The sequence below is a fragment of the Leiobunum rupestre genome, chromosome 3, assembly GCF_980474605.1.
Source record: "Leiobunum rupestre chromosome 3, qqLeiRupe1.1.hap1, whole genome shotgun sequence".
NCBI classification, from domain to species: domain Eukaryota; kingdom Metazoa; phylum Arthropoda; class Arachnida; order Opiliones; family Sclerosomatidae; genus Leiobunum; species Leiobunum rupestre.
This window is the reverse complement of record NC_143386.1, coordinates 43587223-43692936: the sequence shown is the minus strand read 5'-3', so window position 1 is coordinate 43692936 and position 105714 is coordinate 43587223. Positions and strand designations below refer to the sequence as shown.

The 105714-nt window shown below is 37.2% G+C and overlaps 1 protein-coding gene across 5 annotated transcripts; it reads right to left on the bottom strand.

The window, feature by feature from the left end:
- Positions 1–9281: 9281 nt before the first annotated feature.
- LOC149951850 (uncharacterized) lies at positions 9282–92949 on the bottom strand. 5 transcript variants are annotated; one of them, XM_090168299.1, is made up of 19 exons: positions 92649–92949; positions 23761–23918; positions 19385–19715; positions 18563–18841; positions 18007–18255; positions 17759–17935; positions 17410–17688; positions 17232–17351; positions 16895–17166; positions 16747–16825; positions 16329–16682; positions 16072–16251; positions 15746–16005; positions 15399–15674; positions 15201–15338; positions 14933–15132; positions 14630–14870; positions 14182–14566; positions 9282–14113 (listed from the first exon to the last, which is right to left on the bottom strand). In XM_090168299.1, the coding sequence occupies exons 2-19, from the start codon at positions 23904–23906 to the stop codon at positions 13529–13531; spliced, it is 4551 nt and encodes a 1516-aa protein (XP_090024425.1). In that variant the 5' UTR covers positions 23907–23918; positions 92649–92949; the 3' UTR covers positions 9282–13528. The 5 variants fall into 5 exon arrangements, with proteins under 5 accessions (XP_090024425.1, XP_090024424.1, XP_090024421.1 ...); XM_090168298.1 differs by lacking the exon at positions 92649–92949 and adding an exon at positions 23989–24357 and having other exon boundaries at positions 14182–14554; XM_090168295.1 differs by lacking the exon at positions 92649–92949 and adding an exon at positions 23989–24356.
- Between the last annotated feature and the right edge of the window lie 12765 nt (positions 92950–105714).

Here is a 105714-nt window from a genome sequence, read left to right as displayed (position 1 = left end):
TAAAATGACCATGTACCATAAAGAAGGTATTAAAATGTTTACAAAGTATTTAGAAAGTGATTAAAGGGATTATTTATTGTTATGAAAACGGTAAATTTATAACATGGACATGCTAATGTTTTTACGGGGGGGAGTAGTTTAATTTAGTCTCAAAATAAGAGGGGCGCCAAAAATCTCCTTTGCCCGGGTGAAAATATTTTCTTGAGCCGGCCCTGAATATGCTTTGTAGATCTTTGGAAGAATTTGCTAAGAGGATAATGTCATCTGCGTACAGCAGACTTGAGAGATTTAGGTTAGACATTGGTGGTTGGGTTCCTGGTAAACTGGCACCTAGGTGAAGCTTTTCAATATTACGTGGTAGGTCATCAATAAATATCACAAAAAGTATAGGGGACAGAGGGCAGCCTTGGCGAAGGCCAATTCTACTGGGAACGGAGTCAGAATAAAAATCTCTTAAACTATATACATAATTACCAGAAGAGTATAGATTTGAGATCAGAAGAATAAATTCTTTTGGAAGGCCCTTATTTAATAGCGATTGCCACAATAGTTCTCGGTTAACGCTATTGTATGCCTTTTTCAAATCTAGAAACGCTAGGAATAGTGGTTTGTTATAATTTCGTGATTGTTCAATCCAACTAGTTAAAATAAACAAATTGTCCGCGATACGCCGATCATTCCTAAAACCCGCTTGTGCTTCACTTAATGCGCCATTAGTTTCAAGATAGCTTGTCATACGATTCTTCAATAGAATTGCATAAACCTTATAAAGAACTGATGTTATAGCGATTGGCCTATAGGCACTTAGGTCAGTTTCATCTTTACCCTTGCCCTTGAAAATTAAGGTAACTCGGGTTTCATACCAGTCGTTCGGAATACATTTACCCCTACGGATATCGTTGAATAGTGAACACAGGTTTGCCCTTCCAAGAGGGCCTAGAGTTAGTAGACACTCGCCATATGCACCATCCAGGCCCGCAGCTTTTCCATTATGTATTCTCTTAAGTGCAATCTCCAGCTCTATAACAGTAAAGTCTGCTAAGAGCGAATCCTTGTCAACTAAATTTTGGTATTCAGCAGTCGTATTGCCGGGGGTCGGAACTTCTTTGGGAGGCACCGATGTGACGGATGTGAGAAGATCCTCTTCCAAGTCTTCTATAAATTCTCCAATCCGTTGAGCTATCTGCTTTTGCGTGCACAGAAGAGATCCATCCCTAGCTTTAACGCCTTTGAATTTGGTGGTATAATAGCTTTCCCTTCTTGTCGTAACCTTTTGACATATCTCCAGAACTTTTTCCCTTTTTCTTTACTAGCTGATTGTATGTCTAGTTCTATTTTTTTATTTACAACTTTTATCTTTTTATCTACAATGGCCTTAACTGTCATCTTAGTTTTTTGGTAGGTAATCCATTTTTCTTTTAATACTTCAGGTTTTTGTTTAGAGCGCAACGCCTCTCGGTGTGCTTTGTTTGCTATCTTACGTTGGGTTACAGCGTGGGAGACCTCTTTGGGCTATAACCATTTATTTTGCTTTTGGACGCTTTCTTTTTGGTTAGTGTTTTGGTCATTGTCTCTCGCGAGGCATTGGTAAAATCCTCGTAGGAACTTAGACCAGAGCTAGCCTTGTTTTCCATAATATCCCTCAATAATTTTAATCCATCAGGATCGTCAAAATTCCAGAAAACCTTAGGCTGTGTCGTTGAGTCAGATGTTGATTGTACCGCATTTAGTGGCTGTTGGGCCGTAGTTGAAGGTGAGAGCTCAAGAAATATAGCATTGTGGTCACTATCTACACTGGAAGTACCTTGCTCATCAATACCAGTAACACATCGAAAGGCTCCCTCACTAAATAGTGCATAGTCGATTGTTATCCGCGACTGATGATCCCGCCGTGTGTGAACGCCTTGGCAGACTGGTGATAGGTTTCCAATAACCAGGGAGTTCTCATCCACGAAGTTCTTTAGCAATGTTCCGTTTTTATTTTCTAAACCGAGTTCCGCAATGTGACCATTGAAATCTCCCAGTATACATGTCTCATTCCCTTTAGCCAGTTCGATTATGAGATCAGTCTGGAGACAGTCATATATAGCTTCATTCTGTTCAATAGAGGACGGTTTGCACCCAGTAGCGCAATAGACAATAACGAAGCTCATATTAGGTATACTTTCAAGTTCGAACCATAAATGCTCTTTACATTTCCTAACTCTAGAGACTATTTAATTTCCAGGTAACAGAACGGTGATTCCACCTAGTTTTTTCTCGCCCTTCACCCGATTCAGTCCAACCCATTGAGTGCCGCTTGGGACCATGGGTTCAGCGCCATCACGTAGGTGTGTTTCTGCTAATCCAAAGAAAGTTAAATGTTTTGAAGCCATAACTGCACCAAGCTCTTGCCACTTCTGGGGCCTCGTACCTCCTTGGATATTTAGAAAACCGACACGAAGGACTGGCAGTGTTTTACTTTTCATGCTATTACGTTTTCCTCTTTTTGTCTTCTTACGTTTGACTACATTCCGTTGAAATCTGTCATCCAACTTAATATTATCGCAGTCCATTGTACCACTGTCGGTTAACGTGAGGGGGGAAGGTTGGGAAGTGACCACATTAACTCCAGAGTTATTACACGGGAAATCCCCTTTCTTTTTCCCAATATCTCGATTTAGTCTAGATCCTTGGGCATTGCATGCTGTACCTGGTTTCGCTCCACCACGGAGTTGAGTTTCGGTGATGTCCCCAAAGGTTAAGTGTTTTCCGTCCTCCGTTTGCCAAATCTCCTGCAATTTCTGTTCCTGAGGACCACCGTGCATGTTTCCAGTTCCGAATTGAGACGACTGTTCAGTTTCCTTACTCTTACACCATTTTGCCTTTTCTCTAATACCGCGCGGGACGGCTCTAAACGTCTGTTCTGCCATTACTATAAAATCTTCATTAGGGTACTCTTTTGTATCATGAGCAGAACAGACTCCATTAGAGAGAGGAATTATGCGGATGGGTGGGTCATGTTGCCACGACCCATTGGTTGGTTTTTTGACTTAACACCATGGGAAGGTCGTGCTTTGTTGTCCGCTGTGCGATCTTGCTGACCAAGCTGATGTTTCGGCTCAATTAATTGGTTATCTGACTTTGCATTACAATCTTGGTATCCATGTTGTTGTCTCGGTCCAAATCGTCTTAACTTGTACCGGACTCTTTGGACGAGAGGGCGATCTGGCGCGAAAGTCATTTCCGAAATTTCTGAGATGTGACTGGTTTTCAGCTTACGGACTTCCTCTAAAATTCTTGATCGACTCTCAATCGTACTGAAAGTCAGTTTTACTGGCCTTTCCCTCAGAGTGGTCCTGTTCCCGAACCTTTCTACTTTGGTAATCGAAACATCAGCTTTTGGCCCCAGTATTTGTTGGAACCACTTTTCCGCTGAGTCAGTTGTGTCAAATATGTCTGAGGCCACACCAAAGGCAATAATATTCAACTGCGAGTCGCCGTCATCGATATCATTTCGACTGGGGGCCTCATTTATATTGTCCAACTTCATGGCCTGGGTTGTAATTTTGTCATTCAGTCGTTGAACCTCCGCCCTCAACTCTAATAAGGCTGCCTTATCCGGTGCAGTGAGTCTGTTTTCTAAATCAACAATCTCATCTTTATACGTCTGAACATGCGTCTGTAGACTGGTCACAGCTTTATCAATATTTGACAAACGGGACGACATGGCCAAGTTTTCTGATCGAATTTGGTCTTGTTCTGTCTTAACATCCTGGATCTTACTGGCAGTGGTTATTTCCCTTAGATCAATCTCTCGGAGTAAATCGGTGCTGATAGTATCAAATTTCTTATCCATTTGAGTTGACATAGAGTTGAAAAATATTGCAATTTGGGTTTGCATAACTGAGCCGAATTTTTCCATTATCCCATCTACCTCTACTACTTGAATTTCGTGTTTGGCGATAATATCCAGACCCGTGCCTCCTGACACCGGCACAGATGGTGATGGGACGACAACTGCGAACTTCAATCACTACTACTAATGCATCTTTAATTCTAGAATACTCAGTAAAAGAGTCCTTGAAGGATATCCAAGAGTCCTTGAAGGAACGTCAACTAAAGATGTCAATGAACCAAGTTACAGTAACTCGTCACCCATTACCAAAATTGTTTTTCCCGGAGATAGAATTTACTATCAGCACGGGCATAGAGCATGGTTACCAGCAACTATCATGTATCCTGCACCAGAAGCGCATTCATACCTAATCAAAACTCCGTGTGGAAATTGTTTTCGTCGAGCACGGGCTCACTTGCGAACAAGAAACGAACATCATCACAGCCCAGACTACCAGGTCACTTACAGTGGTTCTCAGACTAATGACAATGAACGAAAAGCTCGATAAGTATATCAAGATGGACCAGGAGCGGTGCATAACCTAAAAAATCAACGTAGTCAGACATCAATACCTTTAGCACCGGCGTCTCCAATACCTTCCGCACCGGCGTCTCCCATACCTTCCGCACCGGCGTCTCCAATACCTTCCGCACCGGCGTCTCCCATACCTTCCACAACGGCGTTTCAGGAGCAGACTACCCACGTCAATTGGTTAAGTACGCTCCTAGTTTCTGACGAAGCTAATTTTCCCCGTTACCAAATCTTCAATTTACATAATCGTCATGAATGGCACCAAGAAAATCCTCACGCGTCTACAGTTAGGTCACATCAAGTGTAGTTTAGTCTCAACGTCTGGTGCGGAATTATAGGTGATCATTTAATTGTACCTTATTTTCTACTTAAGCTTTCTACAAAACACATAACCGGAGCTACTTGAAGACGTACCGCTAGCTGTAAGACAACGAATGTGGCTTAAGCATGACGGAGACCACCTCATTTTAGCCTTCGGGTTAGAGCTCATCTTGATGCTGAGTTTTTTCAGAGGTGGAAAGGTCGAGGCAGAACTGTTGCATGGCCAGCCAGATCTCCTGATTTGAACCCAAGTAATTTCTATCTTTGGGGCAATATCAAGTACACGAAGAATTACGTCAACGCATAATTGACACCGGCGACACAATTCGAAACACGCCAGATCTTTCGTCGTATTTGAGAATTTTTCCGAAGGCACGTCCAAGCTTGCTTACACGCCAATAGGGGCCATTCCAAACAACTTTTGTAAATACAACGATCAAAGTAATGTTGTACACTCTTAGAAAAAAGGGTGTTTTGAGGGTTTGTCCTAGATCTCCCGGGTTCTTTGTAGAACTTTAAAGAGTTTTTAGTCATCGAAGAGGTTGTTTATACAACCTTAGGGTTTTATTTTTATCCTTTGGGTTTAGCATTTAACCTTCGGGTTTTATTTTGGCTACAAAGGGTTTTATTTGGACCAGGTAGGGTTTTTTAATAACACGTAGGGTTTTCATTTGATCACGTACGGTGTTTGTTGACCGCAGAATGGGGTGTTTGTTGACCAATTATGGGTTTATTCTAGATCTTCAAATATTTAATATTTGAACCTTTTGGTATCACAACAACTTAATGCTTTTTATTGTTTGAAGTTTAAAATAGATCTTAATCAAGTTTCCATTTGACCCTTAAAGGGGAATTGTCACAACCCTAAAATTGGTTAAAAACCATTTAAATGGATAGAGGACTTCCGAAAATGGTTATACAAAAATTTCATGTTAATATTTCCAGTATTTGATTTATTATTAACAAGCAAATTTCGAGTTTTATCCCCCCGACTCGAGAATCTCAGAACCGCTTGGTTGAACCTACCCGCAGCGCCATCTCATGAACGAAATATTATTTTCCCCGGTTTTGTCGTTTTTCGGTCGGAACTGTCGTCTGCTACGACATTCTCCTTGGCAATTTAACCGAGTTATATTCGTAGATTGTAGTTTATCGTGTTTTTAAAATGCCTTACACGCCGCACTTTCTCAAATTTTTTGCCGCTTCATTGGGTGGTAGATAAAACCTAGGAAAGATATGAGACCAGCCTTTGAGGCTACTAGATGGAACCTTGAAGGGTTTTAACGAAAGCCCCACGCGGAGGTAGTTAAATTTGTGGATGGATTGAAATAGAACCCATGACGGGGCTAGGTAAAACCTTAAAGGTGCTACGGTGGATTAACTAAGCACCTAGGTTGGAGTTACATAGAACTTTCTATAGTTCCAATATAACCTAAAAGGGTTGTTGATAAAACCTAAAGAAGATGTATGAAAAACTCCTGACGGTACAAGATAAAAACCTTAAATGGCCGTGCCAAATGAAACCTCAAAACAAGGGCTATACATAACACCTTTACGGGTTGAAAATAAGGGACATCGGTAAAAAACCCTTTTTCCGGTTACATGACACCAATTTTTCTAAGAGTGTACATGTAAGCTCTGGGAAACCATAAAACAAAGAAATAAATTTTTTACTGTGTCTCTTAGTAATTTAAATCACCTTGTCATTATTTTAAATCGTAACGATAGCATACTTTTAGATGCGAACGCTTAATAAGCTTTTGCAAGTAGAAATTTTAATTCACTTATCTCTTAAGACGTTTTTACTCCTTGTTACTCAAAGAACACAAATTTCTACCCATACCCAACTCTTAGTTCTGGGGACAACTTGAAAAATTGGTAAGCAAAACTGAAGTTCGCAAAATTGACGTTCTACGACAACGCATTATTGATCACTTTGAAACTATTCGCAACCGAAACGGGTCTGCTTAAGTTTCGAACTTGCTAGCTTCCACAGTGCATTAAATTTGACCTCCAACGAGTAGTTCCGCCCACCGCCACTAGGGAGCGCAACCATTGTTTACGGTCGCGAATTCGTAACACGCCTCGAATCTTCGACCGGGTTCAAGAATGATTTGTGTGGGCCCGTACCCCAGGTAATCATTTTGTACATTTTTTTGTAATTCAGTTAAATTTGTACTTAAGGCATTTGAAGAAAAAAAATTCAATAAGTAACTTCTTTCAATTGACGTTGTCACTATGAAACACCTTGTTATTGTTAATTTCTACACGTAGAATACTTCTTTCATTTAATAACGCACTTTTGATACTAGTAATCGTTTTCTTACCTTTTTTGATAAAAAAACTAAATGCTTAGTAAAAGGAAACAATTGGGTCTAAAGAATAATAGAAAGTTAGAAACTGCACATTTGCGCGTTTTTCGACTTTTTGGAGGCCGATTTTTGACGGTCAATTACTCGGATACGGCTCAATTTAGGAAAACGTTTCTTAGGAAGTTAGGACCTTTTTCACTTCTTGTTACCCAAAGAACACGCCTGTAAATTTGTGCCAGACTTCCCATAAACCCCCTGTATACAGCGGACAAAATTGTTTCGCCATCGTTGTAAATATACTTTGTACCAATGAATAAAACTTAATCTCTCTAGTCTCTTAATTAATTCGTATATTTTATTCTGGACCTTATGTATAAATTCAAGGAGCTTCTTTGATAACAGAAAGGCCCTATGTTATCACGGGTGACTTCAACGCTCACCACATGATGTAGGGATGCGAGACGGCTAAAGCACACCGCACCCTAATTGTGGAGTGGATAATATGAAAATACTGAACACTGGCGAGATTACCCGCCATTCTCGAAACACGACCGACAGCGCCTTAGGTCTCACATTCATCAGCTCGGACCTTGCTCCCAAGTTAACGTGGAGGCCGTTGGAGATAGGGCCAAGTGATCACCTCCCTATATTTATAGAGTCAAACAAAGTAACTAACCCTGCGCCAAATGCAGTCGCCAGGTGGCACTATCCCCAGGCCGATGGGTTCGGTTTCAGACAAAGGGTCGAGGAAGGCGTAACTGTCACCCCGATAACTACCTTTTTACGCAAAGCAGCGATAGATAACATTCTGAGAAAAGAGACGGGGGGTGCCACCCATCCACGAACTCCGCAAGGGTGGAATACCTCCCTGAACGTCAAAAGTATATAAAACTCGCACGTGACCTCAGAAAAATCGGGCTCCATCGGTTGCGGTAAGGCGCAAGCCATGGAGCGCATTTTTTTCTGAGTTCCAGCGGGAAGTGGGTAAACACTATCGGCAACGCGCGAGAGAGTGATTTCGAATCTAGGGTACGAGTTTAAATTATCTTTGGTTATATGTATGGAAAAATGGCTACAAGACAAGGTAAAGTTGTAACTAAAACTATCTAGGGTTAACTTTTTTGCTAAACAATTTGAAAAAAACTGAACTGAAACTCAATTTTTTAGGTTATAAATGGAAATGTAACTTTCAATTACAATTTAAAAATGAAAAAAATTCGCTTTGAGAATTTTTAGGTACTTTTTAGCATCACGTACTCATCAGTTGTTGAGTTTCCCACCATAGAGTATGATGTTAAATCGGTTGTAAAAACACGCGTTTTTAGAGTTGGGACGAAGCGCTCTCAGCGGACGACGATGACACTAATCGCTAAACTTTAGTTTCGCGCCAATGCATTGATTTGAAATTCTTTGAGCGGGCCGCGAGCGCATGCGCAGTGGGCCGTGGACAGGTTAATCCATTTTCCGAAAACGTGTAGGATTGTAAACGTACATTTGTCTGTACAGCTTGCACTTTCTACAGGTTTACTATACACGTTTTCTGGATATTTTATGGTGGTGGCTTAACCTCTATATAAGCGGATAGGCTATGCAAAGAATATAAAGCTTGTTTTCCACTGGCGCGCGCAACGACGCGTTTCTCAGCTTTGAAACGTTCAAACGTTTTTACGCGCGTAAATAATGGCGTTTTCCATTGGGACTGCTCCGAGCGTGATCCGGATTTGCCTTCTATGTCATCGCTCTACCACGGAGAACTCCGCTAGGTGCTCGGAGGACTAGACTTCCAGCCCTCCCAATGGAATACGAATTTTTCTCGGAGTCACTTTGCTTAAAAATTGCTCTTTTTTGGTTGCCCCGTCCCTCGAGTTTGGGCAGCTCGGATCAATCCGCGAGGGAGCAACAATGCCAATGGAAGACGTGCCTCCTTTTTGGAGTTGCCCTTTTTCTCCCAATGGAACACGTTTTATATTTAGGAGCGCTCAGAGGACTCCAATGGAAAACGCCATAAAATAACATTATGACGCTCGCTAGTGGAAAACAGGCTTAAAGGGTCTTGTTATTTAGCTCCAAAACGTTATAGCGGTGGAAATAAAAATTTGGCGGAATTTTTAAATCTTGATTTTAACGTGTTTTCTTCGAATCACCATATTCTACAAAAATTTCTTTCAAAACTTTACTTTAGCTAGTAATTACCACTTAAAAAAAAAGAATGTAAATCGAAATAAATTTCAAACAGGAAATAAACATTGGAAAAGTCTTTATTAGAGCGTACAACGAGTGATTTTACAGACCTATAGTAATTCTAAATGTTATACTCAAATTCCAAGCCATTTTTTTGGTCTGTTTCCTCTCATTTTTCTTAGGATGATGCACATATTAATAAACGTCTAAATTTTCACCTTTGGTGGTAGTGGTACAAACATCCACGCTACAGATAATACAAAATATGCATACCAAGCTATATATTTATTTTTTTTATATATATATATAGTCCATTTTTTTAAATTTGTGTAAGTTAGCCCCAAAAATTGAACAAGCCCAGAGGCACCCTTACTAGCTATACACGATTTTGGAAGTGCGGAGGTTATTTTTTTAGAATTCTTACAATAATATACCTCCGATTAAATTTCTTTATCATATCTACACAAAAATTGGTTATATATCTACACAATTGTACAATGTTTTATCTACACAGAAAGGTGGTTTTGTATAAATTTTTTTTACTTTACCCCCTTTGAATTTTTCTTTAAATATATAAAAGGTCTAATTGTAGCAGGCACACGACATCACTAGCACGACAATCGGAAGGGTAGATCAAGTGAAATCACCTAAAATCCCCACAAACTGTTTCGTAATAATGAGTTTTGCCATTGCAGTGATTAAAAAAAGTTTAAACCTATTCCTTAAAATTTTTAAATGCAATTTTAATCACTACACAGGTACTGTAAATTGCAAATACTAGGCACCATGAAAAATTCTTCGTTCTTATGTTTAGAAATAAAGCCAACCCTTTTAAACAACCCACAAAATAATATTCAGACCAAAAAAATCATAATATTCACCGCAATGTAAACTCCAATGAAGAAAAATAAAGTATATAGAAATTAAAAACACTCACACATCACTATATTGTACAATTAAGTTAGATGTGACCGTAACCATTATGAGATAGTTTTGAAAATATTTTTATACCATAACAGATACACCTTTGCTATGGCACAGTTACACAATATTAAATTTTATTCAAGGTATCATACCAATACGTAAAAAGTGCCATAAGGGAAATGCAAGTGATTTCAAAAGACCGATAAAAGTACCAAATAATATTCTTATACACCTGTATTAATAATCAGCCCAATCAAAAACTAGATGTTGGTTAATAAAGGATTTGAAATCAATTTTACAATTGTAAATGAAATCACTGTTTTCCCTTCATATATTAAAAAAAAAACCTAAACACCATTCTTTTGACAATTTAAATTTATAAAAAGCAGGAGGCTAAGATATGTAACAAAAATAGTTTTCAAGTGTGGTTTCATATATAATCTAATGAAACACTAGAAAGTGTGAGGTGATTAAATTCAAATTTCTTCATTATGACATTTTAAATTTCTTAATATTTGTACATTTTTGAATGGAGGGGAAAAATTGTTTTTTTTTGGAGGTTTGGAGTTATTGAAAAAGCTGTTTTAACAATGCAAAATTTTTCTTTTATACAATGGAAAACACTTATACCTTAAAAACTACATTCATCTAATTCTTAAGTGCTTAAAACAGTTAAAGTTATTTTTGTAGTTGGTATATAGTGATATTGTAAATGTTTTCAGTAATATGCTAAATCAAAAACGGTTATAAATGACTTACGCTAAATACACAAAAAATATCCGTAATATTAAAACGTAAAACACAACTAAAACACTAATTACCCCTTTTTCAATAATTAAATTTTTAGCATTTAATGAACCTGAACCTTAACCTTAAATGTACGGTAATAAAAAAAATCAAATAAATTTGTAGATTTAAAAAAGTACACTAAAAGCCCACATTTTCAAACAATAGTAAAAATACATCTAAGAGTTAGCAAATAGATATTTAAGAAAATGTTTTTAACCTTTGAATAAGTTTTTCATTAGAGATTTAATATTTACAATATATTAAAAAAAAAAAGAATCTTCAAGGGGAGTGCTATGTACGAGGTGTTCCTGAGAATAATATACATTTTTCTTTACTTTTTGTAGGAATATATGTAAACAAATTCAATCAAGCTTTTAAAAGTAGCGTAAATTTCCAAAACTAACTAATGAAGATATGATTATATTGATGAGTTGATTGACGTAATTTTCTTCCCATAAGGAAAATGTGTTTATAAGATTTTGCCAGTACCACTTAAACTCCCTATTAATGTTTCCACATTAACCATTATACATAATTAGTAAATAATATATTGCTAATTACAAAATTAAACCAACACTTATATCACACTTGTCACTGATAATACAATAGATGAGTTAAAATCATTTGTTTTGCTCTAGTATTTTTTATGATCATTAAACCACCCTAAAGCTTGTCAAGCCATGTAACTCTACCTCCGATTCTACAACATAAATTACTTGCAAACAATTTAGACGATAGTTTCAACCTTGCAAGATTTAGTATAACTGGGAATATAATAAGAGGCATTACGTTACAATATAAAAATTAGGCATACTTTGCCAACACCCAATACCTTTTCACAACGTTAGCAAAGTGAGAAAAATGGATTGACTGAGGGTGGAAATTTTACCTCGTTTTAAGTTAAGACTTAAATTTATTCATTAGTACATTCTTCATTTTGAAAATATTCTACTGACTAGTCGGAGCCAATTTTTTCTGTCTCTTTGAAGAACAGTTTTGCAAGTAATTTAAGAATTTGGATTTTATTTGAAATTTGGAAAATTATCCTGGGTTTAAGAGTAACATAAACCATATTACGCAACAATTAAACAAAATTTCTTATAAAATTAACTTTTCATACAGAAATGGCTTTCGGTAATCCACATAAAAAAAAGTTTAATATACTTTCTACAATATAAGTGAAAAACCAAATCACTGAATACTAAAATATATAATAACGTATAAACTTTATAGTAACCCTGTTCGCCAGCCTTGCATAGTTCCAATACATCAATGCTGGGATCCTATTGTTAAAGCCATCAAAAAGCCAAATATCAATTGGCTAACAATTGGAAAAAAGACAACACTAAATACCTAAAATTTATTTAATAGTCTACAATAATTAAAAAAAATTATTTACATTTGTACCATTTAAGGTACAGTTTGAAAAGAAGTTGCAATTAATTTTATAATTTTGGTTTTTCACTTCTGATGTAAATTGAAAAGAAATAATAAGTTTAAAAATGATTTAGGGATAATCTGGGTATTCTTTATTCAGTAATTTAGACGTCTTGTACTTTTTCTTTGACGTGAAAGTACTTCTGTTTGGTATTTGGTTTAACAAAACCCTTTTAACACTGTTATTTGGTTTAACAAAACCCATTTAACACTGTTGTTTAAGAAATTTCACACATTTCCATTATCATCATAAAATTAAAAGCCATGGCAAAACAAATTACCAAATTAAGTTCATATGTAACTGGAATTATCAACCAGTAAACACTTTTTAATAATAATTTTTAAGGTTTATTTATCTTTAAAGCTCAACTAGATATTAAGGGGAAATAATAAACTAACATCATAGTTTCGCTGTATTCTTATAAATTCTCTTGTTGTAAAACTTCAAGAGAAGGGGGGTTATGCAAACACTCAATGTAAAGATATTGAGGTTTTTATCGTTAAATTTAACAATTATAGTCGCAGAAGAATGTTAAAGTTAAAAGTTTTTTTTATAACAATTAAGAGATCCCAAAGGATTCTTTTTGTCGTATTCCCCCCCCAAAATAATTTTTTTTTTATATATATTTTTTTCTATAGAGTAGCTTTTTTTTTGTGAAAACGAAAAGCAGGATGATCCTTTTTATAAACTATAAACGAGCACACTTAATATCACACATGGCCTCAAACTCAGTTAAAAGAAACAAAAGAAAGTTCTTGGAAAACGTGTTAAAAGTGTCATTCCAAAATTAATCAAAGTTAGATACACGCGTTTGAGGATCAAAACTGAAATGCTACTCGTTTAAACAAAACGTTTTTCACTCGGATATCCTCGGTAAAATACGCCAAATAATTAAGAGATTTTTTTCATAAATCCTCACCCCTTCTAGACATACGGTAGATCCAAAATCATTCTCAGTGTAAAGTAGAAAACTGTAAGCAGTGTAGACTATTATCTACTCAGCTAAAGAAAGGGCTAAGTGAACAGCCAATTATCAACTCTGTATTTCTTTAAAAGCCAACCTTTCAATTAACATCTTCTGATCATCACCACATTTGTGAAGTCAAACTGACAAATCATATCTTCTTGAATGCATTGCCTTTTTTCTTGCAATTTTTACTCTGAGAACATTTGATAGAGATGTTGATACTGGGACTTTGGAGGGCTCAAAGGATTCATCGTATATCCGTAATGAGGAGGTGGGACAACCGATTGCCCCGCTGACGCAAACGGAGTGAGTTGAACTGTCGAACTTTGTAATACGGCTGAAGATGGTTGATGCGCTGGCAAAGGATGTAATGAAGCGTGAGCAGAGGCTGCTGCAGCAACGTAAGGAACAGCGGCAGCAACGGCCGATCTACTACTAGTGTGGTGGTGAGCCGGAGGTGGTGCTGGCAGTTGAGATGTGGAGTAAGAAGAAGAAGGAGGCAGAGCTCCGGGTGTCAACACGTATTTTTGAGATTGCCCATTAGCGGGGAGGTAAGCGGGTTGGGTTAGACTAGATGTCACATAGACGGTTGGTCGGCAGTATTCCCGGTATATATCAGGTTGAGACGTTGTTGTCAGATAGATCGGTTGCGTGGTTATGTGTTGAACAGGGGACAAGTGAGCAGATGACACTGGATGCCTAGAGCTACCATTGGGTGCATTGCTAGGCAATTGTCCACCATTGTTACCTCCTTGACACCTCTGCAAAAATGACTTTTGTTTAATAATGAAATGTCAGTAGTCTGGGAAAATACTATTCAGTTAAACCATGATTTACTTACAGAATCTCTGACTCGTGGCGGTGATGTAGAACATTTAATAAGCCTTTCTCCTTCCAGATTCTGAACTTGATGACGAGAGTAATGGTGCTGTGAGCCACTATTTTCATGGGTGTTAGAATTTCCAAATCGCCCAGAAGCAGTTGAGTTTGAAGAGGCTTGTAAATTCTGATGGCCACCACCAACGCAGAGAGACTCGTGCTGACAATCATCTGTAGCGATTACTTCCTTCTTAGTCGTGATAACACCCGACATCTGAGACTGAGAATAATGATGTTGCTGTTGCTGCTGCATAGCATGTTGAGCTCGTACCATGGCGGCATGAGCTTGAGCTTGGGCTTGAGCTTTAGCAAGGAGCCTCTTCTTCTGAGATGTACTGGAAGGATTACTTAAATTTCATAAAAAATTAATTTTAATCCATACAAAAAATGTCTTTACAATTAAGGCATACCTTTGAGTAGTTACTGTTGTTGAAGATGAATTTGCCTCTTTTTGGGGTTCAGGCTTAATGACCTTTCCCATTACTGAAGCAGTGAAGTTGGGCAGAGCTCTAACTGGACTGTAATGGCCCTCAGAATCCGAGTCTGGAACTGTAACGCAGCTAATAACATGTTTACGGTTACGGTAGTGGTTACCGATTGTTTGGTTATTCGTATTGGTGCCACCAGAATTGTTTCGAACTACTGAAGAATCTATTGTGAAATAAGTTTTTTAGCAACCGGCAAAAATTATAAGCCCACAGTAAAACAATTACTATTTCTAGGATTCGAATGAGTGTTACTGTCATAGGCTAAGACTTCATCACCAGGAATTAAAGGCAAGACGCTAGCGCAAGTTGTGGTGGTGCTATTTCCCATCAGATTATTGTTGTTGTTGTTTCCATTATTCATCCTTCCATTGCATACGATGATGCAAGGTTTGTTGTTCTGGGCTTTTGCATTCTTAGCTTTGCAGCTGTAAAATAAAAAATAAAATTGCGTTACTACTAAGAAAAAGTAGTAGACAAATAATTTATATCTAACCAGGCGGGTGTGCTACAGTCTTCTTCATCCGAATCAGAGCTAATGGTGATAACACTTACAGCCGGGCTAGGCGTATCACGTATGACAATTGTGTGTCTATTATGATCATTTTCTGGCGTTGTTAGTACCAATTTAGGGCTGAAGAAACAAAGCTTATTAGTTGACAAAAAAAACCCTGGAAATGAAATAAACACTTACACTGAACGATTTAACACTTTCACATCCTGACTTCCCCATCTAACCACAGAATTTGCGGGAGACGAAGCATGGTTATGGCTGTTATGGACTACTCTGCTATTTGCGGTATTAGAAACTGCCATTTGATGATTTGCATTAGCATTGTGATGGGAAGCAGTGGCAGCATGGTGGTGATGGTTTTGATGCGAGCCATCCCACTTTGGAGGTGTTCCCTCTTTTACCCTTTTTTTAACAGGTGACAGTTGTGTACTGCCAATTTCTTTCTCTTTACCAGTTCTAATAAAAAATAAAAGTTATATTTTTATAATATATGTTTTACAAAATGACTTAACACAATATGAATATACCTAGTCTTTGTTTGTCTCTTGGACGAAGCAGCGGATGACAGTGCTAATGAACCTGAATTCTGCCTGTTATGGCTCGAATGGTTCACATTATTCTGATTTTGATGTCTTGTGGAACAGTTTGCTGTATTAGCAGCGGCAGCCGCTGCTGCCACTACACCCCAAGGTTGCTGTAGAGCCGCAGCAGTTTGTTGCTGAAGTAATGGATTTAATTGGCCACTTCGATCTCTCAAATGGTCATACATGGATGTTTCGTGAAGTTCCTGATATAAAAAATGTTTAAGCTAATAAGACGGTACATGAACAATGAAAATAATGGTATGACGTACAACTGGTATGACTGCGGGTTGCTCAGGCAGCAGTGGGCCCCTCTCCAAAACCAGAGAACGAGTCCAAGGGTCAGTTTCGGACAGCACAGGTTGCTGAATGGCTCTCTGGGCAGGTAGTTGTTGCCAGGATGGAACAAACATCTGTCGGTTTGAGGTAGGCCAAGTAGACTGAACGGCATTCTTTAATAAGTTTTCATTTTCTTATAACAAACCCCAAACGACACAAACAAGAAAGAGTAGAAGAAATGGATAGATACCGTTAAAAGCATTTGCCGTCCGTTTTGCTCGACCACTGAAACTGGCACATACTGCTGAGTTCCCACTTGGGTCAAAAGAGAAGGTTGAATCTGTAGGGCTTGTGGTTGAGTAGCTTGAGCCACAACTGGTACCATGTGTTTTGCCTGGTATGGAGGGCAAAGAATAGAAGACACACATAATGATTGGGCTGCGTGTTGAAAGGGGTCTGCGGCTCTAGCCGCAGAGTACTGGTTGCCAGTTACAGCAGCTACACCATTGACTCTTCCTTGCGTTTGTTGCTGAGGAAGATTAACCCTCTGTTGGGCTGCTACTTGATGAGCTTGTTGATAGAAACTAGTAGGTTGCAACTGATACTGAAAACAAAATTCACTATTGAAAACTGTAAAATCTTTAAGCGAGGAGAAGAGGTAAGCTTACCAATGACATCTGATTTCCATTGTGATCATAATGCCGATTGCGACGACAAACTTCCATCATTTGTACTGAGGCTTTGACACTAAGGAAAATTTAGAAACAGTTGAAACCTAAAGGGTCATCAGCGGAATATCATTTATCGGATATTTACTTGGAACAATGGGAATATTCAACCAAATGGTTCAAAGTAACAAAATTATGATTAAGAGCTTCTCCAGGAGTGATGCGTCGTTCTTGATCAAGAGTTAACATTCGTTTTAATAAATCAATGAATTCTCGACGGTCAGCTTTTTCACCACATAACTCCCCACCCTCCAAATCCGTTGGCACATTTACTTGAGCCATGTCGTCCAAACAATTGAATATGTATTTACGAGCCTCTTTCGACTTGATATTAGTTTCCCCCTCATGCTCCTCAGGAGTCTAAAACGAATTAATACACTTTAAGAAACTGTTTTTAGCATTATTAAGAGTATAAGCTACCTTACCTTAAGTCTCCAAAAAGGGTAATTACTATCAGTTTCCCTATAGAAAAACCTAGTAGTTTTGGTAGCAGCATTTAACATGTGTTCAGCTGGCAGACCCTGAGTTTGACTGATATATCGGATCTGAAAAGGGTTTGCATATAGTTTTCTGAAAAGTCAATAAAATAGAGGAGCTACTGACCTGGTCATATTCTGAAGATCCAGGATAAAGTGGCCAACCTAGGAAGAGTTCGGCTATGACGCAGCCCAGAGACCACATATCAATAGCTTCGCAAAAAGGTAAACCTAGGATAATTTCTGGAGCTCTATAATAGCGAGACTGAAGATAGGTTGAACAAACTGCCTTGGATACATGACTAGCCGAACCAAAGTCTATAACTTTTACTCTGAACGGTTGACGAACAGGATTCACTAACATAATATTTTCCGGTTTTAAATCAGCATGAATAAGGCCAAGTTGCTGAAAGACCAAATTATAATCAAACACCACAACTAAAATTTTACTAGCTTTATACAAGAGTATGACATACCTTCAGCTTGAGTAGCGCAGTTAGCACTTGTTGCAAAATAGGACGGATGTATTTAAGAGGAAGAGGACTAAATTTGTTCTGCTTAAGAAAGTCGTAAAGGTTCTGTTCCAACATTTCAAACACCAAACATGTATGGTTTTTGTGAGTGAAACACTCGAAAGCTCGCACAAAATTGAACTATAGGTACCATTTACAAAGTAAAATTTATTAATATTGTAGATATAGATCATTAAAATTTTAATATTTACCTCGTCAGCATTTTCTTGGCTTAACCTATGAAGAATGCTGACTTCAATTTGACCCTGCCGAGCGTAAGAAGGGTGATTTTTCAAGATCTTAATTGCCACAATCTCACTAGTGCCTTGCTTCCAGCATTTGACCACCTGACCAAAGGTTCCCCTCCCCAGGAACTCCAGCACTTCGTACTGGTTGGTGGCCGAAAATAGGCTTTCATGTTGGACTAGTTGATAGTCCCCCTCACCGCTGGAGGAGTTACTCTAAAAAGTGGAATGTGTTGAAAAATCAAATGTGAAAACAATGGCCGATCGAAAAGCAACAAGACTTAATGCTGGGAGATAAGGTAATTAACACGTCTGGCAAAAAACGTTTTTCCCCTAACCTTCCTCACAAAACTGTCTACCCCCTTATTGGCAGGAGTTTGGAGAGAGGTCCTCAGTGATCCCCTTAGAAGGAGAGATGCCAATATTTACAAACTTTTGGAAACGGGGGTGTGTGGGGGAATGATAATCAAGCAACGTAATCAAAATCATGACGTAACGCCGTAAGTAAAAGCTGATACCTTACCTTTACCTTCGTCGTAGTGGGCGCCGTGGTGATGGTTGTTGTAGTAGAATTAGTGAAAGTGGTGCCCGCCCCACTGGTTCCAGTGGTGGTTCTATGCCCCGTTTGATGGTGACTGCTGTTGTGATGATGGTTTTGCTGTCGCACGCTAGCGTTGCTGTCGCCGTTCGTGTTACCTTTGCCACTCTGTTGTACAAGGTGATGCGATTCAACCATAGACAGCCCTTGGACCGCTGGGGCATGGTCCAACTCTTCCGACTTCCGTTTCACACCGCACCGTTGCTAGTAAAACCCACAATGAATTTCGATACTCCGCTTACTAGCTATCTCTAATGATCAAACAGTTCTACAAAGTACAACGACAACGAAAGATACCAGAAAATAAACCCATTGAACGGTCTCGGTATCTCTACAATCCCCTCTCGCAAACCCTTAATTGAAATGTTTACTTTAGAATCACCTCCGGACGTCGTGTTAGCCAAAAGATACCGCAAAAGGGTTACCACGAAACCCAAATTTAAAATATAGTTAAAAAGCAATAGAAATAGTTTCACGGCGCGCATGTACAATTTCACTTTCGAAGAAACTTCCGAAACGCGTGCCACGTAAAAGAGGAGCGAGGCAGTGGCAATAGCGAGGCCTACTTGGCAAGAGTTGGCAGAAACAAGCCAACCATAAGCTAATTTTAAAACGTTTCAAAAAGAAAACTTACAAAAAAACGACGCTTTTCCAAATTACGAGCGTCAAAGTAATAAGGTATTTACATTGGCCTATTTTTCGCGAGGACGCGCGAGAAGAAGAATGGTTTTAAATGACCGTAATTACCTGATAGGTATCGAGCAGTTTAATGGTAGAAGCGCGGATAAAGTTCTGTTGAGGATGGCCCTGGGATGTGACGAGAGTACTACTTGGAGCGTTGCTTTTAGCGTTCGAGTGTCTGCTTCGGCCATAAGCGCTACTGGCGAGGCTGCTACTTCCGGTAGTTGCGGGGGGAAGGGCGCCGTGGCTCTGAGATTGACCACTGGTGACACCCGAGACGGTTTCTACGAAGGTCAGACCACTACCGTTGAGGGCCGAGGAAGCGGGGTTGCGTTCCACCAAGAGTCCGCTGGTCGAGGATACGTCACTGACTTGATTCGCATCTCCATACTGCGTTCTGTAAGGTCAAAAGCGCACTCGTTAACCATTTAATCCAACATTTTAAATCAAAGCGACAAACTAAACATTCGGTTACAATCTTAAGTACTCACGGCTAAATTCGCGTGTGGGGAAGCGAATCTTTTGGAATTTAACCAAAATAGATAACCAGCCGTTAATTCCAACCCTTTAATCTTAAAATTTAATTAGTAGTTTCCCTTTATTTAATTTCCCAGATACGCTGATACGGATTATTCGAGTAATGGGATTTTCAAGGAGAACCTCAGGGAACTAAGATTCGCCGAAAGTCCCCCAACAGAATTAAAGGAATCCACTAATCAAAATTAGTAACGCCAGCGACGAATTACAAATTTCGAAGAAGTAAATACGAAGTGTATATTATGTGACGCTAAATTTTCTAAAAATATCAAAAGACGCGATGTAAAGGCGCGTTTATGGAGTTACGGTTATCTTCAATAATAATAAGATTAAGCAGACCTTGAAAAGGCGCGCGTACGGGAAATCCAATTCTGCCCAGAAACGCACTGTCTAAATCCGATACAAAAATACGATTGAAACAGCACCAAAGCTACCGTATAGTGTCTGGATAAAACACCCAATCAACCCCACCCCAAGGTTTCAAACTTATTACTTAGGAAAAAAATGTCTAGTTCCTAAACCGTTCGAAGAAAATCGCTAGGATAAAATAAAAGTATTTTTCCAAAAATGGGGGAAACCAAAATGCTTATCAGACAACCTTAATCAATTCCTATATTTCAGATAGGGATAAAAATTCTCCTCGATATCTAGAATCTTTTAAAGTCGAACCCGCGAGGTATACGTTAACAAAAGATTAATGAAAGCCGTATTTAAAAGAAAATGTTTGATATACTATTTTACTATATACCGTATATTTGGAACGATCGACTGAAAATTACTTTGTATCGAGTTACACGCTGGTCTAAAAACGACCCGAGGGGAAGTGAAAAGATATGGGAGTCAAAGTCCGGAGTTGTCACATATTGATCGTTACAAGGATCGGGTCCTACTCCCGATGGCCCCAGGTCGTGGCAAAGAGTGGGAGGCTGAAGAGAAACCGATCAGACATCCAAGCTGGACGAAATAAGAGATTGACACGGGGGAGATCTTGCAAAAACGTTTTATATATTTCTTCAATTCCTCCCACTGAAATGTCAAATTGGCAACTTGCGAGATATCGGGTTGGAACGGAGTGTTCAATTTCCTCGGTAAGGGCAAAGAAAATAGAGAGGAATAGAAATTTTCATCTCTCGACAGGGTTGCCAAAAAACTTTTTTTAAATTGAAAAACCCAGTATGGCCAAAAAGGTTGTAACCAGTGGATTAAACAGTTAAAACCATTAATAAACAAGTTGGAAAGCTTGCCAAAATATACCTCTCCTCGGAAGAGTTTTTAATTTTCAGTCAAGCGTAACGGTATCCGTGGTTCTGCGGTAGAACGCTCACCTGTCGTTCAAAAGGGCTCGGGTTCGAATCCCGGCCGATTAAAAAATTATACTACACCCAATGACAAAAAGAGGGCGCTTTTGGAAAAACCTTTTCCCTGATTCTAAGAACCTGCGTACGCAGTGATTACCCTTTGCCTCGAAAATGCGAACGCATTCGCAGGCCTGACAGACAGACACGGTGATTGTATAACCCCTCCTAGGGTACAAAGTTCCCTCGGAGAGGTAAAAATTATCAAATTGCTTATATCTAGCCCTCATTACTTCGAAAATGCTCAAATTGACCGATTTCAAAATGACGTTTTTGCGCTCGACAGAACCTTTACATTGCGAGGTATAGTAGGCTTATTTGCCTGCTTTTATACCCAAACACGCGTAAAATGAATTTTAAGATCCCCAATTGCTTATATCTAGCCCTCAATACTCCGTGAGACGACATAGCAGACGACAAAAAGTGAACGTTAAGTTTTAGTTTCGTTTTGGAATAAAAAATGTTTATTTTAATAAAAAAAAGTGGTTTTAACCATGGATTTTTTTAAACTAGTCTGTCTGGTTCTTGCCAACCCTGTCTCTCGATATGTTAGGGCTATTAACTTCCGGTACCGTTATGACGTAAGCCTCTTCTATTTGAAATAATATTCTCCGGACGTTTATTACGCAAATGCAATAGCTTTCAAAAGTCGCGATAATTTAGTCTTTTGGATGATACCGTTTCTATTCCTTTTCTATATTTTCTTTAGCACGGGTTGAATATCATCGAAAAACATACTAGTTCGAGCGCCCACCCATGGGAGCCAGCATGACGTCACTCTTACCATAAGTAACTTATGTCCTATTCGCCCAATGTTAATTTTCTATTTATAGTCCATTTCAACACAGTTCATACACATGAGAACGTGACTAAAGTAAAGACAATTTTGAGTTGTTTACTACAGGGTTCGTACAAAATTTCTGGAATTAAATTCCCTGACATTTCCAGGTTTTCCCTGACTAAATTGTCAAATTTCCCTGACCATTTTTGTAGAATAAATATGTTTTGAGGTAAAATCTTGAAAAATGTTAATTATGTATTTTTAATATTTTGTTTTGTTTTGGTGTCATTTTAAAATTCCCTTACTATTTCGGACCATTTTAAATTTCCCTGACTATTCCCTGACCATTGGGAATAATTTTCAAATTCCCTGACTTTTCCCTGACCTTTTGGAAAAAATTTCAAATTCCCGGACTTTTCCAGGTTTTCCAGGTATTCCAGGTCGTGTACGAAACCTGTACTAGTCGTTGGAATTTAAACACAAGAGTTCGCGTTGATTATGTGTTCAATGATTTTATTTAAATCTGAATATAAAATTGTCCGTCGAATTTGATACCTATTTAATAACCTATTATCCTGTTATTAAAATAGGGTTAGTCAAACCTCACCAACTATTATCCTGTTATTTTGATTGAAATTAAACCTTGTGAAAACTTCGGACTTTTTTTGTAGCGTTTAGAAAATAAGAAGTAGAAAAATAATTACTATTAACGCAATCCAACGAAGTTTTATCTGATAACTAGTCAATCCCAAAAGGATACTGTATTATTCACGATTTCGCCATAGCGTTCCCAGTTTGGGGTAATAATATTTTCCGTTTCGCGGACGGGCTTTTATCGCGTGACTTTATTGGTAAACATTTGCGAAATAAACGAAACGTCTGTATGGTAGAAAATTCATCGGAAAACTAAAACATTTACACGTTGCTGCTTTCTTTAACATTCGACGGTGTTATGACAGATTGTGATACAAAACCCCAAGGTCTTTTAATTTAACACGCGAAAACTGGGCCTCCAATAACGACTGAAAAAAAAACACACGGTGTCAAATTGTTAATGACAGACCAGTAATCCATTAGTTACATAGAAAAAATTGGGTTTTCGGTAACAATTATATAATAAATAATAATCAGCTGGGCCAATACCCAAGGCACCACCCTAGGCCTAAGTCATCGAGCGACTTTTAAAGCCTTTAATTCAGGTGGCCGGGTTACAATGCGTAGGAGGTGGTGGCAAGCCCTGCATGCCACGCGATCGAGTCAACAGCTCCCTACACTAACTATTACCGTTAACCTCAACAAGTTTTTATGGAAGGGGAAACCGAAGATCTCGGGGGAAAACCCCTTTAACCAGTGGGGAGAGAACTTGCAAACTCAACGCGGAAGGAGTTGTTCCGAGTTTTCACCCAGTGCCACAAGTTGGGATCGAACCCGGCTCCTCTTGCTGCGAGCCGAAAGTGCTAACCACTCCGCCACCCCACCTTTATTACAATTATTACGTAGAACCCTCAAAGCTAACCCATATAGTATCAAGCTATTAAGGTAAAGCTACGTTTTTAAATTCGCCTAAAAATAAACGTCTATAAATATTTTTGGGTATTTCAAGCGCCTTAGGAAACCTAGCTTAAAGATTAGTTCCATAGAACTGTCCAAACCCCAAGTACCGCTTATGTCGAAAATATCTAAACGTGGGCCTCAAGTCGGGACAATCCGTACAGCGGTCCTCACCCCATACAGATACGTATAACGCCAAGCCGGAGAAAGGTACTCACCCGCTGCAATTTAGGTCATCTAACTTGCGCTTCTTCGAGACGTAAAAGTGTCCTGAAGCGTTGGGTCCTCTGCTGACGTTGTTCGAGTACTGATGATTTGGGGCTTGCTGGTGTTGTTGCTGAATAAAATGCACTTTTTCCAGCATCCCCAGTTCACCCTAAACGAAAGACAAAAGACGCCAAAAGGTTAAATCGAAAGTCGGGAAACAATCGACAGCCAAAGCGTACATCGAGCCACAGCCACTCCGCCACGTTGAAACACTCCATCATCAGCAATCCGTAAATTCCGCGACCGGCGTCAATAATCGAGTCGGTGGTAAGCCGTTCCTCATTCTAGGCGTCGTTAAATATTCGCGATAATTAGCGGGATTATTTCGCGAATAATATGCACCGAGACAACGACAGAAACTTCGTAATGCACCGCCAACATTATCGCCTACGACGCAATTTGCAGGGCGACCGGCATACTTCTACCGCTGACTGGCCGTAGACGCGTTCGAGAACGACTCACAATCGGATTACGAGTGAAAAATAGCTTTCGGAGCGACTCCGTTTTTTTATCCGATCAACACCCGCTGTCAGCCTTAAATGGCTTTAATTTTTATAAAGCCTAACCTCGCGCAGTGTTGCCGATCTCTCAACAGTTTCGTAATGCACTAAAAAGGTTCACCGTAGTGGCTTATGACGCGCAATCATTTTCACACATTCAAAAATATCATACGTTAAATTGTAATGACGCGAATGGGTTTCGTGTTACTAAAAGTGTATTACGTATCTCTTACGAAAGAAGTATACAGGGTGCGTACCACTAATGGCAGCCCGTTTTCTCTGATATTTCCAGTTGCAAGATAACCACAATTAAAACTAAGATTTACAGAATAGCTCATTTCATGATTGTCATTTAAACTAAAATGTAGGTATGCACGGATATATCGGCCTATTTTTCTAATATCGGTATCGGCCAATATCGGCTTAAGCGGAGCCGATATTGGCCGATACCGGCATTAGAAAAATATTTCCAAAAAAATATTTAAAAATAAGAAAATTCTTGATTAACTAAAAGATAATATTTTATTTGATTGGCCCGCGCCACGGACTCCAGACTTCAGAAACTAGATCATATATTTTTAGACCGGTGGTTACGAGTGTAAAAAAATAAAAAACCACGACCTTCGATTTGAGATCGAAAAAAATGTATCACTTAAAATGAAAAGAAACATATTCGAATATGCTCTTGCAAACTTATTTTCATGAAAAATTATAATAAAATGGTATGACAACTGAACCGTCTTTTACAATGATTTTATCATATACACTACTGTTCTGATAGATAGTCCGATATTAACGCCGATGTATCGGCTGTATCCATATCGGTGCATCCCTACTAAATTTCTTCCATAATATCACATAAAATGTGTAATAAAGTAAAATATTAATATTTGTGCAAAAAAGTAGATACATTTTGTATAAGAAATCTTATTTGTACTCATTAGGGCAAACTTTCTGAACCCTCATAAAATTCCATTATTTTTACAAAAAAATGGGAAGAAAAAATAGTGCTGAGCGAAATACATCACATATTAACTTTCTAAAACACGAGAAAATATTCTTATCCTCGAAGAGTGTAATTGCTTTAATTTACATGGGTACATTTTGAGCCGGCTAAGTTTCAAGTTTAATTTTCACAGCCTAGATGAAAACGTCTCTCTTAAGAAATATATCATATACTTTTGGTGTTACGTTACGACGCGACGCGTCTGCATCTACAAGCATTGGCCCACCCCTGAGTTTTATGAGCTAAAATTGTTCACGAATTTTCCATATAAATAATCATCAAACGACTTTTCTAATACCAACTCAGAATTGGATGAAGTACAAGGAATATCTTGGAAACATTTTTTGTTCTGTCTATTATCCTGAAAATCACTAGCAATGGTTGATTTTATAAAATAAAAAGTGGTCTTGCCCAACTTGTTAAAATGTTGCTCTTACGTCACAAGACCCAGCTTTATTAGTGTATTCCTCGCACGAGCGATTTGCACGCGCTCTAGAAAAAGCTATATTCCTCGCGACTGTAGCGCGCGCTCGTAGGCTTGTCAAAGTAAGAGACTGTGACGTAAGAGCAACATTTCAACAAGAAGGCCACGTTAGTTTATAAAAAGAACTATTATGCAATAACTATTTCGATTAAAAATCCAAAAAGAAAATCAATTTGACCCGTTTTTGCCCTTTAAAAAAACTGTTTTCTGAAAAATCCTGAAATGACGTCAGTGGAAAGAACATGCTAGCGAATAATTTGATTTTTATTATTTAGTTCAAGTCCCCCAGCGTTTTCTTTTGCAGCTTGACCCTTCAATTACCAATAGATAAACTTATACTTCTGCTTAAAGTCAACAATAACTTTAAAACATAATGAAAACATTCAATTATTTATCATATTTATATACCCCCCCCCCCCCCCTGGAAAAGGGTCTATTATAATTTTTCCTAAACTATCTGGGGTTCAATCTACAATGAATCATTGCGAGATCTATATTTAGGCCAACTCAAGAAATATAAACTTTTACTGGTAAAAAAACGACGCAGGGGAGCGTTTCGACTTTCACCTCCCAGATGGCACCACCAGGCCGGAATAATGTATAAATGACGAAATCGCACGTATAAAATTAAAGGGGGTCAGAAGGAAGTTTTTTTCCACTTCTCATCCGCATAGGCGCATTGTACCGTATCTGAGTGACTACCGCGTGCATATATACATTATTATTTTTTCTTCAATGCATTTATTATGATAAAGAACAGCAACCGTAACAGAATTTTGCTTTTCAAGCTTTTTACGAGGTCGGTTACTTTCCGGTCGGATGACGTGGCTCGGAAAACGGCCAATCAAAAAGCGTGGAAAACGCGCCCTGGTGTTAAAAAGTTTGCAAAAACCTTAACAGCGGTAACCCTTTCTCGACGCGAATGTTTGCAAAAAAAAAGGGGCATATAAACCCGAGAATTAAACTTGGTTGTAACCCGTAACGCTAACATAATCATACAGATAGATATCATTATTTTTATTAATTCTTTAGAAGTTAAAAATGCGTGGATAAGAATTTTTACCGCTTTTTTGTACGCCTAGGAGGAAAAAAACCTAGAAAGAGGCTTGAGGTGGATTGTGTTAGGCTTAGAGGGAAAAATTGAATTAAATTAGCATAGAATACAAGCGCCCCAGTCAAGAAAAACATTATGCAAATCCACAAACGGTATTTGAGGCCTATACCAAATAAAGTTTATACCATAAGTGTATAGTTACGTTCCGTAAGTGTGACGTAGAATTGACGCGACGTGAAAACAAATTATCAAGCGCCAGTCCTACGCCTCGGCACGGCGGCACTCTGTGACGATCTAGGAGCAACAAACACAGGACCCCACACAAGTTGCTCGATGACTTAGGCCTAAGGTGGTGCCTTGGGTATTAGCCTAGCTGATTCTTATTATTTATTAACCCGTCAAAAGTCGTGGATTTTCTCGCGTACAATTTTCATTGGCTAGAGGCTTTAGCGCCTGCTGCCGTCGGAAGGGGAAATTCCGGAAATTGTCTTCCCCCCGCCCGTTAAATGGTCGCCGTAAACGTTCGTCCAATGAAATTTGTACACAACACTGTCTTAGCGCGTTTAAAGGCTAACTGCGTTCTCCTTGTGTTTGTTGATCCTAGGTGACGATAAGGCAAAGAACGCATAAAAAATATACAAGAGGCATAGTAAATCCACGGATTTATCGTCTCTGTGTAATTTAGATCTAGTAACTTCCGGTAATGTGCTGACCTAAGCCTCGTCTTGAAATATATATTAACCGGAAGTATCAAAAGGAAACCCTAGCTTTATAAAAACGAGATACATTTTAAATCACTGTGAAAGATGAAGTTGCTATTCCTTTTTTATATTTTCTGAGATTAGGCCTAGTAGAAACTTAACAAGTCCAAGATAAGGAACTAACACACTAATATTATTAGGCTGGTCTTAAGTCTACTATAGTACGATTAAAATGACTTTTCCGCCAATAACAAGGCGGCCGTATTTCGAAAATATAAATTCTGTTCAATATAATGGTTAAAAATATTTGGGTTGAGGCAGGGTGTTATAGAAAGGAAGAATTGAAATTACTTTCCCAAAGGACAAAAAAGTACGGCAAAATCGATTGGAGGACACTCCTATGTAATAAAGCGTTACCGATTGGAACGTTTTATTACCAACGGACGAGGACAGGGGGCGCTAGTCTAGCTTAGAGCGACAGAGAGAAAGCATTAGAATAGATACATTCCTAAAACGAAAGAGATTTTTGTTTTTACGCGCTTATTTTTTTACAACTTGACAGTACCAACGAAGGGCCGAAACAACGTTAGATCTACGACCTAGGTTTTTGGTTCTTCCTATCCTTAATCTACAGTACGAAGTAACTGAACGCGAAATTCTCAGCGAGAGATTTATACGTATCCAAATATTTATATAAATTACGCGTAGCTCTGCTGAAAAGGTTTCCTCGATACTATTCCCAATCTTTATTAATTTATGCGGAGAACTTCAACTACGTCTATACGAGCAGGAATTTACATGGAAAATAGAATTGATTTCCGAGATGAAGGATGGTTGCAAAAAATAACCGAAATTTGCATAACTGGGAATATGAGGTTTGGGAAATGTATTCCTGGTATTTTTGTACTTTGTTACGATAAGGACAGAGGTGGTACCCGGGTTGCCACCAAAATCTGGAATTGAATTACTAAGAAAGGGGACTTTTCGCGATAAAAATAGGGTAAAATAGGGACAATTTCTTTCAAAATAGGGATCAATGTAAAACAAAAAGTTATCTATTTGAAATAAATTCCAAAACTCCGCTCTAGGATTTAAAAATGTTTCCAAGTTTGTAGCGCCACCTTGTGTACTATGTTCGAACTATTTTATCATTAATCTTCCGATTTTATTATTTTGTAAACTGTCAATGAATTACATTAAAATAGGGTACTTTAAGGACCAAATCGCAATTTTAGGGTAGATTAGGGATTTCAGGTATTTTAGGGACCTGGTGGAAGCCCTGTGGTACTTCGTATGTGATTTCATACCAAAACGGGGAAAATCTTATTAAATTCTGTGCCAGACGAAAATTCGGCCGTTTATGAACCTCTCTGTTTAAAATGGCTAATTTGATATTCACAAAGATATACGCGTATTGATCAATTAATAAGTAAAGAATGTGCATTATTCAGGTTTTCCCTGACCAAATTGCCAAATTTTCCCTGACCATTTTTTGAAGAATAAAGGAATGGTTTGAGGTAAAAATCTTGAAAAATATTTTCTTCCAAAATTTTTTTGGGATCATTTTAAAATTCCCTTACTTTTTTGGACCATTTTCAAATTCCTGGACTTTTCCCTGACATTTTGGAATCATTTTCAAATTCCCTGACCTTTTGGAAACATTTTAAAATTCCCTGACTTTTACCTGACCTTTAGGAAACTTTTCAAATTTCCTGACTTTTGCAGGTCGTGTACGGTTCTGTTATTCGAAGTATATAATTATCTATTGCGAGAGAAGTATGCATCCAGTCCATAATTTTAAGTGAAACATGTAATTTTCCAAGTTTCTGACAAACCACAAAAAATAAACCGAATCACGGCTTAAAATTGACCACGGGTATTACTTCGCTTATAGTGGTAACATACCAAAATTTATGGATACTTCTCTCTAAGCGGTATGAGTATATAATTCTGGAATTATTAATTGGCGTATAATTTGGGTTCCAAGAACGCCTATGCGCACGCTAACCCCTACCGTCTAAGATATTTAAATCCGAAAGAGGGCATAGATAAGTGCCACCGTACCGACACGAACACCTGGAACAGCTGGTAACTGGTTTAGAGCGCCACCTTGTATCAATTCGCGCACCATGATGACAGTGACGAAACCCACGGCTACGGGGCGCGGTAACTTTACCCACGTCTCTAGCCTTCGTAAAAGGAAAACGTATCTCCGCCGTGACAGATGTCGGAGATCATGAGAGGTAGAATATAAATAATGATTACGGGTTACTTCACCTTGAAATCAAACGTTGGGCTTTGCCACATCACTCCCGATTTTCCGGTAAAAAATTCAACCTCGCAAAGTTATGGCGAAATGTCTAATTAGTTTTTCTTACTTTTTTTTAAATAACCCTAGATCATTAGTGAATAAAAACCGCTCAAATACTGAATAATTTAAACGTAAGATAGCAATTTCAAATTTTGTAAATGGACTTGGGTCTTACGATGGACCTTGGTAACCTAAGCGCGTAATGCTAATGATGATGAGGTAAAAAAGCACTCTGCATGTTGGACTCGCGCGATAAGGTAAACAGTGGAACTTGTTTGGTATCCCGTGAAAATGTCATGAAAAATCGTATATAATGTAGCGGTGGACTCTTTGGGAAATTAGTTGGGAACGAAATCAAATGCCCCCGTCACCTTGCTAGCAAATACCAACTGGAAAGATTAAATGTAAACTTTGGAAATTGTTGTTTATAAAGGCGAAATTGTCGCTCGGTACGCGCAGACTTTACCCCGGTGAGTAGGCGTATTTTGTATAATTTCGAAATGAAATATTAGTCGCTTTTAAGATAATATGTTTGTATAAATATTGTTCGTACTATGAAGATAATAAACTGTCAAGTGTTCCAAAAATACAACTTTTTTAGAATATTGCGCATACGACTGGTTAATAGTGGTAAATATTGGTTTATGTGCAATCTAGAAAATCATTCGGAAAAAGTGCCTGTTCCAAACCGAAGTTACATTTAACCTTTAAGTTTAAAAATACTATAAATAATTATTGTATGTATATTATTTAACATTACATACTATTTTTTACCATTATTTACAATCAAAAAAGTAACTAACGTGTCCTTTCGCAGGCTCGAGGTAGTTTTCTACAAAACATTTTTACTTTTAGAAAATTGACATAATGGATTTTCTCTGCATTAGTTTAATCAGAATCGTATTTTGAACTTGAGAAGTAACATATTTCAAACAGTATCATAATAAGGATACTTCTATATAAGAATTATGTGTATATACTTCTGGTAAAATGAAACCTTACAAAAGTTTTGCGATAAAATAGAATGAGAAAAATTCTGTAAAAATTATCAAAAACTTTGATCTTCGCTTTTACATTTTTAATTTCAGAGATGAGAGGTTTCGAGTTGAAGAGAGTTTCCAAACGTTTTTTTTAATTTTTTCCTGAAAAGCTACAATTAATCAAGTAAAATTGACTCGCAATAAACATAATACGTCGTTAAGTCAAGAACGTTTTTCAGTAAACTCTATATTGAATTAATTTCTCGAAAACGGAGAAGTCGAAAACCGCAAATTAAAATTTAAGATTACTTAGCGTTGCAAAACAATTTCAAGAAAACGATAGAAATTGTATATTTTTTAAAATTCTTTCGTTAAAAAATTTCCTTTTGAAGTGTAAATTGTAGTTAGCTTTGAGATAAAACTTCCGCTCTGGAGTGGTTTTCGATTCCGGAAAAGACATTGGAAAATTACGCGTAATACCAGAAATAAATAAAATAAAAATGGTTACAAAGGTAAATAATTTAAAAGTAAATATCAGTTACGTGGTGTAAATTTTACATTTTGGGTGAACTTGGTTAAGGTTTCCTCAGTTTGGTTGGAAAATCGCGACCAATAGACCCATGTTATTGTACATCTTTAATTTTTAAAACTTAGGTAGATACTTCTCTCGTCAGAGATTTTATTTACTTTTACGCATGCGTAAATCTGAAACAGAATTTCGGATAAAAGTGATTAGAACCTGTAAAGGTACTGCTTTAATTTTTATAGCCTAGGCGGACACAGGATTCAGGGTTTCCACAAGATTTTTAGATTTCAATCCCCTTACCACTTTAAAAGATTATCCCTGACTAAGGCCAAAATATTTTACTTTTATCAGAAGTTAATAAATTTGGATGGACCTATATTTCAGTTTAAGGTTTATTTCTATGTTGAAAAAAATTGTCAAAACTTTCAAGGTAATAAATGATAATCGTAGAATTTGTCATAGTAAAATTACCTTCAAAAAGTGTCAATAAAATTTGAATTCCCTGACCTTTCCCTTATTTTTAGACTAATGTTTTAAAACTCCCTGACATTTCCCTGATTTTTAAACTGTTTAAATTTCCCTAAGAATCGTATTTAAATGTAAGAAAAAAAATAGGTTTCAAACCAGGGAAATCTGAGCATACTAAAATATTAAATAGCAATTAAATTTAAGATTTAACTAAATTGTTAAAATTCGCTGCCCTTACCCCGACTTTTTAGATCCATTTTTAAATTCCCTGACGTGTAGCAACCCTAGGATATTTCTCTCGTAAGGTACATTTAATTTACTTATTATTTCAACCAATATTGTTGCTAAAGTAAACCCGGATTAAAAGTATTTTTCCAATTTTAACGTATAGCTTCCAAAATGACGTCTATACGAACTGGTCCGCGATATAGCGAAAAACAGTCTATTGTTAAAAGTACATTGTCTTTTCGAGAACAAAATGTTTTTGAAAAGATTCATTAATAAAAGAGTGCGGCTTTTTTCCTATTTCTTGCTCCCCGTATGATATTGGTTCAACCTAAATTTGAAGACAATTACTCAAAAGTGTTATATTGTGTACGAGCTGTTGTATGTGGAAACTGAACCATAAAAAAAGACATCTTTGTGACGTCAAAAAATACGTTTTCAAAATATAATTTTAAATATGAAGTAAAAAAAGGTATTTTTTTTGTAGATTTCGTTTCGCATGTTTTTTTTTAAAGGAAATCTAGAGCGCAATATATTTGGAAATTAATGAGGGTACAAAAATGCTGCCCAATAAAAGGGGGTTGGGTTTTTAAGGATTTCTTATCTTAAAAAAATAAATTAAAATTATATTCTATAAAAGATTTAAAAACTAAAATAGACGCATTCACATATTACCTACCGGGATATATGCAAAAAGGGGCGAAATCCAATCGAGGTACCTTCCTATTTAATAATGTTTGAGGTAGATGGCTACAGTATAAAGTTTATGAAAATAAACTGTTTTAAAAAGTTATTAATTAATTACTAAATTATAGTACTTTAAATTCTTATTAAAAATATATAATTTTTGTAATTTAAATTAACAATTAACTTTAACAGTAGTTAACACTCTCTGCCCAAAATGGCGCTATAATACAATTTTAAACTATCCAATCAGGGAAGATAATTTTGTATATTAAATCTCGACAAAACCGTTCTCCACTAAAAACTGAAAACTTTCAACCAATCGTTGAAAATCAAAATTATGACGTCATGTTGCTATCAGAGCGCCATCTACTAACAAATAACACCATCACCACGTTACCTCGGATGAAATTTACCCCTTTAAAGTCGTCTTTGCCCGTTAAAAATTGTAAATCGATCTATAGACCATCGACTTCATAACCCATGAAATTGTCACCCAAACTGGTGGATGGCAATTAACTACCCCGTTTCCGTAAGCATGTCCTGTCCAATGACCGAGGCTTGTTTGTTCTTCATTGACGACTATTTTTGAAACCGGAAATCCGGTGGACTTACTATGAATTAAGTGGCCGATGAAATATTAGGCAACATTGAAGGCAGAGTTGGTAAGTTTTTACCTACAGATATTTGATAAAACCCTTAAACGTGAGTTTTCTCGGGTTTCTTTAACCCTCGATAGAAAAATTTCCATTATTTTAACAAGCACTATATAAACAGTGACTCGCAGGTCCTGGCTCTCGGAAATATTACAGGGCTCAAAGCCAATACCCTCTAATAAATTATAGATATTATAGGTTTGTAATCCCCAAGTTATAGGTTAAATATAGGTCTAAAATTATCAATTTATAGGTTTTTATAGGATCAAAATTCACGGATACTAAACTTTAATAAAACAATATCACAAAATTATGACTAAAAGTATCACATTTTTGCTTTTTTGGAATACATAAAGCAGCCTGGGCCACTTTTAAAATGCTAGCATATTTTACGCGTCCCAACACTTGTTTCAATTGTTTCTACCTCACGCAAATTTAAGGTAGTTGATCCGCTGAGATTCGTCAATTTTTAACCCTTCCAATTGTAGTAATTTAAAAATCATCGAATAAATTACTGGAAAACTTGACATCAACATCGAATGGTAGAGATATTGCCACTCTTACACATCTCTATAAGCTAATAGGCTTCTTGATTTCACTCGGTTTTAGAAATTGTAAATTTAGATATTTTTGGAGATTTGAGAGTTTTTTGATCAGATAACCTGCCATTTTCAAATAAAACCTTTGGCACAAATTTATAGAGGCGGGAGTTTCGAGAAAAAAAAACGTAATTGTTTTCAACAAAATGTTAAAAATGTAGGATAAAAATAGGAATTTTCGGTTTTTATAGGACCATTTCAGAATTATAGGTAAATATAGGTATAATAGGTTCGCTGGGAGCCTAGGATTTATTGAAGCGTCTATTAAATACAGGGCTGATTTGATTTGTTAGGGGGGAGAAGCTTATTCTTCGATAGTGAGGTGGAGTAAATGTTTCCCCTTAATATAAGTAAATGCATTCTTGCTTAATAATAATGATATCCCGCTCGCACGTTTCATTTACACGTATCTCGAAAAATAGCGACATTATCTCGATCATGATCGATATTTTGACGAGAGTGCAATAACGAGAGACGGAACGGCAAAAAAGTAACGCTGTTCGCCAGTAAATGGGAACACGACGGCTCGACGGGGGCAGAGAGGAAAGAAATGTAGATAGCCCATTTAACGAGCGATGCAAAAGACCGAGCCATTACCATCCCTTAGGAAAGCTATCCGCTGACCAAGTTACAACAATGGCCAGGGAACACACGCCGATGGCCCCGCGACAAACCGGGTCTAGTTGGAGGGGAGAGCGGCGCTGCTTGTTCCATCTAGCGGCCACCACCGCGCCAGATTTAATTAGGCCCCAATCCAAACGCGCGTGTGTACATCCTTAATAGAACGATTCACCCTTCTATTATACGAAACGCTCTCTAGTTTACGTCTTACCGGCTAATTCCACCAAGTCGTAAAAGGGGGTTAAGTCTACGCTTCGCTAGTTAATAAGGCGGTATCGGGTAACGGGAACCCCCAACCACAGCCTACTGTATCTTTAGATACGGGCATTTTCTCCAGCCGATCTCATCAAAGGAAACACTCCCGTTTTCGAAGCGACTCAAATATATGACGTCGATATGTATACAGGGTGTTTCAAAAGGTGATGCGCAAAATTTGAGAGAGTTGTAGGGGAGTGAGTTGAGAAGTATGCCAGACAGCTTCGAAGTGTGGCCTACTAGCCCCTGGAAGTAGTCTGCAAAAAGCGCAAAACCAAGCAGCAGGGAAATGCGAACATTAGGGTTTAGGTTCGTGTGATAATTGAAAAAGGACTTTGTAAACAAATCGAGGTAACCAGGCTACCAACGTAAAAAGGTAAACTTAAACAGTATTTAAAGTCCCTGCTGCTTGGTTTTGCGCTTGTTGCAGCCTACTTCCAGGGGCTAGTAGGCCACACTTTGAAGCTCTCTGGCGCTCTTTTAACTCATCGTAGGAAAATAGGCATGTTTCTCAACTCACCCTCTACAACTCCTTCAAATTTTGTGCATAACCTTTTGAAGCACCCTGTATACATATAATTAACACGAAAGAGAGTACGCTTTTTGACCCCCCCCCTTCGTCCGTCCTAGCGGCCCATACAAGTTGGAATAAAGTTTATCCTAAAGGAAAATTATATATAGGTATTGTGTTTGTATTGGGGAGAGTTCTGGCGAAACAATAGAGGCAAGCCGTTTATGTTTCTGATAAGGCAGCCAGCCTCGCGAAAAAACAGTTGTGCTCTGGTTTTTTTGGGGATATCATTCTTTCTCCGTACGTCTGCCTCGGAGAGGTGCTTGGCCCTTCAGGAATTAATTGGTTCCTCGCGCTAAGACACCTACTCGAAAAAAGAATCTATTTTGTAGCGAAAAAATGCTCGACTTTCGCGACGTTAAAAATAAACAGAACAATTTTCCATAGTCAAACGTGGTAATTATCATATAGAGGAGTTTCTTATAATCTTTTCCTGGTTGCGAAAATGGAAAGGCTTGGGAACGTATGTACAACAAATAGATTGGGGACCATTGAGAATTTATAGATATTGGCAAAAGTAAATTAAATCTTACGTGGGAAGTATAGATCTCCGTATACTGCTGATGTTATTGGCTTGAAATATGTATCTTTGAAGGTTTCCTTTTATAGGAAAATAATGCTAGGCGTAAATTTACTATAGTGATTGTCTAAAACATGGTACCATTGTCGTAATTTCAAAATTTTTACTTTATATTTTACTTTTAGGTTAATGAATTAACTTATTATTTCAGGTTATATTTTAACTAAAAACATAGCAACGATTACAAACTTTAGTTTACGTTGGTCACTTTCATAAAATTTTCAATTTGTATTCCCTGGCGTTTTACGAATTATTCAAATCCTGATATTTCCTTGACGTTTTTAGGCCTATTTTTAAATTACCTGCCTTGTCGCAACCCTGTAAACTATAACGAGGGCTCCCCCCATAATCTGGAATTAAATTAGGGAAAAAAGGGATTTTTGCCGATAAAAATAGGGTAAAATAGGGACAATTGTTTTCCAAAATAGGAACCAAATAGGGATCCTTGTAAAACAAAAAGTTCTTTATTTGAACTAAATTCAAAAACTCCGTCCTACGAATTAAAAATGTTTCGAATTTTGTGGCGCCCCTTGCGTACAATGTTCGAACTATTTTATCATTAATCCTCAGCTTTGATTATTTTTTAAACTGTCCATGAGCAGATGTATAAACATATTTTAAGATTATGTAGGATTTCCCGGATTACTGGAAAATAGGGTACTTTAGGTACCAAATCTCGATTTTACGGTAGATTAGGGACCTTAAATAAAATAAGGACTTCAGGTATTTTAGGGACCTGGTGGGAGCCTTGTATTAGAAATATATTATAAGTTTCTGATATTCGCAACTTCATTGTTATTAAATAGGAAAGGAAAAAGGTATTTTCCATTTTTCACGATTTTTCTAAAGAAAAACAATTTCTTGGGTTCAGTCTGGATTTTTCTTCCGTTTAAACAGTTCTCAAAATATCCCGACGCAAGATAACGCGGAACATCTGCTCGAAACCAACGGACAACCAAGATATTCCTCCACTCTTAGAATATTAGGGGGTCTGATTTTACATTATCCGTACAACGCTCTTGCCTAAGTAGAGAAGATTTAGCGTGCAAAAAAGGTACTCAGACAACGGGAGATCTTGGGACATCTTTGAAACTACATTAAAAAGAGAAATAATTTTTGCGAAATACTTCTGGAAAATTGCGGCCAACGCGTTTCGTATTACCGGGGCATTAGCGCCCATCGCCATCTACCGGTAACATTAGGCAGCGCGGTATTACGGTAATAGGCCATTTCTCGGGCATACCGGGAGAGTGTCTGAAAGGCCAAATCCCCCCCGTTCACATAAAATAGATTTCGCGAAGCAGGCGAGGCACGATTTTTGAAAGGCAGACGTGGCCGATCCCGTCGTACAAGCAGTTTATTACGTCCTAGCTTCGAGCGCCTTTTTTTTTATATCAAACTATAAAAAGGGACTAACTGGAAGCGTGCTCGGGGCTTTTACACCCTCTCACGGCGGGGAAACTTAATGACGAGTCGGTACGCTCACCGGACATCATTTGAACGGCCAGTTTCGTAGCGTCGCCCGCTTCGGTACCTAGCGCGAGGTCGGTGTGACGTGAAAAGATTCTAAGCGTCCCCTGTCGGGAAATATCCCAAGTTCCGCCAGAGTCCTTTCAGCCCCCTCCCTCCCCCGGTCGGTAATCTTGGAGAGTCGGTAAGATCGAGAAATGAAACGTCTTAGGCCATTAAATCTCCCATAGAAAGGTCATTAGAGAGGACCAGAAACAGTTTCTAGTTTATTCATGTGGAAAGCTGCAGTTTTATTTTGATATTAGCCGGGCACCGGATGGTTCAAATTTACTTTGTCCCGCTTTCCCATATTACTCTTATACTTAATGACGCCCCACCGACGGGACGGAATTTCACCCTATAGACTTATAATAGACCGATCCCATTTTACTGCTGCGGGAAAGACGCGACAGATAGCGAACTTAAATTGATTTCTAATTCTATATAGTCCGCTGAATAGTGGCTTGGTTTTCAAAGATGCTGATACCGTGCTTGTATATTTACGGTATTTCTTCTGACTATTGGTACGATCGTAAGTAACGGCTGAAGAATAAGTATGCTCCCACTCAAATCTTACATTTTTTACTAGAAAATATAGGATTATATATTTCTAAAAATATAGTTTTTTCCCCCAAATTATAGTATTTTATAGGACAATTTATTCAAAATTATATGATTTTATACAATTTTTACCAAAAATATAGTATTTTATAGGACAATTTTTTCAAAATTATAGGATTTTATAGGACAATTTTTCAAAATTATAGGATTTTATAGGACTATTTTTCAAAATTAAAGGATTTTATAGGACAATTTTTTCAAAATTATAGGATTTTATAAGACAATTTTTTAAATTATAGGATTTTAGAGTATAATTTTTCCAAATTATAGGATTTTATAGGACTATTTTTCAAAATTATAGGATTTTATAGGACTATTTTTCAAAATTAAAGGATTTTATAGGACAATTTTTTCAAAATTATAGGATTTTATAAGACAATTTTTTAAATTATAGGATTTTAGAGTATAATTTTTCCAAATTATAGGATTTTATAGGACTATTTTTCAAAATTATAGGATTTTATAAGACTATTTTTTAAATTATAGGATTTTATAGGACTATGTATGCCATTTCATTTACTAACTTTATGCATTTAAAAACCAAATCAAATTATTTAGTGAGATAAATCTTTCATTTTTACTTAAATAACTATTTAACCATTTAATCACAAAAATACACTAGCAGCTAACCATGTTAACAATGACAAAAGTATAGACTAGAATGACTTTGTATAGGAATTTATCATATAGCGAAATCTAGCAATTTCACTGACAAGTGAGTGGCGCGATTTGAAATGGACTAAATAATGTTATAGGACATTTTTGGGAATATAGGATTATATAGAAATTATAGGACCTCTGGGGGCCGTGTATGGCAATGGAATTGTCGTAGTCGGTAATTGAAAATGGACTTAAGTGGAGACAAAGATTTTGTTTGAAATGCAATTGCAAATGACTACTTCCTTTTGGTGGTGTAGTATTATTTTAATTAGTAAAACCGGGTTAAAACAGATTTTTCAATTTCAAATTTCCGGGATTTTTCCTGACTGACAAATTTTGACAATTTTTAACCTATATTTTGGTAAACCAAAATTAAATTCGATAAATTTGAGACCCATTTTCAAATTCCCGAACTTTTCCTTTTTTTTCTTGGTACTGTGACAACTTCGTAGAAGGACTTTAATAAGGTAATTAACATATTCCTCAAATTTAGTATTTGTGGATTTTCATTTCTCGTATTGGTTTAGACAAATTCCACTTTAGCCAAGCCGATATTACTCTGGAAAATGTTAGTCGAAGCGTGAATCTATTTCACACCATGAATATTCAACGGACTTACCCTAGGTACGCAAATTTTCTCTAGTTAATCATTGATTCACGTATTTAGATTTGCAACTAAGAACTAGTGAGGAATATGATCGCTTTACTTGATTCGAGGCTTAAAATTACCATTACGGCGTGCAGGGTCCAACTTCGGCGCTTTTAATCTGGGAGGGCTCTTCAACTCGCGTCATTTCCGCTTTGATTCTTATTGGCTTAAGAGAAACGTGTTGTACCATGAATGTATTCATTTCAACCATGAATATCTAACTGTAGGTGGAAGTGAAGAGAAGCACATTGTGAAAAACTAAATGAAAAGAGACTTAAAACGGTTTTAAAATTCACAATTTATTTATTTAAAAATCCAACGTTTCGGAGGAACTGTTCCTCCTTCTTCAGGGATTTTTACAAGACTTGTAAAAATAAAAATAAATAAATTGTGAATTTTAAAACCGTTTTAAGTCTCTTTTCATTTAACTGTAGGTGGTTTTTTTCCCGCCTGTTCTGGGTTTTTTGAGCAGGTTAAAAAGTGTAGCCATATGACGTCATTTTACTTCAATTCTGTCTTGACGAAAGAAACGAGTTGGAGTAAGAAGGGAGTAGCTAAAGGTTAAAGGTTATTTATAAAATGTTTCCCGTCATGTTTTCGTGAAACGAAATTTAAGCAGACGACAAAGCTAGATTACTCCCTCTACACCTCTTTTCGAGGAGGAGTAAAAAGTGTAACCTTCGAGCTCTGGAACAAGCGAACAAAATTCGGGACAGGGGAAATCTTACCCCGAGAACAGGCGAATAAAACGTCTTAGGATATAAGTTTACACTTTTTGTCCCCGGACAAGCGAAAAAAAAGCCACCTTGTTTCATTACCCTTTCTATCATCTGGGGCTGAGATGGGCTTTCTGCGTTTTACGTAATCACTTGAGCCAATCAGGAGACAGGCGTTTTTCGTTGACTCGATCCGCAAAACGTTTCCGGGATTGCGCAATTTAATCGGTGAAGAAAATGACTCGTGGTTCTTATAAAAATACCTATACTCTAAACAAATTACTTGATAATCATAAATAAAGGAATTTATTATTAATATTCTTACCTATTTTCGTTCAATCAAAAAGATGTTGATTAAAATTTTAGAAACTAAATTTCTCGCTAAGCCTTGGCGCTGAAATCTAGTTAAGTTTCAAAACCTTGCCCTTCAATACAATTTTTGGGCGGTGGCGCGTGATCAACGTCATAATAACTAAGACCCTCCCATTCTAGCGACTGATCCCAGACTACCTAATGTAGTTCAATATTCATGGTTAAAATGAATAAATTCATGGTTGTACGTTATTATAAAGGCACGTGCACATGGACATTTCTGGCCACTAGGTTCTCTCACATCTCCCGTTTCCTAGGCAACAGAAAGGTTTCACCTTTCAGAGTAGAGACCCACCAAAAAAAGTATGGCGCTACAAAGAGTAAACCAATTTGGGATGTATTTTAATTATTTTTGCTTCTTTAAAGTAGTTTAAGGTCACAGGTGGGGTGGCGGAGTGGTTAGCGCTTTCGCCTCGCAGCAAGAGGAGCCGGGTTCGATCCCAGCTTGTGGCATTGGCTGAAAACTCGGAACCACTCCTTCCGCGTTGAGTTTGCAAGTTCTATCCCCGCTGGTTAAAGGGGTTTACCGCCGATTTCTTCGGTTTCCCCTCCATAAAAACCTGTTTAGTAAGTAAGTAAATAGTAAGTGTAGGGAGCTGTTGGCTCGCGTGGCATGAAGGGCTTGCCACCACTCTCCTACGCATTGTAACCCGGCCACCGGAATTAATGGCTGATTATTATTTATTAATATTTCGTTATTGTATTTGGTTTTAATATAAAAACTGTTGTTTGATCTCAACGGCAAAGTCTAAGCCTATCTTTTAGAAAACCCCTTAGTAAATCGAGATCAGAAAGGCATCTTTCGCGAATCCGAAGCAAATATACAAGTCGACACGTCGTTAAAACGCCAGGGAGGCGTTTATAATAACATAGGCAACGCTCCATCTATCGCATTTAAAGGAGGAAATATAATTAATGGAACCATTAAATAAATAATACACTAAATTAATGGATGATGTTGATAAACTCCGCAATGACTGCGTTCAAAACGAGTTAGGATCTTAAATTTTAATAATCAATTTTATGTTCCGACTCAATAATTTATCATTTATTTGGCCAAAGTGAAGGAAACGTAAATGAAAACTAACGCTAAGCTTTGGCTTCAGATCGTAAACAAGCGAGCGGAAATTACATTCCCGGAAGTATAGTTCACGAAGTGGATATCAGGTGGCGCTATTTCTATATGGTTTTGATTTAACTATAGGGCTGTGCGATTAGTGGTTTTAGGCAATCGAGTATTTCGAGTCGAGTAATCGAGTACTTGATTAAGGGGAAAATTTCTCTTATTCGAGTCGAGTAATCGAGTACTTGATTAAGGGGAAAATTTATCTTATTCGAGTCGAGTAACTAAAAAAAGCTCGAGCAATATTTTTAACGACTCGGGTTATCGAGTACTTGATTAGGAGCTGGTTTTATACAAGAAATTATGAAATTAAAATTAAAAGGAGTATGAAGTAACTTTCAATGCTGAAAAATATTCCTTTAATTTAAATGAACCACAGTTTCCACAACTTTGTAGGTACCGTTTATTGCCCCCCCATAAAATTGTGAAAACCACTCTTTGAAACATGAAGCGACGAGGATAAAAAAAAACAAATACTCGACGAGTTTAGAGAGCAGCTCATTCGAGTAATCGGGTACCCGACTATGCCATTTTTTGGTACTGTAACTCGGTAATCGACGAGTATTCTCCAATTACTTATTCGATTGGAGTTACAGCCCTACTTAACTACGAAGAAGGGATGTAATAAAAATATATAACCAGTTGTCCGGGGCCAAAGTTCATATTATTAATTTAAAACGAGAAGTGTTGCACCTAATTTAAATTAATTTACTTACGATAGCTCGCATGGATAGGAAACTTTGAACCTTTATCCAGAGCCGAAAATCCCCCTACAAAAAAAAAACTGCTACAGACTGCCCTACGCCCTAAAAACGCTTCATCCCAAACACCGATGTATCGCGTGCGCAACACTATGCAGGCGCTCCATAGAAAACCCATTTGAAAGTCCAACCCTTGCGTAATAACTTTTCCCTCGACACCAGTGGATCACTTCTACATAGATGGCGTTAGTAGATTGAAGGAATATTCATTATATCGTTGCACGCGCTCGTAGAAAGTAAAACACTGTGACGTAAAAGCAACACTTAGACAAAAAGGCCGCGTTATTTTATCAAAAGAACTATTCAATAAAAAACCGTATATAAAAAATACCCGAATATTTAAATGAAATTTCTGGGAGTCGGAACATTAAGTAAGAGAAAAAATTTGCATTCCCTTTTATAAAAACAATACAATTTATCAGGCCGAAAATTTAATTTAAGAATTTTCCTTAGGGGTAGGGATTAAATAGCGGGAAAACGGGGCTTTACGCGGAAACAACTTTAAGGCTTTTTCAAAAAAAAAATTTAGGAGAGTTTACAAAATTCATTTAAATATTTAAAACAAAACTGGACCGTGTTACGCCATGCAAAAACTCCTTAACATCGAGTATTAATATCGGAATGGAAACGTTTGAACTCCCGTTGGCTTTGATCCAACACAAGAAAAAACTTTGAAAACACGAAACAATATGGTCAAGACTTGGGGTAGGTTCACAGTCGCCTAAAGGTAATTCTTATTAAAAAAAAACGAACATCCAGCTAATAGTATTCCAAAAAAAGTAATTGTAGGATTAAAATTCCAGTATTTGTATAATTAAATTTATCAAAATAGATCGATTAACCCATTTCTTGCCTTGGGTATTAGCCTAGCTGATTATTATTATTATTATTATTTTAAGCAGGAATCCATGCCTCTGCTGGGAATGTTTATCGCGGCAGATATTCGTCTCGATGTGGCTGACGGTTTTTTTTGACGTCACTATGTTAAATTAACAAACGATTACGTGAGAGGGGAGCTTTTCTCTCGTAGGCTGGGCCAGAGCCGTCAGAGTGATCTTACCATACGCGATACGCCAGGATAAGCATTCCAAGTAGAGCTATGGATTCCTGTTTTATGTAGAAAAAAAAACTACATATAACAGTTAAACTTGAAAAAAACATTACTCACGCGCTTTTTAGATGACTTTAAATACCTACGGTTGGCGCCATCTGGGAAAATTTCGAGTATTTAAAAATCGGTCTTTAATGGCGTTACCCCCCGGTGAAAGGATATTTTTCCCTTATGAAATGTGTATCGGTCTTAATAATCTGGAATTAGTTACACCACTTACAAGGAGACTACCCGAGGTGGTTATCACCGATTTTGTTGAAACTCGGAGGTTAGGTAGACCTTATGGTAGTATGAAAATTTCCAAAGGGAAAAGTTGCAATGGGCTTTAGTTTTCAGATGGCAACCAAAAACTTTTTGATCTCTCAAAACCAAAAATCTCCATTTAAAAAAGCATGGGATTTTCTCGGTTTCACAAGGTTTACATACTTAAAATTGTTTTTAAAAATTTAATTTTCAAAACTTACCCAAAAAGATGAATTTGACCATTTTTTGGGTAAAATTGATCAAGGATTTTGGGTAAAATTTATAAATTTTGGTAAAATTTTAACAAAATTTGGTTAACCGAGAAAATCCCATGCTTTTTAAAATGGAGAGATCAAAAACATTTTCGGTTGCCATAGGAAAACTAAAGCCCATTGCAACTTTTCCCTTTGGCAATTTTCATACCACCATAAGGTCTACTTAACCCCCGAGTTTCAACAAAATCGGTGATAACCACCTCGGGTAGTCTCCTTGTTAGTAGTTTTCACCAAACGCCAGTAGGTGGTTTCTTTTCGTCTGTTGTCGGACTAAAAGTGTATTCTTTTTACCCTAAAACGTTTTATTCGTCTGTTTCGGGGATGAGAATTACTCCATCCCATAAACTGTTCGCTTGTTCCGCAGTATTAGGGCTACTCTTTTTACTCCTACTGGAAAGGAGGTGTAATGATCGGATTTTGTCGTCTGATAGCCAGAATTTATCCGCTGAAAAGGCCACAGGCAGCCATTTTGGAAAAATGTTTTCACTCCGACTCAAACTATTCTCCACCACAGAGTCTGAGTAAAATGACGTCATAGCATTACTCTTCTTACCCTACTCCGATATCCCGGAACAAGCGAAAAGAAACCACCTATTTTGGGGAGAGATAATTTGTCTATAGGACATTAGAATAGAACGCCGTGTATCGTGATATTGTTACTACTACTACGACAACAATACCAATATAATAGTTTCAAATTTGTTTTATTTTAAAGGTTGTAGGTTAAAAAGCAAATATCGCGTAGGGTGGGGTGGACCACCTTTAATAAAGAAAAGTGAAGTTTGGGGGGAGAGTAGGTGGGTGTGGGGGAGTGTAATAAAGCGGAGGGGGGGGGGGGGTACGAGCCCTCTCGGGGGAATCGAAAGAGAAATAGCGATGAATAGCGGCGCTCCTTGTCAATAAAGGGAAACCTTTGATTTAGTAGCCAGAGAAAGAAAGTTTCTTCTTTACGTCGAGGAGCTGAAAGATAGCGCGCGTGTTATCTTCGCCCCCCCCCCCTGCCGCCCCTTTGAACCCCGAATATCACGTGATACGTGACGTGGACGGTACTGATCCCCGCGAGTTCTCCTTTTATGATATATTTATAGTTGGGGACTTACCCAAAATTCGCTGGCAAATCCTTAAACGAATTACGTAGAGAATGCACGACTCCAAATAAAAAGGGGAAGCCTAATCGAGCCGAAAATTCTCTTTCAGATGGAAATGAATGACTGAGATAAAATTGGAAACGGCTAAGCTCGAATCTAAGAACGAAGTAAGTGTAGGACTGTTACTAGCGGAATCATTTCAGACTACGGTTGTAGGATTTATACTACAAATCATACTGTTGCGCTTTACATTGATCTATCGAAATGTCTAGCAATAATCAATTAACCGAATATAAAAGTGTAGGACTGTTGCGGTATCATTTCGAACCCCAGTTATAGAACTAAGTGGTAGGATTCATACTACAAATCATACTGTTGCGCTTTACATTGATCTATCGAAATGTCTAGCAATAATCAATTAACCGAATCTAAAAGTGTAGGCCTGTTACTAGCGGAATACTTTCAAATCCCAGTTTTAGAGCTTAGTGGTAGGATTCATACTACAAATCATACTGTTGCGCTTTACATTGATCTATCGAAATGTCTAGCCATAATCAATTAACCGAATCTAAAAGTGTAGGACTGTTACTAGCGGAATACTTTCAAATCCCAGTTTCAGGACTAAACGGTAGGATTCATACTACAAATCATACTGTTGCGCCTTACATTTATAAAAGTGTAGGACTGTTACTAGAGGATTCATTTCAAACCCCAGTTTTAGAACTAAACGGTAGATTGATCTATCAAAACACCTACCAATACTCAATTAACAGAATCAAAAAGCGTAGGACTGCTATTAGCGGAATCATTTCCAACCAAAAGATTTAGAGCTTAGTGGTAGGATTCATACTACAAATCATACTGTTTCGTCTTATTAATCTATCAAAACGCCTACCAATACTCAATTAACAGAATCAAAAAGCGTAGGACTACTACTAGCGGAATCATTTCCAACCTAAGATTTAGAGCTTAGTGGTAGGATTCATACTACAAAACATACTGTTGCGTATTACATTGATCTAAAAATACTTTTAAGAATAATCTAAGTACTTCATTCACAATCTGCTCACCAGGGAACTGGCATCAGAGAAACTTAACTTTTTAGGTTAAGCTTTAGCAGTCGGTTTATAAGACACCTTTACCAAAAGTAATGTATTTACTTTCGCCTTTACTTCATCATAGGTTTCTAGTATATAGTCTGTACCTCCACAGAAACATCTCTGCTTAGAAGCCGACAACGGGAAAAGAGAACATTCTTAACTCTAAGCAATTTATTCGAGACCTAACATTTTCGGAATTTAGTTTGCTCATGGGTTTATAAAGGGGAGGAAGTTTGGGCTCTAGTATATCTTTACACACGAACCAAGAAATTCTTAAAGGGACTCGTGACTAGAATTTCAATTACACGGTAGGCGTGCTCAAAATGCCTTAGTATCTCGCGTGATCTTCCCTTTATCTTACGCGATCTGGGTCGATGCTTTCAATCAATTCTAAAGCGCCATCTGCATTTTTATATCTCAACTGAAGTGGGTAGTTCGAATTTTTTATTTTAATTTAGAGTTGTTAATTTTCCGTAAAGATTAAATGCGAAATATTTCCGCAAATCGGAAAAATAAAAAATTGAAACAGATATTACTTTTTAAGTGTTTTTATTCTAGACTAGTCTAGAGGTTCAGTTTTACTTTTGGATTCGAAAAAATGAGGGGAAAAAGCCGCGAAATTTAAATATTAGCTAATCATGGAATTAAAACCTTTTTTTTTCTGAAAAATACAGAACATTTTAAGACTACAACTCTTATTATAATTACTACTAGAAGGCGATCATTGTTGCAATTTGACAAAACATATTCTTCGACGAATAGGATACGAAACCTTTTAAAACAGGGTTGCCACAGTTTTTTATATTAAAATTCCCAGACTTTTCCAGGTTTTCCCAGACTTATTTAGTGCCAAGATTTCGTATTTTTATCCAATATTTTAGTAAAAGTTTCCTATTGGCAACCGTAATTTAATTTAGACTAATTTTTAAAATTTCCTGACTTTTACAGGTACTGTAGCAAACAGCCACAGCTTTATCGTTTAAAAAGTAAGGAAGAGTGTTGTAAGAAAATATTAACACTTAAACCTAAATATTACTATTTTGGTGGATTGTTTTATAAAAACTAAATTTATAACCAGATTGAAACTCGCATATTCGGATTCCCATTACAAAACGCTTTAAAATGAATACTAACTTGACTACTTTTTGTCAATGAGTTATGGCTTTGGCAACAGCAGGTCAACAGCGCCATCTCGCAATCGAAAGTCTAATACACGCGGAGAAAATGAAACTATTTGCATTAAAATCGTACTTAACCCAAAAGAGCTGGTAAATTTAAATCAATATGCCCTTTTGACCTCGATCTCGTAAAAGCAACCTTATCCAGAGGGTTATCTTATACTGGGGTAATAAGTTATCACGTGGCATAGTTAGTTTTTCCAACTCGGAGGTTATCGGAACATCTGACTCACGAACTACCAACAACTTCGTAATAAGACCTAATGTTGAGCCCCTTTTTGTCATCCCCCATTACGTCGGGTCGTTACAAAATCTGTTACGCAACACGACTCCTTACAATTTCTCCGTACCTAGCGAATTCAAAGCCCAGTTAACGTCATTTTTCAATTTAAAGAATAAGATCCCAAAATACTCTGAAAAAAACCCACATAAAATTTAAAACGCGCAAAGATAACATTGCCGTTCCAACAAATAAAACTTTTTTAAGGCGATAACATTCGACGGCGTTCATTTACGACACGCGAATGTAAAAAAGTCAACTCCTCTATTTCTCCTCGGATTAGCCCGTTTTAAAATAACAGGGGCCATTTCCCGACAAAAGAAAAGTAGTGCAAAATCCCGAAGAAAGATGTTTAAATTTAGGAGGCCGATTTATCCATGGCAACGCGCGTGTTTATCTAAGATTAGCTATTTTAACAATGACGAAAGATCGGGTAGGGGGACACACACACACACACACGAGGAGAAATCTGTCCGAGCAGATCGCCCCTGGCGGAATCGGGCCGAAGCTTTAACGGGAAGGGATAAATTCTAGGATAGCGAAAGAGCTGGTAAGGATTAATCGGGGACTGGAATTAAGTTCTCCCGGACCCCGCTAAGAGGCGCTGTTATCTGCAAACACTAACCCCCCCCCCCTTTCATCTCTCTACTGACAAAAGAGCGGGGACTCGATCATTAGAATTCAGCTACTTCTCCGTCTAATAACGTCGCTTTGGCGGATACTACGCTCGAAGTGAGGTCGCGACGCGTCTTTCCCTTCGTAACAGTGGCAGGTAAGGTCAGGCCCCACTCCAGGTCGTTTTAAGTCCCTTATCGGGATCTCACCCTCTGTAGGCCTTGCCTTCTATTATTTCTAAAGCTAGTAACTAAAGACTTTCGCAGCTAGCCCGCGCAATTCCTCGGGGGTATTATATAATTTCCGTGTGTAGAGTCTATTGTCATCGCCACCCCCCCCCCCCCCGAGAAGGGGTGACGCGAGGAAGCGCCATTGAAAGTGCAGCGGGATATTAAAGAAAATTTATTCGCAGGATGGAAGTTACTTCCGACCTTTTGCTAGTTTTAAATATATTTTTGGCCCGTTTTCGGGGGGAGAGATTTAATGAAATTTTCGGAGACATGTTTTGTCTCCGTTTTGGTATAAGCGCCATCTGATGTACAAAATGGTTAAATAAATTCACGCTTCTAAGAGTATAAAAGAGCGATTTCGGTATCTTGTTTCCTACCGCCGAGATATTGTTAGGATATAATTAAGATAATTCAAATTTCCCGGGAAACAAAACGTTATAAAATTACTAACATTGGCCAACTTTTATTAATACCGAAAAAAATGTTTGGTCAACTACATCGTTCACATTAGTTTAGAAGACAAAAATATACGTTCATACTAATTGCGATTATGGATAGATTTAAATAAAGTTATTTATTGTAATCGTCGATTTAAATCGCCTATTATATTTGAACGTATTTAAGAAAATATACAAATGTTGGTTCACTAGAAATGCCAATTCAGAGCAACCTAAATTGCAAGTAGTATATTTAATTGAGATAAAATTAAATTTTAGGTTACGTGAATTTTAAAAATCAATAAAATCTAACACATCATTATAAATCTGATTTTAAATCAAATAATTTTAAAATTATTTAAAAAAATCAACAAACCTTGAAATTAGTTTAAAAGAAAAAATATGCAAAATGACAATCGAATCAAAAATTCAACATGACAATCAAAATTTTCGATTTATTTTAAAAATCAAAAAATCAACAAACCTAGCAATTAGTTCATAAAAAAATACAGAAGATGACACATTAAGAAACCGGCTTTAAGGAAAATATAATGTATATGAAAATAGCAGAAAATTCCGTATAATTAAGAAACTCGATGGAAATCACAAGAGCGTAGCCTCAAAACAGGTTCTACGTACGCAAAACGAAATAAAAGGCAAATTGGAAAACATCATCAGGACAAAGTAGTTTTCTTATCATCAAATGTATAGGACGAGAGCCAGAGCGGAATTCCAATTCTAAACGCGCCATAGACGCAATTTCGTAAACAAGTTTAATTGTCCTACGCCGTATCCCCCTCTCTTTAAAACCACTAAAGTAGCTACAACATTACATCCATAGGCTACAAGCCGTTAAAACTAGGCACCACCACCGCTCGAAATTCCCCGAAATAAAAAGATAAATTTCCATTAAAGATTTTTAGGCACATTATATATGGGGCCGACGTCGCGCCGCCTGGTGGAGAACTTTAACGATTATTTTTTTCGGTCCCTCGATTTTTACGGCAATAACAATGAATCATTTAAAATCGTTAATATACATTATGGGAAAATTAAAATCGAATCGCTGGAAAATAACCCCTACATTTTATATCGATCGTGTATAACTGTCATCTTTGCTTCCTGGAAAGGCGCTGGCGAAAAATAAAATTCGCTAACAACACCCACGTAGAAATAGCCAGAGGTTCCAGATATAATTTTACTTCTGCCGCCCAACAGCTCTTCAAAGGAGACCAATTTAAAATAGGCCAAATTCTAGCCCAATTTGGCGAGTTTATTTTTTAAAAGGCGCTCTTTTCAAAATATTGGTGTTTGCGTGATGTCGCGCGCTTTCTCAATAGTTTTAAGTGTCACGGGGAACTTTATAGAAACTTCAATTTTTATTAAAAACTGTACAACACTAAATTATCAAAACAAAATAAGTGTTCCTAAGAGAGTAGATTCAATTAAAGTTGGGAAGAAATTATATTTGAAATGGGTATCCTACCGATTTTAGCGTATATTATCGAAAACCTCCGAAAAGTAGCCCAACAGCCCAATTAATTTTTAAAAAGAAGCCCAATTGGGCTGTAAAAGAGCCCAACTGGCAGTTCTGGAAATAGCCGTATTAGAGTTGTTTACCGAGACAGCGCCGTATAAAGTTGCAAAGGTCGTAGGCTAACCTTACTTCCGCTTCCCATTTTTTATATACATATATATTTAAAGATATAAGAGAGGCAGGTCAACACGCGCGTGTGATGGTAATCCGATATTGATAGTTTCCATGGCAACTGCGCTATAATCCCCTTTTTCGAAACGGAATGCCACGCCGACAGGGCATCTTAAAAGTGTTTCTCGCTTCGTCCGCGAGGGGGCGACGCGGCTATTCCTGGCACAGTCGTATCCGTTGATAGACTACTTGGAATGGGCGTCCTGACGACTCTCTGACGTAAAGATTAGATCATCCAGCCACTTGGCCAAGCTCACTCTCGACGCGGTAAGCGCAAACTACACCCGGCCCGTAGCCGCCGACCGCCCTGCCAAGAGCCCTAGACACCCTCTCACTCGCGATTCGCAACGTGACGTGAACAGATTCTCGGAAAGGATCAACGATTCGGGTGACAGAAGCCTATCAAACGAATGTGCAGCCGCGAGCTAGATTTATTTTTCGCTGACGTCACTAGAATGCCAATACGTCGATAATATACATTTTATATAATTAATGTAAACAGCGAAAGAAAAATACAGCCCACTATTATACAAAGGGTTTCATTTTTATCTCTGCGTTACGTAATAATGACGTCAATAAGCATTATAAAATATTAGCGCCGCCATCTAACGGCGTAAAATATAACTATTTCGCACTTACGAAAAATATTTTTCGAACAATTGGTATATTTTTGGTTATAAATTACAAAACCAAAATGGTTTCCCAAATTGAAAATAAGTAACTTTTTTTAATTGATTAATATCTTAAATTGGGGTATTTTCGTTTCAAAAACATTATCAAATTTAAAAAATAAATAAATAACTTTTCAAAAGTAATTTTCAATTTTAACATTTTTTAATTTAAAACTCATAATGAAGGCTGCTTTGAAAAAATATTTTTCGAGCAATTGGTATATTTTTCGTTTGAAAAATATTAACATTTCAAAAAATTAAATAATTCCCAAAACGTACTTATTTAAAATGATAAAATCGACGTTAGCGAATGAGTGTTGTAAATGCAGGCTGACCACAGGAAACTCTCCCATTTTTAATAGGAAAATAGGAACTTATACGAACGTTCAAATTAATCTATAGGCAATTATACATATAATTTAAATAAAGATAAAACAAATGCTTTTAAAAGAACTTTTGTTTAATAGTAATATTTCATTTAATATGAAAACATCACAGACTTTGTGACTAGATAAGACTATAAAATATATTGTGACTAGATAAATTTATTAAAGTAATATTACATTTTCGTTTTAAAAGACCAGCCAGCCGTAAAAGCCAAGACTGTTTGTTTTTGAGCGACTTCGATCGAACTTTAAAACTATATTGATTCGAAAGAAAAACGCCAAGTACGAAAAATATATCGAAAAATAAAGTTGTTAATTTTCTAGAAAAATTAAATGCGGAAACACTTCCGGAAAATTCGCAAATCGGAAAAATAAAAAACATCAATTACTTTTTAAGGGTTTTTATTCTAGACTAGTCTAGAGGGTTATTTTTACTTTTTGATTCGACAAAATGAGGTAAAAATGCTGCAAAATTTAAATTTGCGAACAATAATAGGCTAATAATGGAATTAAAACTTTTTTCTCTGAAAAATACTGAAAAGTTTCTGGCTCGGAAATTTTCCGACTTACAAATCTATCGATAGGAAGACAATCGAAATAGAGAAAAATGATAAAATATAGGACAGGGTTTGCACAAAATTTAGAGATTCCCTGACTATTCCTCTGTTTTCCCTGACCATTTTAAGAGATTTTCCCTGACTTTTTAAGGCCAAATTTTTATTTCATATTTGACTTTTATCAGAAGTTAATAAATTTTAATGAACTTATATTTCAGTAAAAAGGTTATTGCAATGTTGAAAAAATTATCCAAACTTTCAAGGAAATAAATGATAATCATAAAATTTGTCATAGATATGGTCTAAAAAATAACTTTAAAAAGATAAAATTTAATTCCCTGACTTTTTACAAATTCTAAAAATTCCCTGACATTTCCCTGACGCAAGGAGAACGCAACCCGTCAAAAGTCGTGAATTTTCTGGTGTACATCTTTCATTGGTTAGACGCTTTAGCGCCTGCTGCCGTCGGAAGGGGAAAATTCGGAAATTGTCTTCCCGTAAAACGTTCAGCGAAAAGATTCGTCCGAAAAAATTTGTACACACCACTGCGTTAGCGTGTTTAAAGGCTAGCTGCGTTCTCCTTGCGTTTGTTGCTCCTAGCTCAACGTGACGCAATAATATGAGCCAGCCACTTCAAAATTACCCGAATGACATCATAACGCGTGACGCCGGAGTTTCCCCAAAAACGACAGAACAGACAGAGTGGACAGAAATCCAAACACTCGAGAGTTTATGGAAGAATGGAGAGCGAGAAAGTCAATCGAAGTTTTCGGCGTTCGCGATGGCACGCTACGAAAATATCCCCGCGGCGTCGGCTTCCCGGCATCGCTCCGAGAGAAAAAACGCTAGGAAAATACTTCATTAATTAAAGTAAAATATTTTTTCCCTCTCGCTTTCTGTTCATGGTGAACGGATAAAGAATTATTTCCGGTTGCTAGGCAACGGCTCGAATCCGATTGAGCGGGACTTTTAAAGCCGCTCTTTTGCCGTCCATGACATTCAATTAATTTCCCTTATAAAACTTTCCCTCGGATTTTACCACGCGCACAAAAAAAAGGAATTCTTGGGCACGTCTTTGAAATCTCCGATCACGCGTAAATCGGTAAAGAAGAGGTAATTCCAAGGGCTAATTTCTATAAAGTGGCACCTAGGAGCCAGAAACACCGCACCCCACACAAGGAGAACGCAACCCATCAAAGGTCGCGCATTTTCTTGTGTACAGTTTTCATTGGTTAGAAGCTTTAGCGCCTGCTGCCGTCGGAAGGGGTAAATTACGAAATTGTCTTCCCCCCTCCCGTAAAGGCTCGTCCAATGAAATTTGTACACAACACTACGTTAGCGAGTTTAAAGGCTAGCTGCGTTCACATTGTGTTTGTTGCTCTTAGGTGGCACGTGTTTCTGATGGTTATTGATAAAATTATATTACTTATATATTTAATGAAGAAGAATTAGCGAAACGTTATATTTTAATTATTACGAATTCCAACTGTTCTAAAACCTTGTTATTAATAAAATTTTACGGATTATATTATTCAAATTTAGCCTTTACTGGATTTACGTTTATTAAGCAGGTACTTTGTATATTAGAATATGATATTTACATAATTAGAAATGGTGGGCATTTCTGATAAAAATTAACATAAAATATAAATTAAGTAATCAGCCCGGATAATACAAAGTACCCAAGGCACCACTGTAGCCCCAAGTTAGCTAGCGACTTTTAATGCCTTTAAATCAGGTGGCCGGGTTACAACGCGTAGGAGGGTGGTGGCAAGCCACGTTAGACAACAGCTCCCTACACCATTACCGTTAACCTCAACAAGTTTCTATGGAAAGGGCAAAAAAAACCTTCCACTAGTGGGGAGAGAAAAAATAAAGATTAACAAAACTGAGAAAAATTGTAAAATATGAATTCAGATATATCCGGAATAATTGAGCACTAAAATAAAAATATTTTTCTTTTGAGCATTAAAATAAAAATATTTTTCTTTGAGCATTAAAATAAAAATATTTTTCTTTGAGCATTAAAATAAAAATATTTATCTTTGAGCACCAAAATAATAATATTCATTGAGCACTAAAATAATAATATTTATCTTTGAGCACCAAAATAATAATATTCATTGAGCACTAAAATAATAATATTTATCTTTGAGCACCAAAATAATAATACTTTTCTTTGAGCACTAAAATAATAATATTCATTGAGCACTAAAATAATAATAATATTTTTCTTTGAGCACTAAAATAATAATATTTTTCTTTGCATAATTATCAATCGCAATCAATCAGCGATATCCCATCAAGGCGACCAGCACCAAATGTTGCAATAGCGCTTTCGAAATAACAAGTTATCTTTTTCGCGAACCGAGAAACGGGAGAGCTTTGGAAATCTGGATCCGATCAAATTTTTCGGGTCGAAACTCAGTCTGCGCCTGCCCCAATACACGAAGATGTCGAGAAAAATCGCGACAACTTAACCAAACAGAAGGAAAAAGCTAGCAAGCCGGAGAAAAAACGTAACAAAGTTCCAATCGGGTTAAAGCGACGCGCCTTTTTCACAAACCTCTATCGGTCTTCGCGTATGACCCTACAAAATCATCGACCCGCCAGCAAAACCGAGACTAGAGCCGATACCTAACGCGGCCCGTACCAGCCTCTAACCTTTAAACGGAAGTATCGGGTGAGAGTGACGGGTGCCAATGACAAACACCCACCTCCGTAAGCGACAAAAATGATTTAGCAGTTAGAGCCCAAACGCGGAGCCGAAGCGAACACCCCCGAAAATTACGCCCCAAATTTCTAATAGATGGCGGCTCAGTTTCTCCGCGGGTCACACTCTTCCAGCTTCTAACCAATCAAGACGCGGACGTGTCCCAGCCTCGACTTCTAGCGCCGTAGCAAATTCGTGACGGAACGTTTTCTCTTTACGATATAATGACAAGGCTGAAAGATGATATTGACGAAAGGTTATAGATGAGCCTATTCCCTTTTTAAAGAGAGGGGCATCGGTGGGTTCTCAAAGGTCAAAGAGGTCACTTAGGGGTGATGGCGGGGGAGGTAATCAAAGCTCTAACGACCGAAGCAATAAAAGTTTCTTTATCTACCCCTCTTCGTTTACAACGTGGGAAAATAGCCCAAATTTCGGGGGGGGGGGGGATAAAACGCTTAAACACAGCTTCTATTTTCGAACACAAGATGGGGTTACTTAGGGGATAATTCTTCAATAATTTTTCGATTTTATAGAATGTTTATCTTGAAACGGTTTTTTCTTAGTCGAATTTACTATTAACGGTTAAAATGGCTTTTACCCTGGAGCAACAAACACACTCAGCATCCCACAAAAGTGCATTTTCTTCTGTACATCTTTCATTGGTTAGACGCTATAGCGCCTGCTGCCGCCGGAAGGGGGAAATTACAAAATCCCCCCCCCGCCCGTAAAACGTTCAGCGTAAAGGTTCAGCTAGGCTAATACCCAAGGCACCACCCTAGGCCTAAGTCATCAAGCGACTTTTAAAGCCATGAATTCAGGTGGCCGGGTTACAATGCGTAGAAGGGTGGTGGCAAGCCCTGCAAGCCACGCTAACCAACAACTCATTACACTAACTATTACCGTTAACCTCAACAAGTTTTTATGGAAGGGGAAACCGAAGAGCTTGGGGGAAAACCCCTTAAACCAGTGGGGAAAGAAATTGCAAACTCAACGCGGAAGGAGTAGTTCCGAGTTTTCACCCAGTGCCACAGACTTGTGTCTGTTGCTCCTAGCTTTTACAAGCATTGACAGAAATTGCGTGCATTTCAGAAATAATAAAGTTACTTTTAAAATCTTAAAATCAACTAAAAAATGAAATGACGTCTTACAAATTTCTAAATCAGTTTCTGATTTACGAAAGCCTCTTAAGATTGATAGGAAAATTCTTCAAGTCAAAGCTATATCCGAGTAGGATTTGTCGATCGTAAGAGTCCTACGGTAGGATTTGCAAAGGACTTGAACGTTTAATAGACAACTTTGCTAGGACAAACCCTTTAAAGGAAGATTTAAGTTTGATATTTATGTTGAACCACAAAATTTCACTTTCTGCCACTGGATTAATTAACGATTTTTCAATTTATTGTCTATTCCCTTTAATTAAAAACTAATTATAGCAAGATTATTTCAATCTTAGGATTCCCAAACGTCCGTAAAGCACCAAGAAAGCTTTGGCAGGTTAAACAGGGTTGCCACAAAATTTTGAGATTCAAATTCCCTGACCATTTTAAGCGATTTTCCCTTACTTTTAAGGGCCAAAAATTTTATTTTATACTTTACTTTTATGATCAGAAGTTAATACATTTTAATGTACTTATTTTTCAGTACAAAGATTATTGCAATGTTGAAAAAATTAGCCAAACATTCAAGGAAATAAAAGATAATCATAGAATTTGTCATAGATCTACGGTAAAATTACCTTCAAAAGTGTCAAGAGAAAATGGAATTCCCTGAATTTTTACAAATTATTAAAATTCCCTGACTTTGTAGGCTTTTTTTAAATTCCCTGACGTGTGGAAACCAGTGTTCTGGGGTGGTAAAAACCACCTGACATTTATTGTGGTAAATAGTGGCAAAAAGTGTCATGGTAAATAATGATTTTTAGTGACAAATTGACATATAGTGGCAAATATTAGAAAATGTAAAAATACTAATAAGTGTTTCGTATGAAATACCATTGGGCTATTTTTTATATTTTTCACATAAATATATAAAATGTTTGGCTATTTTGAAACATTTGTAAAACACAATTAAATATTTTTATTTTATTCATTGCTAAAAGTTACAGCAAATAAAGTGTTCTAAGAGTACAAAATAATTTTTTTCCCCTATTTGTCATTATATGCCATTATTTGTCACTATATGCCATTATTTGTCAAATTTGCCATTACTTGTCACTATTTACCAGTGACATGGCCTATATTCGAAAAAAGTGACATTTTGGGAACACTGGTGGAAACCCTGTTAAAATACCCCAGAATCATTTGCAAAATTATTCCAGCATTTCCCTTAGCTCCTCCTTTTCCCGTGCCTCGTGAACAGATCGAACGAATGACAGTTGGGTATTTTTGAAGCCCTATTTCCGAAATTCGAACTACTCTGTGACCTTTAAACCCATGGTACACCGATCCACCAAGATTGGAGCGATTCAGAAAAAATACCAAATGTTAAATGTAGGATAAATCTTTTCAAATCATCGTGTTATAGTGTTTCCCGTATTTTCCATTTCCGATTCTATAGAAAATTTTCCATTTCCGATTCTATAGAAGCATATGGCGAAATAGGGAAAAAAATAACCTTAGAAATAGCAATATCAAAGAAAATTCTAGAAGAGAAAAATACCGAGGACATGGCCGGGAAAAGGGAATGGTTCAAACTGCGAGCCAGGGACAAAAAAGATGGGGCATTGTCAGAGGGACCCAACGGGACATAACAAATTTTTAAAAGCCCCAAACGCCGGGGCTTTAATTGAGGGAGCCCGAACCTTTATCAAACGTTCCACGTTTAGCCTCGAGGGGACCCGGCCAGCCCCGACCCCGCCGCGAAACCATTCAACGGAAAACGTCTAAAATAGAAGCGGCCCGCCGAAATAGGCTATTTCCGCGGCCACACCTCAGCTGACGGTACGGTTAAAAGTAACGTTTCAAAGGACATCCATCATTACAAAGAATCAAGTTACTTCAAGTAACTTGGCGGAAAACGAAATCCGCCTTAAAAACAGCGTACATTTTCGAGAAACCTGTCATTTATACTTTTCTTCTAGACCTTTCCACGTTTTACGCGAATCGTATGAAGATATACTATTTTCTTTTGCCTTTATAGAAAAAATTCGATTCTGAGTTAAGCCAGAAAAAATTTTTGAAAAAAAAATATCGGCCAATTTTTCTAATATCGGTATCGGCCAATATCGGCTTAACAAAGCCGATATTGGCCAATACCGGTATTAGAAAAATATATTCAAAAATAGGAAAATTCTCGATGAACTAATGATAATATTTTATTTGATTTGCCGCGCCACGGACGCCAGACTTCAGAAGCTAGATCATACCTTTTTTTAGACAGGGGGTTAAGAGTGTAAACAAATAAAAAACAACGATATTCGATTTGTGATAGAAAATATGTATCACGTAAAATGAAAAGAAACATATTCGGATGTGCTCTTGCAAACTTTAGAAATAAATAAAATAAATAATAAATAATATCGAGAATATTCATAATGAGGAATAAGGACTATGTTGAGGCGATCTGTAACAGGGTTGTCTAATTTAAATAATTTTGAATTAAATCAGTGATTTAAATCGCGATTTAATGTATTTACGAAAATGTGCAAAAGAAGGTTCTTTAGAAATTTAATGAACAGAAAATTCAATTCTATTTTATTATTAATTAATAATTCGGAATTAGATTTGTAACTAATTAATTCAATTTAATAAATATTTATTTAAAATATAGTTTACGTTATCGCTGCACTAAAATTATTTATCAATTTGCCAAGAAAACAGTCATAAAACATTAAAAAATCAATTAAAATCAATAAAAATTCGATTTAAATCAAATAAATCGATTAAAAAAAATCCAAAACCCTCTAAGCATCATGGTCTATACCTCAGTAAAACTACTTGTGTACGATATAAATGTTAGACCTTGAATAAATTGTTTAAATTAAGTATAGGTGGTTCTCTGTTATTTCCGCTGTCTGCTCATAGCATTGAGGATACAGACGACGTAACAGACAGAAATTATAGGACGTAGGGTACCTATTAAATCTAATTGTTTCTACATGAATAATATTTCTATAATGTTACTTTATCAAAATGAGTGTTAATAAGTCTAAAACAGTTTTTTGTTACATTGTTCCTGTTTCTTAATTTTATTTAAAACAGTTTAAAACAATAAATCGTGTTTTAAACAATAAAAATGATTTTCTAATTTAAAAAAAATTACAAATATTTCCAACCATGCCAGAGCTAACAAAGTATAACTTTTAATATCAAAGATTTTTAATTTGAAGTAAAAAACACAAAGAAACGGTTGACAAGTACTGTCAGAAAGTTATAATTTACCAACTTAGGTTCCTAGAAAAATGCTACGCGCTACGGTTAAATAATGAATGATTTCATAACGAATATTTCCCTGCTTTATAAGCATTACCTATATGACAATTTAATTTACTTAAGGATATTATTACAAAAAAACATTTTTCATTATTTCGTTTTATAATTCGTTATTTCAGAACGGATTTTAGGCCTCCATTAGATTTTAAAAGAGTAATGTATAACGCAAAAAAAAACGTCGTTACTAAGGAACTCGGTTCAACTCGCGTGTTCGTCCATAATTTAGATCCACTAATTCGTAGTTGCGGGAAATGAGCTACCGCTGACGGTTTCATGTCTTTTCCCGAACAGAGCAGATACCAAATACCATTATCATTAAATTGGCAGATTTTTTTACGCGTTACTGGCTATGCCTAAAGATAACCAGATTTCGAGGAATAACCCAAGCGGTTTAATACCTATTAAAGCTAATGCGATGTTGAAGTTTCCATAATACCGACCTAAAAATATGGAAATATTACATACATACGCTAATATTTCTAGTACGCAAATAGAGATAATATTATTTTCGTGAAATTTTAAGGTTTTTACGGCGAAAAATTTCCCAACAAAATAAACCCAGTGACCTTTAATAAATCCTTAAAAAAAGCTACCAACGAGATTTCTATAAAAGATAAAATGGAATACAGATCCGCGAGTTTAAAACCTCGCAAACTTTACTCTCTCTAAAGCGATCATTAATTCTGTCAAGTGAAGTCGCTAGAGAAGAGAGGGGGGACTTTTTAGCAGCGCCACTACCGGCCATTATGAGAAACAGAAATTTTCCGCCAGCGCCGCCAATCGGAGCATTTTTTCGTTGGTAGAAAGTTGAAGAGGGCTTTTTATTTCAACGAACCAGTTAGCAGAAGGGTCTCCGGGAGCCCGAGCCCCTTCAAACGCGGGACTTTGATCTATTATCGGGGTCCTTTTGGGGAATGGGGTCCCACTCGAAATCCTCGTTGGTTTACAATCTTTCAAGGATCCAGGCTGTAAAGGATTCTAGGATACTATCCAAGGAATTTTTTTTTTTTTTAAAATGAAGAGTATTTATCGAGGCACGAATAAAAATCTAAATAGTTCGTCAAGCCAGCTAACCTCAATTCTTTTCAATTTTAAAGTTATTTGAAAAAAATTCGTTGAATTCATTATGGCGAAAATTCAAGTGATTTTTTTTTACTTTGTTCAAATAAGCGTTAAAATAAAACGAATTATTTAAAAAAGAATCTAGGAAGTCGCGGTGATGTAAGTTTCGATTTAAATAAAATTAATCAAAAAAATCATGGATTTAATACAACAATTATAAAATATACGAAAATGGTTGAGTTGCAAAGAAAATTGAGAGGAAAATCATTTTATTAAATTGTGGTTTACATTACTAATAAATATTCCAAGGAAATAGGCATAAAATATTAAAAAAAAATCCGATTTAAATCAATCTGAATAATAATATCCTAGATAAGGCGCCATTATAAATACAATTTTACACAATTTGGAGTCCGTTACCACAAACGCTCTAAAAAAGTAGCGGATTAATTTATTTCTACTAAACTGCAGTTAATTTACATTTATCAAAATTAAAAATGTATATTTTTTAGTAAAACGTAACTCAAAAACTGAGCTAAATATACGTTGTGAGTGTTTAAATAGTTAATACGCTCAAAACTTTACAAAAAAATTCCTAGAATATTTTTCACGTTGCCTAGAAGCTAAACATATACTATACACCATTAGGTAACTTGGTACACTAGCGGTCGTTCGTTGCCACGGCGCATTTAGAAGGTATGTAAATACGGTTTAAATTTTAGCTGAGGTTGAATTACACGAAGTGCATCAACTCAAATGCTATAATGCAATTTCGCTCTGACAGACTGTCAAGACAGTCGAGAATTTAACGATAAAATACGATTCAACAGAGAATATCTCAAGTTTGGAAGAAGGGCCACTAAATTTAATTAAATTTCCCAGACGGATCCGACAGAACCAAAAACAGCTCAATTGACTAACGCATTTACACAATTCAATAAAATACTCATGTTTATCAGGATTGGGACTTTATTCATTAATTAGAAAAAATCTATTTGATTTAAAACGGATTTTTGTTTTAATTGGATAGATTAATAGTCTTAGTAACATTTAATTAGTACTTATAGTTCAGTTTCCTCTGAAATGCAGGGGCGTAGGAACCAGGAGGGGGGCAAGGAGGGCAATGCCCTTCCCTAGAATTTTACTGGGAGGGGCAACTAATGTTATTGCCCCTTCCAACTTTTAGTCAGTTGAAATCTTCGCAAGGCTCAAATTATCATTTTAAAAGCATATAAAGCTTATAGAACTTCAACTGTGTTTAAATTTCAGTCTTTTCCCGCCAATGCATATAGTATAAAAATGTACAAATGCATTCGGAGAAGCTACACTCCATTACAAATTCAAAACCATTCTCCAGACCAATTTTGGTTTCACTTTGCCCCCTCCAACTTCTAGAACGTTCCTACGCCCCTGCTGAAATGCTATTAGGTATTACTACATAAATAAATTAAATACAGAAGAATAATAGATTTAAATAAATTATTTTTTTTAATAATTTGATTTAAATCTTTATTTTAATTCGTTTAGCCTAAATAGGTCTTCGTTTTATGCTCAGGAAGAACATATTTTTCTGGAGCTTTACGTTTTAAGGAAAATGACAGGCAATGTTACCAGTCACTGTCAGCGTATAAGGTGTCAAAACAGTCGACGGAAAATATGACGGAATTACGGAAATTAACTCCATGCGGAAAATTGTTTCCCATTCGGTTCACCATTGACGCCCAATTTTGCGCAGTTAATTTTCCGGCGACAGCGAAACCAGTCTTAATTAACCATTGCTTTCTTACACATATACGCTAATCGTATATTTCTACAGAAAAAAATGTTTAGTTGATTAGCGATAACACGCAACAGTGGTCAAGGTTATAATCGAGTCATCCTGATTCCAAAGTTAGTCGAAGCGATTAAAGCGCACGCCGGTCAAGTGTTTCCTTCCCCCCTTCTGGTGCCAGAGGATTAATTCGACCATGATGACCACCTATTGTCTCAACCCGAGTAATTCATAAATACATTATCGGTCACGCGGCTTACAGAACGTGGATTTGAACGACGAAAACTAAAATATTGATCTCATTTTGAAATTTTTTCGTGGTTTTAGGCAATCGAGTCGGTTATCGAGTATCAAGTTTTTTCGTCGAGTAATATTGAAGTCGAGTCGAGTAATCGAGTACTTGATTAAGGGGAAAATTTATCTTAGAGTCGAGTAACTAAAAAAAGCTCGAGCAATATTTTTAACGAGTCGGGTTATCGAGTACTTGATTAGGAGCTGGTTTTATTCAAGAAATTATGAAATTAAAATAAAAAAGGAGTATTAAGTAACTTTCAATGCTGAAAAATATTCCTTTAATTTAAATGAACCACAGTTTCCACAACTTTGTGAATACCGTTTATTGCCCCCAAAAAAATGTAAAAACCCCTGTTTGAACTTTGAAGCGACGAGGATAGAAAAAACAAAATACTCGACGAATTTAGAGAGCAGTTTATTTGAGTAATCGAGCACCCAACTATGCCATTTTTTGGTACTTGGTAATCGACGAGTATTCTCCTATTACTTATTCGAGGTCGAGTTCGAGTACTCGACCTTAAAAAATGCCAAGTACTCGCACAGCCCTACAAATTATCCAAACAAAGTTCAAAGAATTAAAAGCTGTGTTAAAGGAAAAGAGTTGGTAATTGATACGCTCTTCGGCGCTCCCGCGTAGGGAAAGAGTATACACGTATATTTCATCGTCATCACGCCACTCGCGGCCGAAGGTGGAATTACATTTAGGTTTCAACATCCCTTTAAATCAATAGCGTCGCGAAACCGGGCAGCGGTGCAAAATAAAACCAGTTGCGAAAATACAAATAGAGCGTAGAATACGCGCGACCCTTGTCAGCGCGCCACGAAACGGATAAAAGCGACGGCGCGCCACAGTGAGAGAAACCAAAAATTATCGGATTCGAATAACCCGATAACACCAATTCGGCCGCGACTACAGCGAGCATGCGCCAAAAGAGGGGGAAGGGGAAAAGGGGGAGAGGAAAGGCGATTCTTCTGGTATACACGTTTGGTATTATCTGGGAAATCGAAGCAATTAATTTCGGAGGAAGTCAAAAATCAAAGAAACTGAAAGTTGCATCTACAGCGAAATTACATCAATACCAGAGAGAGATATCCTCTTTCCTTTTGCTCCGATATACGCGTAATTAAAAGGGTCGTTTAACAAGAGGTTTTCGTCGAATGATTGAAACAGGACATATTTATTAATTAAAGATGTAGTAAATGTAGTTGTACCGAAACGCATCTGTGATTTTTGTTTCAGACGAGATATAAACTTTTAATTATCAGCCTAAAAGATTTGAAAAAAATCGAGTCTCTCAAATTTAAAAAAAATAATTCAGCTTTGAAGATTTCAAGAAATGAAAAATCAGACTCGAAGATTTCAAAAATGATCAGTCTCGGAAGATTTCAAAAATTATCAGACTCAAAGATTTCCAAAATGATCAGACTCAAAGATTTCCAAAATGATCAGACTCTAAGATTTCAAAAATGATCAGACTCTAAGATTTCAAAAATGATCAGACTCTAAGATTTCAAAAATGATCAGACTCAAAGATTTCCAAAATGATCAGCCTCGAAGATTTCAAAACGGATCAGCCTCGATAGATTTCAAAACGGATCAGACTGGATAGATTTCAAAACGGATCAGACTGGATAGATTTCAAAACGGATCAGACTGGATAGATTTCAAAACAGATCAGACTGGATAGATTTCAAAACGGATCATACTGGATAGATTTCAAAACGGATCAGACTCGATAGATTTCAAAACGGATCAGCCTGGATAGATTTCAAAACGGATCAGCCTCGATAGATTTCAAAACGGATCAGCCTCGAAGATTTCAAAACGGATCAGACTGGATAGATTTCAAAACGGATCAGCCTCGAAGATTTCAAAACGGATCAGCCTCGAAGATTTCAAAACGGATCAGCCTCGAAGATTTCAAAACGGATCAGCCTCGAATATTTCAAAACGGATCAGCCTCGAAGATTTCAAAACGGATCAGACTCGATAGATTTCAAAACGGATCAGCCTCGAATTTTTGAAATTATAACAATTGAAAATGGTGCACGAAATGGCACGGATGTCAACCTCATAGGTAGCCAAAGGGAATTTTGAGTTTTCAACAAACGAATGCTATTCCTATTATAGAAACGGAAATGCATTATATATAATGACTTTTTCGCTTTCCCATCGAGTAAATAAATGAGCGAGGCTTAATGTTGAATTCGTCGTCCGATTAGAAGAGAGCAAACTTTACCTCCTCGTCGCCTTCGAATAAGCGGGGCGAAATAGTCCTAATCTCGACCGTACATAAAGGTACAATATATATACGCGAGGAATAATAATATAGTTATTCTGGTCGTTAGTGTAATGGAAGCTGGCCTATCGTCTATAATAACTGGCCTATTCAAACTATATGGCGACGAAACTAACGGGCGCTCCGTTTCTATATGGCGACGAAACTAACGGGCTCTCCGTTTCTAGATCTCGGCGAAAATCGGGTTATAATTATATATTCCCTTTAAGTTAATAATCAAGATCAATTTTATATCGGCGTATACGCGCCGAGATCCATTTGCGCGATTCCGATTCTCGTCAAGCCTCGGCCATACTTAGAATAATGTCCCGACTCCGAGCGGAACTCCCCATTCCTTCCCCTGGCGCGATTTCAATGAAAATGCCCTTGTTTTGCCGAATTTCACGTTTTCATCCTAGTCATTTGTTTACAATAACGACGAAGCGTATGTATTTCAACCACGTTTAGTGGGTTATACCGTAAGTCTATAATGACGTTTCATGGGTGTGCCAGCTAGCACCAACAAACGCAAGGAGAACGCAGCTAGCCTTTAAACACGCTAAGGCAGTGTTGCGTACAACTTTCATTGGACGAGCCTTTACGCTGAACATTTAGGTGCCAGCTAGGCAGTGGCGTAGCGTGGGCCATTGTCGCCCGGGACGGAATCATAATTCCAAACAGGATAGGAAGAGAGGCGAAGTAGAAGGGATGAACGCGCCAAAATCATCCTTGTAAAAAGGGGCAATTTTGCCGCCCTTCTAATGGTGGCGCCCAGGGCGGTCCGCCCCCCCCCCCCCCTCTCGCTACGCCACTGCAGCTAGGAGCAACAAACACAGCACTCCACACAAGGAGAACGCAACCCGTCAAAAGTTGCGCATTTTCTTGCGTACAGTTTTCATTGGTTAGACGCTTTAGCAGCTGCTGCCGTCGGAAGGGGAAAATTCGGAAATTGTCTTCCCCCCCGCCCGTAAAACGTTCAGCGTAAAGGCTCGTGACGCTCGTCCAATGAAATTCGTACACAACCCTTCGTTAGCGTGTTTAAAGGCTAGCTGCGTTCTCCTTGTGTTTGTTGCTCCTAGCTGAGAGTTAGTCAAAATGATTACTGAAGTTTATAGTTATGGTTTACGTAAGTGCGTTAGTGACCTATCTTCCGCGTGTTAAATGTTAACTGAGAAGCCGTTTTCTCGAATGACCATGCAATTTGAGTGCACTTGGTTGAGTATATACTGATGTGTGATGTGACTTAGAATTGACGTCATAACCAAAATCCCAAGCCCCATAAGCTATGACGTCATTTTAGGCTAAATACAACGTGCCGATTAAATTTTAGAAGGCCTACTTTGCACGTCCCTGATGACGTAATTTTAGGCTTAATACAAGATGGAAGACCTAATTTGTACGTCCCTGAAAACGTCATTTTAGGCTTAGGATTTGTCACGCAAATCAATCAATTTATTCAAAAATAAGTTTCGATGCCTATAGACGGCGCTTAGTATTGGTAGATGAACGTATATTACTCGCGTCGTATCTAGAAGTTATTTACTGCGGGCGTAAGCCCTGTATTATCTTGTTTTCTCCATATTTTTTCATTGTTTTTCGCAAACGGCGCCTGCCAACAAAAGATAGCCTATTTCACTCCCGCCTCTTTCGAGCTCTTCTAATAAAGGCAATCAGCGCACCCAAGCGGAATGCGCTGATTATATTTCGATTGATTATACGAGCCGGGGTGGTAGGTAGGGCATATAACAGAGACCCTCATGTGCCACCCCCCTCCGGTTCTCTATACCTCCCACCCTCCCACTTCAAAAATTCAAACCAAAACGAGATTAAAAGCAAAGAGCTTTTGCCCGAACTAAAACTCAACAAAAGAGAGCCCGTATTTCGGCCCCAAAACAGATTATTCGATAAGTCCAGTTAAGGCTGCCGAAACCAGGGGGCGCGACCGAATTATGCCCGTACCGGTACACTGACAGCTTTTAAACAATTCCCAACGGTCCTTTTATAAGTTAGTCGCCAAATAAAACGATATTAACATAAAACTTCCATTTTGGCGTGGAAATTTAAATTTTCAAAGTAACGTTTATATTAACATTTTTAAGGGATGATTTTAAATTGGGGAAAAAATCGTTGGTTGATGTAACGGAACTATTAAAAGTGGAAAATAAACAGCAATTTGGATATAAACCCTGACAACAGGCTGTTTTCCAAGTTATTTAAAAGATGTAAATATACATGTCGAATTTATTTACCATTACAGCGAATAATTACCATTAATGGTATTTGAGAATTGCGTTTTAAAGGATAATAACTATAAACACGCCGTAGCGAACGTAAATTTTAATGAACTTGGAACGGGTTTATCTAATCGTTAGCGCACCGTTTTCCTATAGAGTAATAAAGAAGTAACTAACAAAAGGATAAATTTATCCATATAACGATTTTAATGTTTTGTTATCATCAGAGGGTTTGTTTTGTATGAGCTAACCTTTCAAGGCGAAGCTCGTGTCAACTCCGTTATTAACTTTCGCCCCCTTTTAATGGGGCACAGGATATCGGTTGGTAGAATAATGTGTTAGATCGATTGCGAACCGAAAATGAGGTAAATTAAAATCTTTAAATCAGCTAAAATCTTGAAAGCCGAATTATAAATCAGCTAAAAAAATCTCTAAATTAGGATTAGAAATCAGTTAAAAAAATCTCTAAATTAGGATTATAAATCAGCTAAAAAATATCTAAATTAGGATTAGAAATCAGTTAAACAATCTCTAAATTAGGATTATAAATCAGCTAAAAAATATCTAAATTAGGATTAGAAATCAGTTAAAAAATATCTAAATTAGGATTAGAAATCAGTTAAAAAATATCTAAATTAGTATTAGAAATCAGTTAAAAAAATATCTAAATTAGGATTAGAAATCAGTTAAAAAATCTCTAAATTAGGATTATAAATCAGCTAAAAAAAATATCTAAATTAGGATTAGAAATCAGCTAAAAAAATTAAATCAGAGTTAGAAATCAGCTAAAATATATCTAAATCAGAGTTAGAAATCAGCTAAAATATATCTAAATCAGAGTTAGAAATCAGCTAAGCAATCTCTAAATCATGATTGGGTTTCAGCTAATAAAATCTATAAAAATATCTAAATCAGAACTAGAAATCAGCGAATAAAATTTACATAAAAAGCGGCATCAAATTGAATCCTAAAATCGCAACATTCATTTTAAAATCTTGAAATTAGTCTCAGGTTTTAAAAACCAATTAGTGTTGTTAATTAAAATCTGTCAAGTAAAATGGAGAAATATCCCACAAATCGGTTAAAACTCAACCAAAAGACTCGGTAGCCTTTCAATTTGGATCAAAAGCCAGTTCTGACCAGAACACCTCGAAAGTCTTTTAAATGCGAAACTAGAATACGGTTGCAATCAATGCAATATTTGAAATCCATCAATATGTTGGCCCGGAAAGGGGGCGTGTCTAAAATAAAATGATCATAGGGTGGGGGGGGGCTAAAAGTATCATGCCCCGCTTCCTGTAAACCGGGTAAGGAAGCAGTCAATAATACGCGAAGCGGTGCAGCGGCATTATAGGGGCTTCGGGGGGGGGATAAAAGATTTATGGAAGACAATATATATCGGCTAATACCCAACAATGGATTGGACCCGGATATGGATTATCAAAAGGGACGCGCCGTACACCCTTAATAAATTAGAACGTACACTCGCACTCACGCCGCTGCGAAACCCGCCTCCGGTATAAGCCAACGGAAATCGACTGCTCAAATATTTAGAAATAAAATATTGACCGTAACTAAAAGCCTAGGCCTAGTCAACGTCGGATGCGGGCGCTGCATTAATATATGCTAAGGCTCGAGCGAATAATTGATGACGCCAACGAAATCATTACGAAATTTCCCAAGTCAAAACGTGTACCCCCCGCCCCCAGCGAAAAATTTAAAAATATATTACGCGTATAGCAAGCTTCCCAATTATTTTTAATCGTTTGATTAATTAGGTTCGGTGTCACGATTTTATTTTAGAAAAGAAGGGTTTAATTTCCCGGGTTTATAAAGGGAATTTAAATGAGCTTAATTAGAAAAATTTTAATTTGTAGATTTGTAAATTCTATAGATTTAATGGGGGTATTTTCTAGAATTTCTAAATTTAGCATTTTTCCCCTGGTTTTGTTTGTTTGAGGTTTTTTTGATTATTTGAGATTTTGGTGTGGCCCTTCGACCTTTACGAGATAATAAAACCGATTTTATGATAGTTTCAGGTATTTTCAATTTTCTCTAAAATTTCCAGGTCCCAAACAAACTAGTAATATAAAACAAACCTAATAGCTCAGTCATACTTTTTTTAGTCATTAGAGCAAACACACTATTAACCCTTACTAATTTCCCTGAATTACACTAAATTTTATGGAGTTTCCCTAAAAATCTAATGTCTTAATTTTTCCAAAGCTTTCTACGAGTTCCAAGTTTGTAAGAACCACGTACAATTTTAAAAAATAACTAAATTAACAAAAGTTATTATAATTGCAAGAAAGTCACCAAGATATTTTACTCTCCAGGTAATGGTAGACAAACAGACAGACACAGACTTAGATATCGTAAACCAGATCTACGCATTAAATCTAAACTCGTAAAAAATACAAGTTTTTCCCCCAGGATAAAGTAATATACGTCAGGTTTGTTCGATTGTAGAAATGGCTTTGTGGCGTAAACTATCGAAATACAAACAATATGTACGTGGCCAAAAGCGCGCAACATTTTAGAAGGGTGGCCCCAAAATACGCAACCATAGGGCCAACGCCAAGAGTCAATATTTGAGATGACAAGCCGACGTCAGCCTCTTTTGTCAGCGAGCATAAAGGCGGCTGAATGAAGGGATGATCCTTCATAGGATACGCTAGGTCGATTAGAAGCTCGCCTTGTGCCAACAGGATATGACCGACAGATAGTCGTTGCCATCAGCTTTTGGGATGAAAGACCGCGTAGCCTGTTCACGGAGCAGAGGTGCCAGACTGCCAGTTAATCGGGGAAAACGACAAAATTGGCTTTTTTTGGAAATATGGGAGGCAGTTTTGAGGGTGTTAGGATTATAATGATTTTACTATTTTGGGTAAAAAATAAGATCTATTTTTAAATAATTTTAAACAAAAATTTTTTTAGAAAATTTGTTATATTAATAATATTAACTTCATGTCTAGGTGGAAAATAATATTTGAAAAAAAAAATGCTAGAAAATATTTTTTTGTCCATAAAAAAATTATTTTGGGTTTCTATGAAAGTTTCTACACAATTCTTTAATATCAAGCTATAGAAAAATACTACATTCTTTATAGGGAATAGAAATTAAATCATCTACTAGCACGCACTAAGACTTGTTATTAAAGTAATTAGTTCCAATAACTCCTAGCTCCTGGTGGTATAAAGATGAAATTCGGTGATGAACCCATAAATACGGAAGTTTAAATTTTCTTGTACAATTTTAAACGACAAGGCGACTTTGTGGGGTAGTTTAAATCGAAATTTGGGTACGTTTTAATCGAATTGGGGCTCTTTTTAATCGAATTGGGGGATCGTTTTAATCGAATTGGGGGATCGTTTTAATCGAATTGTGGGATCGTTTTAATCGAATTGGGGGATCGTTTTAATCGAATTGGGGCCAGGGTTGGCAAAATCCTTGTTTTTTTTAAAAAGAACAAAAACAATGTTTTTTATTGTTTTAAACAAGATTCATTGTTTTAAACTGTTTTTAAAGCGAACAATAAAAAACACATAATAAACAATAAAAAACTATGTTTAAAACACGTTTTAAACTAATCATTATACTTATGAATCACGAGTAAACTCATTTAAAGAAATATTACGTATCATTAAACGTATTGTCATAAGTGGCATAATTACCCTAAGTGTGTCAATAAGATGAATTTTTCCATGATACCTTGTTTAACGAAATTGACGTAAATGACGTCATTTTTCCAGTGACGAAATTTACGTAATGTGTTTGCGAAGCGGCGTCTGCGGCGCGAGCATTAAATATACCATAAAGAGTACTTGAACGGAATTCGCGAGTCCTACGGTTCTTTGGTCTGTTTAGAACAAGCTCAAATTGAAGATTTTCTGTGGGAAAGGCTCCTATTGGCACACTTAGGGTAATTATGCCACTTATGGTATTATAAATAAACTCACATTGAGAAGAACCAATGAGTACACGCTTATTTAAACGAGCCAAGAATTTCGCTAAGCGTTGTTGACCAACCATTGACGACCTTAGGGTTTTCGATGCCCCATGCAAATACTACCTAACCCGTAGTAGGGTTTTTAATATAGTTATCATCCTGAAATTTTTGGTCGCATAGAACTAAGAAAAGGGAAAATATCCACATATTGTTTTTAGTTTTGGTTTATTGAAATGTGCACGTCTGCAGTCATAAATCATCACAAATAAACAATGTTACATAAAATAAGATTTTAGGTACCTCTATAATCTTAAAACTTCCATCACGTCATAAAATTTCTAAAAAATCGAGAAAGGGGACCGAAATCCCTTGATTTTTATCTTGGAGTGCCGCCTAGTCGGTTTTAGCCCGATCTGTCCAGACCGGCCGTGTTTCTTGTTACTTAAAACCCGGCACAACCCGACTAAACAGCAACCCTACTTTTATCTCGTGCATAGGTAGTGTCCCAAATAGATGTATATTGGCAGCTATATAAATTCTATTTAAACAAAAAGACAAAATTCAATGCGCTCGTAGGATTTTTGCACTGGTATGAAATTTATGAAATCATATCGAGCCTTTTCAGTCGCTCTTTTCAGAGAATCTTTAAATCAAACTACCGTTATAAATACAATTTACCTTTCTTAGAGCCTTGGAATGGTTTTTTCTACCTTTTCCCTCATATTGAATAACGAAAATCTTACAAAAAACAATGAAAATTTACCTTATAAAAAACATGTTTAAAACAGATAGTTTAAAACGTTTAAAACAAATTGGTGTTTGTTTAAAATAATTGTTTTAAACGTGTTTTAAACACTTGTTTTAAACCTTTTGTTTAAAACTTGCCAACCCTGATTGGGGCTCGTTGTAATCGAATTGGGGCTCGTTTTAATCGAATTGGGGCTCTTTTTAAACGAATTGGGGATCGTTTTAATTGAATTGGGGATCGTTTTAATCGAATTGGGGATCTTTTCAAACGAATTGGGGATCTTTTCAAACGAATTGGGGATCGTTTTAATCGAATTGGGGATCTTTTCAAACGAATTGGGGATCGTTTTAATCGAATTGGGGCTCTTTTTAATCGAATTGGGGCTCGTTTTAAACGAATTGGGGATCGTTTTAATAGAATTGGGGCTCATTTTAAATCAAATTGGGGCTAGTTTCAAATAAATTTGGGCTAGTTTTAATTAAATTTGGGCTACGGGGACGTGACATTTAGCTGTCAATACTGAAGAGCGCAGCAAATGAAAATCCGGTCGCGTTAGGGCGGATGATTTCGCGGGGTAGAAAAAGAAGAAACGTAGAAGCGTCGGTCTGAAAAAGGCTGCTGATCTCGGCTGAATTGAAGTAGGCATTTCGCCCGTACACGGTTCTTTAATAATCAAGAAAACTGAAATCCGTCGTCGATTTTGTAGGGTAGGGCGCGGCCGTTCTTTTAAGGCCCGGCCCGGAAATGCGCCGACGCCGTCTCGAATTTCGGAGACACACACAATCGCCGAGGAATTATCGCCCCGGAATAATTTCCTCCGCAAAACCGAGACGGAGCACATTTCACGATTTCAGATATCATTTCTTTGACATCCGCTCGGGGCGGGGGGGTATAAGAGGGTTCCCAGCTAATAGTTCTCAAAAAATATATAGAAATTAAAGGATCAAATTTTCAAAATTATACGATCAAAATTATAGGACCAAAATTTCCAAAATTATAGGATAAAATTTGAAAATTATAGGATAAAATTTGAAAATTATAGGATCAAAATTTGAAAATTATAGGATCAAAATGTGAAAATTATAGGATCAAAATTTGAAAATTATAGGATCAAATTTTGAAAATTATACAATCAAAATTTGAAAATTATAGGATCAAAATTACCAATTCAAACTCGTTTTATAGGGTTAAAATATAGAAATACGTCTATAGTTATAACAATGTAAGACAGATCAGAATGAGCCATTTCAAAATTATACTAAAATATAGACTAAGGATCGTGCAAACTTATTAAGATATAAAAAAATATCTAATATTTAAATAATACGAAATAAAATCTTAAAAAATCATCAAATTCGGGAAGTAAAATTAAGATCGGAGTGAAATCATGATATCCGAAAAGAAAATTAGTAAGAAATACGAAAAAATGAAAAAATTTGAAAAAGGAATTCCAGAAAAATTCGGAAAAATATTTAAAAAAATCCAGAATTCCGGAAAACAAATCTATCAAAAATCAGGGAATTTGTAAAAGCTATTCAAGAAAAATCAAGAAATACGGGATTTAGGGGGAAAAACTATGAAGCAAGCTAGTGCAAAATCGGTTCCAAATGTGCCAGAGAAAAATGAAATTTGCGGAATGTCAGGAGAAAAAATCAACAGACATTCAACAATAAAAACTAAATCGACGTTTGAGATAAGTAAAAGGTTATTTTAAACTGTGTACTTATTATCAACTGAAAAATATGCATTTCAGTTTGCATTTATTTTCGAACATTTTGAAATATTTTTTTTTTTTGGTTTTATAATAATTCAAAATACTGCAAAAATTATTCCAAAATATATCTATTTCATCAATACCATTTTTCGATTTTAGTTCCTTATGATCGATCCCAGTCCCTTTTCGAAATCAAAAAATCATCTGCTAAAAGGTTGACTCGAACCCTCCAATTTTTTTATAGGAAATTTATATTAATTTTATAGGAAATTTATAAAGAGTAATTTTTAGGTAAATATGGGAAATTATAGGAACGTTCAGTGAATTTAAAGGAGATTATAGAAATGCTTTTCATAAAGATAAAACAAATGATTTTAGAGGACCTTTGGTTGAATAGTAATATTTTATTTAATATGAAAACATCAAAGACATTGAGACTAGGTAAATGTTTTAAAGTAATATTACATTTTCGTTTTAAAACACCAGCCAGCCGTAAAAGCTAATGGTATTAGTGCTTTAGTAAAGGGCTTGCTGTTTTTGAACACTTTCTATCGAACTTAAAAACTATATTGAAATCTGGGGATGCACCGATATGGGTACAGCGGATATATCGGTATCGGCCAATATCGGCTTCGTTTAAGCTGATATTGGCCGATACCGATATTACAAAAATAGACTGATATATCGGTGCATCCCTAATCCAAGCACGAAGTACGAAAAATAGGAAAATCGAAAAATTATGGGAAGTTATAGCAAGACAATCAAAATATAGGGAAAATTATAAAATATAGGAAGTGTGGTCACCCCGAAAACGCGCTGCAACTTGTTTTTAACGTAACTAGCTCCGGTTACTCCACGTTTCTGTAAACCCTAGTGCCAGAAATAATTTAAACCGATTTGTGACTTCTTGTTTTTATTAAAAATTATAAAGATGACGTACAACGAAAACCTCCCCATCGCATATCTTATCTAAATTGAAGAGGGATAGTAAAAAAACTCATTATTATACGCAGAAGTATACCGCCTGCCTCTTTAAATACATTGTATTGTTATCGTTTTCCATAATTACAAAATAACGTATAATTAAATTCGATTCTTCTCATTTGATGAGAACGGACGAAAAACGGGTCGTTATAAAACCGCTGAAATAACAGAGTACCCTCGCCATGTGATATGGAACTTCTAGCTCTTCAGTCGACGGCGAAGCCCCCCAATCTGCGGGCATGGGGGGACTCCAAAAAATAAAGGGGGGGGGGTCAGGAGCGAGGTAGGGTGCCAGTACGTACGTGCTCCGATAGCAGCGACCCCAAACGGATAACGGGAGAAGCGATTCTGAAGTATGGCTCGCCTCGCTGTTGGCTCCAGATGTTCCTAAACTAAACAATGATTTCCCATATAATTTTGGCCACTCTGAAACTCTCCCTTCAGAACCCGCGGATTATATTAAGAGAAGCCCCCTGCTACACGACTACTACTTCTCAGCCGATATTTCAAACCTAAGATGGAACAGGGGTAAAGTTAGCGTTAAATTCTTCCCGATTGAAGTGTTAGGTGGATACCGACGTCGCACTAGGTCGAATATCCTCTCGTATTTTTTTCAGAAACGGTGGCTTTGAGATATTCTACAGAATAAGCGAGTGAAAAAAAAATTGGCTAGGTTGCGAATGGTAAAAAATAAAACCTTCGCGATAGGTATTTGCAGAAGTATATAGTTTATTTATAAGGGAAAAGTATCCCTCTACTAGTAGGGTTGCCACTGTTTCATATTAAAATTCAGGTTTTTCCTGAATTATCTGCCAATTTTTTTAATCGACATTTTAGTAAAGATTTCTTATTTGCAACCGAAATTAACTTCCCTGACTTTTCCCGGATTTTTAAACTTCCGGAATTTTCCCTTATTTTTAGACTAATGTTTAAAATCCCTAACATTTCCCTGAGTTTTTGACTAATGTTTAAAATTCCCTGAATTTTCCCTTATTTTTGGACAAATGTTTAAAACTCCGACATTTCCCTGATTTTTAAAATACTGTTTAAAATTCCACGAATTTTCCCTTATTTTGGGACAAATGTTTAAAACGTCCTGACATTTCCCTGATTTTTAAACTGTTTAAAATTACCCAACAACCGTATTTCTATGTAAGAATAAAAAATATTAAATAGAAATTAAATTTAAGATTTAACTAAATTTTGGGACGTGTTCATCAATCAGACTATGAAAGAGCAATTAAATATAAACCAAAATTAATCAAAAACAATTTAATCAAAAATTAATTAATTATTAATATTTTCCCAATAGAATAGTTTTAGAAAGTCGTATTAACTTACAAAGTTACATGTTTCTAACGAAACACATAAGTGAAATAGGGAGACAAGTACTTATGTCTCAAATAAATCTTATATACTTCTGATATTCGTGGCTCTTGTTGCAATCACAACCAGTGTTTTCGCGTAAAAAATTGCTTAACCAAAAAACATTTAAATGAAAATGATTTTCGAAATTTAGCCCCAGAAAATAGATAAACACAAAATAGGTTAGCAGTCGCGCTTGACTCGTTTTAGAATATTGGAAACGAAAATATGTCGTTTAATAAACTCCGCTTGTTTACGGTATATTGCCGAAAAATAACCGCTTTGAAAAAGGCCAGCAAATTGTATATTAAAGCAGCTGTAGAAATTATTCTTTTGCCAGATTTTAAAAAGGCAAAGCACCAGCATTATTCGAGTTCGTAAACAGTGAAATAAGCTTGGAAACGGTTTCAAAGGACGTCCATTTCTTTACAATTTTAAACTAGGTCCGTACAGATAGTTACGCGTTCATAATTTATAGAACAGAAACAGGTCGAAAGTGGATAAAACAGGGTTTAAAAAATTGCTACTCATTACGTAAAGAAGTTAGGATACAAATATTTATTTAATGTCTACTAAGTATAGTAAAAAACCTGCTGAAATTTGACAAATTAGGATACAAAATTTCACAACAAGAAATAGTGATATGAACAAATCAGATTATCTATGAAATTAATATTCTACTAAGTATGGGAATAAACCTACTGAATTTTGACCAAATAGGATATCAAATGGATAGACTTTCACTATAAGAACTGCTGCTCGTAATGGCACGAACAAATTAGATTAGGAAATAAATATCCTACTAAATATAGTAATAAACCTACTGCAATTTAACAAAATAAGAGGAAAAATACGTGGGATTCCACAATAAAGCCGCGTTCACACTAGACACTTTGGAAACGTTTTAAAACGGTTTCGAGAGATGGAATTGTAAATTTTGGTGTCGAATGTATTTATAGTATGCCTATTAATACAGTTGACACCGAAAATGTTTAATTTGATCTTTCAAACCCGTTTTAAAACGTTTCTTAAGTGTCTAGTGTGAACGCGGCTTAAGATTATAAGAACCGGTACGAAAGTTACGATTAAAGATTAATTTCCCGCAACGCGTAGTTTGACAGTCCTAATAGTCGTAAAACTACCAAAACCTAAGCCAAAATAGTATTAAACCTACCAACGGTCCATACTAACGAGTCTAAAAGCTTGAAATATGGAAGGAGAGGATAGGCGTCACCGAGTTTAAGCGAAGCCAACGCCTTTTAAGCTTAACCATAATCGGGCGGGAGGGGTGGAAAGGTCACCTAGAGGTCATGTCCGTCGGGCGCGCACGCAGCCAGAGCAAAGTCTTGTTTACCAAAAGCCGATATACGCCATAATCTATCCGGGGTACGTGATATTTCGTCGTAAAAAAAGCTCAAAGAAAAATAGCTCGCAAGTTGGGGAGTAGAGAAATTCAATCCCTATCTCGAGGACTCAGGCCAGCCTCCTCGACTTCTTTCTTCGGAGCCTACTATCATCCATCCTTCGCAAAAACGAGTTTCCGGCCATAGCTCGCGCGAGCGTAAAATAATTGTCCAAGTAAGGCGATCCAAGCCACGCCAAGACCTATAATATCAAACAGAAAACCCACCGCGTTTAAGCCGATTATTAACTGACATTACCATCGAAACGTTGGGTAGGGGTAAAATCTGCGAAAGGAAAATAGTAAAAGCTAGTAGTCACGAGGTAGGTGGTCTCTGGTTGCGCGTCACGCGTGGTGTCGCGTTAAATGGATAAAATACGAAATTGCCCGAGACTCCCCCTGGTGGTGGGCTTCTTTCGCGAGTTTTCCCCTAAACCCCGCCGTCTGGCGGTGGAAATAGTGGGTGGTCGAAAGATAAGTAGAAATATGCTGGAAACCTTTTTTTTTTATCTCGAAGCACGAATTGGGAATATACTATATATACTGTTGTATAAATAATTCAAGCACACATTTTTGAAAGCTATCGTGTGTCGCGAGTTTGGCTTCCAAATGCGAAATAGGTCCGACGTGTATGAAATTATGCTTATTTTCAGTTTCCTTCAATGTTTGGTTCGCGAACTGATCGTTACGGTAAATATTTAAATGAATTTTGTTTTATAAATAAGGTTTCGCGAAGAATTTCGCCAAGATGGCAATCATAGCTCAAAAGTCAGGGCAAAAATCTACTGACTATACTTCTATCTACAAGTTTAGAAACGAGATGGCGCTAGTAGGTCAAACTCCGGCGAGTTAACTTCTCTTTGAACTGGCGCGGAGCATAAATCCAATAAATTCGGAAATTTATTTCAAGTGTTTTTGTCAAGGCTTGTGTATTTTTTTCTAAATTTATAATTTTTTTAGGGTTTTTTTTAGACTTTTTCATTTTAATTCAAAATTCAACAATATATTTTTTCAATTATCAGATTCAAGAATATTTTCAAAATTTAATTTTAATTTATGTTGATTTTATTAAATCGTCAAGGATTTATAATATATTTATGGGTTTAATAAATTCCATTATAAGGAAAAAGTTTTAAAAAAAAACTTTTTTAAAAAAATTCTGATTTATAACGAATATTTTATTTAAAATTATAATTTTTGTGAATTTATAAAAAAAATTGCACTATTAAGAAATCCAAAACCGTCACGAAATTTTTATTTATTTACGGGTTTAACGAAATTTTCATTACAAAATCTTTAAAAAAATGTTTTAAATTATCCGGCTCAAAATGTTTCTAATATTTTATCCAGTTGGAATTTTTATAGATTTTAATACAATGTCAGGATAATTAAGAAAAAAGTAGTCCATTTCTAAACAAGCTCACGCACCGAATAAATTTATAAACACGGTAACAATAACCAAACGCAAAACGGATAAACAAAGCAATGGTTGTTATTAATAAGAAAAATCGAGCTACACAAAACACAAAACGAACACCAAAAACAAGTCAATAAGTTGCCGTTGGAAGCCTCATGCAGTATTTATCAAGTTTGGAGGAAAACAAATCCTGACATTACAGTTGTAATCGATTTCTTTTGTTAGTATCGCATTTAATATTCGAAATAGAAGTGGAACTCATCTAATATTAAGTGGACCACGTAAATTGTTAACTAAATAAAGGAATAAAAAGTTCGACCGATCGATGTAGAAGAGATTATTTTAAACAAAAAAAACCTGGTAAAAATAACGAGTTAAAAGTCCTTTTTATCCGAGTAATGAATAAAATCCGGGAAAGTTCGTCGTCTGGAGTCTAGACATTAGACGGGGAAACCATAACTTTTCGCTTATGGAGAAGAATTGGTCACCGGCGTTTCAAGTCTAGGGTGATACATGAAAATATCCTCCTCCACAGACAATATTTAGGACTGAGATATATATTTGATAAATAATTATCAATAATTAAAAAGAATGTATATTAGGAACTAAATTTTGGAATATAGAAATCCAATTAGGAACTGTATTGTGGACAATAAGAACTAATTAGAAAACAAATTTTTCAAAATAATAACTAATTAGAAAACAAATTTTTCAAAATAATAACTAATTAGAAAACAAATTTTTCAAAATAATAACTAATTGGAAAACAAATTTTTCAAAATAATAACTAATTAGAAACAGATTTTGAAAAATAAGAATTAATTACAAAACTGATTTTTGAAAATAAGAATTAATTACAAAAATGATATTTGAAAATAGGAACAATTAGGAATTGAATCTTGGAAAATAAGAATTACAAAGCCGATTTTTGAAAATAGGAACCTATTCGAAACCAGATTTTGGAAAATAAGAATTAATTACAAACTTATTTTTAAAAATAGGAACCCATTAGGAACGGAATCTTGGAAAATAACAATAACCAAGCTGATTATGGAAAAGAATAACTAATTACAAACAGATTTTTGGAAAATTGCAACAAATTAGGAACCAAAGTAAAACACGAGAACGTTATTCGAACTGAAGTACCTCAAAGAGAAAACAAAAAACAGACAATTAAAAAATTGACTTCCTGTAGTTTATAGACTGTTTGGAACTGGAATAAATATTTCCTGAAAATCCAGTTCATGAACTGTTTCGAACTGGATATAAATCCCAGAACTGTAATAAATAGTTCACGAACTACAAAGCACGAATTTGATTAAAAACGGTAGCTCAATTTTATTCGAAAAATCACCAAAACGGGCAAGAACCCATAAAAATATCGCGATGAAATTTTTCCATATTATTTTTAGTAAAAAAAAATCTCCCTCTTTCCGAAAAATGAAAAATAAAACTCCGTCTATACATAGAAAAAGAGAGTAAAAATATATATATGAAAGATTGCTAAAATTGGCCCGAGCCGTCGCACACGTCTCCGTAAGAAAAGGTCCCTATTTCGGTTACGCATCATTGGCTGGCTTTATCGTCCAATAGAAATTGCCAGAAGCCGGCGAGACCGGGCAAGCAGAAAGCAAACAAGACGGGGGGGCGCTACAACCCCCGCGGATACTGGCCTACGGAAGAACCAGCGCCGTCCAAGCCGGGGGGGGCTAAGACCCCCGCCGGAACAGCGCCTTGCTTAAAGGATTTAAATAATTCCCGTAGATTTACGTAAGAAAGACGAATGGTGGGGGCGTCTTGATAAGATAATTCAAATCTGGCCAGGTAGTATGGTCCGCGCGATACGGGTCAAAGGGGGGCCTAGTCAATCGAAATTGGCAGCGTGTCAGCGGGGTAGACGTAGCCTCGGTAGACGCGCTGGCAATTTAGTTCGATGACGGCGAGGGATTCTCGTCGAGTGCTTTTCTCGGCGAGAGGAAATGACACGTACTGTAAACACGGGCTGCCAACGCGAGCCGAAATGTACCCTTCGCTGTCATCCTCGGCTGTCAGTTCGAGCCGAAGAGGGGTTCCAAATCGGGCCACGGGAGGGGTTAGTTATTAACGTGATGGGATAGCGACGGCGATTACTTTATATATTATATAACAGCGAGGTTTTTATGATCAGAAATATAATCTTTTTTTTTAAAACCGGCATTTTAATATGAACTTAAGGTTTGCCACCTTTCAAAAATATATATTAGAACCGCGATCATGAGTTTTTGAACTTCGATTTGCACGATTTTATACGAGTTTTTCGGAAGGTTCTTTTACCCGTTTAAGTCAATATGGCAATTACCATTTAAAAGCATTTTAAAAAGACCCTATTTTGACTATAATTATGTAAATTATTTCCAAGAAAATTCGGGAAGTATCTTTCGAAATAAATAGGAAATACTTTTGAAAATTCTACATGATTTGGGATATTAAGAAAATTACAATAATTAAAATAGTTAAATATGGAAAATCAGAAAAATTCAAGACGATAAATTTAACAATATGGACCACGTAGCTTAATTAGGTAATATTTTAAAATCGACCCAAAAAATTTAAAATCCGTCGGAAAGAAATTCAAAAACCGTTGAAAGAAGTTCAAAATTCGTGGAAAGAAGTTCAAAATTCGTGGAAATAAGTTCAAAATTCGTGGAAATAAGTTCAAAATTCGTGGAAATAAGTTCAAAATTCGTGGAAATAAGTTCAAAATTCGTGGAAATAAGTTCAAAATTCGTGGAAATAAGTTCAAAATTCGTGGAAATAAGTTAAAAATTCGTGGAAATAAGTTAAGCATTCGTGGAAATAAGTTAAACATTCGTGGAAATAAGTTAAAAATTCGTGGAAATAAGTTCAAAATCCTTGGAAATAAGTTCAAAATCCTTGGAAATAAGTTCAAAATCCGTGAAAAATTTTCCAAAATCCGTGGAATTTTTTTTCCAAAATCCGTAGAAAAATATTCAGAAATCGGATAAGATTTATAACTCCGTCGAAAAAATAAAGAAATGTGATTATGTGGAGCAGCTCGGTAGAGTTTGTCCATCCCATCAATGCATCGCGAAAGTAAAGTAGGTCTAATACGAAACAGGGGCAAGGACGCTTCACCTCAAGGCTCGGCAGCAGCGTATGGCGGATAAGCAGTCATAATGGCGTTGGATTTTGCGAGAAAGGCGTTCAATCCAAGGCCGAAATTTTTCGATCAAATTTGTTTGATTTGCTCAAACCGCCGGAAAGAAAAAGTGTGCCGAAATCGTAGGCATGGATGCTCCGTAAACGCGTTACAAAAAAGCCGTTAAAATTCAAGGCTTTTCCAATTCAATCAATAATTTATATAAAAAAACAACATATAATAGAGCTTCAAGGAAACACGTTAACGTTTTATAGGACTTTAGAAAGAATATTTTCTAGTCAAAAAGGAACGTTATTTGGTAAGGGCCAGAACTTGGTTATTAATTAATACGCGCCAAATTTTTCAATTTTGTAATGACGAAAAAATTTAAAAATTGAGATTATTTTGAGTACGGTATTTTGAAATTAGAATATATGACACTTGATTTAGGATTTAGGATTTAAAAATTTTGCTTTAAATTTTTTTAAAAAATTTTAAATCGGATTTTAGAGAGGTTTTTTGGATTTTTAATTTCAAGATTAATTTAAATCAAGTATCTGGTAAGTTGTTCGGTAATTAAGATTTTAAATTTCGATTCGGATATTTTAAAGAGTTGTCTAAGATTTTAACAGCTGTTTCTTTCATTATAAACCTTGATTTTAGGAAGAGATATTCTGGATTTTAAATAAATTCCTAATTTGAAATCTAGTATCGGAATTTTTGTTACATTTTAAACCTTGATTTTCGAAAGAAATTTCCCGAATTAAAATTGAATTTCAAGATTATATCAAATTTAGTATTTGGAACGTTCGGCCATGGAACTAACTAATTTAGCGTTAGTTAGTTCCATGGTTCGGCTCATCACTCTAGCTAGTAGAGGAGTAACATAAACAACACTACACGACATGACTTTACCGTACAATAAAACGAACACATAACCATCATTAAAACTACCACCACCATCGTAGCAGTCACGACTAACAATTTACACCCTGGCTTTCATTAAGCTTGTCTAGTGCTCGGAATTGTTTATTCATTATCCACAAATTTTCCGATTTATTTAAAAAACGTTGGTAAAAAGAATATCATTTTAACTTATTTAATTATGTTTTTTTTACGCAACCAAGCATTTATTTGAATAAAAGTGGTATTTATTTAAATAATTGTTTGTTTTATTTAAATAATAGGCTTATTCACTTTCGATTGTTTAAATAAATATTATTTAAATATCGCCGAGCTTATTTTATTCATGGATAAAAATTAATCGAATGCCGAACACTAAGCTTGTCACTAGCAGTCAGAACTCGTACAAAATAGCCATCAATAAAATTAAAACAGTCCCGAAAACTTCCGTCGAGTTTCGAATCAAATAAATATCTATAGTTCCAACTAAAAGTTTGGACCGAAAGCGCGTAAAACGAACGGCAGCCGTCAAGAAAATGCGTTAAATTTGGCGTATCAATAACGATAGAAACGTTCCCTTTTCACGATAATCTCCGCCTCTACGGCATTCTCTTCGAAAGAGACGGCGAAACATCGTGCGAGAATTTCCCTATTCTAGCAATAATTTGAGCAATTTTAGGGCAACGCGGAGAAAAGTTTTCGCAAATAGGATGACAAACGCGGCTCGCTTGTATATTTTAAACGCGCCATTCGAGGTCAATGGGAGTTGTCAGCGAGGACAATGCGGAAAGCGGCGGGCTTCGTGACGCTGGCTTTCGCGGCTTTGTGAAGTTGGCGCCCGCTTCTTACGTTCTTTTATTGGAAAGAGCTCGGAAGAACACGCGTTTGTGAAAATAGCAGGGGCGGGGTCCCGGGTTTCGGCCCCTATTGTCTATAGAAGAAAATGGATTTATAGAAACCTTATGGCAGGCCCGTTCGCGGGCGGACCACCATTGGGATTGTACTAGCCTCCATTCGCGTCAGCACGTCCTCGCTAACGAAAACAATCGTTGTATACTTTTGGGCCCGATTTAGAATATTGTATTAACGGTCGAATTTATGGTTTGCGAGTCAGACCAGTATTCAATCCGTAACCCTGTTAAAGTATAGGAAAATGTTTAATACCACGCCGAATTTTATCAGTCATTAAAATTTAACAATTTGAAACAATTGTATGTCCTCATATTGTCTTTAATGAGGACGGAATACAGGTATTATTCTAAGTGTCTATCGACATAATGGGCGTTATTTCGATTTCTCTGAAGCGGCGATTTTAGGAAGCTTTGGTGTGGAACACGGTGAAGCAGAGGCTATTTTAACAGGGTTGCCATGCATTTTTCGTTCCAAATTATATATTTCATATCGAAAATGTATGGCAACCCTGTTTTCCAGCGACTTATTACAGGGTTCGTACAAAATTTCCGGAATGAAATTCCCTAACATTTCCCGGTTTTCCCTGACCATTTTTGTAGAATAAATGAATGGTTTAAGGTAAAATCTTGAAAAATATTTATTATGTATTTTTAATACATATTTCAAAAATTTATTTGACTGATTTTTTTGGGGTCATTTTAAAATTCCCTTACTATTTTCGACCATTTTTAAATTCCTTGACTCTTCCCTGACCTTAATTTTGGAATCAATTTCAAATTCCCTCACTTTTCCCTCACCTTTTGGAAACATTTTCAAATTCCCTCACATTTCCCTCACCTTTTGGAAACATTTTCAAATTCCCTCACATTTCCCTCACCTTTTGGGAACATTTTCAAATTCCCTCACTTTTCCCTCACCTTTTGGAAACATTTTCAAATTCCCTCACTTTTCCCTCACCTTTTGGAAACATTTTCAAATTCCCTGACTTTTCCAGGTTTTCTAGGTCTTGTACGAACCTGTATTAACAGGGTTGCCATACATTTTCGATGTGAAATAAATAATTTAGAACGAAAAATGCATGGCAACCCTGTTAAAATAGCCTCTGCTTCACCGTGTTCCATCGCTTGGTTTTAGATAACTAGTTTTCAAAACCAGCGTGAGAAATCGCTTCGTGTTGGTTCGGGAAGCAACTCGTCCAAGTCGGTTCGCTTAGAATCGCTTTCAAAATGACAAGGCGGCGAAGTTAAAATGCTCGTATTTTCAAAAATAATGGGGATTAAATTCTAAATAATGTCCAATAATATTACTGTATGTATAGTAAACATGATTAACTAATTGTTTATTGATAAATTTTAATATATTAAAAATTCTGGTCATAATTTGAAATGACTTTAGGCCTTGGCTATAAGCGAACCGGGGTGAAGCGATTTCGCACGTGTGAACCAAGAATTATCGTCGGCGGTCAGAACTGGCATTCAAACCGACCTAAACTGGGTTTTAAGCACTAGTGTGACCGTGGTTGATGTCTTAAAACAAGCAATAAGTTGTCTATTGAAGGCTAAAACCGATCTGTATTCGCCGCTAAATTGTTAAGGCAAGGTGAGTGTGGGATGCTAAGCTACCTAAGACAACTTAGCGCCGTGCTAACAGGCCGGTTTTGATATGCTAGTTGAGCTCACACTGTTAATAGTTACTAGTCTCCTGAGACACTCGATAGAGAGACTTTAAATTAAAAATACCACAATGGTTTAAAATGGGAAATCTAGCGAAAACTTTTAATACCAAATCGGATTTGACACAATAAGTGACGTAAATTTGGTTTAATTGCTTCGAAACTTTAAACATAGTTAAAGGTAACTGAGGAGCCCGAGATAATGAGATTTTCCATTTAATCCCCAAGGCGAAATGTGCCCAAAACCATCAGAAGACGCCAAAATTGTTAAAAAGCCCCAAATTCGTCTTATCGAAAAACCTAATTTGGAACATCCCAAATCTTCAAAAAGCAGCCCAAATCTTCAAAAAGCATCCCAAATCTTCAAAAAGCACCCCAAATCTTCAAAAGGCACCCCAAATAGCCAAAAAAACCACATCAACACCACGAAAAATTGCACAAAAAACCCACTAAGCTTATAGTTGTATCACGGATTCAAATAAATTCTAATGAAAAAACGTCACTGAAAGCGCTTGTAAGAACCCCCACCCACAAAAACCATTTAATTCCTAGTGGACATGACAAAGCCTACACGGGAAAGCACCTTATTGCACCACACCTCTGGCCGCAGACAATGGAAGCTCATTTGAGCCATTTACTTGATAGTTGCGCGAGCGGGCTTATGTCCGAACAGCGCGCGCCACACAAAGGCGATAATGGCCAAGCACACGCTATCCCTCGCGCTATCCTCGCTTCCAAAAACGAACCACGTTTTTAGGGCAAGCCGGCTTTCAGAATTTCGGGCTCTTTTAAATATAGCACCCCCAAATTGGACGAAAGCACGATATACATTATAATCTAGACAAAAGCGTGTTTATTTTTGCCAAATTTATTTGATTATGGATCGGATTTTGGTAATTACGTAAATCCACGAGTTGAATATTGAAATTACTAACTTAGCTTCGACAAATTTATACGTAATTGTCTTAAGCCTAAGCAAGCGGTAATGGTAATAGGGAAAACGAAGTTATTTATTAAGGAAAAAAATATTTAGTAGAAATTATGAGGAAATGTGGACAACGGGTTGAGAACTATCATGGTCAATTTACGATTAGAAAGGAATCATTATACGTAACTGATTGCAAGTTTAAAATTATAAAGGAAATATTTTAAAAATTATGGGAAGAAAAATAGGTACTGGTAAAATTAATTTTTTTAATAAATGCTAATACTCAACTATACAAAGGTATAAATCGATAATACAAAGGAATAAATACCATTTAGTTAACTGCTATATGTAAGCAGATTACTTAATTTTTGTTAAACAACGACCTCACAACGTACGTACTTCTCACTCAAGCTCGCGAACAAAAATCACCACGTTCATTTACATAGGGAAATCAATTGTAGAGTCGTTGCTATATTCTACAAAGATAACAACGGCTTTAGAAATTGAACCTAAACGCTTTACTTTTCCATTGAAATTCGCACGTATTTCATTTTCACGAGCTTAAGTAAACAGTACTTTAATTAAATTGTACGGTCGTTGTTAATCAAAATAGCACCAAACTTAGGCTGAATTCACCAAGTGTAATGGGAGTTTACTTAATATTTTGAAATCCTTTAAAGGAATTTTAGGAAATTTATCAGTGAAATAAAGGAAAATATAGGAGGAAGAAAATGGGGGGAAAAATAATTATACAATAAGAGAAAACGTTTGTCAAAATTGTTTTAAGGGGTATACCTTGATAACCGATAGAAATAGTCTAAAACTATCGGCGAACAGTGTTGGAAATAAGCATCTTCAAAAAACTAGGACGTTTTAAAGACTTCTAAAGGTAAAATATCAACTATTTTAATTTCTTCAGACTTTTGAGTTAAAATATAGGGTATTATAGGAAATTTAATGATATTATACGGAAAAAAATTAAATATAGAAACTGTGGTCAGCGTATAAAATTACCTTCAAAAGTGTCAAGATAAAATTGAAATCACTGACTTTTAACAAATTTCTAGAATACCCCGCCTTTTTAGGCCCATTTTTAAATTAACTGACTTTTCCCCGACGAGTGGCAAACCCTGTTTTAATAATGGACGCCATTAATATTTTTTTTCTCAACAGTCAAATAACATTAGTGACGGTATTCGAAATGTAGAAAATAAACTATTAAAAGAAAATGGCCAGGTATATAGGTCCTTCGTATTGATTATTATCTTTAATAGCAAAAAGCGGTAATACATCATTAAAGAACCCCCCTACCCCGATTGTTGGAGTTCTATTCTCCTCCTGTTTTTGATAAACGGAACTTTTGAAGCATGTTCGAGAGGAAGGGGAGTAGGCGCAAAAATTGCATTTAAAAGCGAGCTAAGAAGACGTACGTAGCATACACCCAACCCCCGCCTCCTCTCGTCCCTGGAGTCGAATTCAAAAGGATATAATTGTGCATTGTACAATAAATCAATAGTTTCGATTTCGTAGAAATAAAGAGGTCAGTTCAGGGGGAGGGGGGCGATACAAGAGGATGGGGAGGATGGGGAAAGCGAGATTTCAACCATTTCGCATAAGCATTTTCCCCCCCGTCGCATCTCGGTTCTGACAACTGGAGGATCGAAATGGGATTCCAGGGGATCGTTAAAAATAATGATAAGCGATTGAGAATGGGCGAATTCATTATAATAATCACCGTAATTTCGGATGGATAACGGGCTTAGCTTCTCATGCATAGATCGCCTTACGTAATTAACTTGGACCGAACAAGATGGACACGAAAGGGTATAATACTCGCTTCACGTCGAAATAATACTTTCTTGTAAAATAACGTGGTCTTCTCGTTTCAAAGGTGCGAGATATCGTTTAAAATTTTAGTGTGTTTTGGAAAGTGGAAAGGTAAGCTTGAGTTACGGAGCTAGCTGACATTGGGGACCCAAATTTTCGAACGATTCTAAAGACCTTTAATGCTGCTCTGACGTAACCGTTACTTTTGATAGTCTTACGAGCGCGAGCTAGCGTCAAAATTGAAGCTTTGTATCATGACGTCAGAGCAACATTTAAAACGAGTAGAAATTAGACTGTTATAGCTTTGACGTAACAGTTTCTCACTTTTGATAGTCCAAGAGCGCGTGCTAGCGTCCAAATTGAAGCTTTGTTTCGTGACGTCAGAGCAACATTTAAAGGGAGTAGAAACTCGACTGAAATAGATTAGACGTAACCGATTCTCACTTTTGCTGGTCTAAGAGCACGTGCTAGCGTCCTAATTGAAGCTTAGTTTCGTGACGTCAGAGCAAAATTTAAAGGGAGTAGAAAATAAATATAATAAGTTACAGCTTGTTGTTAACGTAACTTTTAGCAACCACTCCCAGCTTCGGTTAAAACCTGGTGGGAGAAATGATAAATTCGTGGAAGCCCAAACCGGTTTTAACACTTCTCATACTCCCTTTAACGCAATCAACGGCTTTTTAGAGCATTTAATAGAGGCTCTATGAAAGGCCCAAAATGGGTACAGCCATAAACCACTTCTATGTATTTGAAAAATTACGGCTTCAAATGGTATATCCTAGTAATTGTCCCGAATTCGAAACAAACTGGGTGAAGGTTTCCGCGAGTGTTCAAAAAGCGCGACAGACCGCTACGGGAAAACTACTGGTAGAAGGACATACCACTCTGTACCAGCTTTTGGGTACAATACGCGCCTCTGTTTCCAAAGTCGCTTATCCAAATGGTCTACGAGGCCGCGCCCAATGGGTCAGTCTAGTACAATTACCACTCTACAAACCGCGAACCAACCATCCTCAACTACTTCAAATCAAACGCAATATAGTTTAAAGGTGGGACTTGATAATACCCCCCAAACACAACACACCCACGCCAGCACCCCACCCATTCACTAATAATAAAAGGAGATAAATTAATGTATTCGTATAAATATACAATTTCAGTTTGAAAAGTATAACATTGAACAAGACGTCGCGGACATTTAAATATACGCAATGCCCCCGATTTATTAACTATATTTAAAATATTAAATTGAAATTTGAACAAATTTCCAATCATCTTGTACATTAACTTAATAAATACAAGAGGAATTTTATCGAAAATGATTTTTCGAGTTACCGAGTTTCGTAAATAAAGTAGCGAAACGCCAACACGTCAATTTATAGTAATTTTTAGACAAACCGAAATTTTCGAGTTACTTGATTTTGGAAATAAAGTATCGATACGCGAACACGTTAATTTCAATTAATTTTTTAGACCAAACGAATTTTTCGAGTTACCTGGTTTTGGAAATAAGGTAGCGAAACGGAGTTAGATGGCGCCTGTATCAATTGGCACGAAATTCAAACATGACAATAGTGTGTACGCCAGTTATGAAGTAATAATAATAATAATAATAATAATCAGCTAGGCCAGAAATATCACTTAAAATTAAAATTTCTTAATACAACCGAAAACGTAGTTCAGAAATGATCAGTACCAACTAAAAATATAATACTCAACCTAGTCGCTCTTAATTTTAAAAAAATATGTAGATTTTAAGGCGAAAATCGCCAAAAATCACTAAAATGGGCAAATGGCCCACTTCTAGGGGCCCGATCTCACAAATGTTAACAATGCCGGTGAGGGCATATTTACAATCGATGGACGTATTACGTGTCTTTGTAGCTCTAACGTACGGCGAGAAATCGTGCGAACACAGTACTTGAAACCAAAAATTATAGTGGATTTGTGTGTTTAAAAGAAAATACCTAAGCCAAAATCCCCCGTGTGGTAGTTAAATTTAGATAAAATATCCAGGCGGGTACGCATTACTTCACTTCTATTTATGTATGTATAGAACGTTTTCCCCCAAACCTTCCATTCGAAAAATCCCCCCCCCCTACTCGCGTTTAAAACCAGACCTCCCCTCGCCACCTCCCCTCGCCTTTGAATAACTTGCACCAACCATTGGGGAATAAAGTTTTTGAGAGGAATTTGCGATTCAAATACGAAATCATTTAATAGATTCTGTCGTTTTTGAAGATATTTGGGCAAAAAAAGCGATAGGTGTCTAGGACTAGGGGAGGGAGACGCCAAACAGATCTAACTCTCTGAAAACGGGAGGGTGGAATTCTTTCATTAAATATGAAATATAACTTGAAATGGAAATGTTTCAAAAATGTATGACGAAAAAACTGGTATTTATAGGCTGCATAAAAGACTATTTCCCAACTTCTTAATTCTCATAAATCCACGACTAAGAAACCGTGAACGGCCTAATGAAACTTTTAATAAAGAAAACCCTCTTTTCTACGCTACACACCCCTCCATATTCGTTCAGTTTTCACCGAAAATTTTCTTTCTCAGAACTTTGCCGAATACTCAGAGGCTAATTAAGGAAAATATAATTAGCTGTAACTAGCTACGGGTTCACGCGGGGTAGAAGTGCTAATTGCAAAAAATACACGAGGCAAACACAAACTGGCTTTGGCCGAGGTAATTATAACCAGCCAAAACTTCAGCAACCCAAATAGATCTTGGTAATTTGACCGTACTTTTAATGCGTAATCGACTATTTACAAGGAGGAAAAGTACAGAATGTATTCAGGTATTTAAGTCAAGATTTTAAATCCATTAATACCAAAAATGCGTCTGCTTTTTAGATTTTTCGTGACAGCCAACTGTAAACGTGGTGTGACAAAAAAAAGCAGACGAACTTTCTTTTTAAGAAGTACGCGAAGATGGTAACAGAGGTTAATGTTATTCTTTCTTTTTCTTAGGTACTTGATTACATTCTCGGTAAATTCTAGAAAGGAAATCGCAAGCTCACCACATCCAGATTCCATAGGCACTCCGAGAGACGCAAAAATAAGCTGGTATCCAGTATGTCATTCGAGTAGGACACGTTCAAAGTAATCACCACATACCACTTTGGCGAGGAGAATAAGTATATAACGCGTCTCGCTTTACCAAAACTTTTACGAAGCCGGATTTGTGTATCTCAACGAATAATAAAAATACACACTCGGTCGGGGATGTTGCGTAATGTACCGGGGATTTTCACTTAATTTAGATGCCTCCGGTACGCTTGTGTCTTTTGGCTGGCAGAAAAATTTCAAAATCCAAAAGTAACCCACACACACGCGCGTTTTGCGAGTGTCACGAACCTTCTCTGTAGCGCTAAAGCGTCCGAGTGAGGGTTTTCGGAGAGGAACGGGCGAGCACGGATGCCGTTGAGAAGGGAGGGGGGAAGAAAATGAAACACCCCGACTTTTGATTACCGTGAACGGTACCAGATGTCGCGACCAGACGGGGAAAACTCGCGGTAAAACAAATTCTCGAGAACTATCGGAGGGAGCGTTCCTTAAATATTCGGGAAACGTTATTACGAAATATATTAAATTCGTCGTTTATATTTAGATTTTTTCGGTTGAATGTGGATTTGGTAGCTTTCTCGCTCAGAAATATTAGATTTTCGATTAAGTTTTTAACGAAATCCTTTATAAATTGGGTTTTGGCGATTTTTAAAAGCGTGGCTTTTAGTAACGAACCCTTAAAAATCGGAAATGGAGGCGATATTTTGGCGTTCTTGCTATTGGCTGTCGCGAAGCGCAAACTTTATCCGCTGCCCTCGACAACCCCGTTTTACGAATGCTAAAACTTCAATCCTAGGAGTAATAAAATACGCCCCCATAACGTTACCAGTCACTGAAGGCATCACTAGAACTAGAAGTGACGTTCTGTCCATGCTACCCTCATCATTTTTATGCAACCCCTATTTCATTAGTGGTGGTTGCTGACGTGTAGGATTATTGTCCAACAGGGCCACCTACTTATAATTAACCCCACAAATTCTAATTACTATTATACTCTTCTAACATATTGGGTTTTATCAAATTCTGATAGTCTCAATGTATAAGAATAAGTGGACCAAAACTCCAGATAAGTGTAAATCAGGCAATTGGAAGTCACAGTCTCTTTATCTCTTAATGCTAGTCAACTCACATATTGAACTATGGGTAGAGTTTAATCTTAGTTAAAAAGGATTATCATTAGGCTTGTAGCCAGTTATAAAAACTTTCGAAATACACCATTGCGTAACAGTTTCATATTATAACTACATATACACACTTGGAACTATTTGAATTTTTAATAGACGTTTTGTTTAGAACAAATTTATCGTAAAATATATCGGTGTAGCGTTTTGCCTTGATATATAGTCAAGGATGTTACATGTACTCTTATAGGTCATATGACGACAGGGCCTGTGCAATAACAGTCTAGAGGCCTTGCATACATTCATTTAAGCATATTTCATTCAAACGACACCACAAACAGACATTACTGCCCTTCTCGAGGGATTAAAATAATAAAAATGACGTTTACCTCTTACTAAAGGCTTCCTCCGCAGGTCTAATTTCATTCCATGGGAACAAAGGCAGGCGATACAAATAGCCAAGGCCCAACTCCGTTAAGTAACTGTTCATGTGAAGCAAGCTGTTTCCTTGATGAAAACGCACTTTCTAGATAATCTTACCAAGTCCCGATTTTCTCCGTTCTTCTCACACAAAACTACTTAGTTCTTACTGGTCTCTTTATTAGTCGACTCATTTCGTTTCTTTAATTCAATTTTGGGTAAAAACGAATTGAAATTAATGACTTATCATTCCGGTACGTTGCAAACTGTTGCGCGGGTTATAAGCAACCGGAAGTTATCGCAATGACCGTGTCCTAAAAAGCACAATCTCTCTCAAAAACAGCGATAGTGCTGACATCTATCAGGAACTTACCTAACTTTTCAAATAATAATTATCGCGCGTCGGTTGAAGGTTGAATTTCCGTTCGTTTCAATCAATGAGGTAGAATAAATCAAGGATAGTGATCCAAACAAATCTGGGATTCGCGGGACACGTTTTATTTGAGTTGGAGAATTAGGCTTAAGTTTCAACTTTATCCAATCGTGTTGGCGCCATCTGTTTCTATAAGCAGACACTCTTGCCAAATATGTTAAGGTTTAGTTTTCCAATAACACGATTAATAATAAAGTTTATTAAACAGGAAAAGAAAGTTAACACTTATTGCACCCTGCTTTAGTAGGGAATGGAGATAATATAAAATACCATGAAAGTTACACAAAAATATGAATGAAATAAAAATAACAGCAATGACAAAGGAATGGCGATGGATATGGCAAAAGGTACAGTTAGGAAAAGTAAAATATAAATAATTTTTTTTTTTCGTTTTATACAATTATATACAAGAAAGATATTTACCACCCGTAAAAATTGTCAAGCCGACACTTAAAGAACTAGAGGATTTAATCTTAATTGGGGAAGGGAGGGCATTCCATGAGTTTACTACTCGCTGTGTGAAGAAGACACGGCGCGAGGTACAAGCATTACGCTCCTTACATATCGTAGGAGCTTTCCTACCCGTCCAGCGAATGGTAAAGCAGGAGGTGGCCGGGACGTCATACAACTCATAAATTAGTTTGAAGGCCTCAACCAAATCATTTCTCAGATGCCTATTCGAAAGGGACAAAAGACCAAGGCGCGAAAGACGTTCAGGGTAAGACAGAGAACGAAGGCCAGAGACCATCTTGGTGCCCTTACGTTGCACTCTCTCAAGCCTCTCAATATTCTTTACCAGGTGAGGGGACCAAATACTCGAGCAATAATCGAGATGTGGACGGACATAAGATTGATATAACACCTTAAAGGACTTGATAGAGAAATAGGAAAACGAACGTTTTAAAACATACAGGGCACGTAAGCCGCGGGCAGAAGCCACCCAACATTTTTTCATCCAACATGACGCCAAGGTCACGAACAATTTCGCTGGCCTTGATGACCCGACCACCCAACCGGTACTGGAAAAGGGGATTGTTAGAACCACAATGGAGGACCGTGGATTTATCAGGGTTAAAACTCATCCCATTTGCTGAGGCCCAGGAGTCCAAAGCGTTTAAGTCACTTTGCAACAATAGACAATCGTGGGATACTTTGATTTCGCGCCCAAGTTTGAAGTCATCAGCAAACAGCCTAATAAAAGATTCCCGAATAGCTAACGGGAGATCATTGATATATATGACGAACAATGTAGGTCCTAACACCGAACCCTGAGGAACACCACTATTAACGGGGCACCAGGAGGAAACGACATCCCCTAATGTCACGCGTTGAACCCTCTCGGTAAGAAAATTAGCAATCCAGTTAACTAGCAAAGGGGGGACATCGAGTAATTCTAATTTACGGATAAGGAGGGAATGAGGAACGGTGTCGAAGGCTTTACGCAGATCGAGATATATCAGGTCTACAGATTCACCAAGGTCTAAGGATTTAGTGACGAGATCTAAAGTGGCTAAAAGGTTCGTAAAGCACGAACGTCGCCGAAGAAACTCATGCTGGTCCGGAGAAAAAAAAATCACGAGACGATAAAAAAGAAACAAATGAATCTCTAACGTGCGTCTCTAACTGTTTACAAGGAATACACGGCAAACTTATACCCCGAAATGTGTCAACTGAGGAGGAAGTGGGGGATTTACGGAGAGCGGTAACATTGGCCTGTTTCCAAATGGCGGGTAGCCTACCAGATTGGAGCGAGTGGCGATATATTTCCACGAGGGGAGAAGCTATGATGCTTGCGCCTTCGCGTAATAGACGTGGATGAAGGTTGTCAGGGCCAGGAGACTCGTGAATAGGTAAACGGTAAAGGTAACGGCGAACAGAGCTATAAGTGACACCAAAGTCAGGTAGAGAAAAATCTACGCTGTTTAGAGACTCATTTAGATCAATCCCCGAAGCAAAGTCTCCGAGGTAGACGGATTCCAAGTGGGGTTCAGGTGTAAAAACGGATTTAAAGAAGTCATTAAGCGCCTCAACAATTGCCTCAGGCTCACGGAGTGTATCGCCTTCGAGAGTCTCGACTAGAAACAGTGGCTTTTTTGGTTTAAGGGAATGAGAGACGTGAGAATATAAAACCTTTGGATTGCTGGGAATCTCATCAACGAGACGAGCTTCGAATTTGAATTTTGACGCGCGAATATGCTTGGTAAGAGCATTACGGCGAGTAGCAAACTCATGGCGAAGTGCTATAGTAGGGGAAGCACGAAATGCCCGGAACGCTGTACGCTTGGCCCAAATGAGAGACTCGGTATCTGACGTCCACCATGGGTCCTTACGGAGCGCCGATCGACGTGAGGGTCGGACAGTTATTAGGGGGACACTTTCCTGTCGCGCTTCAAAAACAAGGCGTAAAAACAAATTGACCTTGGAATCGAGAGAGGGAACCTGCCGGATACTAGACCATTCCTTAGTTTGCAATGCCGCGCGGTAAAGATCATATTCGCCGCGACCATATTCGTACCGCGGAGGAGCCGGACGCGGTAAGGGGGCAGAGCATACGCAATCGAGGGAAAAGGAGAGGATGTCGTGGTCGCTATTACCGAAAGGGGGAAGGTTAGAGATATTACGGGGAATATCCCAATCAAACGTGATAATTAAATCTAGGAGGGAGGGGACATTATTACCACGGTGGCGGGTAGGACTAGTAATATGTTGGCGCAATTTACAACTTGATACAGTGTTGAGAAGACGAGCCTCAATAGAACGCGCACCTTTGCTAGTAGTGAAGGAAGGCCAATCAATAGCCGGAGCATTAAAATCGCCTAACACAATAAGGCGGTCCGCTAACTTGCTGGCTCTCTCCACCGTTCCCACAAGTTTCTTGAAAAAGTCAGACGATGAGTTGGGACTACGGTAACAACACAATATAAGAATTAAGGAGGAAGCAATTTTAAATTGGCAAGCTAAGATATTCGGGGAGGTAAGGGAGCGATTGAGAGAAACAGCGAGCCACGGACGGCAGTACAATATACATCCACCACATTTGGTTAAGTCACAGTCAACTCTAAACGCGTCGTAACCATCGATATGAAAAAGTTCAGGGCCCATATCTTTCCGAAGCCCAGTTTCAGTGATAGCTATGAGATCAGGGACACGTTCCCAGGCGAGTAAGCGTAGTTCGGATAGTTTGCTCAGCAACGAGCCAGTGTTCGTGGAGAGAAGGTTCAAAGAGTTATGCCAAGCGTAACGAAACTAGTCGGACTTTTTAAATTGTAAATATATATCAATTTTTATTAAATATGCAAATCTAACGAAGTTTTTACTTTTCCCTCATAATTACTAACGCATATTGAACTTGCAAACTCGCTAAGCCTTAACAACTAATGTTTATGAGCAGTAATTTTTATTCGCGAAGAAAACTATTCGCAATTGAAACCTAGATAGGTAGCGGCTAAAGTAGACGCTATTAGTTTTTTCTCATCGTTTTTGGTAAATTTAACTTTAAAATATAATTTTTGCATCGTTTGCTTATATTTCGATAGGTTTATTTAAGAAAAAATGTTCTTATGACTTTTTAATTAATCTGTATCAGACGCTAGGTCATATAATAGGCGCTAGCTTCTCTGAGGTAGCACCTATGATCTAGTACCCGCCACCTAGACTCGTTTCGCTCGCAAATAACTTTTAAATCTTAATTTTTGACGTGACTGTTTCTAGGGCGCTGCCATGTTGAATTCTCAAAAGCAATATTTTACAAATTTTAAAAGAACGTATAAAATTTTACTTGTGGGGTGGCGGAGTGGTTAGAACTTTCGCCTCATAATAAGAGGAGCCGTGTTCGATCCTAGCATAGACAAATAAAAGATTCGCCAGGACAGCTATCGTTTTCAAAACGCGTCTTCTCAACGTAACCCTTGACTACTAGCGCCACCTTTCGAAAAAATGGTGAAAGCGTAGAATTACGTCACTTTGGGTGCAACTTACGTCACAGACTTTTTAGATAATTTTTAAACCGACGAATACCGACCGGAAAAACCAGCCGGATATTGTACCCAATTCCGGTTCATCCCCTTCCCCACCCCAAAGATAATATAACTACGTACCCTAGATTCGAAATTACGGCGTTTCTCGATAGCGCGTTTTCTCGTGAGGCTTTTACTAATGGCGTTTTTCTTTGGGCTGCTCTCTCTGCTCCCGGAGTGCTCCGAAAGTCCTTGCGTGTCCCATTGGGCTTTCGAGAGCAGATCCCGCAGAGATTCGCGTTTACCATTGGGACGTTGCTCCGCGAGAGAGTGGCTGATTTCTTGCTCTCTGTTGATCCGAGATAAGTGACGGATCCACGGATTCGGAGCAAGTTTTGTGGAAAATGGCGGCGGTCAGGGAAGAAGATTTACGAATTATTTTGTTATTAGAATCTTCATCATCAAGTTCAGAGGAGGAAGATTTTTTGGAACATATTTTTAAGGATATAGCAGAACATCCGAAAATTGAGGGATTTATTAAAAATGTAGTGCATAGATTTTCAAATGAAGAAGTACATCAATTTATTACTAATTCTACTATATTGTTATGTAAATGTAGACTGTAGACTAATAAGAAAAAATTATGGTTTATGGAGAATTTTCTATTTCCAAACAATAAAGGACATGGTGGTCGTAGTGCTATTTCTGCCGAAAATCACCTTTTGACTCATTTTTACAGCGTTCTAGGCCTAATAAAACGCGTCTGAATTCTATACAAGAAAGTTTGAGAAACAATTGTTTATCATTGGGACACGGCCAACTTTGATCACGTGCTGTTCGCGCTACTACGGCCAACACATTCGTCGAAATTCCGCGAGCAAGGATTTTCCCCCTATAAACTGTACTATAATGTGTAGGAGTTCAGCGCCACGTTCGGTGGTTATATTGTCCCCAATGTAAAAACTATACTAAAAATAATAATCCGCTAGGGGCGCTGACGTCATACACATCTTTTGCTCATAGGTTAACACAGGAACGTCAACGAATGAGATGGCCGCTGTAGCGCGAGAGATGCGCGAGAAATCAAAGTTGGCCGTGATTGGGAAAAGCGCGCCAAAAATACTGATTCGAAAAAAGTTACGTTTATCATTGGAAAAGTACTCTCGTCCGCTCTCTTAAGGATCGATGATGTCACACGTCATTTTTTTTTGATCCGAAAGGGAGTTGAGAGCGGTTTCGGAGCAACCCAAAGAAAAACGCCATAAGTTCGCGCCGGAAGTCGGAAAAATCGGGCTCCATAGCAGGGTGAGAAATAAGGAATTTCAATAGATAACCCAAAGTTTTCTTTCGTTTAGAAACATTTTTAGAGCTACCGGCAATGATCCATTATTGTTTTAAAACAATATAACGCAAAAATATCTGGTATCTTGAAAACCGCGAGTCAAAAACCACGGCGCAATTTTCACTAAAACTTTACGTTTTAACTAGATGTCGGTAGCCCTGCCAGCTCCATGGAGGCAGTTTTTTCCGACCTCCGCCGGGAACTCAGTAAGAGCCTGCGTTTACGTGCAAGGAGATTGATTTCGAATCTAGGGTACGTAGTTATATTATCTTTGCCCACCCCCAAGTGGAGGGTTACATTGAGGAGACGACAATATTAGTACGGGGTAAGGCACGGGATTGCTGTCCTGGAGTATTTTTTATTTGTCTATGATCCCAGCTTGTGGCACTGTGTGAAAACTCGAAACAACTCCAACCCGACCACCTGAATTAATGGCTTTAAAAGTCGCTTGATGACTTAGGCCTAAGGTGTTGCCTTGGGTATTAGCCGCTACATAATAATAATTTTATTAGTCAGGAAAAGAAAGTGAAATACACTTATTGAGCCCTGATACTCGTTATATTGAACATTGTAGAGACCATGAATAATTTTGAACGTCTCAATGAGATCATTTCTTGCACGCCTGTCCTTAAGGGACATTAAATTTAAGCGTTTAAGGCGCTCTTCATTAGAAAGAGTACGCGTGCCATTAACCAATTTCGTGGCTTTTTTTTGTACTCTCCCGATATGCTCAATATCTTTGACTAGATGGGGTGACCAAATACTCGAGCAGTATTCGAGATGAGGGCGAATATATACATTGTACAAAATTGTAAACGACTGAACACTGAAAGGAACGGCGTAGTAAATAAAGAGCGCGCATACCACGAGCAGCGGCAGCACGACTATGAGGAGCTCCAAACATACGGCCACTGAACATAACCCCAGTTTCGCCCAGGCATTTCGCCTAGGGCGGCAAAACCTTTAAACACGACCCTGGTTATTTGCTAGAAACATTCGATTCGTGCAAAATTAGCACCCATTGAAAAATGCCTTGAGACTGCGAATTTAAATGTTTCATTTTTGCGTTTTAAATGGATAATTATCCCGTAAAAGGTACTTTATATACTTCTGTTATTACTAAACGCTTGTTTAATATTGGAGGCCAAGGCTTAGAGAAATTTTAAACGCTTTCCGAATTAAACCTCAAAATTGGATTGACTGAATTTGACTGACGATTAGGAAAATAGAAACACATACACACTTCTAAATTTCCCGACCATGGATTTACTAATCCTTCATTCCAACTATTTTCTCAGTGGCGAAGAAAGATGGTAATGTCGGCACTTTTTCCAGTATGCACATGCTGTCAGTGACGCACTTGTTTATAAGTTACGCGGGGAAATTATATAAACGTTTTTGCTCCATGTTAGCAAAGATAATAATTATAGACCTCGAAATCACCGCCTCGCACGTAGTCGGAACTCTGAAAAAAGTGGTAATCGCTTCGTTACAAAACCGTCAATCAGAATTCGAATCTAGAGTAGGGAATAATTTAATATCTTTGATGTTAGGTGACGATCATGGGCATTTTAGCCATAAGTGGTATCATGAATGTATTCATTTCAACCATGAATAACGAACTGCATTAGGTAGTCTGGCCTCAGTCGCCAGGATGGGAGGAGCTTAGTTATTATGACGTTGGGAACGTGCCGCCGCTCAAAAATTGTATCGAAGGGCAACGATTTGAAACTTGACTAGCTTTCAGTGATAAGGCTTAGCGAGAAATTAAGTTAAAGTGTTGGTTGCACGAAATTTTAGCTATGGCTAATTAATGATTCATTAGAAAGAGCAAACATTTTATAGCAAGTACAGAAAATTTCATCAAAATCGGTTAAGTGCTCTTTGAATTATTATAAAAAGAAGTCGAAATGGTGGAAATCGAGTTTTTCGGCGAATTTCCAGACTTCTAAAATTCTTCTCGGCACCCATGACGTCAGAAAATGCGAAGCGTATCATTGGCTAATTGTCTGTAATACATTTCTTTACATCTGGGATTAAAAACGGGTTGATTTAACACCCAGGAAAAAGTCCTACGCAGTAGTAATTGAAATAGGCATATACAAGCCTACGTAGTAGGAAAACGATATTAAACCGAAGGCTACTTGTAAATTATTTTTAAAACGTCGGGTCGCGCGCACGTAAAAAAATATTTTTTATTTCGATAATAAGCCTAATATTATGATTAAAAACCTCTGGTTTGAAAACTTCTACAAGTAAACAGAATCCCTCCACTTCAGTTCCTTCTATTTTAGGAATAAAATTAAAGCTTTGATCCAAATTGCTCGTGCTACGGAGGAGAGAAATTCGCCGAAAATTTCAGGATTTTGGGGAACGAAAAAGGTCAGTTTCGGACTCAAAGTTAATACACTTAGGCTTGGAAATTGGTTTCGACAATGACATTTTTGGAAAGAGAACGTCTTGGGCTTCAAAACAAGCCCGCATTCATTCGTTTTTATTATTATCGATGTTTCGTGCAACCAACAAGTAAAATTTGAATACACATCTTTCTGATTGTACGAAAATAGGTAAGAATATTAATAATAAATTCCTTTATTTATGATTATCAAGTACTTTTGTTAAAGTACAGGAATTTTTCTAAGAATCACGAGTCATTTTCTTCGCCGGTTCAATCGCGCAATACCGCAATACCGCAATACCGCAAACGTTTTGTGGATGGAGTCAACGACAATCGCCTTTATCACCTGTCTCCTAATTGGCTCAAGTGATTACGTAAGACGCAGAAGGCACCGCCCATTTTAGCCCTAGATGGTAGAAAGGGTAATGATATAGTTCGATATTCATGGTTGAAATGAATACATTCATGGTGGTATATATTTGCGAGCGAAACGAGTCTAGGTGGCGTAACGGCACTAGCTTCTCCAAGGTAGCGCCTATGATCTAGCGTCTGCTACAGACAAATTAAAAAGTCATATGAGCGGTTTTTCCTTAGAAACTATAAGAACAAGAAATTAAACAGGAAACTTTTCTTTAATTAGCAAAATATTTGCTTTACATAACCTTTAAATCGTTAGACTTTTAAGTTTATCTTCATATCATTGATTATTCTAATCTCCTGTAAATTGAACGTCGCGTCGTGTTTTTACTCAGCCTTAATCATAGATATAGGAAACGTATATAAAGGTCTAGATAAAATATTTAAAAGGGAGTGAATATGGAGGTGACAGCTAGCAGAAACGCGTAATTTCTGCAAGCTATCCTTATAAGGCGCTATCTATCGGTAAGAAAGCTTGTGCTATCGTCGCGAGAGCTATTGTCTCCTGCTTAAAAATTATACTAAAAGTCACCAACAGATGGTGTCTAAAGACTACGGCTTGCGGAAAGGTCAAGCACTTAGTACTAAAATGCTAAGAGAGCTCGCGCTCTTGGTCACGTGCCTTCCTCGGTGTCTGCTAGGTGTCAATTCCGTATTTTATGTTAGGCTTAGACGCCCCGAAATTTATCTAGACCTTTATATACATTTCTTATATCTATGGCCTTAATCAGGAATCCATAACGCTACTTCGAATGAGTATCCATAGAAATCGGATAACAAACTAGAACGATTTTTGAAATTTTGTCGCGGGTTCCGATTAGAACTTTTAAAAAACCCTGCCTTTGGCCCATGCTTTTCGTTTGGCTGGCAACGAAAGTTACGCCATCGGTGCCAAACTGGTGAACTAACACTCTATTTCGCCTAAAACTAAATGGCCGACTTTAGCTCGACGCTAACGCGGTTTTTTTTACATCTTTAAAGTAACTTATGTTTAATTAAAGTAATCAAATCTTGTAAGAGTACATACTGAAAAGAAAACATATCTTTTCAGAGGTTAGTGTTAGAAATAGTTTTCTTTTTACCATAATTGCCAATCGCTAAGAACGCACTAGAAAACGCGTTTCTTTCCAATCATAGAAAGATAGTTTTTTAAATAAAAAATGAAGAATGGTTCAAAATTCCGTAATTAAATATTTAAGGAGTAATTACTCAAACAAAAACATATCTTTTCACAGGTTACTGTTAGAAATAGTTGTTTTACCGGTGCACAGTAATGGTTTATCGCGAATATCTACGTTAGTATTGTATGTACGGCTATAAACCCAAGTATGAGCATTAGGGTCCGGATATTTCCTACAAAAAATGCTCTATGAACATTTTACATACGAGCAATCGTTGTGTCGTAATCGCGGTTTTAACGTTGTACCCGAAACGCGTCTTACAACTTTGCGCCTTCGTTGACTTAAAACGCATCCGCCGTCTTCATGTAACCGCGTTTAAAATTTACCACCCAGCTAACTCTTGTTATTTTTGCAATAAATCGCTTGAAAATGAAGCTATTGTGAAGGATGTGTGAGACAAAATGATGGGAAAGTCGGAATAATGGGTCACTTCAATTTAAGTAAGGAATAAATCCAAAAGACCAGTATCAATGCTTTGAAAAGAAAACACGACACCGATGAGACTACCAAATGATATAAGAAATATTCAACATACAAATTTTCCCGTTTATATGAATTTAAATGTAATATAAAATCGTCTTGAAAAACCGTTTATTGATTTATAACATTCAAAAATAATATTAAAATTATTAACATTAATAATATAATAAGTTTGCGTTGTCAACGCGCGTATTTTGAAACGGAAAAACCCGATTACTATTGTTAAATCTTGGATTAATAATATGATATTTTTAATACGAAACAAATAACGAAATACGTGGAATTTTTGGCGTTAAATAAGCTTAGAACGTATTTCGTTATTTGTTTCTTATTACAAAGAGCGTTCGCCATCATTTAACCAAGATTTAACGATAGTAATCGGGTTTTTCCGTTTCAAAATACGCAGTATATTAAACCGAGGCTTAAGACTGAGCAAGATTCAGCGCCTTAAAATTTTCGTCTACTTTAAAGATACATTCTGAACGAACCAATGGATGAAAAGTTATGAAACTAGCTTTTAAATAAACCTTGAAACTTATTTCAAGTCATATTTATAATTCTCTAATGACAAAATTCGTGAAAAGTATTAATATCGTTCCGAATTACAACCTACTTTCTAAAATCTCACTTGGCTTTCTAATACGCGCGTTGACAACACAAACTTTACCTAGACGAGCAGATGCTCGGTTATCTACATGGTGCGGGAAAATATTATTTTTGAATGTTATAAAGCAGTAAACGATTTTTCAAGACGATTTAATATTACGTTTAAGTTCATATAAACGGGAAAAATTGTCAGTGGAATATTTCTTATATCATTTGGTAGGTTAATTAACGTTTAATTATCGCCAACTTTACATTAATTTCAATGGGATGGGGCCCGTGGGGGAAAACTTTTAACCAAGTTACGCGCGAGCGCGCCTCTTAAGGCAGCGCAGATGGCGTTACTGTCGTTTTAGCCAAGAATCTAATCGGTACCTTGTCAGCCATTCGATTCAACCAGCACTATATAAACAGTAACTTGCAGGTCCTGGCTCTCGGAAATTTTATTTCTTGGCAATATCATTGAAGATATTTGATTCCTGGACCAGTCTAGTAGAAATTCCTCTCGCTGGCGGGAAATCGTGTGCTAATGGACCGGTGCTCTATCGGGAAAAAATAGACGTAACAACGTCAGCGCATGCGTGAAAAATGGGGCATACTTTTTAAACGTAAACTACGACACGCGTTAATTTAACTATTTTCAAATTGGACGCAAAAATTAGTTCGAAAGAAAAACGTCAGGTGTCCATCCTTTCTAAATCTATTCCGTGCACCGATTTTCGCGCTTGCGCAGATATAGCGTGGCATTTTCTCGCCGCTAGAGCGCCATTAGCATCGGTTTAAGGGTTTTTGCAAAGCTGGGATATCCCATGGAAGAAAAAGTACTTTTTCTTCCATGGATATCCCTATGTGTTCATTTTAGCTCCTAAGCCTTGGTTGTTCAAACCGGTTTGTTTACTAAAATAATATGGCCGTTGGTTTATCAGTTGTAGAGCTAATTATACGACGACATAATCGGCATTTGAGATTCGATGACGTCCAATATGACATCAAATATTACGTAGGGTACGGATGACGCAATATCTGTTAAAGAAACCGTTAGTGAAGAAACAGAGCTAGTGGCATACTTATAAGTAATTATGTGACATATGATAATACTTCAAAGTTAGGGAGTCAAACCATGGAGTGGAAACTAAAATATACAAAAAGTTTAAGAAAAGAGAAGTTCTTGTCAAGTCCTTATGGCTATGCGAAAAATGGCACTAACGGCCGTAACGACATCTTGGAATCTGGAGTGTACCGCACAGAGGGTGCCAACAAGTGTAGCCGGTAGAAGCAGAGTTGAAAGCGCACGCAGAAGACAAGCACGACTTGCGGGACAAATGAAAAGAACGTGTGAAGCGTCGTCCACCGCTCCACACCGAGAGCAAGAATCCGTCGGACTCAAGTGAAATCTATTAACCCGAGGCGCGGGAATAAAGTGTCTTCCCCTCCCACTTTAATTTGAGACGCATAATGTCTTGAGAGCTAGGAACTGGCTTCCTGATTGCCAACCAGGCCTGGGTTCAAGCTGATGAGACTGCCTTCCAGCAGGCGCCCCTTAGCTCACGAGAGTAGAAGGAAACCGGATACCTACCATAGAAGGGCGCAGTAACTGCTTAACCCCAGCGAGCCTGTCCACCATTTCGTTGCCATGTGAGCGGGACATCACAGAAGCGTTACGGGCCAGTGGTAACCGTCACAGATGTTATGGATGATGGTGACCACCGAGTCCGTAGAGCGCGAGTGGAGTCTAAACAAATTACTAAAGCTCCCTGGAGGTTAGCCGATTTGTACGACAAGTTCGTTCCTGACTCCAAAGACTCGTCACGCCGACATTGATGGCAGGAATCGAACCATCAGTGTAGATCACCGTCGCATCCTTTGCGAGGGGCTCTAGAGTCGCGAAGAAAAGTGGTCGCAGAACATCCGAGGTATAATTATCCTTAGCGGTAGTGAGCCAGAGCGAGAGAATCTTCTAAGTAGGTGGTTCCCAGGGCGGGGTGTCCGTCGATGGTAGGTTACTCCGGGAGGTATTGAAGAGCTAGCAGAGGTTGTTCGTCTGTGCCAAATGCCAACCCCAAGAAGGAAAGGAAGACAGCCCACCGGAAAAAGGTGTTCCAAAATCTCAAGGGGTGCCAAACCATCCCGCAAGAGCGAGACGTAGTAAGCTGGAGTGTCAGTCACGCCGCACGGGGTAAGGTTGAAGTGATCCAACAAATATCGTCTGAAACGCAATGGAGGAA

What these genes read in the sequence shown, in the direction of transcription:
- LOC149951850 (XM_090168295.1), bottom strand. Translation starts at nt 24,030, where the DNA reads ATGATGGAGTGTTTCAACGTGGCGGAGTGGCTGTGGCTCGAT. An exon ending in AACTGCTCGATACCTATCAG is followed by an intron (nt 18,842 to 19,384) that starts GTAATTACGGTC and finishes GGGTTTTACTAG; the next exon opens with CAACGGTGCGGTGTGAAACG. An exon ending in CCACTACGACGAAGGTAAAG is followed by an intron (nt 18,256 to 18,562) that starts GTAAGGTATCAG and finishes TCCACTTTTTAG; the next exon opens with AGTAACTCCTCCAGCGGTGA.